Below are 144,179 nucleotides of genomic sequence, written 5' to 3'. Positions count from 1 at the left end.
TCATACTTGTCGAGGAAGGACCAGGTTTCTCTTTTTGATTTCTGGAACAAATTCTATCTGGACTCCTTCCCCCAACTTGTACACCATTACCCACTAGTGTTTCTACATCAGTATCCTCCTTAGTCTTCTCTAGTGAGGTTCTTAGTTCAGTTAATAGAGCTGCCCCTTCTGCAACTAAGCCTTGTCCCTCACCTATGCTCTTCCCTAGGTAAGAAACAGCGGCATTCAATTGGGAAATCTCAATACTTAACTCCCTAAGTTTACTATCCATTGATTCACTAATTTGGTTGTGAATAGAAGTTAAGATTGTTTTAATAATGTCTGCCACCGTATGCTCAAGACCATCTATTATTCCTCTATCCTTTACAGATTCATTGAAATCAATGCCTTCAGTTTGTGTACCTATAGATCTAGAGGTAAGGCCTATGATTTCTACTTCTTTTTCATTAGAATTTCATCCCCCCCTTTGGTACACGTTTTCCCCTTCCTCTGATAGGTTTCCTTCTCTCTTGTTTGCTTGTCACATTTCCCCCCATTGGATTGTGCCATAGACCCTGGAATCTTTTGTGTCCGTAGTCTGCTCGAGATTCCTGGGCTCTCCATAGGATTTTCTATAACTGAATGAATTGGAGAGATGGGATGGGCTAATAAAATCATGTCATTATCAATTTAACTTACAGCGGTCGGTGGTGGTAATACATTTTCCGATGAAAGCTGGGCCCTATTTACCATGTACGTTGGAAGTTTGGAAGGGTTCAATGATAGTCTTCTCTGCACGAATTCAATTTTGCGTGCCACAACGAGCGCTTCTCTAGTTATGAAGTCGTCCAGAGTTCCCGCTGTACCTATTCTTTTACTCATAGTTAACATAGACATGACCAAGCTATAACAATAACCTAAACAATTAAGGAAATCCAATGGTAAGGACAGTAACTGCAAGTTCGATGACAGCGTATATTAAGGGGTTAACACAGAATGTGCCTCAGCACGAGTTCCAAACAGTACCTTCTCTGAAGATGCCGCCAAGGGAGAGGGCCCGGCCTGACCTCCTTCGGCCTCTGACGGCCGCAGACGGCCCCGCCCTTGTCCCGGGCTTCTCCCGGCGCCGCCCATACGCGTCCCGCGATGCGGGAGGCGATCCTCAGCTTACAAGCGCCTTCGGGCGCTCCAATGGCGTCACTCGTGCGCCGTGGCCGCCGGGGCACCTGGGGATTGTGGTCCCTGCCCTCGTGGTGGAATTATGCCCAGAAGAAGATGAAAGCCGTTCCCCTCACGGCATGAAGGATACAAAGTGCGCAAGCCGTTCCCCTCACGTCAGGAATGCAGAATGGGTAAGTAAGTCCTCCAGCGCCTAGGAAAGTCTCCCTGGGTCCATTCAGTTACTGTATACCATGGACCATGGACCTAAATGTAAATTAATTATGCCAATTAGGGGTATATTGGTTGTACTATGTTGAATGGAGGAGCAAAAAACTTTACATCTGTTTAGTAGGGGTAAATGTACAAAGTTGTATAGTCAGCAACCATAGGGTTCAGCAATAAGGCAAATACATGTCTGGTGACCCTCCCCTTTGGTATGACCGTGCAAAAGGGCATATGTTCAACAGAATCCTTAGTTTCAATTACAACATTGAGCTGGAAAGAGTGGAATTTTCAATAGTGAAATGCAAAAAATGCCTTTTATATTAGGACTTCATTTCTATTATTTTGTGATATCTATAGAGATGTCTGGACATACCACATTCAAGTGATATGTTATGTCATGAAAATGTACTTAGCAATGTATTAGGCACCAAAATCTGCTTATTAGTATGAGCTAATTGCAAGTCCAAAAGTATAGTAAGAGCACTATATGACCACATGCAATCTTAGTATGCTGCCTTTCGTACATATTTACAGCCCTGAAGAAGCAGATACAAATCTAGCAGGTGTTGGCTTTTCTTCTAGTCAATGTTTTTTTGGCTACTTTGTTTCTCTGTTTGGGAATTATCTATTCTGTCCATTGAATATCTAATAGATATTGTGGATTGTGTTCTCATCCTTCTGCTGTGAGAAATTGAGGAATTGAGATTGAAACAAATCACTGGGCCCGATTCACAGAACTAATTTAAGTCAAACTCCTAAACTTACTACCATGTTGGTATTCACAGAAGGCACTTACTCATTCTGGTATTCACAGAAGGCATTTACTCATTTTGGTATTTACAGAAGGCACTTACTCATTGATGAGTAAGTGCCTTCTATGAATACCAAAATGAGTAAATGGTAGTACGTTTAGGATTTTGCTTACGTTAGTTCTGTAAATCGGGCACACTATTACAAAATGGACTCATTCTTTGTATTCTTACGGACGGTGATTGTTGAATTTGAAAAAAAAAGGTTTAAAGAAATAGAAAGAGCACACACTATGGAATCTCTACCTTGTTACCTTTCTCGATTGCAGCAGGATGAACAAGAAATCACTTTTATTACTTTGTGATCGTTCAGGAGGTGAAGCTGACTTTTACAATTAAGGCTACTTAAGGTGCAAAAGGTCACAGAAGAGTTAAACTGAAAGCCCAGTCTGTGGGCAATTGTAGAGTATGAGATAGTATTAGGATGAAAAGAGACAGGGAAGGTATAGTACAGAGAGATTAGTCAGATTAGAAAATTACCTCAGGTTCACTGAGATTTAATTTTGAGAACTGTGTAGTCCATTTTCACTTAATGTTTACTTGTGTATTCATGGATACAATTAGCTGCATAGTGCAAAGCCCAAATCGTGCATGTTATAAAGCACATACATGTCCACATAATACAAGGAGTTTCCTACATTTCGTACATCCGGCGACCAAGGAAAAAGCTGGCTCATGCAGTCATACATGTTTTAACTATCAGCTGGAATGTCCAGTCTCTATTTACCATTTGCTGTCTTTTCATGAGCATTACACACAGTTGTTTTCTGAAGTTTGTGGAGTGTGCTAATTAGTTTGAGACTCGGGGGCATATTATCAAGGGGGTTTATCTCTGCTTTTTTGGCTTTAAAAGCCAAGAAAGCGGAGATAAAATTATCTCCCTATTACCTAGCTGTCGCTAACACCAGTTAGTGACAGCTAGTAGAAGATAGCGACGATCTTTGGCCCCATTTTGCATGTCAGTGATATTTATCACTAATGACATGCAAAGTGGGCGTGCCAAGATGTTAGCGACTGGAAACAGTCGCTAACATCGCTATCTCCTATTACCAACTTTTGGAGATATTCGCGCTAAGCGCGAATATCTCCAAAGGCTAACACCTGCCCTGAGCAGTTCTTAGCCATGTTATCCAATGGGAGGTGGATAACATGGCTAAGAGCATTAGCTCGGTAATGCATGAATATCGCTGACTTTTCAGCGATATTCATGCATTGCGGCCGTTTTTTATCGCATTTGCGATAAACCTTGGTAATACCAAGGTTTATCTGCGATAATTTCTGGCGATGCTTAGCGTTAAAAAATTCGTTGCTAAGCATCGTTAGCGATAAATATCGCTTAACATTGGTAATATGCCCCTCGCTGCCTTTGTACTCTTGTATGTAAGCGGACCAGCTTGTTTTGCTTTGCTGTTTAAACAGCCTAGGCTTCGATAAAGAGGTGTAAAGTGTTTTTCAAAACTATGCAGCCTTGACATTCAGTGTGCCACTGCTGACATGGGTGGGTGGAATTCTGCCGAATCTCACATATCTTTGATGTGACTCCGCAGAATTCTGCGGAGTAAAACTGTGAGATCCGCCCACACAGATTATACACCTGATTGCCACATTAAATTAATGTATAAATCCCTGGTATATGGTACTACCCCCTACAAGTCAGGTGGTAAAACCACAAAGATCGGGCCATATCCCTGAAACATCATGCCAAGAGGAACCCTGGTAAAAGATCTACATGGACAGACCAGCCCTTGAGATCACCGTTTGTTTTACCCTTACCGTAAGCCAAGGAAGCTGCGGAGGAGATGCCTAACACCATCGCAGACTGTGGCAGCCCTACATAACCTGGAAGAGACCCCAAGACGTCATGGCCCTCCAGCACTGAGAAGCCGGAGCACAAGAAGATGCATCTCATCCTCCCTGAACCTGTTGGTTACCTTTGGTCGGGTAAGGCTTTTGCTAGGGCATTTAGCCTTCCGGGGACTTACCTGAATTTAGCACTTGTCACTCCATAATTGACATGTAATGCCAGAACAAGACCTTCTTGCATGTTAACTAGTATGGGCCATATCTGAAAGCTGTCCCCATTATGGAATGGGGAATACCCAACTGCATTAGAAGGAAAGGGGAAACTCTGGGGCACTGCCCAGGATGACTCTAGCATGCTGACCTTAAGAAACTGTAGATATTATTTAGTGTGCTGTGCATATACTTTTGTGCTTATATTTGTTTGAAATTTGCCCTTTCTGCAGGGTTACCCCAGATTTTTGCCTTCAGTTGCTGAACTTGTTCTTCTATTGGTCATTACGGCTATGTTCCCTTTATCCCTGCTAACCTTCCCTTTTAAACATGTAAAGTTGGAATACACTTGATTACCACACTAAATTTATGTATAAGCTTCTAGTATATGGTACAACCACGAAGATCAGGGCTATCACCTTGGAACCTTATCCAAGAGGTACACTGTCAAAGGATCTACACAGAAAGACCTGCCCTAGAGACTATCTTTTTTTTAACCCTTACCAAAAGCCAAGGAAGCTGAGGAGGAGACATCCAACACCACTACAGGCCATCTGGAGACTGTGGCTGCCCTACGTTATTTGGAAGAGACCACAAGATATCATTGCCCTCCAGTGTTGAGGGGGGAAGCACGAGAAGAAGCATCCCATCCACCCTGAACTCACAGGTTGACCCCCTGGTTGCGTAGGACCTTTGCTAAGCCATTTAGCCTACCTGGGAGTTACCCACACTTAGTAATTGTCACTGCCTTATTGACGTTTAAGGCCAGAACAAGACTTTGTTGCATGTTAACTAGTATGGACCACATCTGAAAGCCCCCATTAGCAAGTGAGGATTATCTAACTCAATTAGAAGGGAATGAGGAACTCGGGGCACTGCCCAGGATGACGCTAGCATGCTGACCGTAAGAAACTGTCAATATTATTATGTGTGCTGTGTAAATACTTTGTGTGCTTATACATTTTTTAAATTTACCCTTGCTTCAGGATAAGCCCAGATTTTTGCCGTCTACTGCTGAACCTGTTTTTCTATTGGCCATACCATTCTGTGTACTTTACCCCTGCTAACCCTCCCTTTCAAACATATACCTGATTGCCACAATAAATGTACCCTCCATATGACAGGTGGGGGCGACCACGAAGACCATGTCTGTCCCCCTGGAACATCATGCCAAGAGGGCCACTGCCAAAAAATCTACACAGAAAGACCAGCCATAGATACCACAGTTTGCTGTAATACTTACAGAAACCAAGGAAGCTGCGGAGGAGACAACACCGCCTACAGGATGTCTGGAAGCTGGGGGGGGGGGGTCCCACGTCATCTGGAAGAGGAGATAAACCTTTTAGCTGGCCTAAATCTTCCTTTCTAATACTTATAAGTCACCACTAAATTAGGCCCCAAATGTTCATGGGGCAGGCTGCATGTGTGATGTATATTTAAAGTTTTACATGTCCCGGCAGTGAAAAACCTCAAAAGTCGTTTTTCACAGTGGCAAGGCTGGTTTTCCCATAAACCAACATTGGTTTACACCTATTACATTTACTATTACATTTAATAAGTGTTAAATTCAGTTTGAGAGTAGCTAGAAAATAGTTAGGGCCTCATTTTATTAGCAAATACAAAAATCCAACTTAATGGTCAGGTTGAATTGTAAAATACTTTTTGAGAAATTACACTTTTAGAAAGTTGCCATTTTTCTGCTTAAATCCAAAAAGGCCTTTCTGCCAGTATCTATCTGTCAATTGACCTCTGATGGTTCCCCTGTAGGTGGATGTGTATTGCTCCCAGACAGTGGACAAGGAGCTACTGGTGTGGGGAGGTGGACTGCTGCCTTGACATGAGTCCTAAGCCAAGGTGGTGCCTCCCAAACCCTGGACCCTTGGTGTACTCATCCTATCCACAAACTGCAAGATCCGAGACTTAGAAACTTTTTGCAAACTTTCTGCCTGTAAAATGAAGGGAGACTGGGATCGCAGTTGAAAAAGCAGCCAGTTGGCCTCCGCTGCCTGGTTTGGACCACTAAAAGAGAACTGAGTTCCAGAAAAGTCTGAATGCAGAGGGCTTTACCAAGACTGAAGTTGAGTCGAAGCCGATTGACGTTGAGTCATTCATGAGCACAGACTATAGATATTGGCCACTCTGAGGCTTCCCGTAATCATCAACAACCACACCGGAGCGCCACACTTCAGCAATCTGCCGGTGACAAGCCCTGCTTGGGATCTAACTTCCAGCTTTCCCTGCTGAGAAACCATCTCCGATGACTTTTTCTCCATAAAAGTCTAAAGGTAAACTTTCCTCCTGGATGATCCTTGTCCCTGTATCTAGCACGCGCTACATTGTGATCAGCCTTAACATTTGACTTTCACCCCATCTAGTTCGACCAGATAACCGCAGTTGGCAATTTGTGCTTTTGGCACCTTTATTAATTCAAACTCAAAAAAATAATATCTCCAGTTCTACTTATTGGATTTTTGTAATTTTTGTGTCATATATTTATTAAAATATTCTCTATTTTTCTAAATTGGGTGTGGATGTTTTTATGTAGTATTTTTTTTTCAAAACCGTATTTATTAAAAGTCCAAGCAGATCAAGTGTACAGCACCCCAAGAGCAGGGGAACACGACAAGATGCAAAGTACAGTAGAAAATACGTATGGCTCAAACTTTCGATTAACCCCAACCCGCCCCTGTATCCCCCCCTCAATCCCAACAGTACCAACTACCCACCCCTTATCCCACCCTAACCCGATGCACGTGATCACAATCAGCTGCAGAAAACAAGAGAAAACACACTAAGTGTCTTGGAGCTATCTGGGCCCCGAGGCTTCAATCATCAGACATACCATCATCCGTTACATTGGGAGGATCTAAGGTCAGGTCCCTGTAGTCCGCCCACCGCTTCCAGATCTTGTAGTGTTTCCTAGGGCAGCCCCTGGCCTCAAACACCGGCTTTTCCAGCCCCATGAGGAAGTCTAAGCCCGCCTTCCAGGCGCCAAGTGGGGGGGCACGGTCACTCTTCCAGGCCCTCGCCAGGTCTCTCTTGGCCACAACAAGGCCCAACAGCAGGAGATGGCGCTTATAGACGTTACCACCCACTTGTTCTAGGACATGAAGAAGACCCAATCGAGGTGTACGAGGTAGCTCCCACCCTAGCACCTCCGACAGGCAGTCCCATACCCCACTCCAGAACCGGACCAGGCCCACACATGACCACACAGTATGCACTAATGTGCCCCTCTCGGCCCCACAGCGCAGGCAATCTGGGGAAGCAATAAGGCCCGCCCTCCACAGTCTCTCCCTGGTGTAATAGGCCCGATGCAGGTATTTAAATTGTATGAATCTCAACCGTACTGCAATAGCCGCCCCCCGGGGGGATTCCAGCGCCTCTCTCCAGTCATCCTCATCCAGCGGTCCAACATCCATCTCCCAAGCGGCCTTCAACGACACCAGGGAAGAGGAGCAGTGAGTGACCAGCGATTGGTAGATTTTCGAGACTTTTTTATCCCCAAGGTCTCCCATGAACAGTTTAGCCTCAACGGGGCTGAAGTCTGGAAGCTGGTCTAGCTCCACCAGGCTCGGCGCCAGCGCATGGCGAAGCTGTAGGTACTTAAAAAACTGGGTCTTGGGCATCGCAAACTCACCGCTGAGCACTTCAAAGGACTTGAGGGTAGTCCCGGTAAGTACGTGGCCAAGCGACGAGATCCCTATGGAGTCCCAGCCGCCAAACCCTTGCAAAGAAGCCAGCGCCGGGAGTCGCCCGTTGTGCCACAGCGGAGTTTCGGCCGTCAGCCGTCCCCACCAACCCATTCGACGTAGTGCCTGCCTCCAAATCAGGAAGACCACTTGGGTCGCATGAGGCAGCAACTTCCGCCGCCCCGCTGAATACAAGAGGGTATGGAGCGTGGCACCTCCCATCAGAAAGTGTTCCAGGGCATACGCCGGGTCGTCGCGGCCCCCGTACCACCACTCATTCAAGACCAGCAAATGAGAGGCTTGATAGTAGGACAATACGTCCGACGTCGCGAGGCCTCCACAGTACGTGGACAAAAAGCAGGTCCGCAGTGCCACCCTAGAAGCACCCCCAGCCCACAAAAACCGGCCCAATAGGGAGTTCACACGCCGGAACCACTGCGGGTCCACTCTGTATGGATGGTTCTGCAGTTGGTAAAGTAGTCTAGGGAGGGCCACCATCTTAAAAATGGCAGATCTGCCATAGATGTTCAGAGGCATGCGCGACCACGTCTTAACGTCGGATTGAACCTTGTCCCACACCGGTTGTACGTTACGCTCCCAGGCAACAGCGGCAGACTCCGACAGGAAGACTCCGAGATACTTCAGGCCACCAACTGCCACCTGCAGATCCACTGCCCAAGGAGACACCTCGCGCCGGCCCCCCAACAACCAGAGGGTCGATTTGCGTGGGTTAAGGTATAGTCCCGAGACCTCCCCAAACACACGCATTATCTCCAAAATACGCGGGCCTGAACGATCCAAGTCTGTCAAAAAGAAAAGAACATCATCCGCATACAGCGCGATTCTGTCCGTGAGGCTCGCACTCCACACAAAGCCACGAAGCTGTGCATCAATGCGCACCCAGGCCGCCAGCGGCTCCATGGCTAGCGCAAAGAGATACGGGGACAGGGGGCACCCTTGCCGGGTCCCCCTAGCAATCGGGAATTTCTCCGAAATGGCGCCCGAGACACGCACCGAGGCCGTGACGTCGGTGTACAGCAGTCGGACGTACGAGACAAAAACTGGGCCTAAGTTGAGGCGCGGCAACAGAGCAAAGAGGTATGTCCAACTGACAGAATCAAACGCTCTGTCGATGTCTGCCAGCAAGAGCGCCGCCCTCTCCCCAGTCGCCCCCATCGCACTGACCGCCACCTGCGCCCGTCTGATGTTGTGCCTAGTCGCCCTGCCCGGCATAAATCCCGCCTGATCCGGGTGAACCAGATCCGTCACATACGGGAGGAGGCGATTTGCCAACGCCTTAGCCAATAATTTGGCCTCAAAATTAATAAGAGAAATCGGGCGATACGACTCGTGCCTGTCAGGGGGCCTACCCGGTTTCAGGAACACCACTATTTCAGCCTGGCGCCAGTCGACCGGCAAGCAACCACCCTCCCGCGCCGCTTCCAAAGCCTTCCGGTAGTGCGGTCCCAGCTGCAAATGAAATTTCTTGTAGAATTCGCTAGGGAAGCCACTCGGTCCCGGCGCCTTGCCTGTGTTAAGCTGTCCCAGCGCATCGCCCAGTTCCTCCGCCGACAGGGGAAGGTCAAGGGCTGTCCTGGCCTCGTCCGATAACGCCCGGGGGGGTAGGTCAGCTATGAATTTGTCGATCGCCTCCGGTGGGAGACAATCACGCGAAGCGTATTGTACCCTGTAGTAGTCGGCAAAACTCGCCGCAAGCGCAGCAGGGTCCGTCATAGCAATCCCCTCCCCGTCCGTAAGGCCCGGCAGAGAGATCGGCTGTAGAGTACGCTGACACAGGCGGTGAAGCATAGTGCACGATTTGTCACCCCACTGATACACCCTACTGCGCGTGGCCAGCCAGGCCTGACGAGCCTCGTCCAGCAGGATCGAAGCATAGGAACGCTGCGCCTGGAGAAGTAGCCTGAGCGCCACATCCCCTGCATTGTCACCACACTGCCCCTCCAAAGTTCTCACCGCAGCTGCAGCCGCTACAGTGGCCTCCTGACGCCCCCGACGGGCGGCAGCACACCAGGCGATGTCTACGCCCCGTAGCGTGGGTTTCATGGCCTCCCAGACCGTCACACTGTCCATGCCTTCGGTCAAATTCTCCTGCCAATATCGGGCTATCGCACCGCGCAAGTGGGTTGTATATTCCGCCCGCTGGAGATGCCACGAAGACATCCGCCAACGGAACGGCTGACGGGGTTTACATAGTGCAATCCGCACTGCGACCGGGGAATGATCTGACAATCCACGGGGCTGGATCACGGCCTGCTGCACCCTATCGAGGAAGGCCCCGGAAACAAACACACAGTCTAGTCGGGAAAAGGAGCCATGCACCGCCGACACAAACGTGTACTCACGCGCCCTGGCATGCAGATGTCGCCATGCATCTACCCAACCGAGCCCATCACTCATAGCTCTCAGACGAGTAGGGGCAGGCGCCCCCGCGGCCACTTGCAGTCTCTGCCTGTCCAGATTCACATCCATCACATCGTTCCAGTCACCCCCTATGACAGCCAGGCAGTCCGGGATGTCGGCCCATAATTCAAACAGGCGCTCCGCTAGAGACCACTGCAGGGGGGCGGGAGCATACACACTGCCGAACACTACAGGTTCCACTCCAATCATGCCTTTAACAAACACAAACCGACCCTGGGGATCAAGCCAATGGCGCTCATGAACATAAGATAAGCGTCGATGGATGAGGACAGCCGCCCCTCTCGACCCCCTGGTAAAGCCTGCATGGAACACCTGGGTATAACCAAAACGTTGTAGACTCAGCACCTTCGTCCCTAACATATGTGTTTCTTGCAGTAACATGACATCTGCCGAGTCCCTCTTACCCCAGCGCAGCACTGCCCCCCTTTTAATTTTGTCCAGCATGCCCCTGACATTCCAGCTAAGAATCCTCATGGAGCCACTAACAGGCGCCGCTCCTGGAGAATCACCCATAGTCACGGTGGGAGAGCATCTGGAAATCCCCGGACCCAGCCCAAGCACCCAGTAGTACAAAAACCATAGCAGCAAAAATCACGTGCATCCCTATCCAACCACCCTGTACCCCCCCCCCCCCCGAACACCCACACAACATCCTCAACCACCAACCCCCCGCCTATCCCCCCTCCCCCACCCCTATACCTCATGAAACAGTGAAGTACCTGTCGCGGCATAGAGAGCCCCGGGCCCAAAACAGAGCGCCCAAGGTCCCCCAGGCCAATGGATCCCCCCATACTCCCCAACTAACAGTACCTCCCCTCGGGGCCCCCCTCGAACATGGGAGGAATGGGCCGCCCATGGGTCAGCACCCCGAACCCCATTACTCACATGTGGCCCACCGCTTAAGTGCAGCGGGACAGAGCAACTATAAACATCACGCCCATCCCCTGCGGGACCAGCCACGACCCAGACCACCCCACACCACACACCAGCCCATCAATCAATAGCGTCACCCCTACGGCCACCAGTCCAGGCCAGAAACGAAGGACATGCAGGAGATAGGAGAGGGCCTTACGCCCCTCAGGTCCCAGTCCCAGACTGAGCAGTATCTGACTGTGCACCATCCAGTAGGTCACCCCCGGAGCGGGAGCGTCGTCGCGATCTGGACTTCCGGCGTCTCTTGCTCCCGTTGGAAGAGTCGCCCCTCTCCGGCGATGACCCACGCGATGCTCCGGAGTTCAGGCCCGGCTGGGCATTCGGACGGATCCTGACAGTCTCATCTGTCCATCGAAAAACCGCCTCCGGGGTGTCAAAGAAGTGGGTCTTGGAATGGAACACAACACGCAGACGTGCAGGGTACAACAGCGAATACTGAATTTTCAATCCACGTAGCTTGGCCTTCGCATCCTGGAAGGATCGGCGCTGCTGCTGCACCAGCCTGGTATAGTCCGGAAAAATCATGATCCTGTGACCCTCAAACGACAAGTCCTCCTTCGCCCTTGCTTCCCTAAGGATCACATCCCGGTCATGGAAATTGAGGATCTTAGCGATGACCGGGCGCGGTCGCTCCCCCACCGGCGGTTTCTGCGCCAAGGCTCTATGGGCACGCTCCACCACAAAGCAGCGCGATAAAGCGTCCGGGGGAAGCCAGCTCTCCAACCAGTGTGCCAAGAATGAATCCATGGACCCCTTCTCACAATCCTCCGGAAAGCCCACAAAGCGCAGATTATTCCTTCGCGCCCTCCCCTCCGCATCCTCGACACGGAGCGCCAGCCCTTTTTGAATCCTGGCCATGTCCTCCACCTTCTTTTTCAGGGCCACCACATCATCCTCCACTCCAGTAATCCGGGTCTCGGTTTCGGTGATGCGGGCCACAGCATTGCGGAGATCTTGACGCAGCAGCATGACATCGGCGCCAACGGCCCCAATCTTGGCATCAAGCATGTCCCTGGACTGCGTAATGGCGGCCATCAGGGCCGCATTATCAGGGCCCGCGTTCTGGCCACCACCGGAGGCCCCGGCTCCTCCACTGGGCCCCGTGAATTTATCAATTGTCCCTTGCTTGGCGGACCCGGTGCCACCTCCTCCTCTCGTCATGGTGAGCAGCAAGGAAAATGACCACACCGCCTCAGTGGGGGGCCCCTCGTCGACAGCAATGCAACAGGTACGGCCACTCAGGGGGGCCAGGGAAACTCCGTCGGGGTGCAAATGCCGCCTCCAGTGAGCACCCCCAGCACACCAACACCGCAGCCCAGCTCCAGGCAGCAAGTCCCAGCGGGAATGTCAGGCAGGATAGTCCCGGCACTAGGGAAGGGCTTCCAGGATCGCAGACTGGACCCCACCCCGGACCTATGAGCCGGGACGCGCAGCGGAAGGCTCCAGGAATCGGGGACGTCCAGCCCCGTCGACCGCCTGGCCACTCCACACCCCACCCAAGTCACAGAGCAGCGGCCAATGCAGAGGAGGGGGGGGGCGGGGGGGGGGCACTCACAGTTCGTCACGGGCTATCCGTAGGAGACCTCCACGCACCATCCGGGCAGCAGGCTTGTCCCCCCAGGTACCACCAGCTCCGGCCAACCAAGACCGACGTGGCGTGCAAATCACGAAGACTCCATCCGCTCTGAGCCCACCTCTCGATCCAGGAGCCAGGGAAAGCACCATCCGGCGAAGGCCCACCAGACTGGCAGGCTGCAAGGACACTCCAGCGAGGCAGGATCCAGCGGGGACTCCCTCCGTTGTCTCACCGGCCCCAAGCAATCCTGGGAACAGGCCCGGGGAGTCGCGCCTCAAAGCGCACGTCACGAGGAGAATGTAAGGCCACCGGGCAGTAGGGGGCGATCCGCGACCCAGTCCCTCAGGGTCCCCCCGGACGATGGCAGCGGTCACCGTTCACAGCAGGTGCCGCACTGACCCCAAGAGCCAACCTCCGCGACCCCCGGTCGCACAGTCACGGACCGGCCCGGGGTCGCAAAACTCGAGGCCCCGGTCTCCCGGGGTCCACACAGGCCGCGGCGTCCCCACACCGTCCGGGGAACACCCCAGGGGTAGCCTCCGATGATCCAGGCACTCTCAGCGGTCCCCGCGGGCTCCGGTGCCGATGCCGCTGGGTGAGGGTGTTCCCGACCGGCACAACCGCCGGCCGACGGTCTCGGGTCGCAAAAATCGAGGCCCCGGCTCTACTCGTGGGCAGTAGGCCGCACCTCGTCACCAGCAAGTGTGGGTCGCCGGAGCAGCTGAGGAAGCGGGGCGGCCCACCGGACAGCACTCGGTGTCACCCGGAACACTGCCAGCACAGGTAGGGTAGTTTGCGGGGCTCGGGGGCCAGGATATCAGTCGGATAAGGTGTGGGCCGGCGGGAGCTCCTCTAAGCTGCGACCGCCATCGACGCCCTCCAAGCCACGCCCCCCCATCTTTATGTAGTATTTTCACTTTATTACCATTTGAGAGCTGCATAAATACTTTACACATTGCCTCTAAGTTAAGCTTGACTGCTTGGTACCACGATACCAGAGAGATAAGCACTGATTTATTTATTGACTTTAGTAGTTCATCCTGAGAAAGACTGTGATTATTATTTGACATGGGTTCTCACCTCACTCAACTAATACTCCAATTTCTTACAATATTAAATACTGCTTATGTCACAAAAGGGAGAATTTGACAGCAACATAATTTTTGGGGGATTAATGATTGTTCTTAGAGGCTTATGCCTGTGTATGCCGTTCATGTACCCACCCCCAAAAAGCAATGGACTGCTTGACATGCGCTATCACTGAGAGTTGAATGATGAAGGGAAACTACTTCACCCAGCTGTTCAGGACCCATAGTAGTAGTGGGTCGTCAACTCTGCTCCACCAGCGAGGTTTTGCCACTCCGCCCTCCATGCGGAGCAGAGTTTACAGGCACACTCACCCCTAAACTTCATCCACCAAGAGTAGTGTGCCAGGAGGCACGTCTGCAGAGTGGTTGAGAAAGGGGGCGGGTACTTCATTCCCAACCAGTTGCTCACCAGGAGGCCCTTTCGCAGAGTGGTTGAGAAAGCAGGCGGGGCCTCCGAGGAGGGGAACAGGGGTTCTTGGCCCTCCAACGACCCTCATGCTGCCAAGGGGAGTTCATCACTGAACGAGGGGAATCAGCCATCACATTGCATGCGTTACAACGCATGCGAATACAATGCAGTCGCTATAACGACCACGTTGTTACATCGCAATACCATTACAATGCAAGACGTTACAACGACTTGCTGTAGTAGGCGCTCTCCACTAAGGAATAGTATATTTTACTATTCCAACACCTTCCCTACTGTTGCACACACTGGAGTTGGAATAGTAAATGATACTATTCCTAAGTGGCGCGCTCTCCCTACAGCAAGTCGTTGTAACGACTTGCGTTGTAATGGTACTGCAATGTAACAACGCGGTTGTTGTAACGACCACGTTGTAATCGCATGTGTTGTAAATGCATGCAATGTAAACATCTAAATTTCCAGCCAGTAGTGCACCAGGAGGTACATTTGCAGAGTGGTTGAGAAAGTGGGCGGGTCTCCAATGAGGTCTCAGCAATACAGCTGTAGGGGACTTACTTGTGGCAACATTGGAGGCTCTTGGTCCCCAACAACCCTCAGCAGCCAAAGGGACTTCATCCCCCAACTACTAGAGCGCCAGGAGGTGCGTTTGCAGAGTGGTTGAGAAAGGGGGTGGGGACTTCATTTCCCAAACAGTAGCTCACCAGGAGGCCCCTTTGCAGAGTGATTGAGAAAGGGGGCGGTGTCACCGAAGAGATCGCAGCAATCCCGCTGTTGGGGACTTACTTGTGGCAACAGTAGGGGTTCTTGGCCCTCAACAAGGGGGAACAAGAAGTCAGACCGCCCCCCACTCAATCAAGTATAAATACCTCAACAACCCACATCAGCCAAGGGGAGTTTATACCCCAAACAGTAGTGCGTCAGGAGGCATGTTTGCAGAATGGTTGAGAAAGGGGACTGGGCCTCCGATGAAGTCTCGGGAATCCCACTGTGGGGGACTTACTTATGGCAACAATAGGGGTTATTGGCCCCCTACGACCCTCAGCAGCCAAAGGGAGTTCATCCACCAACCAATAATGCACCAGGAGGCGCGTTTGCAGAGTGGTAGGGAAAGGGGGAGGAGCCACCAACGAGATCTCAGCAATCCAGCAGTGGGGGACTTACTTGTGGCAACAATAGAGGTTCTTGGCTCCCAACTATTTTTAGCATCCATGCGGACTTCATTAGGGTTGGCCGAGCAATACTACACCTGCTCACCGAACTCCATGAATTTGGGAGTTTTTCAATAACTCAACTGTGAAAATCCGCAAGTTCTGCCCAGGCCTAACACATAGTACGCCAGGCCCCGATCAGCAGGAGTGACCCCTGACTACCCAGTGGCCCTCTGAAAGTGTTGAAAATGAAGAAAACAGGGAGATATAGTGTTAAGTAGAGTAGCAGTTGTGGTCTCAGAAGGTGAGAACCAGGTTTCTGCAATACGTGAGAACTGGAGAGTAACAAAAAAAATGTGTCCAATGTGGCAACGTGTTTGTCACAGAGAGATTGAGGGCCTCATTTACAATCTTTTGATGCAGGGCAGCACCGCAAGCCTTCCTGCAGCGCTGCCCTCAAAAGAAGTGCGTCAATGCACCATATCTACCAGATATGGTGCATTCCTTTCGTTTTCCCCCTGTGCTGGGCACAAATAGCTGCCATGCACCAGCACAGGCACTCTTGCACCATGGTACAAGTGTGTCTGCTTTTTATGGGTGATTATTTTGTGCAGGAAGGGACACCTTACGGCAAAAAATGATGAATGAAATGCTCCTCATGGGAACAGTCCAGCCTGAATGCATATTCATGTATGTTTATTGTATTGATGAAACCGCAAAATGGGACCAATTTCTGGGTATCACCCCTCATCATCCAGGCTAACGTGAGTCCAGTGGCACAGCGAGCAAGGGACCCACGTCCGGGCACACCCATCCCACTTAGGAAAAACAAATGCTGAGGTAACAAATGATGGACAGAATGCTGAATAAATCAAATATTCACCCTCAGTCAAGAGATCTGGGTTAAGTCCATTGTTATTTGCTCACCACGCCACCCCAGTTTAGACCCAGCCATATGCAAATCAGTCTTGACCCTGCTCCTCATGGAACCAGTAGTACAGCGTTCAAGGGACCCACATCTGGGCATATCCAGACCCCGAAACCAGTCCCAGAATGCTTGTTTCCGATCCAGGGAGGATGTGGCCTGACAGTTCGGGGTCGGCTGTTCCCCATGGGGAGCAGGGTCAAGACTGATTTGCATATGGCTGGGTCTAAACTGGAGGGCATGGGGAGCACAGAAAGGATGGATTTAGACCCAGATCTCTGCACTGGGGGTGAGTGTTTGACATTGTTCAGCATTCGGTCAATCAATTTGTTTTTTTGGAAGGGACACATGCCTGCACAAAAACAATCAATGTAGGCGATTTCCTCTTTTTATGTGTTCTGCAGGATGCAGCACACATAGAAAGAGGAAAAAACAAGGAGAAATAATGTTATATTCCCTGTTCCCCCTCCCCTATGCCACCCAGTAGGCTTTTGAGGCATTCCTACAATTACAAAATCTTGTAAGTCTGGGAATGTGTCAAATGGCATGGGTTTTATTTGGGAACATGAACCCTAACACTCATGGCATGCCTCCCTATCGCAGGGTGAGGCAATGCAGCATCTTGCGCTCTGTTGCCTCAGTCCAGATCAACAAGTCAATGAAAAGCCACTCAAGGTGGTTTTAGGTGTCCTTGTTGATATGGTCATGCACTGTGCGCCGCCGGACCGTCACTAACAGTGATGGTCCAGTTGTGCAGGAGACTTGTAAATGAGGCCCCCAGCGTTCAAAAGATCAACAGGAACATTGCAGAGATGTAGAGGAAGCAAGGTGAGGTGATATCCAATTATCTAAATTAGCATATTTTAGATTAGTATTGTTAGAAATATGCGGAGGAATATTCATGATGCCAAGAAGAAAGAGAAATGTCCACAACACTGCAGAATCGCCGATGGCTAAGTTGTTACATTTGGAGTTAACAGGTTAGGGAGTGACCTCCTCAGCAACACGGCACAGCCCGAAGCTTTCAGGAACTGACAGGAGCAGACAGCCAAACAAATGACCTGGTCTCTTTTCCCCTTGACGAGGACACCTGCGTGGTGATGCTCGAGGAAGAGACAAGAAATAGAACACAAGTTGCCCTGAAGGTCGCATGACATAGCAGTCAATGTTTTCCTGTCTGTCCAGAGCTTCAGGTCAGCTGCTCACGCACACCCAGGTAGTGTCAGTCCGAGGGTGGATTACGCATGCACAGTTGCTGGAAGAGGCATTTGCATGGCTTCTGCTGGCTCCCAATAGTTTGCAGATTATGGTTCCCGGATTTCCTGGTTTCTTTTTCGTTACTTAATTTGTACTTTTGATTTTAAAAAGGGGTTGGTCCTTAATTTATGTTGACGATTCATGTTTTAGCTTCTAAGTACACATTTGCTTATGTGAGCTTTTCTCACGTTGTATGAAATTATGAAAATAAATATACTGAAATGAATTCATACCCAGGCACATCTTGCTGGGTGGGTGATCACAATAGACACCGAGCTTGCCGATGAAGATTATGTCCTAAGTGATTTGCGTTAGTACCAATTGCATACATTGCCAGGTGACACCGCATAATGGGGAATAATGCACGAAGTAGCGCACATTATTCCTCATTCCAATGTGAGCAAACAGCATATGTGCGCTATTTGATCGTGCATTTTGGGGCAGATTTCATTATAGGCTGTGACATCCTAGCTATGATGCTTCCAGTGACATGGTAACTGGAAGCATACTACATAGCGGGATACTATAATTGTAATGGTAGACCAGTGGGAGTGGAGCTGCTGTTGCAGTGACATGTACCTGCTTGCTCCTGAAACAAAGATATTACTGCTCAACTTCCTACCGTTATATTATCTTTACAAATTGGCAACGATTGATGGTGAGAACACGAGCAAGCAGAGGAAAGCACTCATTGAACCCACGGAGTTTAACTGAATTTCATTGATTTAAAGGAAACAGATTCTATTTAAGGAAGCAACCGAAGGCTTTACTGCCTTCTACAAGCACTGAACTTTGCACCAGTCACCCAAGCTATGAAATTACTTCCTTACTTCCTTATTCTTCAAGCTTCAAGGTTGATACTTCAAATGCCGTATTGATGTGACTGATTCTTGCACATCTCGGGCACTTATCATCTTTGAGACAAGCCTGGTACGTTTACAGCTATCCTAACTGAAGTTTACATTGTTTAAGCACTTTTCTGGGGTGTTTACTTTCAAATTTGTGACTCGTACCTTGGTGGTACCCTTGGTGGAATCCCCTCTTTGGCCGCATCATTTGCGTGGCAGTGGGATTCCATTCTTCGCGAGCCCCTTCAAGCTTCTGCTGCATCTTTCGAGTCATCCAAGGATTCCCTGTGATCTCTACTTCCACCGAGCGTCTCCCACTTAGTGACGTTCATCGGAGAAGCTGTCCAGAACGTGCAGGGACAGAGAGATCACATCATCACGTAAGGTAACGCAGCGTGATCTTGCGTAGCGGTCATCTTTGTTTTTTTTTCTTTAATTGCTTCCTAGCAACCAGCCGCCGGACCTTCACCGGGAACTTTTAGAAGCTCGCATTTTCTTCAAACAAGACTATTACTTCTGATAGATACATCTGCCGTGTGGATTCCTCACCTTGTGAATATCCCCTTGCGTCAGCAACATTCGGAAATTCTTTTGTAGCTTCGCGCCGACGTGGATCCGGACGTCACAGAGGCACGGCATCGCACGCGACCTCGCTGACGTCACCGGCGCCTATAACAGGCCCACGCCGGCGTGATGACATCAGTTCCCTTTTTTCCGCGTCGTCGACGCTAACGGTTTTCAGGGATCGTGTAGTAGCTTCCAGTAACTTTGTTACTATTTCTTCGTAATTGTGTCTTTCTTACATTTTCTTCGAGATGTCGTCGAAGAAGACGGGATTTAAAGCCTGCGGTGAATGTGGCAAGACCATGTCAATCACCGACCCCCACGATTGCTGTGTATGGTGTTTGAGCTCGGACCACGATGTCGAGGACTGTTCCTGTTGTAAGAAGATGACTCCAAAAGCCTTAAGAGAGAGGGAGACAAAGCTCCTTATGGCGAAACTCAAGAGCAAAAAAGCTAAGAAGTCGTCAAAATCTCGATCTCGTCGGTCGAGATCGAGATCGAGGTCGAGGTCTCGTTCGAGGTCACACTCGGAGTCATCATCAGCACACGCTTCGAAGTCTTCGAAGAAGAAACACAGAAGGAAGTCCCATGAGTCACGTCATCACTCTGGGAAGGACTCTAGCTCGAAACCAAAGTCCCAGATCAAGCTCGTGTGTAAAGAAGTGGAGGTTTCAGAGTCGGAACATGAAGAGGCTGTGCATCCAGTTTCACCCGAGCCTCAGGAACAGGTCCAATCTCCAATTCCATCAAATCCTTCTGGTCAGGAGGATGAAGGTGAGGAGCAGGGGGCTGGTGGAGCCGAAGTTCCGGCACCCGATGGTTCATCGACTCCGGCTCCGGCGCCCGAAGAAGAGGTCGACGTCGTATCGACTCCGCCTCCCCGGGAACATCCGAGAGGTCCGTATCCTGAGTTTCCGACTCCAGGTCAGGATCCTTCCCAGTTCCTGAACGCCATGTATGGTGTATATTCAAGGGCAATGTTCCCGTCTGGTGCACCTGTTGGTCCCACGGGTCCTATGGCCTTTAATCTAGGGGTTCCGCAGGCTTATGCCCCTGCACCCTTCATGCCCTTAATGCCGGCTCTACCGCCGCATTGGCATTTTCCGACACCACCGGTGTCGTCGACGCCGAAGCGCACGACGCCGGCTCCATCGACGCCGATCCCATCGACGCCGATACCCGTGACTCCGAGGCAGGATTCTGTCCGACCTCGTGTCGAGAAGCCTCGTCCGACGTCGGGCTCGACGCCGGCAGCGACCCCGTCGGAGTCGATTCCGAATCCTTTAACTTCGATTGTGAAAGAAAGGTCTCGGAGAAAGGCCCAGAGACTTTTAGAAGAGGAAAAATATGGGTATTCTGACACTGAGGAAGGAGAATTACAGGATTCTGAGGATCCCTTTGATGAGTTAGGTGAAGCCAGTGGTCTTGAACTGTCACCTGAATGGGAGTTGGCTTCTGTATCGAATGCTCCATCTAAGGATGTGGTGCCTTACCACACTGTGATTAAGAAGGCAGCGAGTTTACTAAATATAACTCTGCCTACAGCTGATTATAAACCCAATATTTTAACTGAGGTACTTCATTCACCCTCATCTGTGATCGAGCCTATGTTACCATTCAACGAGGCGTTGTCTGAACCTGTCTATGAGGTCTGGAAGAAACCCTTGACTGCTCCAGCGGTTTCTAGAACGGTGGCAAGAAGATATAGAGCTGCACCGGATGACCCTGCATTTTTAACAACGCATCCTCTTCCTGAGAGTTTGGTAGTGCGGGCTGCCTGTTCTAAAAAATCTGCTGGGGCATTTCCACAGGTTCCTGGAGACAAGGAATCCAGGAAACAGGACCAAAATGCTAAAAAGGTTTTTTCATCAGCCAGCATGGCATTGAAGTCAACCAATGCTACGTGTTTGATGGGGAGATATATCCATGCTTTGATGGACTCTGTCAAACAACTCATTCCAAAGGTTCCTGAGGATGACAGGAGGGATTTTCAAGAAGTAATCTCGGACACCCAAGCGGCTGCGAGGCAGGTCATCCAGAGTGGTTTGGACACTGCAGACTCGGTGGCAAGAGTCATGGGTTCCTCTGTGGCTACTAGGAGAGCTGCTTGGCTCAAATCTTCAGAGTTTTCTGCTGATGTCCAGTCTGCTTTAATGGACTTACCCTTTGATGGTTCAGGTCTGTTTGGAAAGAAGGCTGATACTGCCTTGGAACGTTTTAAGGACAGTAGGGCCACTGCAAAATCTTTAGGCCTTCAATCCAGAGGTACTACCGGAAGACGTTTCAGAGGATTTGGCCGATCTTCCTTTCGATCTTACAGATCATTCCAGCAGCAGCAGCCTCAGCAGCAGCAGCAGAACACGCTGTACAAGTCGTACAGAGGCAGACAAAGACCCCGTCCTAGAGGTCGTCAAGCTTCCTCCTCCTCCTCCTCCTCCTCTCCTTCCCAACCCCCGGCCAACGCAGCAAAGCAGCCCTAGATCCGCCATTCCGGATCATGTGGGCCCAGTAGGGGGTCGGCTTACTCATTTTCTACAAGATTGGGAATTTATAACATCGGATCTTTGGGTTCTCAATCTTGTAGAGAATGGGTATGCTCTTCCTTTCCAGGAATTCCCTCCCAATTACCCTCCTTGCCAGGGTTATTGTTCAGAAGACCACCTGCTTCTCTTGCAGGAAGAAGTCCTGGCATTATTTCGAAAGGGTGCAATAGAGGTGGTTCCAGAGCAGGAAAGGGGTCAGGGGTGCTACTCCCGGTATTTCCTGATCCCCAAGAAAGATGGCAGACTTCGGCCAATCCTGGACCTCAGGATTTTGAACCTTTACCTGAAGCAGGAAAAGTTCAAAATGCTCACTCTTGCACAGGTTCTTCAGGCGCTGTTGGAAGAGGACTGGATGGTGTCAATCGACTTGCAAGATGCGTATTTTCATATTCCCATCTTGAAGTCTCACAGAAAGTATCTCCGTTTCACGGTTGGGTCACAGCATTACCAGTTTGTGGTCCTTCCGTTTGGCCTTACTACTGCACCTCGAGTCTTCACCAAGGTGATGGCAGTGGTGGCAGCTCATCTCAGGAGAACGGGGATTCATGTATTTCCGTATCTAGACGACTGGCTGATCAAAGCGGAGTCGCCAGAGAAGGTGCTCCATCATCTGCAAGAGACAACTCAGTTGTTGCACAGGTTGGGTTTTTCGATAAATGTACCCAAGTCTCACCTGGTGCCCTCACAGCGCAACCTGTTCATAGGTGCGGTACTGGACACAACCGTATGTCGTGCATTCCCTCCCCCTCAAAGAATTCGCGACATACGGGAGATGATTCCTTTATTTTACAATGGAGCGGTCGTTCCAGTCCTGAAGGTCCTTCGCCTACTCGGTCTGATGGCTTCATGCATTCTGTTGGTCAACCATGCACGCTGGCACATGAGGGCACTCCAGTGGTGCCTCCGCAGGCAGTGGTATCAGCACAACGGAGATCTCGGGGAGTCAGTGAGGATCTCCAGGGAAGCTGCAGCGGATCTGTCTTGGTGGAGCGTGGAAGGCAATCTGTCACAAGGAAAGCCTTTTCAACTTCCTCCAGCGGTGGCCACAGTGATAACGGATGCATCCACTCTCGGGTGGGGTGCTCATCTGGGAGACCTGGAGGTCAAGGGTCTTTGGTCTCCAGAGGAAAGGTTGCTTCACAACAACCTTCTAGAATTGCGGGCGATACGTTTGGCGCTCAAGGCCTTCCTCCCTTCCCTTCGCGGTCAGTCAGTCCAGGTCCTGACGGACAACACGACCGCGATGTGGTACATCAACAAGCAGGGAGGAGTGGGGTCGCAGTGTCTCTGCAGAGAGGCTCTGCGTCTCTGGTCCTGGGTTCAGGACCATCAGATTTGTCTGATGGCAAATCATCTGGCCGGGGTTCTGAACGTTCGTGCAGACAGTCTCAGTCGGCAGTTCTCTGCCGATCACGAGTGGAGGCTTCACCCGGAGGTGGTTCACAACATCTTTCAGATGTGGGGGACACCTCGGGTGGACCTGTTCGCCACTCACGAGAATGCTCACTGCCTGTCATTCTGCAGTCTCCAGTATCCGATGCAAGGAGCCTTGGGGGACGCGTTTCAGTTGAGTTGGGACTCGCAGCTCCTTTACGCGTTTCCTCCCATACCCTTGATTCCTCGGGTTCTGAGGAAGATTCGCCAAGACCGGGCCCAAGTCATATTGATCGCCCCGGATTGGCCAAGAAGGGTGTGGTATTCAGACCTTCTCCACCTCTCCTCTCACCCGCCGCTCCGTCTCCCTTACAGGGCAGATCTCCTCTCTCAGATGGAGGGGCAGGTTCTACACCCCCACCTCCAGACATTACACCTTCATGCCTGGAGATTGAGCGGGGCAACCTGATTTCTTTTTCTCTCCCTCACGATGTGGTGGATGTCATTTTGTCGGCCAGGCGTGACTCCACTAAGTCCATCTATTCTTATAGGTGGTCTAAATTTGTTGTTTGGTGCAGGGAGAAGTCTATAGACCCTTTGAGGTCCCATTTATCTGATGTGCTCCAGTTTGCCCTTTCCCTGGCCCAGCAGGGGCTTGCTGTTGCCACAGTGAAGGGATATCTGTCTGCGCTGTCGGCATTTATCTGTATGCCTGACCAGCCTTCTCTTTTTAAGTCTCCCATTGTTTTAAGGTTTCTGAAGGGCCTTACTAATAGGTTCCCTCCTACACCCTTTGTTGTGCCTCAGTGGGATTTGAACCTAGTTTTGACATTTTTGATGGGTGCTCCCTTTGAGCCTCTTCACAAGTGTCCCATGAGGCTTCTGACTTTGAAAACGGTTTTTCTCGTTGCAATAACCTCAGCAAGGAGGGTAAGTGAGCTTCAAGCTCTTAGTTCCAAGCCCCCATTCCTGACCATTCATGCTGAACGAATGGTTCTTAGGACCAGGGCTGCTTTTCTGCCTAAGGTGGTGACTCCTTTCCACCTTGGTCAATCCATTACCCTTCCTACCTTTTATCCTCCCCCTCACCCTTCCAAGGAGGAGGAGAGATTACACCGTCTTGACCCCAAGAGGGCGGTGTCTTTTTACTTGGACAGGACTAAAGACTGTCGAGTGGACGACCAGCTCTTCGTTGGCTTTGCTGGCTGCAAGAAAGGAAGAGCGGTCCATAAGAGGACTCTGTCGAGGTGGATCGTGCTCTGCATTAAGATCTGCTACTCTTTGGCTGGTAAGGACCCTCCAGAGGGTATTAGAGCACATTCGACTAGAGCAAAGTCTGCATCATCTGCTTTGTCTAGAGGTGTACCTGTTGAGGACATTTGCAGAGCCGCGACTTGGGCCTCCCTCCACACTTTCGCGAAGCACTACTGCTTGGATACCGAGGTGAGGAGGGACGGCCACTTCGCGCGCTCTGTCCTCCAAGATTTCCTGGTATAGCAGAGTGGACACCCTCCTCCGGGAGTGGGGACTGCTGTGGGACTCTATTCACAAGGTGAGGAATCCACACGGCAGATGTATCTATCAGAAGAACAAGTTACTTACCTTCGGTAACGCTTTTTCTGGTAGATACTATATCTGCCTGTGGATTCCTCACTGACCCACCCGCCTCCCCGTTGTCCACTCTTCTATGCCAGAGTTTCTATGATGTGTTATTTTATTGTCATGGAAATGTTTATTTCAAATGTTGTTATTGCATTTGCTTCACACTGTGTGTGTTACCTTGTTTCTATACTACGTATACTGTGTATATTTCTACTATCATCGGTCCGTCCGTGTGCCTCGATGGCACGGAAAAAAGGGCGGAACTGATGTCATCACGCCGGCGTGGGCCTGTTATAGGCGCCGGTGACGTCAGCGAGGTCGCGTGCGATGCCGTGCCTCTGTGACGTCCGGATCCACGTCGGCGCGAAGCTACAAAAGAATTTCCGAATGTTGCTGACGCAAGGGGATATTCACAAGGTGAGGAATCCACAGGCAGATATAGTATCTACCAGAAAAAGCGTTACCGAAGGTAAGTAACTTGTTCATTACGGAACTTCACTGGTAACCTAGAGAAAGCTTCTGCTTCCTTCAGACAACACAGTATTTATTATTACAGATTTCTTCGGTGACCACTTCAAATGTAAACTGTTGTTGCACGCGGTGATGTGCATAACAATTGCATATTTACTTTAACTTCAAGTTGTATTAAGTATTTAGTATTTAGGTATACATTTACTACACAAATTTTACTTGCTGGTCACATCATATTATACAGTAGATTTTTATATTTACCTTGTATAACATGGCATCACAGTTGTGCGTTAGTTCCACCTGTACCGTTTTTACCTCGTTCAGGGGAACCGTTAATAAAATGGTCCGACTGGAAAGAATATTTTCAAAATTATATTGCTGCACTAGAAGAGGAGAACGATGAAGAATTTACACCATCGAGAAAGAAAAAGATGTTATTACATAGTTTAGGACCAGAGGGTAATAGAGTATTTAATCAGATGGAGAAGTAAGTAAGACCTTCTGAAAATGCCAACGTTTTTCTAGAAGCCCTTGAAGATTTAGATTCTCACTATCACCCTACTGTGTGTGTTGGTATCGATAGGTATGAATTCTTTCAAAGGAAACAAAGCAAATCTGAGTCTGTTGAAGACTATATTTCTGTCTCAAAAACATTTGCTATAAACTGTGAATCTGGCACTTTACATGATAGCTTCGTTAGAGATCAACTTGTCATGCATTCAAATAACTCATCTATCCAGGAAAAGTTATGGGTATGCGGTGATGCACCTTAAATTGATTATTGATTATTGAAAAAGCTTTATTCGAGTTATGCACTCATAAAAGCACAGACATATAAAATTACACATTTTAAAAAGCTCTAAACATACATTGACACTTAATTTTCAGATTAAAATACACAGTATACACACATAAAATATTCACACAAAATTAATATAAGCTTTCTCATAATATACAGAAGCTAAATGCGAGTTAAAAAGCAAAATCGCCCACGTTGTGGACCATAACCAAAATTGTACAGTCAAAACTCATTACGTGCATTTAGCAACATATTATAGCTAAAATTCATAATTCTCTCCCTCGGGATTTAGCAATGCAATTCATACAAGCAAGAAAACGAGATTCAAGGCCTATTCGAATTTAGAGCCCTCCGCCTTATGGACCAAGCCCACCCCAGGTATTTTGCTGTTCCTACTACTATAGGCAATTCGGTTGAGGAGCAAATAATTCTCAGACCCTCGACACCACTTAAGACACCAAGGTTCCTGCAAACAGGTGCCAGCCACAATTTCCTTGGTTTTACATAGGCCTCACACATGAATAAAAAATGTGCTATACTTTCATTGGGGGCGCCACATGTCGGTCAACATGAACTACTATTAGTTCCCCAATTGGACGTCAATGACCTCAGGGGGATGGAGCCTGCCCTTAGCTGGAAAAATAATTTCCTGTCTAACGGAACAGTTAAAGTGTCCCAGTACTGTTCTAGTGCAGGTCTTGTTTTAATTTCCATAAACCTACCCCCCATAGATTCTGAGGTCACACTCCTCCAAAACTTATGGTCAATATAATCCCAATATATAGCTTTTATAGTTGTTTTACTAGGGAACACTTCCCCAGAGGGATTTTCCCAAAGTTTGGAGAGACCGAGCTCAGCAAGCGCGTCCCTAAGCTTTTTTAGCCATGTAATTTTATGGAAGACATCTGATTTAACTAGGGCAGAAACCCCCTCAGCATAGTGTCTAATTTCCGGGGTCGTCCACAACCGTCTCCAGTAGAGGATAGGCCTTAGTCGGGCACGATCACTAAGCGATCTTCTTCCTAAATCCAGGCCAAGCGGTATTAATGGGGTACTTTGAGGAAGACTAGTTATCCCTCTCAGAAACCTGTTCTCAGATCTTCGGAGCGTATCGAACCTCTCAAAGCCCCAGACTTCAGCCCCGTAAAGGGCTGCGCCCAAGGCTTTTGCGTCGTATACCATGAGAACCGGTTTAATAGGCCTGGTTTTAGATTTTGCTTCTTCCACTCGAAGCGCTCCTGAAATCTGATGGTGTTTCAAAACCGCCTTCTCAATATGTCTCGACCAACCAAATTTACTTGATATCTCCACCCCTAGGTATGTAAAAACATTTACTACCTCTAGTCTAATGCTGTTCAGAGATACCCTAGGTTGGACTTGGCGCTTTTGCCCAAAGACCATCAGCTTAGTTTTATTTACATTAACTTCGAGACCCCGTTCCTTGCAGAACATGTCAAATATGTTCAAGGCTCGCTGGAGTCCTGCCGGGGTTTTGGACACGATCAAGGTATCGTCGGCGAACATCAGGATCGGAACCCTGATGCCCGCCAGCGAAGGTGCGTCAATCCTCGCATCCAACATCCTATCGACTATACCATTAATGAACAAGGAGAACAGCAGGGGTGCCATGGCACAACCCTGACGTACCCCCCGCTCAACTGGGAAATTGATGGATGATTCCCCGTTCCTCCCCCACTGGACTTTAGCGAAGTTGCTTTCGTGGAGACGCATTATTAATGTGAGCAGTTCAAGTGGAACCCCTATCTTGCTCAAGACACCCCACAGCTTACTCCTGGGCACCAGATCGAAGGCAGCCCTCAGATCTACAAATGCTACATAAAGGCTGCCCTCACCAAGGAGTACAGTCCCCCACCGTAGCATAGTGAAGCGAAGAATTTGATCAACCGTGCTGGTTGCTCGTCTAAATCCTGCCTGGTAGGGGGATAAGGCATTGTTTTCGTCTACCCAGGCCATAAGTTTGTCGACCACCATCTTACCCACCACTTTCTGGATAGTGGCCAGCAAACTTATAGGTCTATAATTTGCCGGGAGCGACCGATCGCCTTTCTTAAAGATCGGAATTATAATTGCCCCCTTCCATACATCCGGGATTTTTGCCCCTTTTGCCAGGGCATTTCCCAGCACAGTCGCATATTTTGCCCAACGAACCTTATCATGTTTGAAAATATCTGAGGGAATTCCATCCAACCCCGGAGCTTTCCCCCCCTGCAGTGATGAAATTACAAGTTCTGCTTCTTTAGTTGAGAATAAGTCTCCCTTGGAAAATACCACAGGGATTGGTTCAATGTCCATTATATCCCTATTCTCCGCATACTGGGGTTGGAAATACTCGACCCATGAAGCTTCATTAACATTATTATCGGGGTTGTTTGGCGTACCACCTCTGCCCCATTTCATAATTTTCCAAAAGAGTCTTGAGTCTTTTTGCCCAGAGGCCTCAAGTAACTCCTCCCAATATTCCTCGTCCCACAGCTTCTTAGCCTTGCGAATATTCTCCTTATATTGTTTCCTTGCAGTGCTAATCAAAGCCTTGTCCCTGCTTTTGATTGCCCTGCCCAGCTCCAGTCTAGTTGCCCTGCACTGCTTGTTAAACCACCTCGCCAGTTTGATGGGTGGTTTTCTATTTGCCCTAACTGATTTGATAAAATGCGGTTTTATCAAAAGGAAGAATGTGTCGTGTATGTCTGCTATTAAAGAGGAACCCGGTGTTACAGGGTATACTGATTCCATGGCGGCAATGGCGTTATCCACCTCCAGATTAATGTGCTCCACAGTGGCTAAGTTGGCCAGCACATTTGGCCATTTCACCCTTCTTGAATCGTTAGCTATGACAGGTACAATTTCGCTACCTAACACTAGGTGGACAGGCGCAGCCCTCCACCATGAGTGGGTAACACTGAGGGGGTTGTGATCACTTTCTATTCTCCCCACAATTTCCATGTCACCCACGCCACACCATAGCTCAAGACTGCAAATGACATAGTCGATCCTACTCTTGCTATGCCAATTGTCGAATGTGCTATTTCCTCCTTGGTCACTTTTTGTCCTGCCGTTAAGGGCCCTCAAGCCATACTCCAGACATAACGCATTCAACAACAATACATCCTTAGTCCACCGCTTCACTGGTGAGAGGTTTAGGATTGGGACGCCCCATAGAGCATCCTCCTCTTGTCCTATCGGATGTTCAGTATTTTCCAAAGGCTCAAAAGTCCTATTCAGGTCACCTGCCACAACCACTCTATTACCAAGTGACTTGGATTCGAGGGAGGTTGATAGAGCTTCAAGGGTGGGGGAATTCCCAGCACTTAAACCCCTAGCATAAATGTTATAGATATCTATCACACCGCCCTGTCCTAATGTTAACCTCAATAATTGTATATCCTTGCAGCATAGGTCAATGACTTTTATTTTGACCTGAGAATTCTGCTTGACCCAGGCTGTTAGACCTCCCGTAGGTCTGCCCCTAGGGCCCCTAGTCGCTGGTATACAAAAATTTAGATAACCTGGCAGGTAGATAGGCTCACAAGCCCACGTCTCCTGGAATAGGCCATTTCAAACCCAGTAACAAAATCTAACCAATCTTGAGACAGCAGTCTGGAGGCCAAACCTGCTATATTCCATGAAAGAAACCTCCCCGTGGTGTCACCTTTACCGGTCCCCCTTTCAGTAGCTACCATAACCGGTGAATTAGTCAAAATCTCGCAGTCACCACCCTCTCCCATAGCAATATTTGCACAGTTGGCCACATTGGCGTCATTTGTACCAAGAATTAATGGTGGTCTAGGATCACCCCCCCAATCGTCCTGGCATACCATATTGCCCCCCCTCATACTTCCACATTCCCTGTCTGGGACCACTTCTGCTAAATTACACATTGCATCCCCCTTGGGTGACAAAATTGGTTCCACAATGATTTCCCTGTCCATTTGTACAACAGAGTCAAAAAATTCAACTGGATCCCGTCAGCATCCCCATCTCATGTACCCTACTCCACCATCAAAGTTATATACCTGTTTATAACTATCATTTGGACGCAAGATAGGGGCAGTGAAAGAGCTGACCTCTACCAAGGGAGGCAGACTAATTCTCATTGACTCATTACTCCCCCCCGGATGAGAGGACACAGATCTAGGATAGAAAAAAGTCAAGTCCACAACGCCAATCCCACCAATGCTAATATTCCATCCCGGTTTCGTGATTAACCCTACTACCCTTGGGTCTTGGAAGTTGATTATGATACACTCACCCCCCTGCTTTTTTAGGGTGTTCCCAATCCAATTGACCCTTCTAACCCCAATAATCAGGCCGTCCACTCCCCCTGGCAGGGGTCTATTGACCCGCAGCCAATGCATGGCTTTATTTTTTAACATGTCATATGTTTCCCTTTGACCTTCCAGTAAGGGTGGGACGTTGGTGAGAATGGCCACATATGGATAGGAATCAGGGGTGAGTTGAACCGGGGGAATCCGAATTGAAGGTTTGTTAGCATATAGTTTTGGTGGGCAGCGTTCTGGGACAGCAAGGCTCGAAGGAGCACTATTTCCCACAGCCATGCTAGTATTATTTCCACCGGCTGTGGGGTTGCCATCCCTTACATGACCGCCCCTATTTGCTATCTGGGAGGCAAGCGGCCCGTTTGATCCATCAACATTCTTACCTAGGTTTTTATCTGTGTCTATCAATGTACCCTGGTTACGTTCCATAGTAGTTGGTAGGAGTGAACTATTTTTATTAGTCGCGGGTGCACAGTTTTTAATGCCATCTTTGGTACCTTTAGCCGTTGCACTAATACAGCTGGTCTTAGTTCTCCCAGAACTACTATTGTTTACAGAGGGTAAGGGTACTGCTATGTTCTTATTATTCTGTCCCTGATTCTGCTGAGTAGGTGCACCACTCGCTATTGGGGGAGTCAATTCGACCACCGTGACACCTATATCCCGCTCGGCTAGCTTATGTTTTGTCCCATTCTCTCCCAATTTATTATGGGACTTAATTAGTGATTTTATTGAAAAGAAATTATCTAAGCTAGCCTGCTCAAGATGGTCCAATTGTTTTGCTAGCTTCTCGAGTCTAGTCTCAAGAGGATTTAAGAGGGAGCGTATTAGTTTTTCCAAATCCAATAAATATTCCGGATTAGACATCAGTTGCCCAGGGACTGCTAAAGTAATGGGGTCTATTTCTGTTACTGATGATGCAGGGATCATTGGGTTTTCTGCACCTATTAGGGCAACCAATTCCTCCCCCGTTGTTACCCCACTAGGGTTCTCAGCAGGAACATTGATTATGGGTGTTTTAATGGCCAACTTCCTGACCTTCCTTGCTGGATTTGGGACTTGGGATTTTTTTATGGTTGTGGCCCTTTTCCTCTTTGGGCATGGTTTAGGCTTAATAGCCTGTGCTTGAACACATGCTTTTGGTATAGCGTTTTGCCCCCTTAGTGCTCTATTAGAACCATTTAAATGCTCTGACGATAAAGTGGTAGCCACTATATCTACAGGAGAGGTACCCAGTGGCTCATTGGATACAGATATATCATACAATGTATCGTGTGTGAGTGGCAGTACTGTAGAAGATAGCGGGGTGACCAATGCAGGGAAACTTTGGCCTATATGTTTATCAAGGGGGTTTTTCATAAGCTCAATCGATAGCCTTCGCCCGGCGCGTCTTTCCGCCAAAGCAATCTCCCTATCGATGTCTTGGGGCAGGCGTTTAAAGTACGTATCTAGGGGCCCCATAACCACCGTCTCAGCCTCACCCATAGAGGACTGCAAGGCAGAAGTATTTAAAGTAGTAGCCATGGTGCACACCCCCCTGCTACCTTCAAATAACTAGATGATCCGAGCGAACACTAGGCAAATGAATTACATCCAAAAACAAGTCTGTAGATATTAAGGGGGTGGCCCAGCCCGGCCTCCTGCGGCCCCGGACGGCCACAGACGGTCCCGCCCTTGTCCCAGGCTTCTCCCGCGCGCTCTCCCGCGCTGCGGGAGTACTAGTGGCTTAATATGGAGTGTGCACCCAATAGGTGGAAGGGTAGGAGGGGTCAGGGAGAGCGGCCCAGGTGTAGCTCTTCAGGGCTGGCGGGCGCTCCTGGGAAGTATAGTCCCAGAGAGCCCACGCGCTCGCTCGCAGCCCCGGAAAGTGCTTTCCTCAATATCCCCGTCAAGGCGCTGCAAACAATCCTCACGCAGCGGGACCCGCGAAGCGGGTTCCGCAAGGAGTAGGCTGGTGGCTGGTGGCTGCAGACAAGAGAATCCAGGCAGGTAAAAGCAAACAGCAAGGCGTCCCACTCGCTATCACAGCGAGAGCAGTTGATAAAGGATCGGTGGAAGGGTAGGAGGGGTCGGGGAGAGCGGCCCAGGTGTAGCTCTTCAGGGCTGGCGGGCGCTCCTGGGAAGTGTAGTCCCAGAGAGCCCACGCGCTCGCTCGCAGCCCCAAAAGTGCTTTCCTCAATATCCCCGTCAAGGCGCTGCAAACAATCCTCACGCAGCGGGACCCGCGAAGCGGGTTCCGCAAGGAGTAGGCTGGTGGCTGGTGGCTGCAGACAAGAGAATCCAGGCAGGTAAAAGCAAACAGCAAGGCGTCCCACTCGCTATCACAGCGAGAGCAGTTGATAAAGGATCGGTGGAAGGGTAGGAGGGGTCGGGGAGAGCGGCCCAGGTGTAGCTCTTCAGGGCTGGCGGGCGCTCCTGGGAAGTGTAGTCCCAGAGAGCCCACGCGCTCGCTCGCAGCCCCGGAAAGTGCTTTCCTCAATATCCCCGTCAAGGCGCTGCAAACAATCCTCACGCAGTGGGACCCGCGAAGCGGGTTCCGCAAGGAGTAGGCTGGTGGCTGGTGGCTGCAGACAAGAGAATCCAGGCAGGTAAAAGCAAACAGCAAGGCGTCCCACTCGCTATCACAGCGAGAGCAGTTGATAAAGGATCGGTGGAAGGGTAGGAGGGGTCGGGGAGAGCGGCCCAGGTGTAGCTCTTCAGGGCTGGCGGGCGCTCCTGGGAAGTGTAGTCCCAGAGAGCCCACGCGCTCGCTCGCAGCCCCGGAAAGTGCTTTCCTCAATATCCCCGTCAAGGCGCTGCAAACAATCCTCACGCAGCGGGACCCGCGAAGCGGGTTCCGCAAGGAGTAGGCTGGTGGCTGGTGGCTGCAGACAAGAGAATCCAGGCAGGTAAAAGCAAACAGCAAGGCGTCCCCTTGCACCTTTAAATGAAATCATTGCCATAGTAAAAAAAAGGCAGAAATGTCCAAAAGGTGTGCAAAGTAGCATTGATAAACAAGGAAGAAGGACTGATCATCAGTAAAGTTCTCACAGCAAAAATTATGCAAAAAGGAATGAAAAACGTCCTCTTACAGATATGAGTAAAAAATATAACAAAATATAACAATAATATAACAAACAAAATATAACAATAATATATCAAAAGTGAGTTGGAGTACAAAAGTTCTATTTGTTATAGATGTGTATATAATGTCCATATAGCAAATGATAAAAAGTGTCCAGCTTTAAAATCAAAAAGCACATATTGTGGCAAAATAGGCCATTTTACCAAGGCTTGCCGAAGAAGGTTAAGTAGAAATAACAAAAAAGTTGTTGGATGCGTTGAGGATAAAAGTACAGAATGTGGAAATAACACTGATTCATCCAGTGATGATAAAATATTGTGCACAGAAGATGTGTATGGCTCGGAAAATGTTGCTTTAAACTTGAGTGTTAAGTACAAAAAAAAAAATGTGTGTGTGAGATATAATAATAGGTGGTATACAACTACAGATTGTACCCGTTTCGGGATCTCCCTATACTAATATTCAACGTAATGTATCGGAAGACTTATTTGCAAAAACATTCAATAAGAAATTAGAGCCCCCTGACATACAGCCTGTGACATTTACAGGAGAAAAAATTCCCTTGGTAGGATTCATTGAAGAAACCTTCCAATTCAAGGACAGAAGCGCAATTGGTAAGCTATATGTAGCTGAAAAGAGACCTTCAGTCTTTGGTTGGGTAGACCAGGGAGCACTGAGTATCATTCTCAATCCTAAAACTGAAAATCAGGTAATGCTCTTAGAGGATGGTAACTCACATTTTGTTGACAACATTGTCAAGCAATTCCCTACAGTATTCTCTGGAGAAGTTGGGAAATAAATAGGGTACACATAAAATAGTGTTAAAGGACAATGCAATTCCTGTATGTCACAAGCCCAGGAACATCTCCATTGGCATGCGGGAAGGAATCATTTCAGTTCTAGATGCACTAGAGAAGAAGGGCATATTTGAACCCGTAGAGTGTGTGGAATGGTTGGCCCCATGGTCGTAGCACGCCAACCCGATGGACGTTAGTGTCTATGTATTGATTTAAGAGACCTAAATAAGAATATTCTAATTGACAAATTTCCCTTACCAAGAATAGACGAACTATAGGCCCAATCAAAAGGTATCAAATGGTTCTCGACCATAGATTTAACTTCAGCATACCACCAGATCCAACTACATGACAGCAGCAAAAACCTGACAGCATTCATAACACCTTTTGGATGCTACCGCTTTGTGAGAATGCCGTTTGGCCTAGCTTCATCAGCAGTGGTTTTCCGAAGGTTAATGCATAAGCCGTTTAAGAATCAAAAGGGTGTCATTTATTCCCAAAATGATATTTTGATCATTGGACATGACAAAAAAGAACATGACAAACGTCTCACTATGGTATTAACACACTTGCAAAAAGAGGACTTACTGCAGTGTCAATTGTTTTGAAAAATTTTAATTAAATCAGTTACCTACCTAGGGCATGAGGTAGGTGGTGATGGTATTTCACCCAAAAAGAAATTATTCACAGCAATCAGCAATGCACCTGTGCCAAAATCAAAGGATGATGTAAGATCCTTCCTTTGCCTAGCCGAGTTTTATTCCAAGTATGTACAGAATTTTGCCACCAAAATATATAACCTTAGACAACTTCTCAAACTAAGATAAGAATTTTACTGGGACACAGAACTTCAGAAAGGGTTTGATAAAATAAGACACACTTTAGTCTCTGCTTTTCCATTACAAGAGTTCAACAGCCTTGCCCACAGCATCATCACTACTGATGCTAGTGACAAGGTACTCGGCGCAGTTCTGTCTCAGGTCAATGAGGAAGGCATAGAAGTAATGATTGCTTTGGCATCTCGTTCTCTATCTCCTGCTGAGGGGAAATTCTCTGTAATAGAGAAAGAGATGTTGGCCACTGTTTGGGCCATGAAGTTTGTTTGGGGCACAAGATTTACACTTCGCACCGATCACAAACCCTTACTCAAAATATTGACATCTGAAGGCATACTCTTTTTTATAATTCTCTTTATTGTATTGTATTGTATTGTATTGTGTTCTTATATAGCGCTGCTATCACCCTATGGGTATCTTGGCGCTCAGACAAGAATCACTGAATATCCTGTAGTTCCAGGGTAGAGTAAGTGAACTAGCCCTTAGGGAATAGTAAGGTCTTCAATTCCTTCCTAAATTTCAACAGGCAGCTAGCCACCCTGAGGTCCTGTGGCAGCCCATTCCATAATTGTGCAGCTGCCACACTGAAAGCCCTGCCTCCCATTCTAGACCGTTTAAATCTAGGGACCTGGACTAGGCCAGTGTTGGCAGACCGTAGTTGTCTAGGGGACTCGTACCAAATAAATTTATCCTGCAGTGGTAGAGGACCCTGTCCATGAACCGCCCTAAAGACGATGCATAGTGATTCAAAACTGACCCGTTCTTTAATTGGTAACTAATGATGGTCTCTCAGTGCCAAGGATGTTGAGGAGCTCCATGGTCTATTAAGAGCCACCTTGGCTGCCGCCGACTGCACCCTTTGGAGCCCCTGGAGGATGTACTTAGGGGCACCCAGATACAGGGCGTTGCAGTAATCCAGCCTACTCAGCACTAAGCTCCTCACTACCAAGGCTCGTGAGGCAATTGGTAGTAACGGGAGGATCTTTCTCAGCATGCGAATTAGTTTAAAGCCAACTTGGATGGTTTTGTTGGCCTGTGACACCATCTGAAGGTTGGCGTCCATTTGCACTCCTAAATTACGCACGGTGTTGGTCAGATTCAGAGAGTCCTCTTCTGGGGTAAGCCTAAATTCTGACATGGGGTCTTTAAAATTTTTGCAGCTGAACAATACATCACCTCAGTTTTCCCTCCATTTCATTGGAGCCAGCCTGCCGTTTTCCGCATGCACTCCTGGAAGGCCTCTACTGAGGTCTCTTGCTTGCCCTCCAGGGAAATGTCCATTATCAGCAAAATATCTTCTGCCTCACAGGGCAGTGCAATGGAGATAGAGAAACAGCAAAAAGAAAGTCAGAATTAACTGTAACTTCAGTGATTGGGCAAGTTGCAGCAAATCTTATGTAGGACTCAACACACATTTGTTATGATACATGTAGCACACCATTTCAGCTTGACAATACGACAGATCGTTCAGATGATGTGCCATCCACTTGGGCCTTTATCAACAAATAATGCCTCAATGGGTCCATGATGTCTTTGGGTCTCGACACTGATGTTAATTCCTCTGCAAATAATTCCAAGTTATCGCAGCAGTACACCAGATCTGTTACCCACCCTTCAGGCTGTGCACTTCGTTTGCTCTCCCAAGTGAATATGACTCTTTGTTTGGCCATCAGGAGGGCCACTCTGGTGAACCTGCTCAGGGTACCCTTCAGTTGAGGGACATAACCAAGTAAGCATACAAGAGGCGTACACTGTAACACAGTACCTGTCATGATCTGCAATCTCTGTATGACTTCTCCCCAGTACCTCAAGACAGCCCTGCATCCCCATGCCAAATTAATAAAATCGCCTGCCCCTTGACTGCATCTCTTACAGTGATCTGATTCTCTGTGCCCCATTTTGTGCAATTTTACAGGAGTATAATAAATTTGATGGAGAAATTTAAAATGAATGACCCGCAGGTTGCCATTGGGCGTCAATTTACCAGTTAGTGTGCAAATGTTCTCCCATTCCTTCAGAGTGATTTCAGGGTCTACTGTAGCATTCCATTGTTCAAAGCTCTTAGATTCAAATCTTACCACTTCTTCCTGCACCGATTTGTATAATTTAGTAACAAGCTTTTTCTTGGAAGGGGCAGTCAGCAGTATTTGCAGTGAATTAAGTTGAGGTGGTTCATCAGGAAAACTCGGGTAGTGTTCAAGCGGTGTTAAGTGTACTGAAAAAGTGGAGTGGGATTGGTAATGTACGCAAGATTGGCTTCTGTAAGATAGCTACCCGCACAATAAAGGTCATGCATATGTGTAAAACCGACTCTTTGTAATGATCTCATAGGGCCAGTCTCCTGAGTGACTGAGAGTTCAGCATGATCAACTAGGGGACCTGGCAACGCATCGGCGTGCGATCTATCTCGCCTCTGAATCAGCCAAATCATTGTACTCCGTGACTAGCTCCTGAATACAAGCAAGAGAAGTATCTGACGTTTTTTTTGTTTTGTTTTTTTTGCAGAGTTTTATATAGCGCGAACTAGACCCGAACCGAATCAGGTATCAGAGCGCTTTACATAGCACCAGTTACGTTACATGAGGACACCCTTTCATTTTAGGCACGGGGAGATTAAGTGATTTGCCCAGAATGACAGGAGTTTTTGGCGTCGTTACCGAGACTCGAACCCAGATCCCCAGGTCCGAGGTCGAGCGCCTTAGCCGTTAGTCCAACTCCTCTCCCCTAGTGCTGCGCCTCTAGTTCGTCCAGTGCCTTCTCCGTTTTAGAATGTTGGCTTCTGATGTCCTTCAATATGCCCGATGTGGTGCTTATGCACACCCCGCGTAACGTGACTTTAAATGCCTCCCATAACACGGAAGCGCTGTCTACCGATCCCATGGTTAGTTCAAAATACTGCTTTATCGCCTGTCTGATTGTATCTTCATATACAGGGTCAAGTAGGGCCTCCGCACGAAACCTCCAGGTGAAAGGATGGTGTGGATTTGTGGGGATCTGGAAGATCAGATATACAGGGTTATGATCTGACATGGTGCGAGGTAAATTATGAATATGTGACATCCACCCATTAGCCTCCTCGCTCGCAAGCCAGTAGTCCAACCAAGACCAACTGTTATGTGCTGGGGTGATGTGAGTGCCAACTCTATCCCGAGCATTATGCAGGTGCCATATGTCCACCAAGCCCAGTTTTCCATGGCCTCCCGCACACACTGGGCCTTGTGGGTTAGATTTATCCATGTTTGGATTAAGGTGCATATTAAACCCCCCCCCCCCCCAAAGGATGGCTTAGTCTGGCAGCGTGCGTAACACATTCAGTATCTGTAAGACGGGCGGTGGATCATCCACTACTGGGCCATATAGATTTATAAGTGTGAGCAGAGTCATACCCAATTTACCCTGAACAATTGTCCAGCGACCCTCAGTGTTAGTGTGTGTGTGTGTGTGTGTGTGAATAGGGAGGAAGGGTATTCCTTTTCTGATCAATATTAGCACCCCTCGAGCATAGATGGAAACAGATGAGGCTAGTTTGAATCCAACCCACTTGTGTGCAATATTAACTTCCGTTCGTCTGTTCAGATGCGTTTCTTGTGGTAACCCAATATGTACCTTGTATCTCTCCAAATAAGCAATCACCTGACAAACCTTTTTTGGGAGTATTGAGCCCACGTATATTCCAAGTTATACAATTATACCTCTCACCTGTCAGGCAGTGTTAACAATGTAAGGTGTACTTAAAGGTAGAACAGTCTGCATGTTGTAGATTCTGTGTCTTGATCTGTATTACATATCATGGGTCCAATCACAAATGAAAAGAACAAAATACAGATAACAATGACATACCCCTCCCCCACCCACCTTGGCATCCCCAAATTGCCAAAGCCATGATCCCAGAATACAACCAACTCTACAATAAAAGAGGAGAAAAAAACCAAGAATAACATAGCAAAAAAGCCCATCATAATCAAACGGGTGTTTCCCATCGGGGGCCGTAGCGGCACATATCACTCCCAGATGAGATAGGGAGGAGGCCGCCTACAAATAGTGGTGTGCTCCAATATGTGGACCAGCTATTAAAAGCCAATATAGCTGACAAACAGATAGATATAGCCAATAGCAACAACACAATGGCCAGGCAATATCCCTCATTTGCAGATACCCGGTACTCCCAGAGCACATTAAACCTAGAAACAGCGAACAGAGTGACATATTCACAACCATTGCAGCCATTTTCGTTATACAAAATCAATCTAGCAGAAACAAAACCATTGTTGCTGACAGCTATAGGTGATGTTCACACAAACACCGGCTCGTGCGCCACCACCCGCCAAACTATCCGAGCCAGTCCGACCAGCAGGCAAACATGCCCACCACGCACAATATCGAACATGTTCAGCACATCACGTAAGCACCCCTGCAACTCAATATACCAGGACACAGCCAGAAAAGGGAGGGTATTACTCATCAATGTCTGAGATCGGATCAGACGCCCGTTGTCCACTTCTCGGGGATCTGGTGTAATCTATTTCCAATTTTTGATTCACGAAAATCTTCGCTTTACTCTCCACACCATTGCATAATCGGGCCGGGTACAGCATGGCATAGAGGATTTGGTCCTTCATTAACAGTTTCTTAACCCCCTGAAACTCCTTGCGCGATACTTGAACTGTGGCTGTAAAGTCTGGGTAGAAAGATAAAGCATTACCTTGGTAATTGATGGTGCCTTTCTGACAGGTGATACGCAACACCGCGTCGCGGTCCCTGAAATTCAGCGAGCGCGCAATGATAGGCCTGGGTGATGCACCTGGTGGCAGATGCGCTGCCAAGGACCTGTGAGCGCGCTCAACAACCAGCATTTGTGACAGATTCTCTGAGCCACAAACATCACGAAACAGGGTCTCATCATACTCCTCCAACTTCCCCACATTCGTGGATTCCGGAATACCCAAAATTCGCACATTATTGCACCGAGAGCGCACTTCAATGTCCTCGTTTCTATCGCGTATCAGTGATATAATTTTTTCTGCCTGAAGGCTGGCCTGAATGGCAGATAGTGTTTTTTCTAGGGCGGTTGGGGCCTGCATAGTAGTATCTAGTTCAAAATCAGAGGCTGTGGTCTGTGAGGATTTACCACCCCTGCGCAGTTCAAAAGTCAGGCGCGGCTGGGTTTTATCTGGCTTGCCCATGATGAATAGCTGCAACTGGTCAGGGAGGCCCACAGCTCGAGGGGAGGCACCACCAATGCGCAGAGGAGCCTCTCACAGTTAGTGTCCAGTGATTAAATGCCTGCCACCAACAAAATAGTCAGATTAAGATGAGTCTGAGAGTGTGACGAAGGGCTGGGTGCTCAGATGGTACAAAGAGGCCCAGTGGGGATTTTTACAGAATGCAAGCGGTATCTGCCGCATGCAGCAGCCCTCAGTCTCTCGCGTAGGCCCTGTGTAGTTAGTGAAGGTCGCTCACCAGTCTGCCGGGGTCCAGTCCAGGAGCGCGCTGTGCCTCTGTGTGCTAGAGAACCAGGAAGAGCGATCCGCCGCAAGGCCCAGAGCGCGGCCACCTCCAATCAGGCCGATGCACACCAGGGCTCCCGCGCAGACCGGAGCTGCTCCCCCGCCTCCTCCGCAGCGGTCAATGACCACACAGCGCACGGAGCTCCTGCCAGCAAACAGCTCACCCGCAGCATCGATCGCGATCACAAGTCTTCAACCACTGTCTCGCTCACTGTAGCCGCATCCCCATCTGCATCTCATTATCCGGCAGGCTGCTGCTACGCCATTCACGGGGCCACCATTTTGAGTGCGAGCACACACAGCGAGGTCCGCTACATTTCACAGCGTTGATACTCCGCAGCTTCAGGCAGCATATTCCGGGTGTAAGGATAATCCACAAAGATAGTTGTGGATCTTTAGTTGTAAAAGATGACACTCTGTCGTATAGGGTAAAATTATTGACCAGATTGGCGGTCGTTCAGCTTAGATAAACTAATAGACGGAAGGCAGGGCAAGTATAACCCTGATTTGCATAAAAGTGATTCTCCACCCGTCTACATTCGCTCCCCCTGGTCGCACTACGCAAATATCCAAAAATCCACGGGCTCAAAAAAAAAAAAAAGCCGGTGGATTTTTGGATATTTGCGTAGTGCGACCAGGGGGAGCGAATGTAGACGGGTGGAGAATCACTTTTATGCAAATCGGGGTTATACTTGCCCTGCCTCCGTCTACTAGTTTATCTAAGCTGAACGACCGCCTATCTGGTCAATAATTTTATACCTATACGACAGAGTGTCATCTTTTAAAACTATAGATCCACAACTATCTTTGTGGTTCACAAGTGTCGTGACTCTAGAGACACCTGGTTGCTGACTATTTTTGCCTTTATGACCTGAAATGCTATAATATACCACAGAAGGTGAATTAGCCGTATTGTGGACGCCTCTTTCCTTTTTACTATTTGACTGCTGTTTGGGACTATCAAGAGATTATTAAGCCCTGACGAAGTTCCGCATGGAACGAAACGCGTTGGCTGAGGCCTTTTAAAGATTGAACTAATAAAGAATTTTTCACAATATTACTACTCTCTGCACTTCTATTTTTGGTGCACCACCCGTATTTTCCAATAGTAACTACTTATGCAGGGGTGAAAGAATGTCTTCCCTTCGAAATTACACTCCAGAATCTTAGAAATCAACCTTGAAGGCCATCTAGGCCATCTAGGGGATTGTAAAACTTAAAAACAAAATAAAGATGTCCTACTGGTGGCCTGGGATTGATAAAGACACTGAAAATTTTGTGAAGCAGTGTTCTATTTACAAAAACTCCGATAAAGTTCAACGTGTATTTAAACCTTCCCTTGGCACCAGAAATATTCTGGATCATCCCTGGGAGGACCTAAGTATTGATTGGCTGGGTCCTATCGAGGACGATAAAGGTAATATGAAGCATATACTTTTTGTCATTGACAACAACTCAAAGTGGCCTGAAATTGAGATTACTGAGAAATATGACTTCAAAGAAGTCATAACATTTTTGGAAAAACTATTCATATGGGAAGGCATTCCTAAAAGCATCCTTAGTGATAATGGTCCACAATTTACATAAGATATTTTTTTACAGTTTCTAAAAAATGAATGGTATTAGTGAGTTGGAAACGGTATAGTTGAGCGCTTCAACAGAGTGGTTATGGGTAGCATTCAAGCCTCTCTTAGTGCTGGAAAAAAGTGGGAGAAAGATTTGTTTAGTACAATACGGGCATACAGAATTCCTCCCACTTGTACCAGCTACAGCCCTTTTAGGATTTTAAGAGGTAGAGAGCCATTCACGAAGGACAATGTGACATGGAACTGTAGAAGGTGTGTGGGAAATGGTCACCTGCTGTTGTCCGCTCTAATTTACTTAAAATACATGAATCCTATAGCACCAACTTTGACAGAAAACATTGCACTAAGGAAGCTGATCAACATGTTGGAGATTGGGTCAAAATAAAACTTGGTACAAAGGTAAGAAAAGGGGAGAGCAAATTCTCCGCACCTTTGCAAGTTTTAGACACTTACTCAAAATCTGCAAAGGTAAGGGCCAATAAAATGTGGCACCACAGCCGGATGGCTAAATGTAGGGAAGATTGTATAGACACAGATTGTAACATAAAGAATCACCCATGAGTTGGATGTGGGATGATGTTACTTAGATAGGGAAGGATAATTCTCTTTTTCAACATTCTAACACCTGCAGTGGAAGCACTATTGTAAGTTCAGCACAATCTGTTGAACAACCTTCTTGCAGTGGCATTAGAGTGAGGTGCACTGGGAGACCAGTGAACTTACCAGTAAAATACAGAAGTTACATCATGTGATATAAATAATGTACAAAAGGGAGGAATGGTGACATTGGTATCTTATGTGTGCATTCCGCAATCGTGTAATTATACAAAATGTTACTATTTCCTTGTGTTTAACCTTGTATCTTTTTATCCTTCTTACCGCAATGTATTTTAATTAATAATACTGTCTTGTATTCTTTTGGTTCAATGTAAGGGGAGAAGATATGACATCCTAGGTATGATGCTTCCAGTGCCATGGTAACTGGGAGCATACTACATAGCGGGATTCTAGAATAGTAGTGGTATACCAGTGGGAGTGGAGTTACTGTTGCAGTTACATGTACCTGCTTGCTCTTGAAATAAAGATATTACTACTCAACTTCCTGGCGTTATATCATCTTTACATAGGCGCAAATACAGGAGCAAACACTTGCATTTGCACCTAAAATGGGATGGCGGGCTACATATGATGTGGGAGACCTACGAGTAAGACCTATGGCATGTACTGAATCATGTAATAAGAAATATTATACAGAAGTGGCGTCAGATTGCAGAGAGGTGTATGCGCCTTAAAGGTTAAGGCTGTCTATGTTTGTATATACACAAAGGTTCAAATTTCGAGTCCCAAATAGCAAAAAGCATGAGAGGTACATCATACATCTTTCGAAACGTGACTTTGAAAAGTACAGTTTCAGGGATTGCACTTTCCAATGTTTTAGGAAAACAGACTTCTTTGCACTTTGCAAAAGCCCCAGGCTCATCCCTCCCAAAGAAAATCAATCAATCATAGCATTTGTAAAGCGCACTACATACCCGTCAGGGTCTCAAGGCGCTGGGGGGGGGGGTGCTGCTACTATTCGAAGAGCCAGGTATCGAGGAGTCTCCTGAAGGTTATAAGGTCTTCGGTCTGCCGTAGGCGGATGGGGAGGGTGTTCCACGTCTTGGCGGTGAGGTGGGAGAATGATCTGCCGCCGACGGTCATTCTTCGGATGCGGGGGATGGTGGCGAGGGCATGGCCTGCGGAGCGGAGCTGGCGGGCGGGGGTGTAGAGGCTGAGTCGTCTGTTGAGGTACGCTGGTCCGGTGTTGTGAAGTGCCTTGTGTGCGTGGGTGAGGTTATCCTCTTGTTGATGGGGAGCCAGTGCAGGTCTTTCAGGTGGGGTGTGATGTGGCTGCGGCGGGAGATGTCGAGGACCAGGCGGGCTGAGGCGTTCTGGATTCATCCAGCCCAGGGCTTTCTCTTGGATTTCGGCATTGTGGAGGCCTGCTCTTAGTGTGGGGTGGCAGACTGTGTCGAAAGCGGCTGACAGGTCCAGGAGGATGAGGGCCGCGGTTTCTCCGTTGTCGAGCATATTCCTGATGTCGTCGGTGGCGGCGATGAGGGCAGTTTCGGTGCTGTGGTTGCTGCGGAACCCTGACTGGGATGGGCCCAGGATGTTGTTCTCTTCAAGGAAGCTGGTCAGTTGTATGTTGACAGAATTTTCGATGACCTTCGCCGGGCACGGGAGCAGGGAGATGGGTCGGAAGTTCTTGAGGTCCTTGGGGTCCGCCTTGGGTTTCTTTAGTAGGGTGTTGATCTCTGCGTGCTTCCAGCTCTCCGGGAAGGTCGCTGTCTCGAAGGAGATGTTGATGGTTTTCCAGAGGTTGGGTGCAATGGTGCTGCTGGCTTTGTTGTAGATGTGGTGTGGGCAGGGGTCTTCCGGGGATCCTGAGTTTGACGGTGTTAATGATATTGATGGTGTCGTTGTCGTTGATGTTGGTCCAGGCACGCAGGCGGTTGGTGCGGGTGGTGGTCATGGGAGCGGGGGTGTGGGCTGTTGCCGGGGTGGTGACAGCGTTGAAGGTGTTGTGATTGCCTGTGATCTTGCGATGGAAGAAGGTGGCCAGTAAGTCACTCAGGTCTTGTGACGGTGGGATGTCGTTGGTGTTGGAGCTGGGGTTGGAGAGTTCCTTCACGATGCTGAAGAGCTCTTTGCTGTTCTGTGCGTTGTTGTCTAGGCGGTCTCTGAAGGTGGTCCTTTTGGCAGATCTGATGAGTTGGTGGTGTTGGCGGGTGGCGTTCCTGTTGGCTGTGTAGCTTTCCGGTATTTTTTTGCCGGTCCAGTTTTTTTCTAGTTTTCGGCAGGTTCGCTTGGAGGCCTGGAGGTCTTCGGTGAACCAGCTTGCTCTCCTGCTGGTGTGGGTGTTCAGGGGTTTCTTGAGCGGGGCGAGGGTGTTGGCGCAGTTGTTGATCCATTGTCTGAGGCTGTGGGCTGCAGCATCTGGGTCGGTTGGGTCTGCGGGTGGGTTCTGGGCGAGGGCGGCGGTTAGCTGGTCCTCGGTGATCTTGCCCCCACTGCGGCGAGGCATCTGCTGGGTGCGGTGGTGTGTGGTGGGTTTCCAGAAGGTGAAGTGGATGCAGCGGTGGTCGGTCCAGTGGAGTTCTGTGGTGCCGTCGAAGAAGACGTGGCTGCTCGCTGAGAAGATGGGGTCAAGCGTATGGCCAGCCGAGTGTGTGGGTGCTGTGATGAGTTGTCTGAGTCCGAGGTTGCCGAGGTTGTCTATCAGGGTGGAGGAGTTGGTGTCGTTGTTCTCAAGGTGGAAGTTCAGGTCCCGAGGAGGATGTAGTCCATGGAGGCGAGAGCGTGTGTGCTGACGAGGTTGGTGATGGGGTCGCAGAACTGCAGTCGGGGTCCTGGGCGTCTGTAGATGAGGGTGCCTTTGAGGGTAGTGTTGGGGTCGGTGTGGATCTGGAAGTGCAGGTGTTCGGCAGTGCTGAGGGTGTCGTCGGCGTGTGTCGAGATTTTGAGAGTATTTCTGTGGACGATGGCAATTCCTCCTCCTATTCCGTTGGTGCGGTCCTTGCGGGTGATCTTGTAGCCTTCCGGCATGGCTATGGTGATGTCAGGTGCTGAGGAGGGGGTTAGCCAGGTCTCAGTCAGGAAGGCGACGTCTGGGGCATTGGTGTCGAGTAGATCCCAGAGTTCGACGGAGTGTTTGCGGGCAGAGCGGGTGTTGAGCAGGATACATCTGAGGAAGTTGGTTTCCATGTTGGGTGGATTGGTGGGCCGGATGCTGGTGAAGCTGCAGTTCCGGCAGGAGAAGGTTCCTTGGGTATGTTTCGAGGCGGCCAGGCAGCAGGTGCAAGATCGTCCGGCGTTGAGTGCCTGGAGAGTGCTGGAGTTGTAGCAGAGGCGGGTGTCGTGGTGTGTGCGTGGTCCAGTGTTCCTGGCGCTGGGCGCGGTCCAGGCGCGGACGGGCGCAGACGGGCTTGCCTTAGGCGTGTCATCAGCGCGCCAGCAGCGCAGCCGCACAGGGTCCGGCATATATGGGTAGGTGGAGGGAGGAGCAGCTGGGAGGTGGGAGAAGCGAATGGGCAGTGGTCAGTCAGAGGGGCGGGGCCACAGGGGACACAGTGGCGGGGGAGACGAGTGGCACAGAAGGCAAAAATGGGGCGCTGGAGGGGGAAAACAGTGGCAAGGAAGGCAAAAAACGGGGCACAAGGAGGGGCGAAACAGTGACACAGAAGGAAAAAAACGGGACACAAGAGGGGGAAAACAGTGGCACAGAAGGCAAAACACGGGGCGCAACGAGGGGGTAAACAGTGGCACAGAAGGCAAAAAAACGGATCACAAGGAGGAGGAAAACAGTGGCACAGAAGGCAATAAAAACGGGGCACCAAAACGGAAGAAACACACTTACCAGCGAGACCTCAGCAGCGGCAGGGGCACACAGGCGGAGCTGCGCAGAGGGGGAGCGACTTACCTGGAGAGGTTAAGGGTCGCTCTCCTCACCGCGCAGCGGCTGGCCTATATCGGGAGGTGAGAGGGAGGAGCAGCTAGGAGGTGGGAGGCGGGAGAAGCGAATGGGCAGTGGGCAGACAAGGGGGCAGGGCCGCAGGGGACACAGCGGCAGGGGAAACAAGTGGCACAGAAGCCAAAAACGGGGCACAAGGAGGGAGAAAACAGTGGCACAGAAGGCAAAACACGGGGCACAAGAGGGAGCAAAGCAGCGTCACAGAAGGCAAAAAACCAGGGCACAAGGAGGAGAAAAACAATGGCACAGAAGGCAAAACACGGGGCACAAGAGGGAGAAAAACAGTGGCACAGAAGGCAAAAAACAGGGCACAAGAGAGGGCAAAACAGTGGCACAGAAGGCAGAAAAACGGGGCCCAACCATGGGGTAAACAGTGGCACAGAAGTCAAAACACGGAGCACAAGAGGGGGCAAAGCAGTGGCACAGAAGGCAAAAAAAGGGGCACAAGGAGGGGGAAAACAGTGGCACAGAAGGCAAAACCTGGGGCACAAGAGGGGGCAAAACAGTTACACAGAAGGCAAAAAACAGGGCACAAGAGAGGGCAAAACAGTGGCACAGAAGGCAGAAAAACGGGGCACAACCATGGGGTAAACAGTGGCACAGAAGTCAAAACACGGGGCACAAGAGGGGGCAAAGCAGTGGCACAGAAGGCAAAAAAAAGGGGCACAAGGAGGGGGAAAACAGTGGCACAGAAGGCAAAACCTGGGGCACAAGAGGGGGCAAAACAGTGGCACCGAAGGCAAAAAAACGGGGCACAACGAGGAGGTAAACAGTGGCACAGAAGGCAAAAAACGGAAGAAAGACACTTACCAGCGAGACCTCAGCAGCACACAGGCGGAGCTGTGCAGAGGGGGAGCGACCTACCTGGAGGGGTCAAGGGTCGCTCCCTCTGGAGCGAACCTTGGAAATGGAAGCTGTGTTGCCAAGTCAGACCTAATAATGTGTCCGTGGATCATCCAGGCCTGGGCTGTTTTTTTATTCAGTGTTTTGTAGTTTTTAATTTAATTTTCAATTATGAGTGCAAAACTACAATGACCAGGGTCCAGTGAAAAACCGGAGTGGAAAATTTACTTACACCTGACATTCAGTGATTTTAAATATCTAGCCGAAGAAGGGCAGTAGGAGGAGTTATTGGAAGGTAGGTGGCAGAAAGCTAAAGAATAAAGGGGAGGGAGAAAGGTAGAGAGGCCGAAAAGCGGGGTGCAAAATAAATAGGGCATTGAAGGAAAAATAAAAGTAGCTTGAAATAGAAACAGAAGTATTGTAGAGAGGAAAGGGGAAAATAGGCAGAGGGAAGGAGAGAGTGAAGATAACTTGGAATGAAGTAGTGGTAAAGTACCAAAAGTTAGAAGGGAGGCAGGCAAGGTGGGAAGGAATCGGACCAGAATAAAGGAGGTAGAGGTATTGAACTGTTAAGTCCTGGGTACACAGCTTTGGCTGACTGAAGGTTTCGACCTTTAGGGGCCCGCTTTGTTACGGTGGCCATATTCCCATGGCTGTGCTTTTTGTGTGTGTAAATGGATGTTGCAGAGTCGCTCCCTCCCCTTGCCCAGTCTAATCTAAGTCAATGCATCATGTTAGGATATTACCCCTTAAAAAAATGATTTGAACTTCTCTGCCATGTTTCCCAGGTCCCTGTGTGATATGCGTCTCCATTCCAGGTTTTTTCCTTGAATTCTGGGACTTGTAGTCTTATTTATGCAACCTGAAGGATTTCACTGTTTGCGAAAGACAGAGCCGAAAAGGCCTGTGAAACCTAGAAAGTTAGCACTGCTATCAGACACCTGTGCCTGTAAAAGCTTCGGAACCCAAATGATAGTTCTGTCTGCAAAGGTTTAAGCTGTACGTTGTGCATTACCTGAGGAGTAGCTCTTCAGTCAGACTCCTGAGTCTGTAAGAGGTAAGTAGCTTGAGGGATAGCTTTTTTTCAGAGGCCTAAAACTCAATAGGAAAATCCGATTAGGAAACGCCACACTTGAAAATCGAGTCGAGTGCAAACCATAACGGTTTATTTAAAATTTAGAATCATCACATAAGACAAAAATAGCCATTTCAATCCAAAACATTAATAAATGCTCAACATTAATGAAAATTAGCATACTATCATCTGGGAGGCCTGTTCAGGTAGAGGGGTGCAGGGTGGATGCAGGGACGGTGTCTGTAGGGTGGGGAGGCTGTGGCATCTCTGGGAGCGAGCATCATCTGTTCCCCCATAGTATTGGAGGAGGCTTGCATGGCTGTGCCTCTGCCTGTAGCGCGTGCCCATTTCCCAGGTACAGATCAGTAAAAACTGGTCCAAAGTTTATATAATTTCAGGACCAAAAACACTGGACCACTCAGATTTGTCCAAAGCATAGCATGGAAGATTATACTAGAACACTGGTGGATTTCTTTAAACTCTTCAGGGCTTTAAGATGTATAGATTTGAAGGTCACATATTTTGTTCCTTCAAGAGCTTATTACGTGGATGTCATGTCAGGACATATTGTTTTCAAGTTTTCAGCTTCGACCATGTCCCTCCTCCAGTAGGGCACTGTAATATTAGGGTGGGCACTCTTAGGGACTGACTTAGAGTTTGGAGGACCATTTACGTCATCTCAGTGCGATATTTAGCCTATCTGCCTTATTACAAGTGACATAGGATATAATGCACTTGTAATATGGTGGACAGAAAACCTGTCACATTTGTGAGAGAGTCAGTTGTCTGTCAAACTCTAAATCAGGTCCTTAGTTTTAGGGAGGGGCACAAAAGGCATGCCTGCCTCTTTCTAATATATATAAGGTTCGCAAAGAGTAATGTCTTGTTTATTATTTCATAGATTCCCCATTTCCCTCCCTCTTCTGGTATTACACCTTGTGCAAAATGGATTGCGTGGTAGTTTCAGGAAAGTGAGGAACTGAGGGGGGCAACAAGAAATGTCTGAGAGCCTGTAAAGTTGATGTTACCTGGGTGATAGTCTGTTGATTTAGCCCTGAGTTTGTGTGGACTGTGTGACCTGAGGATCACATTGCTGTCACGTGATTTAGATTTCAAGATATGTGTAACGTGTCTGAACTCTGAGACTGTACTGTCTGGGTCATCTGAAGAGAGCTTTGAGACTTGAGCCTGTAAGCTCTCTATAACATTAGAGATTGTTGCTTGTAATGCTTGTGACATCAGAGAGATAGCTTTCCTGTATTTGTCGAAGGTTATCAAGATCTGTGCATCCTGAAGATTTTCTAAATCTTATCTTTGTATGGGTACGTACATGTGAAGCCTAGACATCTCTGTTAACCCCACCTAATACTAAAATCATCGACCCAGAGATGTGAACTCTAGAATGGCGTGATGTAGGGAACTAATGTTACTACCACTGTTAAGGGCCACCTGACACAATGTTTCTATGCTTGCTCCACAATAACTCCAAACATCACAATTCAGAGACTGTAAAAACCCACAAAGAGACCAGAAAACTCTCCCTCCATGCACACTCAGTTAGAAGGGCACTCTCTGGAGATGGCCTGTTAAAGACTCACCCAATGTTTTCATTATTGCATTGGGATGGGAGTGTGAGAAATGCACTCTCTACTGTGCATCCCCAAATGGCAAAATCTAAAATGCTGTGTAGTGGAGTAGACACCAGGGGGCAGATTTACAAGCCCCTTGCGACGCTTTTACGCCGCCATTGCGTCACTTTTGTGATGCAGCGGCAGCGCAACAGATGCACCATGGTGTGGGGTATTTACAATGTGACGCATCTCCCAGATGCGTCACGTTGTAAAGCCCTGCGCCAGAAGAGGCGTACCATCGCAGGGGGAGGCGTTCCGGCGAAGGAACGCTCCCCAAAAGTGGCTGAGTGAAATCTACAAGATTTCACTGAGTCAGTTTTGGGCCCATGCTGCATCAAAACTCTGCGCCTGCTTGGAGCAGGCGTAAGGATTGATGCAGCATTGTGCACATAGGCCCCCACTGATCATTGCTGGAACTGCGTCGCGCTTGCGACGCAACTTCAGCAATACGCCGCTTTTACGGCCCAGATGCGTGACGCATCTGTGCCGTTTTTGCCCCATGGTGCGCCGCATTTACAATGCGGCGCATCATGGGTGGCGGAGCTGCGGCGCACAATTACTGGCGCATCGCTGCCGATATGCAGGGATGCGCCAGTAATTGTAAATCTGCCCCCAGGTGCTCTAGCGTCCCAATTGTATAACTATGTAATGAAAAAATATTTTAACAGAAAATTAATCTAGCCACTAGTGTGAGCCCACAGGAATTCCATAAGTAATCGAGATTTGAAATAAAAACAAATGAGGGAACACATGACACATCTCAAAATGTATCCGTTTCCATCTTTTTCTGGGGACTGTGGAATCCTTGTCAGGGCGCCATGTTCCTGCATTCCCAACTAAACGTATGTATCTGGAGGGCCCTACGAAAAGCTAAACACTCTGGCCCTGCTCCTCCTTCTCAAGACCACATTTCCAATATTGTTGTACCGAAGCCCTCCATCCACATTGTGCAAGATCTCTAGTCACCTAATGTTCTCTTTGAGGTCTTTCACAGTTTTGTGTATTTGGGTGATGTCAATGTGGAGTAGCCTTGCTGGAGTATTCCATCACAGTGACATGCCTTGCACTTGGTCCCATCCAAGTATGATTATTTGTAAATCAATGTATTTATGAAATGTAAGCATACATGGCTTCAACACATCACTGTAACCAAGATTCACATATGGCGGTAGCTCAAAGAGGCACTTAAGTTCTATGGTCCGTGGTTTACAAGTCAATAGACGTAATAGACGTAAACAACTCCGAAAGTTCTGTGCTTTGTACTTAGTTGTCACGTAAACAAGACAGGGATAGAAAAATAGGCTGATGGCAGCGGTTATAGGTCACAGTTAGTTGCAATCACTAGAGGTTAATTCGATATTAGCGGGTATTACCTGTTTTTCATCTCTCTTTTCACCCAGACACAAACACTCCTGACTTAGGTTAGAGAATCCTGATTTGTTAAAGCCAAAAATACATTTCCTTCCACTTAAAACTGTCTTCGCGTAAATGCAAATTTATGAGTAATTTAAATTCTGTCAATTTTGTTTCTAAATCGCTCACATTTCTGTTAGTTTATTACGCAGGAGACTCCTGGGGCCATATTTATCAAATGTGTGCATCGCCCTGACAGCACGCAAGGTAATGTAAGGCAACACAAAACCTAGACGAGAAATTTCTAAGCCTCGGAAGGCCACCTTGCATAGACCTGTGGTAATTGGTACACCGGGAGTAATGCAAGACAGTGCAAGTTGTGCAAGATAGTGCCCCGTGGAGGCGTTCCATGGGTGATGTGTGGTGTTCCCACACACACACCCGTGGATTTTGGTGCATTCCAGATTTTCCATGAGTGATAGACCTCGGAATGAGTCAAAATGCAATGCCTACCCAGGAGAGGAGTACCAAGGAGAAATATATTTATTTCTACTCGTTTCTCCTCTTTCTATGTGTGCTGTATTCTGCTGCACATGTAAAAAGAGGAAAACGCCTCATAGGCTTGCTTTTGTGCTGGAAGGTGCTCCTTCGTGCACCGAACAAATTGTGGCAGCAATAAAGGCACACTTGCACCATGGTGCAAGGGTGTCTGCATTGCCTCTAGGCAGCACATAGTGCATCAGCGCAACGATAGGTCAGGAATATGGGGCCGTATTTATGAAGGCCTTGCGCCGCCGGTGCGTCACTTTTAAAATGGGAAAAAGTGACGCACCGGCGGCGCAAGGCCTTCATAAATAAGGCCCATGGTATATAATGTTCAATATGACACATCCTTTCCCTCTCTTTGTCACGTAATGCAACGCAGCAAGGTGTCTTGCTGCACTGTGTTGCGTGACATTCTAATAAATATGCCCCCTGATTTTTATGGTTTACATCATTTTATTGACATTTTCAATACAAAGTCCAATACCTTGAACCCCGGATCAAGCAATGAAAAAAAAGAACAACACTCCTATTGGGTTCCCTTTTTACCTTCTCTACCTCCCTCCCCCCTCCTATCTTCCTCCCCTCACACCACAACCTTTTTGATTTACTTAGATGTACTTAGCTATCTGTCACTCAAGGTTATTGTGCTACATGGCACTTCTCATGGTGTGTGTTTGCTGTCATGAGTTTAGTTTTATAATAATCTTACATTCTCAGAAATACCTAGTGTACATGAACCCTCTAAATTCTGTTGATGAATAATTAACAAAAGGCTTTCAAACATCGTAAAAGCAGCAGGCACTGTGTGAGATAAACAGCGTGACCTTTTCCATGCCAAAGTATAGGCACATATTTTGTAACCAGTCCTGGAATTTAGAAACCTACTTTGTGCCCCAGTGGCCAATCAGGACTGTAATGCAGGTATCTGAACCCCCTGCGATGCAGGGGCAGGCCCAAACCCTCTAGGGGGCCCCTAACCCTTCAAGGGGGGGGCATTCAGCCCCATGCCAATGAATATCTGCAAAATATAGGAGACCTGGGGGCCCCTCATCACATTCTGCAGGAGGCCTGCAATCTTGGGATCTCTGAAGTGAGAACCACATCAATAGCATTCCAGACTTTGCCCCGTAATTGATGGATACAGGGACACTCCCTTAACAATCTCTCCAATAGGTAGCTAATCCTATTCAATTCAGTGAAGCTTCACTGGGTTGTTATGCCAGTAGGTGACTAATTTCACAGCTGTCTATTTTATTAGGAAGATCTGTTAGGTGTTCTGAATTTTAATATGGATCTGTGTCCACGCCTGTCTGAAAGATTCCCACCCAACTCCTTCTCCCACCTTCGTTGCCCATGGGATCTTTTGTGGACACTCTCTTCTACGATAGATTTTTATATCTCATCTAGCAATTGCTTATCCTCTCCTCTTTCAGGAGAAATCAATTCTCAAATGTTGTCATCTTACCCGTGGGTGTAGGTCCCAATGTCCGGCCTGTCAATAATACAATCTTGTACTTTCTGTTAGTCCAAACCCAATTTTAGTCAAGTAAAGCTTTTAATCCTATCTTCATTGAAGATTTCTCCTATTAGAATTCAGCTGGCCTTTATCCATGCCTCAAATGTATGAGTGTATCGTGCAGGAGGAAATCTCAGGTTACCCTGTATTGGTGTGAATTGGTGTGAACTGTAACTCTGTTGTGGAGGGTTGCTTGAGACAAATCCAGCTTCCCCAGTCTTAGCTCCACAATGCCTTCAAGCTGTGGCTTCTCACGGATTTACATGCCAAGGTTGGCAACCATCACCTGCCATTAATAGGATTAGTCAGTGATTCTGAACCCTTCTGCAGGTAGATAGGTTTGAACCACAGCAACAAAGAAAATGAAGACTGTGCTGGTGATACCCATCACTCCCAGTTATCATAATGAAATCCACCCTTTACTCCTCAGTGGTGAGCAATGGATTACGAATGGGGAGGTGTAAAGTTCACGCCTATTAATAAGGGGATGGTGCTTAATTTGTCAGAAGACAGAGCACAGGTGTAGAGGGTAGTCCGTGTCCTTTTTCTGCCAAGTATGGATTGCCAGCAAATTGGAAATATCATACATGAGTATCAGGCTTGCAATAGGAGCCCTGGTGCATAACATCTTTGAGCCACCTTCCCCCCTCTAGTTACCAATAATGTAGGAGAGTAGATTCTGCTTACTATGTTGCCCCCACTTTTTGCTGGTGTTTCACTGTTTCTTGACTTTAGTCTGGATGGAGCCCTGCTATCCAGGATCCAAGCCTAGCTGATTCCTCTCTAAAATGTTTACATTTACTCTAGGTACACTCCAGTTTGGTTACTGGGGTACCCTTGTGAGCCCCTAGTATATGGTACCTTAGGTACCAAGAGCATAGGTACCCCAGAGGCCTACCAGGGGCTGCAGCATGTATTATGCCATCATTGGGAAGCCTTCTAAAATGACACCACAGGTCTGCTACTGCAGCCTGGGTAAGGTGGTGCATGCACCCCTTACTAAGATATAGGTTACCTATATCTACCTTTAATCACTGACACATATAAACCTATAAATCATTCCTATGGCAGGCCTTGACAATCCTGAAGGCAGAGTGCTTGATATTGTGTGTGATAGGGTGCCCATGCATGAGCAGGACCCCTCTGCAGCTTTCGGAATCTATTCTCTGAGGCTGTTCTGTGATGCAGCCAGACCATATACTCTTAAGTGCATTATAACCTGGTGGTAAATGCAAACTTTGGAATGGCTGCAGCAAAACATAGTGGCACAAAAGGGGGTGGTGATGGACGGTGCATCTGAACCAATCAAACACTCACACCCAGTCAACAGATCTGGGTTTAATCCAGCACCGTTCTTTAGCCCACTCTGCCACCCCAGTTCAGACATGGCCATATGCAAATCAGTCTGACCCTGTGCCTCATGGGAACAGTCCAGCCCGAACTGCTAAGCCATGCCTTCCCTGGACCGGAAACAAGCTTCCGAGGACCGTTTTCTGGCATTTCAGCCGTCCTCAGCCCGGCTTGCTTGAATCCAGTGGCAAAGTGAGCAAGGGTCTCACGTCTGAGCATACCCTGCCAACTTATGGCGAACAAAGTGGCACAAAAGGGGGTGGTGATGGACGGAGCATCTGAACCAATCAAACACTCACACCCAGTCAACAGATCTGGGTTTGATCCATCACCGTTCTTTAGCCCACTCTGCCACCCCAGTTCAGACATGGCTATATGCAAATCAGTCTGACCCTGTGCCTCATGGGAACAGTCCAGCCTGAACTGCCAAGCCATGCCTTCCCTGGACCGGAAACAAGCTTCCGAGGACCGTTTTCTGGCATTTCAGCCGTCTTCAGGCCGGCTTGCTTGAATTCAGTGGCAAAGTGAGCAAGGGACTCACGTGTGAGCATACTCTGCCAACTTGTGGCGAACAAAGTGGCACAAAAGGGGGTGGTGATGGACGGAGCATCTAAACCTGGACTCAAACTGGAATGGCATGGTGAGCAAAAAAAACAATGGATTTAGGCCCAGATCTCTGTACTGGGGTGAATGTATGACATTGTTCTGCATTCTGTCCATCAACTGCTGTTTTTGCTTTTGTCACCCCGATTGGGACGGGTATGCTCAGACGTGAGTCCCATGCTCTCCATGCCACTGGAATCAAGCTATCCTGGCTGATGAGGGCTGAAAGCCCGAAACCGGTCTTAGGATGCTTGTTTCCAGTCCAGGGAAGGCATGGCTTGGCAGTTCGGGCAGGACTGTTCCCATGAGGCACAAGGTCAGACTGATTTGCATATGGCCATGTCTGAACTGGGGTGGCAGAGTGGGCTAAAGAACGGTGATGGATTAAACCCAGATCTGTTGACTGGGTGTGAGTGTTTGATTGGTTCAGATGCTCCGTCCATCACCACCCCCTTTTGTACCGCTTTGCATCGAAACATGTCGTGTTTGGTGTCAAACACTTTGGAATCCTACCACCCCACCAGTCCTGGCAGCGGGAGTAGAATTCCACCCTTCTAGAGGGTGAGACATGTACACACTGGTCTGCCCGCGAAACTGGACAAAGGAAATGGGTGTAACCACCCCTCTTTCCAAACCCTCCCATAGGTGGGTCCCCAGAGTATGTCCAACCCCTTTTCTTAGTATAAGTAAGGGACACTTCGCAACAGGACTTTAGATTACAGCTGGACCACACTGAAACAGGATCCTGGAACTTCGACGCTCTACTAACGATTAGAGGACAGAAGAATCTCCCTTGGGTTCAAGGAGTGACTCCCCTGTTCAAACAGGCACCAACGAAGCATTTGACAGTCTGCATCTCTAAAGCTTCAGCCGGACTCCGAAGTATTTGCAGCCCAGGAAGAGGATTTTCAGACTTCTTGAAAGCCAACAGAGCCCCCAGCAAAGCTGAGACCCAAAGCCCTCACGAGTGACGTGGAACCGGAACTCATGACACTGTGCACATTTGCTAAGTGCATTATTTTCCCGATCTTTCCTGAAGTTGTGCTTTGGGTTACTTATAGCCCAAGCCCCAAGCATCATCTGCTCCAAATATTGTGGGCCTCCACTCCACGAGTGTTCTGTGAGCCCGCTTCTTGCATTTCTGCTTGAGGCTCCTTTGCGATCCCTGGTTCATTGACTGGTCGATCCCCAAGAAGGCCTTTCTGATTTTCCTTGGGCTTCCCTGGTTGCTCCAGATGTGCCCTGACTCCCTACCAAGTGGTGAGCCACCCAGACCTTGCTGGTTTGCACCGAAGCCCATCTCTGTTTTCTGTGTGGTTTGCTATTGCCAAGTCTTGTTAGGTCCAATCTGGGCACCGATACGTAGCACTCAACATCGTTTGTGGGACAGCTCGAATCCAGCTCCTGGTTGTCGTCAACGTTTCCGGGACCTCGTGGTTGAAGAGTCAAGCTTCACTTTCTTTACCTGAAATCACCCGACATCGGTGGGCATTCGCCTATGGTGCTCCTGGTCACTGGCAAGTGACCCAGACTCTGTCCCCTCTGCTTTTAGGTTCTTCACATCCCTGATCCAGGCTTGGATCCCTCCAGACACTTTCCTCTTCGACGACAGCAGCCCTTTGCAGCAGATCGCCATTGAAAACAAGGATAAAACCCAACACTAAAGGCACCTATGCACCCAGCTTTCCTGGGTGAGGTAACTCGAGTACTCTTGTGCTCCTGTGGGTGTTGACTCTAGAACCTCCTAGTTCTCCTCCAAGTGTCCTTTATCGTTAATTTTCCAACTGCGACTTTCCCCATAGAAGTTAATGGTAATTTGTGGGTGGCTGTGTTTAGACACTGCACGCGTCCCCGTGGGTCCCCTGTGTCAGTACCTTGGGTGGTTCCTGGTGGCCTCAGCGGTTCTACAGGCTCTAGGCATTGTCTCTATGCAAGTCGCGGTTCTTATACCACTTTATTGATATATGGTTTGGTACGCCCCTAGGGCTCAACGTGTATTGTGCTAATTCACTGTGTGCTATTAAGTTTACTGAATGTACTTTTGCCTCTAGCATCATAAAGAGACTAGAGGGATGTGTTTAGAATGAATACATATATTTTATATATATACCTGGTGTGGTTCTCCTTTCATTTGGTCATTCACCAGATTATAGACTGGTAAAACAAGCTGCTTTACATTCCTCCAAGACTTAGACTGAAGGCTGCTCTCCACAGCTACCACTAGGATAGCTTTCTAATAAAGTTGTCTTTAACCTACCATCAATAAGGGGTTGTTTGGACTGGTGTAAGGTGCCCACTAGAATAGTGGACAGCTTATGCCAGGCCAACTTCTCACAAATAACATACCAGTAAGCCATAATTTCTATGGGGCAAGATTCACACATGGCTCAAATTTCTAACTTTTTAAGAATTCAGAAGGTTTTAGGAAATACACATGTTTGTTCTGAGGTGTTGGATTGGTGGTGGTATTGGTAGTATTAATAGCAGTGGTGGTGTGGTATTGGGGAAGGTGTAAGTGGTGTTGGTGATATTGGTGGCGATAGTAATGTGGTGGAGAGATTGGTGGCAGTTTAGCATTGTCAGTAGTACTACTGGTAGTGGTATTGATAGTGGTAAAATTGGGGGTTCTGGTGGTGATGGTATTGGTGGTAGTATTGGTGATGGCAAATGTAGTATTAGCATTGTTGGTGATGGTATTGCTTGTTTGTGGTGGTATTATGGTCGGTGTAATGGTGGTGGAATTGTTGGCATTCGTGATTGTATTGCTTGTCAATTGGGTTTAGTGGCGGTATGGCAATGGTGGTGGTGGCATTGGTAGAGGTGGTGTTGGTATTGGCTGTGGTATGAATGCTCGTGGCATTGGTGGTGCTGTTAGTGGTGATCCAAGTTTTATTGGTGATGGTAGCATTGCTGTTATTGTTCATGGTTTTTGTGGTGGGGCGGGTGGTATCTACAGTCGTATTATTGGTATTGGTATTGGTATTGGTATTACTCAGGGTGGTATTGATGGGGATCTTGATGATGTTAGTGGTGGTGATATTGGTGATGGTATGACAATTGGGAAAGTACTGGCTGTTGTCTTATTAGTGGACTGAGGGGGGAAGCATTATTGGTGGTCTTTATCAGAAAATGTCTGTAAATTGCCAGAGTCCTCACTCATGAAAATGAATCCAGAATCTAGGCAAATATCAGATACTGCTTTATATTGGGCTATAATGTTGAAATTCTATTCAAAAGGCATATACAATATTTAAGAAAGTCAAAAGTAAGTACCTGCAATTTCCATATTACCCTTAATGTGATTATTCGAGGTGTCCTATGTCTTCAACTCTCAAAAGCAATGATAGGTATGTATAGCAGATAGAAAAGTATAACAGAAATTGTAAATTGTAATTACATTTATTTAGCGATTACTAACCCAGACGCCACATTGAAGTGCTTGACGCTAGGCAACACACTGCTCTGGTACCAAGTGTTATTGGCTACTGTTCGTCAATAATGACAATGTTTAAAAAAAAACACAAAACCTTTACTTTAACTCTCTATGTAAGTACTTCTCATTAGCATGAAACCAGTGTTGCATTTAAAGATGAAACGATGTAGAAATCAATCACAAGTTTTGGGTTACAATAGATGCATAAGGCTTCTTTTGCATAGTTCAACTCAAAAGCTTAAAAAACACTATGGCTGTCAAATGGTGCCATGCATCAGTGTCCAAAACAAGAAGTTCATATCTGTAAAACCAGCTTGCCCACAAATTTTGCAATTACATATTTAAACTATCAGAGTTAAATACGCGTGGAAGTAGGATTGACTACTTGGATATTACAGTGTATATTGAAAATAACCAGATCAATACGACACTTTTTAGGAAAGACACGGCAACAAATAGCATCCTACATGCCGGCAGTTTTCATCCGAAATCTGTAATAAACAATATTCCTTTTGGAGAATTTGTCAGGATGAAGAGAAACTGCTCCAGGGAAGAGGAAGCCAACTCTCAGATTACTAAATGTGCATCCAGATTGGTGGCAAGGGGGTACAGAAAAGAAATTCTGCAGAAAAATATGGAGAAAATCAAGCAAAAAACCAGATCTGAAATCCTAATACAGAAACCTCAAGCCCCCAATACGAATATAATTGAAACACCAAGGCTGATTTTGACCTATAGTAAAGAAGCACACAAAATAAGAGGTTGCATACAAAAATATTGGCCACTATTACATCAGGATGCAGATCTAAAGAAAGTATTAGGAAAAGAACCAAAACTAACTTTCAGGAGAGTACCGTCTTTGAAAGACATGCTTGTAAGAAGCCATTTTGAAAGCATTAGTGACAAAACGAGCAATTGGCTGGAAAAACAACAAAAAGGATTCAATAAATGCGGACGCTGTAAAGCTTGTAAAATCGGCAAAAATGTCAAATCCTTCAGAGATCCGGAAGGACGATTGGTGGAAATAAAGTCAAAAATAACTTGCACTACGCAATATGTTGTATATGCAATTCAATGCGACTGCGGCCATATGTATATAGGGAGCACAATTTGTACTCTAAAGAAAAGGATGCTTGAGCATATAAGAGCAGTGAAAAACAAAGACCTAACATACGCCACAGCAAAGCACATGCTTGACTGTCAAGGAGGAGATTGGAGAAAGATGTGCTTTTTTGGAATGGACAACATAGAAGCTAATGAAAGACTGGGCGATCGAAAACTGAAATTACGTCAGTTAGAATCCAGGTACATCATTCGTATGAAAACCAAGACCCCGAAAGGGATGAACCTGGATGAAGAACTTTTTGTACACTTATAAGTTGAGAACGAATATGAGATCACAAAGTTTTTCTATGTGTCTTAATAAGAAAATAATGATTGGACATAAATAGAAAGTACTGTTGGCAAATCTTTTTGAAATTGATAAAGCATTCATGCATAGGCTAGAAATATATAGGTACTACACCTAAAAAATGCTATGATTAAATAATTGTGATGATTATTGAAAGATCAAGTGTAAATGACCAAGGCTAAATGCTTGCAAATCTCTGCTTTACTATTACAAGTCAGAAAATGTAAAAGGTACTATACCCAGAAATACTGAATTAATTTTCAGGAAATTATTTTTGAAATGCAACTGAATTGAAATATCAGTACATTTGCAACCCTATGTCTGAATTATACATTACAAATAATGTGTCTCTGTCACGTAAGGTGTCACTGTAAAGTAATTGTTTTAAAACTACGTATCCCAGAATTCCATGGGACAACGTTGTAATGCATAGCCCTTTAAAAATAGAGGCAAAAGTAGTGCCACCCACCGTGAGAAAGGGCGCATGCCCGAAACGCGTCGGTGTGACAGACTGATTGTGGGAGTTTGCTAAACAAATCAGTCAATTTGTTGATTCCTGAGTGCTGCGAATTTTTTGAACTAAAAAAGATTTTGGATCTGCGGTTGATCCCTCGCATGCACCCGCTGTGGAGCGCTCCAGGTGTTACCGTCATTGTATACACCATACATATATATATATATATATATATAATCCACCGCTCCAAAGGACACCGCAGATGCCGCACCCTTACGGAGAAAGAACGGACAACAGTCTCAGGTAGCAGATTGATATCTTTTTTTCTTTATTTGTTTTGCATAAAGTGCAGCAGTAGTGCCCTAGACCGGACGCGTTTCGGCGACCCTGTCGCCTTGTTCACCGGAAATAACGAGTGTTTGCCATTACACACAACACAAGTTTAAAAAATGGCAATTCACCAATTGAAGCACTGAATTCTATACCATGTGACCATATTGTATGTTTGATAAACATAGTAGACAGACTGATTTTAAAACGTGGTGTTTTCGACCTCTCAGCATATTGCTGCAGGCCACACATTCTTACTGTTCAAATACAGTTTAGTATATGCTCACATTATTTCTCTCATAGATATACCAACCGATTCCGACTTTTGTATACTGTGACGATATTATAACAATATACATTTTATCCGTACAAATACTCCATAAATACAGTCATGGAAATCGTGGCTTCTCTGAGCTATATACACTAAATAACAGTCCATCTACATATTTTTAAAAAAGATTATATATACACATTGTCACTGGTTAAAACATCCGAAAAGTGCTAAAGTGTCAAAAAGTGCAAAGTGTAAAGTGCAAATCTAAAATACAATAGAATCCCCAGCCGGGGAGTCTAATACGGGACAGAACTAGCAGCAATACGGGACAGCATAACCATCAAAGCTTATATATTCATCATTTCATGATTCAACGTACTAAAGTGGCTAATGCTTATCCGCAACCTGACATCACGTTTGATCCTTAAGATCAAAATGCATAATAGTAATTTTGACGAAATACATATCTACATCTATATATATACACAATAAAACCAATATCTCAATACACAGTACAATATATCAAGGTTGCTGATGAGTGCCTGGTAAGATCCGATAGAAGCATAACCCTAAAAAAGGAGTCACGATAACATCAGATCTCCCCATGCTCTACCAACAGCAAAAAATCCCAATTTTCTGATGTTATCAAAGTGTACCTGTATAAAATTCATTTCATGTATATACATAAGTATTTCATAAAATGCAAAGCTTTCAAAACAGATCATATCATGGATTACACAAATAGTCTCACAGGTAATGGTACAGATCTTCGCAAATATTAAGGCCATTCGGGCTCTTAGTGTCTAACTCCAATATATATTTGGACTCCAACCTTCTAAGGGACTTGTCCCTATCACCACCCCTTCTGTTTATCGGCACACTGTCAATTACAAAATAAGACAAGACATTTAAATTGCCCCCATGTGCTGACTTCACATGTCTTGGCCATATGTATATAGGGAGCACAATTTGTACTCTAAAGAAAAGGATGCTTGAGCATATAAGAGCAGTGAAAAACAAAGACCTAACATACGCCACAGCAAAGCACATGCTTGACTGTCAAGGAGGAGATTGGAGAAAGATGTGCTTTTTTGGAATGGACAACATAGAAGCTAATGAAAGACTGGGCGATCGAAAACTGAAATTACGTCAGTTAGAATCCAGGTACATCATTCGTATGAAAACCAAGACCCCGAAAGGGATGAACCTGGATGAAGAACTTTTTGTACACTTATAAGTTGAGAACGAATATGAGATCACAAAGTTTTTCTATGTGTCTTAATAAGAAAATAATGATTGGACATAAATAGAAAGTACTGTTGGCAAATCTTTTTGAAATTGATAAAGCATTCATGCATAGGCTAGAAATATATAGGTACTACACCTAAAAAATGCTATGATTAAATAATTGTGATGATTATTGAAAGATCAAGTGTAAATGACCAAGGCTAAATGCTTGCAAATCTCTGCTTTACTATTACAAGTCAGAAAATGTAAAAGGTACTATACCCAGAAATACTGAATTAATTTTCAGGAAATTATTTTTGAAATGCAACTGAATTGAAATATCAGTACATTTGCAACCCTATGTCTGAATTATACATTACAAATAATGTGTCTCTGTCACGTAAGGTGTCACTGTAAAGTAATTGTTTTAAAACTACGTATCCCAGAATTCCATGGGACAACGTTGTAATGCATAGCCCTTTAAAAATAGAGGCAAAAGTAGTGCCACCCACCGTGAGAAAGGGCGCATGCCCGAAACGCGTCGGTGTGACAGACTGATTGTGGGAGTTTGCTAAACAAATCAGTCAATTTGTTGATTCCTGAGTGCTGCGAATTTTTTGAACTAAAAAAGATTTTGGATCTGCGGTTGATCCCTCGCATGCACCCGCTGTGGAGCGCTCCAGGTGTTACCGTCATTGTATACACCATACATATATATATATATATATATATAATCCACCGCTCCAAAGGACACCGCAGATGCCGCACCCTTACGGAGAAAGAACGGACAACAGTCTCAGGTAGCAGATTGATATCTTTTTTTCTTTATTTGTTTTGCATAAAGTGCAGCAGTAGTGCCCTAGACCGGACGCGTTTCGGCGACCCTGTCGCCTTGTTCACCGGAAATAACGAGTGTTTGCCATTACACACAACACAAGTTTAAAAAATGGCAATTCACCAATTGAAGCACTGAATTCTATACCATGTGACCATATTGTATGTTTGATAAACATAGTAGACAGACTGATTTTAAAACGTGGTGTTTTCGACCTCTCAGCATATTGCTGCAGGCCACACATTCTTACTGTTCAAATACAGTTTAGTATATGCTCACATTATTTCTCTCATAGATATACCAACCGATTCCGACTTTTGTATACTGTGACGATATTATAACAATATACATTTTATCCGTACAAATACTCCATAAATACAGTCATGGAAATCGTGGCTTCTCTGAGCTATATACACTAAATAACAGTCCATCTACATATTTTTAAAAAAGATTATATATACACATTGTCACTGGTTAAAACATCCGAAAAGTGCTAAAGTGTCAAAAAGTGCAAAGTGTAAAGTGCAAATCTAAAATACAATAGAATCCCCAGCCGGGGAGTCTAATACGGGACAGAACTAGCAGCAATACGGGACAGCATAACCATCAAAGCTTATATATTCATCATTTCATGATTCAACGTACTAAAGTGGCTAATGCTTATCCGCAACCTGACATCACGTTTGATCCTTAAGATCAAAATGCATAATAGTAATTTTGACGAAATACATATCTACATCTATATATATACACAATAAAACCAATATCTCAATACACAGTACAATATATCAAGGTTGCTGATGAGTGCCTGGTAAGATCCGATAGAAGCATAACCCTAAAAAAGGAGTCACGATAACATCAGATCTCCCCATGCTCTACCAACAGCAAAAAATCCCAATTTTCTGATGTTATCAAAGTGTACCTGTATAAAATTCATTTCATGTATATACATAAGTATTTCATAAAATGCAAAGCTTTCAAAACAGATCATATCATGGATTACACAAATAGTCTCACAGGTAATGGTACAGATCTTCGCAAATATTAAGGCCATTCGGGCTCTTAGTGTCTAACTCCAATATATATTTGGACTCCAACCTTCTAAGGGACTTGTCCCTATCACCACCCCTTCTGTTTATCGGCACACTGTCAATTACAAAATAAGACAAGACATTTAAATTGCCCCCATGTGCTGACTTCACATGTCTTGGCCATATGTATATAGGGAGCACAATTTGTACTCTAAAGAAAAGGATGCTTGAGCATATAAGAGCAGTGAAAAACAAAGACCTAACATACGCCACAGCAAAGCACATGCTTGACTGTCAAGGAGGAGATTGGAGAAAGATGTGCTTTTTTGGAATGGACAACATAGAAGCTAATGAAAGACTGGGCGATCGAAAACTGAAATTACGTCAGTTAGAATCCAGGTACATCATTCGTATGAAAACCAAGACCCCGAAAGGGATGAACCTGGATGAAGAACTTTTTGTACACTTATAAGTTGAGAACGAATATGAGATCACAAAGTTTTTCTATGTGTCTTAATAAGAAAATAATGATTGGACATAAATAGAAAGTACTGTTGGCAAATCTTTTTGAAATTGATAAAGCATTCATGCATAGGCTAGAAATATATAGGTACTACACCTAAAAAATGCTATGATTAAATAATTGTGATGATTATTGAAAGATCAAGTGTAAATGACCAAGGCTAAATGCTTGCAAATCTCTGCTTTACTATTACAAGTCAGAAAATGTAAAAGGTACTATACCCAGAAATACTGAATTAATTTTCAGGAAATTATTTTTGAAATGCAACTGAATTGAAATATCAGTACATTTGCAACCCTATGTCTGAATTATACATTACAAATAATGTGTCTCTGTCACGTAAGGTGTCACTGTAAAGTAATTGTTTTAAAACTACGTATCCCAGAATTCCATGGGACAACGTTGTAATGCATAGCCCTTTAAAAATAGAGGCAAAAGTAGTGCCACCCACCGTGAGAAAGGGCGCATGCCCGAAACGCGTCGGTGTGACAGACTGATTGTGGGAGTTTGCTAAACAAATCAGTCAATTTGTTGATTCCTGAGTGCTGCGAATTTTTTGAACTAAAAAAGATTTTGGATCTGCGGTTGATCCCTCGCATGCACCCGCTGTGGAGCGCTCCAGGTGTTACCGTCATTGTATACACCATACATATATATATATATATATATATAATCCACCGCTCCAAAGGACACCGCAGATGCCGCACCCTTACGGAGAAAGAACGGACAACAGTCTCAGGTAGCAGATTGATATCTTTTTTTCTTTATTTGTTTTGCATAAAGTGCAGCAGTAGTGCCCTAGACCGGACGCGTTTCGGCGACCCTGTCGCCTTGTTCACCGGAAATAACGAGTGTTTGCCATTACACACAACACAAGTTTAAAAAATGGCAATTCACCAATTGAAGCACTGAATTCTATACCATGTGACCATATTGTATGTTTGATAAACATAGTAGACAGACTGATTTTAAAACGTGGTGTTTTCGACCTCTCAGCATATTGCTGCAGGCCACACATTCTTACTGTTCAAATACAGTTTAGTATATGCTCACATTATTTCTCTCATAGATATACCAACCGATTCCGACTTTTGTATACTGTGACGATATTATAACAATATACATTTTATCCGTACAAATACTCCATAAATACAGTCATGGAAATCGTGGCTTCTCTGAGCTATATACACTAAATAACAGTCCATCTACATATTTTTAAAAAAGATTATATATACACATTGTCACTGGTTAAAACATCCGAAAAGTGCTAAAGTGTCAAAAAGTGCAAAGTGTAAAGTGCAAATCTAAAATACAATAGAATCCCCAGCCGGGGAGTCTAATACGGGACAGAACTAGCAGCAATACGGGACAGCATAACCATCAAAGCTTATATATTCATCATTTCATGATTCAACGTACTAAAGTGGCTAATGCTTATCCGCAACCTGACATCACGTTTGATCCTTAAGATCAAAATGCATAATAGTAATTTTGACGAAATACATATCTACATCTATATATATACACAATAAAACCAATATCTCAATACACAGTACAATATATCAAGGTTGCTGATGAGTGCCTGGTAAGATCTGATAGAAGCATAACCCTAAAAAAGGAGTCACGATAACATCAGATCTCCCCATGCTCTACCAACAGCAAAAAATCCCAATTTTCTGATGTTATCAAAGTGTACCTGTATAAAATTCATTTCATGTATATACATAAGTATTTCATAAAATGCAAAGCTTTCAAAACAGATCATATCATGGATTACACAAATAGTCTCACAGGTAATGGTACAGATCTTCGCAAATATTAAGGCCATTCGGGCTCTTAGTGTCTAACTCCAATATATATTTGGACTCCAACCTTCTAAGGGACTTGTCCCTATCACCACCCCTTCTGTTTATCGGCACACTGTCAATTACAAAATAAGACAAGACATTTAAATTGCCCCCATGTGCTGACTTCACATGTCTTGGCCATATGTATATAGGGAGCACAATTTGTACTCTAAAGAAAAGGATGCTTGAGCATATAAGAGCAGTGAAAAACAAAGACCTAACATACGCCACAGCAAAGCACATGCTTGACTGTCAAGGAGGAGATTGGAGAAAGATGTGCTTTTTTGGAATGGACAACATAGAAGCTAATGAAAGACTGGGCGATCGAAAACTGAAATTACGTCAGTTAGAATCCAGGTACATCATTCGTATGAAAACCAAGACCCCGAAAGGGATGAACCTGGATGAAGAACTTTTTGTACACTTATAAGTTGAGAACGAATATGAGATCACAAAGTTTTTCTATGTGTCTTAATAAGAAAATAATGATTGGACATAAATAGAAAGTACTGTTGGCAAATCTTTTTGAAATTGATAAAGCATTCATGCATAGGCTAGAAATATATAGGTACTACACCTAAAAAATGCTATGATTAAATAATTGTGATGATTATTGAAAGATCAAGTGTAAATGACCAAGGCTAAATGCTTGCAAATCTCTGCTTTACTATTACAAGTCAGAAAATGTAAAAGGTACTATACCCAGAAATACTGAATTAATTTTCAGGAAATTATTTTTGAAATGCAACTGAATTGAAATATCAGTACATTTGCAACCCTATGTCTGAATTATACATTACAAATAATGTGTCTCTGTCACGTAAGGTGTCACTGTAAAGTAATTGTTTTAAAACTACGTATCCCAGAATTCCATGGGACAACGTTGTAATGCATAGCCCTTTAAAAATAGAGGCAAAAGTAGTGCCACCCACCGTGAGAAAGGGCGCATGCCCGAAACGCGTCGGTGTGACAGACTGATTGTGGGAGTTTGCTAAACAAATCAGTCAATTTGTTGATTCCTGAGTGCTGCGAATTTTTTGAACTAAAAAAGATTTTGGATCTGCGGTTGATCCCTCGCATGCACCCGCTGTGGAGCGCTCCAGGTGTTACCGTCATTGTATACACCATACATATATATATATATATATATATATATATATATATATATATATATATATATATATATATATATATATATATATATATATATATATATATATATATATATATCACGCTGTTTCACTTCCCCCAAAGGATACTGCACTCACGGGGATGCTTTTCGAACGCGTTTTTTTTGCCTGCAATAAATCATTGGAAAAGCATCCCCGTGAGTGCAGTATCCTTTGGGGGAAGTGAAAGAGGTGCGAGCGTGATATATGGCGTTGGACCATAACCGCAAACTGCACCCGCTCAAGAGAGTGCTCCGGTTCTTTTTTGGTCAAAAGGAGCGTGAATATATATATATATATATTCACTGAAAAAACCATAGGGTATAGACCATATATAGTTAGGAATTAGCATTTACAAAACCTTGAAAATTCACTGAAAAAACCATAGGTTATAGACCATATATAGTTAGGAATTAGCATTTAAAAAACCTTATTTTACTCACACAAAACCATTGAAATTCCATATATAGTTAGTTGCACTAACTATATATCGCGCACCCGCAATCCACTGCTGATGATGTCACATATTACATCATTCATGACATGGTCAGTGACATCACTGATGACATCACTGATGACATCTCAAATGACATCACTGATGACATCATCCAGTGACTGTGTGTTTCTGTAAAGTTTAAATATGTTTTACATATTGAAGAATGAGTAGATGTATAAGTGTCTGGACGAAGGATTTAGTAGGTGCATGACTGAATGTATGAGTGAGTGATTAAATGTGTCTCACTGAGTGCATGGGTTAGTGACTAAACTGTCTTAATTTGTGCATCATTATGTCTGTTGTTCTGTAAACTGCTGCATGTGTTGATCAGTAGCTATATGATTAACTATATGGGTTATTGATTGATTGTCCAAGTATTTGTATGGGAGACTGAGTGTGTGTGTGGCTGGCTGGGAGGTGTGTGACTCTCTGCAGATCAATGTGTACTTGTATCAATGATTGTATAAGAAAGTAAGTATGTGTTAGTATATGTTTGAAAATGTAAGGTGCTCTATGTTTAACTGTATAGACAAGAAAATGGAAGTGTGATTGATTCTTTACAGGACTGACTAGGTGTGTGAGTAACTCCATGGATGAGTGGCAGAGTGTGAGTGTCTGTATAGGTGTATGAGTGCATATGATAGTGTTGTAAAGATGAGTGATTGTATGTATGAATGATTGTATGGGTGAATGAGTGAATGTGTGTGTAGACGTAGGAATCAGTGAGTGCGTATGTAGTAACTAGTATTGGTGTGTCAATGGTTTCAAAAATTATACTCTGTATTTAACACTGGGTGAAACAGAGGTTATATTAAAATGTGAGGAGATGCATTGTATTGTCACATGAATGATATCATCAGTGATGTGGTCATTGATGTCAAATGAGATGTCATCAGTGATGTCATCAGTGATGTCATTTGAGATCTCATCAGTGATGTCATCAGTGATGTCACTGACCATGTCATGAATGATGTAATATGTGACATCATCAGCAGTGGATTGCGGGTGCGCGATATATAGTTAGTGCAACTAACTATATATGGAATTTCAATGGTTTTGTGTGAGTAAAATAAGGTTTTTTAAATGCTAATTCCTAACTATATATGGTCTATAACCTATGGTTTTTTCAGTGAATTTTCAAGGTTTTGTAAATGCTAATTCCTAACTATATATGGTCTATAACCTATGGTTTTTTCAGTGAATTTCAATGGTTTTTTAATAGCAAATATCATAAGCTGTCGAATGTCAAGTACGTGGTAAGTGAAAACATTTTCGTGTTTATGCACACTGATCTGCTTTGAATGGTGCCCCCCCCTCATTTCTATTAGGAGTACTCTCTCTTTGCAGATAGTGAAAGGTAGTTAACGCAGGCCTTTGCCCCCGTTGTAATACGTCGTGCCTGCTTCTCTCTCCATTTGATTGATTGTTATCCAAGCATTTACTGTTTTAGAATTGGTTCTCTTTGGTTCATTCTCTATTTACAAACAGACACAGAGTCGCAATACTCTGTTTAGTCTTTGCAGATAACGAAAAATCGTGTAAAAAAAAAGAAAAGGAATCGAGCAAAATCAGTAGGCCACTAATGGGATCTCTTTTTGACCTCGCTAAAATAGAAACATTAGGAACAACCCCTCATGACAAATACAAAACTAGTGAGATGAACTGAACTCCACACAATGATGGCTGCAAAACAGCTCGGCTCCGCCACCCACCCCGCCCAAAATAACGATAAAGAGCGGCTGCCATGATTGGTTGCGGAATGGCCACGACGGAGCTACGAAATGGTGGTGCTCTCATGCTAACCCCAGCTTCAGTCTGAAACATCCAGAAACACTGTAGACTACCAATTCGATCAGTTCCGGTAGCGCCCCAATGTAACCCGGTAGAGAAGAACTAGCCCTCCCCTCTTTGACTGATGGTTCTTGTTGCCTGTCCCTTCTGTTGTCATTTAACAGAACTATTTAGCCTGCTGAAAGGGGTTGTGTTCCGACCGCTGGTTGGTGGAGACATTTTGACTATATTCTGGACCTGCGTTGTCGCGTAATGCGTCATATGACGCGCCGCGTTAGCGCATCCGGAAGTCATCCGGGGCGCGACGCGCAGCACGTAACGTAAGCATAACAAGTCATGTGACTTGTTAATAAAACTTTTCATTGGTTCATTTTACTTTTCTTATTCTAATGATGAAAGGCTTGGTCATATGACCTAAAAATTACGCTTTTTATTACTTCCGAACATTATTTTTTCTTAAATATATGTTATAATGTTCCAGGCTAATGTACTTTCCCGGAAAATTTACAACTGTCCTGCAAGTAAAATATATTCTTTTTTCGAGAAAAAGAGCGTTTATAGTTAGGATTTTTTCTTTATGGGATTTCTGAAAATTCTATGTCTAATACCTTTGGCGTTTGTGGACGGAATTGGCTGAAATTTTCAGGAAAATGGCACATTTTGTTTCTGAGCAGCCCCTGAAAATTTGGAGGGGTTTCGTAAAGGGGGGGGCCGAGAAAAAAGGGGGTCCCAAAACACGTTTTTCCCATTCATTTTTCCATAGGGCGGTTGGACTCACTTTTAGCTCGAACGGCTGAATGGATTTACATGAAACTTGGCAAAATTGGAGATATGGTTTGCCCGACGTGCCTTTGCTATGTCTCAATATATGTGCTCCAGTGGATTTTGAGAAATTAACGTTTAAAAAATATATATATCTGTGACAGCGCTCCGGTTAGCGCCCCGGTTCGCGTACCGGACGCGTCACGGAACTTCGCGAAGCGAAGCTGATTGGCTCTCCGGTGTCTGTCAACATTCTAAACAGTCCGGAGCGGCCGCCATCTTGTCTCTCGGTAGGATCGAGAGACAAGATGTGGTGAAAAACGAAGGGGGAAATGAAGGAAATGGGGCAAGGTAGACCCCTCTTGACCCCCTAGGATTGATGAGGGGGATATTAAAGTGCCCCGCGGGGCAAAAAATAAAAAAACACATTTTTTGCGATTTTTCGCCGTAGAGGCGCGTCCCGGTACGCGAACCGGGCAGCTCACCGGGCAGCTAACCGGCAGCGTAATGGGAGTCTGAGGAGAAGCTGATTGGCTGTCAACATTGTAAACAGTCCGGAGCGGCCGCCATCTTGTCTCTCGGTAGGTTCGAGAGACAAGATGTGGTGAAAAACGAAGGGGGAAATGAAGGAAAGGGGGCAAGGTAAACCCCTCCTGACCCCCTAGGATTGATGAGGGGGATATTAAAGTCCCCCGCGGGGCAAAAAATAAAAAAAAAATTTCACGGTAGAGGCGCTTCCCGGTACGCGAACCGGGCAGCTAACCGGCAGCGTAATGGGAGTCCGCCATCTTGTGTTTTTGGAGCATCCGGTTTGCGTACCGGGTAGCGTCCCGGTAAGCGTAACAAGGGGAAAACCAAGAGAAACAGTAAAAAAAAAATTAAGGGAATAGATTTCCAGCAAACTTGGCAAAATTGTAGGGACTGTTTGTTTGATGTGCCTTTGCAAGGCCTCAAGATATGTGCACGTGTGGATTTTGTCTAATTAAGGTTAAAAAAAATATATATATCTGTAAGCGCGCTTACGTTACGGGTTTTGTTTGCGCTGCAGAGCCGATACGTCACGGTTATGCGACGCGTCATGAGGCGTCTCACGTGGCTACGTGATACGTCACGTAATAAAGAATATATTTTACAGCTATAGATATTAGCTTCCTAACTATATATGGTCTATAACCTATGGTTTTTTCAGTGAATATATATATATATATATATATGAAAGCTCAGTTTCTTTGTGCCAAATATGCACGAAATGAAGCACTCGTGCAAACTCACCCCCGCGAGTATTTCAATTTGTGGATTTCGAGACACAGAGCTTTCATTTACAATGCGGGTACACCTCCGCAAAAGAAGCACCCGCCCGCGAGTGTACGGGCAAAGGTGCTCAGTAGCTTTGATATATATATATACATATATATATATATATATATATATATATATATATATATATATATATATATATATATATATATATATATATATATATATGAATCCACAGTCCTGAGTACCAGCAACACCGCACAGGCACGAAACAGGCACGGACCACAAGCGAGGATTTTTCAAAAAATAAAGTGCTTTATTCCAAGGATGGAGACAGCAACATGACGCGTTTCGTCCGGGGAACCCGGACTTGATCACATGACAAAACCAGAGAGTTATGTGGTTAAATACTGGTCACATATATATATATATGTTTGTTTTAGCAAAAACAATGAACACGCCGCACTCCTCCTGTCCGATTAAAAAAGCTGATTTTTTAGCCCATTTCCATCTTGCACTCCTACGTGTTTCGAACTATACAGTTCCTGGTCACGGTAGCTTTGACCAGGAACTGTATAGTTCGAAACGCGTAGGAGTCTATAAATTTTAGATGTCATCAGTGATGTCATGATTGATGTCACTGACCATGTCATGAGTGATGTAATATGTGACGTCATCAGCACTGCATTGCGGGCGCGTGAGTTATAGTTAGCTGAACTAACTATAACAGGGGAATTTCAATGGTTTTGTACGAGTGAAATGTCCAACTAATTATAATGCCCCTGAAACCTATGTTTTTTTCAGTGAATTTCTAAGGTTTTTTAAATGTTAATTCTTAACTATAACGTGCCTGAAACCTATGGTTTTTTCAGTGAATTTCAAAGGTTTTTTAAGTGCTAATTTGCAACTATAACGTGCCTGAAACCTATGTTTTTTTCAGTTAATTTCTAAGGTTTGTTAAATGCTAGTTCTAGCTATGCCTACAGAGGAAGGACTGTGAAGAAAGAAGAAAAAAGCACACTGAAAGAAGAAAAAGAAATGCAGAAAGAAGCGACGGAAGTCCTCAAAGATGAACAAAAGTGCAGGAAGATGGAAGATGTGCAGAAAGAACAAACAGAGGAGCTGAAAGAGGCCTTGTTGCAAAATCATCCTGTACCTTCAACTTTATCAGATGGATACTGGTGGTAACTGACTCTGACTAATCAGTCCTAGAGCCAGTGCTATGCTAAAAGACACTTAGAATACAGTTAAAACACCTACATATGCTAGGGAACACTATGTGTTGGGGTACCCCTGTAATTACCATGGCCTCCTCTGTAAGACCCTAGTACATAATAGGGCAGGGGGATTAAAACTACCTCTTAAATCGCACCACAGGGCGCGTTTGCACACTGGTGAAGGGAGGGGGGGCTGACTTGACGTGTGCAAACACTCTCTTTGGCCGTTTTAATTTGGTGGATAAAGTCCCCTTGAATCCTAAGGGTCCCTATGGTCCAACTAGCCCACTACGTACTTCCAGTAAGCGCCACATAGCTGCATTGCATAGAGGTGCAAAAAGGGGGACGGCCTAGACCACCTCTCTGTAACGCAGCGCAGTGGCGCTTACTGGAAGCACCTGGTGGGCTAGTAGGCCCCCAGTGTCCCTCAGGATTGAAGGGGAATTATTTACGCAACTTAAAACGTGCCACAGAACGTGTTTGCACACGTTACCTCAGGCTCCGTCCCCTCTCTTCACTACTGTGTAAACACACCCTGTGGCCGTTTTAATTTGGCAGATTAAGTTCCCTTGAATCCTGAGGGTCCCTAGCGTCCAACTAGCCCACTAGGTACCTCCAGTAAGCGCCATTGCAGAGAGGTGTAAAAAGGGGCGCGGTCTGCACCACCTCTCTGAAACGCAGCGCAGTGCCGCTTACTAGAAGCACCTGGTGGGCTAGTTGGCCCCCAGGGTCCCTCAGGATTGAAGACAAATTATTGCCCCAACTTAAAACGCGCCACAGGGCGTGTTTGCACACGTCACCTCAGGCCCTGTCCCCCCCTTCACTACTGTTTAAATGCGCCCTGTGGCCGTTTTAAGTTGGGAGATTAAGTCCCCTTGAATCCAGTTGAAAGCAGCAATTTCCCCCAATTATTTCAGACCTTTATGTCGACGCGTTTCGAAGCTTGATGCTTCTTTTTCAAAGGCAAGTGAAGATGCAGCCATCCATAGCAACAAACACCCCCGCAAATGCTTCATTTCGTGCATTTCGAGACATAGAGCTTTCATTTACAACGAGGGTACACCTTCATGAAAGATGCTCAGGAGCTTTTATATATATATATATATATATTATATACACACACACACATATATATATATATATATGTTACCAAGTTTGTTCTGCATTAAGAACGCACTCCACAACAGCTTAGGAAACAATCCTTTAATTTGCAGATGAAAGCGGCAATTTCCCCCAATTATTTCAGTTCTTTATGCCGACGCGTTTCGAAAGATTTGTGCTTCCTTTCCAAAGGCAAGTGAAGGTGCAGCCATCCATAGCAACAAACACTGGTCCCCATGTGCTCTTTACTTTATAGGCTACCAGTGTGCCTTTCCCAATGGATTCTTTCACTCTGCACACTGGGAACTGTAGTTTATTTTAAAGCCAATTTTACCCATTGTTGGGTTCTGCATCGAATTCACAAAATTACAGGACTAATTAATATACAGCCCTCCAGTGGGCCTCAAAGCAAAATTGCGCCTGTATTTAATCAATTGAGCTGCTGTGCCATCTTAGGAATGGAAAAGTTTCATCTCCCGAGGTCTCACATCATTTTATCAAGCGGTGCAGTCCTCTACAGCCGAACCCGCCGTGGATTAAATGTTACCAAGTTTGTTCTGCAATAAGTTCCCTGAAAGAAGATGCATCATGTGACCAAGCTCCCTGTGAGCAGTGAAACACGTCATGGCAGGCATTATGCCTGTTTAATTTGTGTGGACTTTTTATTAAATAAAATCTCACTGCTTCATCCACCAACATTGCGTGGGATTCTGCAAGTTCTTTGGGAGTGACTGAGGTCCATGTCTGATGGTTCTGTCAGATCGAGTGGCAGACAGGAGTTCTCGAGTGATATATATATATATATATATATATATATCATCGCAAGTTTGCCTGCAAGAAAGCAGGAGCCCACAGGCAAGGTAAGATTCAGCCTTTAATATCCTTGTTGGAAGCGGCACGCTTGAGCCGCGGAGTGAGCCCTGGGGCTATGCTAGCCCACCATGGAGACGCCCTACAGCGCCACCGAGAGGGAGCAAGGAGCTCTTGTTGGCAGATAAAGGACAGCTATGTTTTGCGATGTGATTCAGCACACCCCACTGTGGTTAATTCCTATGTGTTCAAGGGCAGGCAACCTACTGGGGAGGACAGGTAACCACAAATACCAAGATGCCATCTGATTGGCCACGCCCACTGAGGCGGGAATTATAATGCTGTGTAGCTGCCAGAGAAATCGTTTGCCTTTGAGTACTAGCCCGAGCCTCTGATGAAGTAGAGATACGAAACGCGTCAGGCTGGACTTCTATGCTGTTGCTGAAATTTGCATCCATTTCACTGCTGCTTCTAACAAGGATATTAAAGGCTGAATCTTACCTTGCTTGTGGGCTCCTCCTTTCTTGCAGGCAAACTTGCGATGGTATATATATATATATATATATATATATATATATATATATATATATATATATATATATATATTCGTGCAGTGGCTAATTTTTATTAGCATATAAAGAACGCACTCAGTCTAGATTTAATTTTAAATTTTACAGCGAATGTATTTGCAAACCAATCACGCCCGACACGTTTCACCTCAGCCTGAGGCTTGCTCACGGGATGTTGTGCTTTGTCCTTAGCCTTTTTTTATGTTTAAAGCACCGCAATACTTGCGGCTGGTGCATTCTGGTCAATTAAGTTCCTTTTAGAATTGTGATAACTGCCATGAACACAGTTCTATTTTTTTTGTATTTGTGTTCATGGCAATTATCACAATCCTAATTCCCCCCAAACTGGAATATTATTTGTTGTACTTTTATTCAACTGGTCAGGACATTGGAGTGAAGGAACTTAATTGACCAGAATGCATCAGCCGCAAGTAACCCCAAACAGGTTGCAGATTATCCCACCCCATTACCAACACACAGCATGTAACAAAATACAGGGAAATCTCCCGGGGAGGAAAAGCGAAGTCGGCTGACTCCCCTGTTTGCACAGGGTGGCAGGGATTAGCTGGTGTATGCTGAGCACTTCTTCTACATTAACCAAAGGATTTGTACTCTTCCCCCCAGACCTCTCCAATCACAGCCCCACCGCCAGTGCGAGCAGTTCAGAAGAATCACAATACGGTGGATATAATGAAACAACATTGACAGGTAGCAAACCAGACTCATATTAATCGTTGTCACTTAGTCGACCATCAGACAGTTGTTCCGCCCCCTTCCTCCCCTTAGCTGCTTTTCCACCAATATGCTTCGCAAATTTGAGGGCGGATTTGGCATCAGTGAAATAATGCATAGTTCCATCATGGGAAACTTTGAGTTTAGCTGGATATAACAAAGAGTACGGTATCTGTGCCTGCGGTAGGAGCCGCTTGGCCGGCAGGAATTCTTTTCTCGCCGCCTGCACCATCGGGGTGAAGTCCAGATAAAATGAAATAGTGTTCCCTTTGTGCGTAATCTTGCCTTTTTCCTCGCCAAGCGCAGTATCAGATCCCGGTCTTGGTAATTCAACAGTTTGGCCAGGATGGGTCGGGGAGTGCCCCCACCGGTGGTTTCGGACCCAGGGATCTGTGCGCCCTTTCCACAACAAACACTGGAGATAGGTGGGGGTCAAAGAGCTCATGAAGAAGGTCTGTGACAAATGTTTCCATTTTCAACCTCGCTGTGGTCTCCGGAATGCCTGTAACCCGGAGGTTGTTCCTTCGAGATCTCGCTTCTAAATCATCGTTCTTTGCCCTGATCACTCACAGGAGCTTATCCATTTGTAAAAGTTGTTCTTTCGTGTCAGTCTGGAATTCATGAAATTCCGTGTGGTGATTCTCCAGGCCATCCAGTCGGGTTTCATGCGTCGTCACCTGTTTATTGACCGCTTCCAGCTGCGTAGTCAGAGTGTCTAGTTTGGTATCATTGCCGCGTAGACTTGTGCGCATTTCCAACAACAAAGATCTCAAATCTTCCCCACCCTCGTCAGAGGTTGCGTCTTTATCTGGGGTTTCCTGTTCTCCAGCATTAGTGTCCGTCTGCTTGGCTGCACGCCTATTTTCAAATGTAATTTTCGGTTGCTTGGCGTAAGTTTTCCCCATGTCGACGTTTAGCAGCAGGTCCACCTCCGCCGCAGCACCTAGCCTCTCCCTGCAATATCGACAGAGTAAAAACACACAAGACCAAACGTGTGCATATATCTACTGCTATCAGCAGCGGCTTCTGCTTGTGTCTCCCCCAAGGCACACTTTGGTCCGTCTATATTACAGGCAGCCTCACAGGCATATAATTCCTCCTCAGCGTCTTACAACTGGGCAGGTTGACACTTCCCACGACTTCTGCAACGGTCTCACTAAGACAGTATGGGAGTCGGCAGCTGGCGAGCAGCCAGAGCATCCGATGCGCAATTTCTTTGAAGCAAATTAAGGCTCCCCCTCACCTCTCCGATTGAAAGCCCACGAGGACTTCACTTCAGGTGGAGCCTAGATCACACGGCCAGGCACATCCAAATCGCATCCAAAACATAGAGCGTGGTGCGATTCACCAGAAATCCAGCGAGCCGTATTACGTCCACCTCCAGCTCACACCTAAGCTCATTGCCTGCCTCGTGTGGACCCTAGATCCCCCAGTGCGTCCACCGGTGGCACAGATTCCAGCTCAATACAGTCTCTCCCCAGGTGTCTTCCACACGGGTTTGCAGTATTTCTCATAGACCGTGCAATCGTGCACCGAAGCTACTCTCCTGTAGTCAGCACTATCAAGTTTTCATCACCAACCAATCTGGCTCACCAGGGCTTGTATTTACAGCACTCTCCGCCTCACCTCGACACATCCAGCCCCGAAAGCGTCGCCTAACACAATGCGGATCAGCCTGGTATTTTACTCACATGTCCGATTATTTATTCCACACTGCCGAAATCACCAAGCCCTCTGTGGTGTAAGCGGCCTCCCGTCCGCTGGTTGTGCAGGAGTTGGCAGTGTTTCTCTTCGAGTAGCCAGAGGGCCGACAACAAACCTCGGGCAGAGCTCAAAATGGCGGCCGCGTCGGCTCCGAGTCCTCAGGACCCACGGCGCCCAATCTCTAATTCTCCATCTTGCCACCACGTCGCTCCCGGGTTACTTTCCAAGGCACCCAGACAGAGTCCCAACCCTGCAGGACTCCACCGCAGCCTCGATGGTCCGCTCACATAGGGCAGCGCAGGCCGCAGAATCCACGGGCTCGATTAGGCAGACAGCCTGGCGCCGCGCCAGTTCTTCCCTCTGCCTCGTCACGCTCAATTTACAGCCCCTCACCGCTTCAGCGCACAGCCTCCGATTTACATAAAAATGGTGCCACTGCATGCCCAGAAGTTCCCCCGACCGGGGAAGTTAGTTTATGCAGTTTCAGCCACGCTGCTGCAGGATAACTGTAGGATCTTCGTCCCGACCGGCGGAGCTCGCCAGGAAAGCGGCCATTTCGCTGCACGGCCAGCCACGCCCCCCCAGCAAAAAAGCTTTAAAATTATATGACCCTATGAATATACCAACAAAATTTCAAGCTACCGCTGGCACTTTAGCAGGAAAAGAGCTCTGATGCAGTTAAGATCTGGCCTGATCTCCCTTAAGGCCTACTGGTACGGATGCAAAGATGTGACTCTGATCCATGAAGCAGACTTTGTAGATCAGCCCAGAATATGTTATTCATATTCTCTGCATACGTGGAAAACAGCTCTCACACTTAGAAAATTCTGACATCACCTATTAATCTTAACTCTTACAATTTGATCTTGCAACCAAGCTGTGGAGTCATGCTTAAGGGGCGATTCCAGCCAATTAAGCGCATTCCTAAAATAGCCAGCTGCATATAGTTGCAGCTAATGAATTTGTTAAGCACTGACCACAAAGAGCCAAATAGCCTATACTATATATTAGTGGTTAGCGGAGTAAATCAAAATCCTGACAGTATAAAAGTATATGTATTAAATAACTGAGGATCTGCACATCAACCGTGTTTTCTTTTGCATACACTAAATTGGATTTTGCACAATGTGAATTGGCAATTGTGAGGATCTGAGCATTGACTGTGTTCACACACTGCAATCAGGGAGTAGTGTCTGACACCTCCAAATAAATGCATTCTTGGCTGGGTAGTTTGGTCTGGAAGGCATCTGTCTGTGTTGTTTCTGGGATAAGAATGGGTTCAGACAATGGACGTGTAGTAGAATGAGGACCAGTCTGTGAAAACATGGTCAAGAAAGGCTGCAACTCCTGCATACCTGTCTTAAGGAAGTGCAAAGCACGTGCTCACTTTGGATGCATAGACTCACGCCCTGCTTTAACCTTGAATAAAAAACAGCTATTGCTTGGAGGCATCTAGGAGACACACAGAAGCTGAGCACAATTAAGGGCCTGGTTTCTTCACCCTGTCTATATACATCAGGACTTAGGCAGACGTTCGTAGAACGTATTCCTTCCTGCCCCAGCACAGTGCACAATTACTGTTATCTCTCGAACTCCTGGCGAGTAGAATTTTCAGACACACTAAAATCTCACGAAAAACCAAGGGGCATATTATCAAGGCAGGCGAAATGGAATTTTTTGCCGCTTTTGTGGCCGTTTTCAGCCGCAAAGCAGCGATAATTTCATCGACCTATTAGCAAGCTGTCGCTAACATCAGTTAGTGACACCTTTTAGGTGATAGCGAGAGGTTTGGGGCCCGCTTTGCATGTCAGCGATATTTATCGCTAATGACATGCAAAGTGGGCGTACCCAAGCAGTTAGCGACTGAAAGCAGACGCTAATGTCGCTATCGCCTATTAGCAAGGCAGGCGTAGCGATAAAAAAATTCACGCTAAGCGCGAATATCGCTGAAAACTAACGCCTGCTCAGACCAGTTCTTAACCTGTATATCCAATGGGAGGTGGATATTCAGGTTAAGATCCTATTAGCAATAATGCCTGAATATCGCTGGATTCCCAGCGATATTCACGCATTTCGCCGCTATCGCCGGATATTTTATCGCATTGGAGATAAACGTTGCTAATAGCACGCTATCTCTGCAATAAAATCCGGCGATGCGCGGCGATAAAAAAAAGTCGCTAAGCTTCTTTAGAGATAAATATCGCTCCTTGTTGATAATATGCCCCCAAGAGTGGAGCATAAATCAAGCACCAGTCTTCTTTTGTTAATGGCCCAACTTTATTTACATGTGGGTTCCTGAACCTTAGAAACAGCAAACAGTCCTCTACCAGCGTCAGTTGCCCACCACTTGCTTTTTATAGACAGTTTGCAATAAGCATGTTCATTTTTTGCATTGAAAACCTAAATTTAGATAGTGGACGGTTTACCAAAAAAGTACCAAATAGGCACCCATGGAGGTACTCTGTGAATAGGAACACAACTCTGGCTCACCACCAAAAGTAGCCCACTTTTGTAGCAAAATACATAACCAAATCAAATATTCGGAAAGAGGTGAGAAAAGTGATATACAGGCTCAGCAAATCACAATAAAGAATAAAATGTCAAACTATTCCCTAAATAAGTAATAACTACTCCCCATTTGCCCTAATGCCTTTGGATGTGACAGTTCAAATCTAGTTACGCATAAAACGATGACAGGTCGTTTGGGCTCATTAAGGTTCAGGCACGAAGAGACTCGAACAGCAACATTTGAGAGGAAATGTACTCTAGAGCTTACAAGAACAGCATTTTGATTCATAGAGAACAAGCAGTTATAAATCTTATTACATGCAATAATATGTCAGTGCACATTTTAAATACAAGATGAAGTCTGGGCATATTTTAGCCTGTTTATGGAAAGCACCGTTCTGTAGAATGCAACAAATTATTTACAAATGTAAATCATTCATGTCATTACATTGTTATTGGTAAGATTTTACTCTCACAACATTATGAAAAGGGATGAACACTCGTACTGCGAGAACTCGTCCTTCTCGGATGACTCTCTCCACTCTAAATCCCTCAGCAGAATGGATTGGTAAATACTTGAGCACTCCATTTGCAGCACTGGTATTTTCCACCATTATTAAAAGGCGTCGAAGATATGAGACAATGAGAAATACGAGGAAGAGCAGGGCTTGATCCGTAGCAATGCTTTGAAGTATGGAGGAATGATTTACATTTTTTCTAACAGGTGTGTTTGTATATGAACACATTGTTTACATTCGCCATCACACACTTCAATAAGAGTTAAAATATTTAGGGCCTGACTATGATTCACTTATTAAATGTAGTCCCATGCGCAAAACCTCTGTTTATGCATGGGTGTGAATTAGGAGTTTTTAGCTGTTTAAATTATCCGATAATCATCAGATGAATTAAATAACTCAGGGGCATATCATCAAAACAGGCGATACGAATATTGCTGTTTTAGCGGCAGAAAACTGCCACTAAAACGGCTATAATGGGCTTGATAATTTGCTCTATGTAATTCCAATTGAAGCCCATGTTAGATGTCCTTCACATCTAACATGGGTTTAAATTGGAATTCCATAGAGCATATCATCAAGCCCATTATCGCCGTTTTAGCTGCAGTTTTCTGCCGCTAAAACGGCGATAATTTAACGCCTGTCTTGATAATATGCCCCTCAGTTTCGTTCAATTCCGGCAGGTCAAATCTCACGAAAATGAACACGGCAAAAGCAAATGGTTATTACCACATCATGTGGATTTTGAAAGATAAACATAAAATTCTGCATGTTATTTCCCAACAACTGGTAATAGGTGGTATTTAGCACATTAGCTGAATAACTTACCTCGTGGCATCTTTATTTATCATGTGCGATAAATACAACATATACTCGTAATCAAGCCCTTAGTATTGTCGTTTTTCAGACCCTTACAGTGAATGAGTTTGAGCGATGCCACTCCCTATTATACCAAATTCTCAAAGTTGTGAATGGGGTTCGGACCTTTTGAGCGTCTTAGATTATTTTTTAATTTGCACCCATCAAGAGCAAATACAGTAGGCCCACACCCTCTTGCCCCTGGTACTTTACAGCCCTCTATGAAGAAAGGAAGAACATCAGAAAACTGGAGCAAGGGGGGCGGGGCTTCAGAGCCGTCGGAGATGGCTGCTCTGGGTCGGGGCTCCGCCAAGACGTAGGGTTTTCGAGCCGGCTCCAGGAGGCATTTCGCTATCCAGGTCTCCAACTTTTCATCACAGCGGATGTCGGAACTTTGCCTGATTGCAATGCAGTCCTGGAGACCACACACGACGAGGCTGGTGCGTTTCTTTTAACAATTTGATTGCCGCGTTCCTGTGCTTTCATTGCGGCCGCCATTTTCTGTCACGGAGGTTCAGTTTTTTCCCCGCATCGCAATGTGAGACGTTATTTCCTCGCAGGATATGTTTCTTCTTGGCTAATGCATGTATTTGTGGGCGCTGTGTTTGCACATAAGTCTTATAGTATCCTGCCAACCTTCCTAAATTAATGGTTTGCTGCCGCTTCAGAAAATAATTTTTCAGCCACCATTTTGTATTGCGGAGGTTCCATTTTATCACCTCATTTGAATGTGAGATGTTCTTTCCTCACAAGCTGCGCTTCTTCTTTGCTAAAGCGTATATTTTTGGGCGCTGTTGTGCACACAAGTCTCCTAGTAACCTGCCAACATACATAAATTGCTGGTTTGCTGCTGCTCCAGACATTAATATCTCAGCCACCATTTTGTGTGATGGAAGTTTCATTTTTCCCCTCATTTGATTGTGAGATGTTCTTTCCTCACAAGAAGCGCTTCTTCTTTACTGCAGCTCATGTTTTTGGATACTTTTTGTGTACACGAGTCTTCTACTAGCCTGCCAGCATATATATTTTACCGGTTTGCTGTCGCTTTAGATTGCGATATTTCGTCCGCCATTTTGTTCATCACCAGATCCGTTTTCTCCCGCCTATAAGTAGTGAGATGTTATTTCCTCACATGTTTCACCTGTTTTTCTGCTGGGGCACTCGTTTTTGCTGATTTTTTATCACAATTATTCTTCCTTTCATCTGCTAATATTTATTGTTTTGGAGGAGGTATTGGTGATGTCGCGCAACAGTCGCACTGGGTCTCTTCAACCCAAGTAAACATCTTTAGTAGATTTTAACCCTTTCAATGTCCTACAAGACCCAACGGAGGAACTTATTAATGAGGCTGTTTCTAAAGGATCTACTCCTGCTGTTTCTCGTGTTGGTGCTAAACAAAATAATAAAACTTCCTCTGCTTCATCATCTACAACTGGTAAGCATGTGAAGGTAAATCGACCTTCTCCCACAAGTTCGCCATCCTTGATCTCAATGGAACTCATTCTGGAAGAAATTCGTTCTCTAAAACTTCATATGGAAGAGACTAATGTTCGTCTGCACAATTTGGAAACTAATTGGTCGCTTACCGAACAGAGAATGGGTGAATTGGAAAGTCATGTGGATTTGGTCCAAGGTCTTACTAACCAAGTGCCTCTGATGTTAGCTCAGCTTAAACAGCAGATCGAAAATTTGGAAAATCGCAACAGGCGTAACAGTTTACGCACTTTTGGCCTAGCTGAGGGCCTTGAAGGCCCATATCCGATTTCCTTTTTTCAAATCTTTTTGCCGACACTCTTGGGTCTTCCTGACAGTCCTCCATTGAATAATCAACGTGCACACCGACTTGGTCCACGTTCTCGCTCCGCATCATCTTCTGCAAAACCTAGGGGCGTTATCCTATATTTCCTTGAATATACTGTTCTTCTCCAACTACTTTAAGCTGCTAGACAACGTGGAAAAATCATTTGGAATGGTTTGACTCTCTTTTTTGCGCAAGACTATGCAAAGTCACTGCTGATCGTCGGAAGAAATTCTTGGACATGAGACCTTCGTTACGGAATATAAATGCTAGATATGGACTATTTCAACCCTGCCTGTTCAAAGTAACCTATAATAACAAGACGACCACTTTCGAAGATCCTGATCTTCTACAACAATTCCTGCACAGCTGCCGAGTGGAGTCCATGGAAATTCCTCGATCTTAAATAATCTCTTCTCCAGTTCTCTGTTGACGAATATTTTGTGTTTTGCTCTTCCTAACTTATTACTTCTTCCCTTCCTCAGTATGTGATCAGTCTACATAATGTCCTGTTTCTCTTGATTTCGTTGTTCCCCTTTTTCACCTTCCCTCCTTTTGTATTTTATCTTAATTCACTATTTGTATTAGTTAGTGCTGTTAATTATTATCATGTCTTTTGTTTGTGTTTGGTGATTAATTTCTCTTCCTTTCTTGCTGATTTTTGTTTATTAGATGTTTTTCTTATGTAAGGTCATGGTGTAATTCTTTCTGTAGTTTTGTGCGGATCGGTCATTTGTTTCCCTCAAACAAGTTTTCTTCCTTTTTTCCTTTTACAGGTAGCTTCCAGTTTGATCCCTCAATGTTTTTTACCTCCGTCATTACTTCCTGGAGTTGTCTCCTTCCTTGTCGTCTCGTCACAGAGTTTTTTATCCGTCTGTTCATCTCCCTCATGTGGCTTCACCATCCCTGTTTTTCTCGTTCTCTTTTGGTATGTTCTATGTTTCGTTTATTTTTCATGATTCTATTTTCCTTTCTTCCTCTTTTTCTTTTGTTTTTCTCTTTCTTTGTTCTCTTCTTTCCTATTTTCTTTCTTCCCTCTTCCTCTTTTCGGCTCCTTTCACTTTTCTTATTTTGCAGTCATTTCTTACTCTATCTTACGTTTCTTCCTCTGCTTTTTTCCTTACTTCCTCTTTATACTTTTTTCTACTTTGGTTGTATTGTTTCTGCTTGTTTTGGATATATTTTTGCTACTTATTCATGCTATTGTTGCATTGTTCTCATATTATTAGACATTTTCCAAAAGTTTTAGATGTCAAATAATGTAGTTTCATGGAATATTAGAGGTTTAGGGTCTCCTATTAAGAGACAACGTGTTCTTTCTCATTTAGCTCATTTGAAAGCAGATATAGTATTACTACAAGAAATTCATATTAAGGATGTTGAAATTTCTAAGTTACGTCGTAATTGGGTAGGCCATGTTTTTGCTTCACCTGGTTCGGGTAAGCGTAATGGCGTTGCAGTTTTGTGCCATAAGCGCTTGAATGTTCAACTTATAACTCAAGATACCGATACAGAAGGAAGATGGGTAGTTGTTTCGTTATTGGTTAACAAAATTCCGCTAACTATTTTTTATATTTATGCTCCCACTGTACAGGATAAATTATTTTGGCCTCAAATCCTTTCCTCATCCATGCACTATACTGATGATTATTTTATTCTCGGGGGGATTACAATATGATTATGGACCCGTTTTTAGATAGGAAGTCCACTTGCCGTTTTTTCCCCATCTCAGGTTCATACCCAATTTAAAAACACTATATCTCAACGGTCTCTTGTTGATTCCTGGAGACTTTGCAACCCTACCTTGCAAGAATATAAATTTTTCTCACCCGTTCACTCTTCCCAATCACAAATTGACTATCTCTTTATTTCCAAAGCTTTGACACAACACATCACTCACTCTGACATTGGTTCTATACTAATTTCCGACCACGCTCCTGTATCCTTAGGTCTTGATTTACTCCCTCCTATTAAAGGTACACGACGATGGAGATTAATAACTCCCTCCTTTTGGACTCCACTTTTACTTCTGCATTCCTTGACTTTGCTCCACGCTTTTTTGCAGAAAATGAAACTCCACACACATCTCCTCAATTAATCTGGGACACTTTTAAAGCTGCTTCTAGAGATTTCATTATTTCCTATGTTGCCAAGAAGCGACGCCTTGCACCTCAATCTTTATCTTCTTTAACTTCTCATATTAAACAACTTGAACATTCTTATTATTCAACCAAATCCCCTTCTGTCCTCACTCAGCTCATTAATGCAAAACTTTGATTTAATAAATGATCTTCTAATTCTGCCAATTTAGTCTTACTTAAATCTAGTGCTAAGTTCTACTCTACACAAAATAAAGCTGGTAATGTTCTCGCTAATTATCTTAACGTTAAAAAAGAGCGCACGAAAATTGATTCGATTGTTTCTTCTTCCAATACCATTCTCCACAAGGACGAAGATATTTTGGAGGAATTTACCAACTTTTACCAAAAGCTCTACACCCCAGAATCTCCTCCTTAACCCTCTGACATTGATACTTACCTCTCCTCTATTCCTCCCCCTCCAGTGTCGGATGTGGATTTTTCACTCCTAGATAAAGATATTCTCCCCAAAGACATTTTGGAGGCCATTCATGTTTTAAAAAGGGCAAAGCCCATGGTCCAGATGGATTTTCGATTGAATTTTATTCCCATTTCTCTTCTTTTCTAGTTCCTAAACTTCACCACTTATTTTCCTTTTTTATATCTTCTCAGAAATCTGAAGGATCTTTTCAGGAAGCTCTAATTTGTCTTCTTCCCAAAGATAATAGGGATCACACTTTATGTAAAAATGATAGGCCTATTTCTTTAATCAATCTAGATTATAAAATTTTTGCCAAAATCTTAGCATTACGTTTGGATAAAATTCTTCCCCAACTCATTGGTAGAGAGCAATGTGGTTTCATCAAGGGACGTCATCTTTCAGATAATACTCGCCTTTTCTTTAATGTTCTCAGTAAATCTCCTACCTATGCTCATTCCTTGGTTGCTATCGCATTAGATGCTGAGAAGGCTTGCTATAGAGTCAACTGGTCATTATGCTTTCTACTTTATCTTGGTTTGGTTTTGGCTCTAAATTAATTTCCTATATATCTTTACTGTATTCTTTTCCTAGGTCTTTTATTTTTGCGGTCTTGTTTCTTCTTCTTTCCCTCTTTTTAGAGGTGTCCGTCAGGGTTGTCCTCTTTCTCCTCTTCTTTTTATTTTATCTTTAGAACAATTTTTGTCAAGGATTAGATTGAATAATGATATCACTGGTTTTCCTTATGGGGAAAATCATCTAAAGCTCTCTGCTTATGCAGATGACATTCTTTTATTTATCTCCCATCCTCAGACCTCTATTCCAGCTTTCTTATCCGAAGTCTCTTCCTATGCAGCGGTCTCCGGTTATAAACTTAATGTTGATAAGTGTGAAATTCTTCCTCTTAATAAGTATTGTTTTCATGCTGATTTTTTAGTTTCATCTTTTCATTGGATTCCCTCTAAAATAAAATATTTGGGTCTCTGGTTTACTCCCTCTATTAAAGATACGGTAGCCTTAAATATTAAAAATCTGCAAACTACGTTAACAGACTCCACGACTAGATGGCACCCTCTATTTTTATCCTGGTGGGGTAGATTAGACTCCATTAAAATGATGTTAGTTCCGATAATTTTATTTTTTCTCTCTAACCATCCTGTTAATCTTCCAAAGTCTTGTTATAAGTCCATTTATTCTATCCTTTCAAAATTCCTGTGGCAAAACAAAAAAGCTAGGATGTCTTTTGCCAAACTCAAACGTCCTAAACTGTTAGGTGGAGTTAATTTTCCAGATTTCTCTTCTTATCATACTTCATTTTTCCTTTCCCACTCAGTTCCTTTTTTACTGGATTCTACCGATGATGTTTCCTCTTTTCCATTATGGGTTGCAATTGAATCCTCCTTTTTTCAACCGTTTACTTTTAAAGAATTTATTTCTTTACCACATATTCCCCCGAAGATGTCTCTTCCAATTCGTAAGAATTCTAGGAAACTCTTTCTTCCTCTCTTCTTCAATGGTCTTGACGACCGAGCTCGTTTTTTACAATCTCCCATTTGGTGCAATCCTCTTGTTAAAATCAAAAATAGAACACTCTTCTGGAAAGACTGGCACTCTCTTGGTCTCATTTGGATTCATCAACTTTTTCAGGATGGTCTTTGCCTTTCTTTTTCGTCTCTTCATTCTCGTTTTTCTCTTCCTCATTCTTTTCTAAAACAGAACAAGATTGGGAATCTGATCTAGAAGATTCTTTCACTATCCCATTATGGCACAATATATGGAATAAACTAAGGAAATCCTCTAGAGCAGCCAATACCACTCAAACGTTATTTTTTGTATATAACAGAATTCTAATCCCTCCCTCCAAATTATATGCTATGGATCCTTCTATCCCTCCTACTTGTTGGTCCTGTCCCAATACACATGCTGACCTCAAGCACATGCTTTTCACTTGTCCTCTAATTCATATTTTTTGGTCCAAAGTATGGCAACAAATTAATACTATTTTTTCCACTCAATTTCCATTTTCACTTACCCACATTTTTCTGGGTACCTTATCTGACATATGGTCTTCCCAAACTTCTAATATTTCCATTATCGACCTTCTCTTAGCAGTGGCTTTTCAGCAAATTACTAAGTCTTGTAAAAATGCGTCAAATGTCTCTTTTCAAGCTTGGTGGTATGGTATCTGCTATAATCACAGACTAGACAGAGCATATGTATATCCTATTCATCTTGCTATCAAACAGTATTTATTATGGTTACCAATTACTACTTTTTTAGATGTATCTGCTCAATCTCATCCATTACATACCCCTCCCCGTGAAGACGTACCTAAACCCCCATGATACCTTATTTATTTGTAATAATTGATTGTTTCCTTTTTATTCTATGACAGTTTATGTAGAAGTCTTACATGTTTTATACTTATAATACATTTTATATGCAGATTGTTCTTTATTTTTTCCCTTCCTCGTTTCTTTCTCCTTTTCTTTCTTACTCTCTTTTTCTTCTCCCTATATTGCAATGTACTACTTTTTTGACTTGATTGCTTTTCATTTTGTATTGAAGATATTGTACGTTTCTTTATTGCAATCTTTATTTTCAATAAAATTCCTTTTGAAACTTAAAAGAAAACTGGAGCAAGACTGCAACTGGCACACTCACCAGTAAATCTTTCTAAGATTTGTAATGCAAGACAAAATTCTAAATGCCATGTCTCTATAGCCAAGGCATCACATATCAGATCCCTCCTCAATACAGCCAAGTATAGATAGAAAAAACTATTTGAGGCAATCAATCAAGCCAACAACCGTCCCTCCAAACTCCCATTTAAAGCATCAGAGATCCTTTGCAATACATTTTCAGAGTTCTTTGCTAAACAAATCAAAGACATTAACACCTCCCTTCCGTCCAAAGTCTACAACATACCCGAAAAGGGACTGCCTTGCAAGGCAGTACAGCACGGTCTTCTTTTTCCCCAATCTCTGAGGCATATTTACTGTAAACTCATTCAAAGGTGAAACTCTCCTTTCATTTCTGTGACCCCATTCCAAGTTCCATCAGTAAAACCATAACCAAACTGCTTCTACCCATTTGGACAACCCTGGCTAACTCATCCTGGATAAGTGCTTATTTTATTTATTTACTTATTTATTCAAAGTTTTATATAGCGCGAACAAGATCCTTACAGATATCAGAGCGCTTCACAGAGACAGGGGTAGGGGCAGCAGGAATGAACAGAGATAATGGGAGCAATATAATAGTCACTAACATAGTAGGATAATAATAACATACAGAAAACATATCAATATAGAATCAGGTAAACAAGTAATATAAGACGGCACAAGTCATTGATCCCACTACAGAAGGGTTCAGGTAAACCTTGGCTGTGTGGATGGCTTATACCAATTTCTTAGGATAGAGAGAACACTGGGTGGGGGCATCGGGAGGGTGATTGTTACCAGACTGTCTAAAATAGGGGTACCATTTCTCTTCCCCCAAAAAACAATGTCTGGACTCGATGACTTCAAGAACTTCTGCCCAATTTCCACCCTGTCTCTCCTAGGCAAGGTTATTGAAAGCTCTGTGACATCTCAACTGTCATCCCACATTCAGGACAACAACTTCCTCAACTCCATTCAATCTGGATTCTGTCAGACCACAACACTTAGACTGCAGTTCTAAAGATTGTGTATAACTCCCCCCACATCCTAGATATGGGCTATTCTTGCCTACTTGTACTCCTCCAACTCTCTGTAGCAATTGACACAGTCAAACACTGAGAGCTACTTGATAGCCTGAAGCATCAAATGGGCATTGATGTTGTTGTCCTTAAATGGTTCACCATTTGCCTAAATAACCATTCCCAAATTGTGAAAATCGGGAATGCTGTGTCAGATCAGATCCAGTCAGTCTGCAGCAAGGTGTCGCACAAGGTTTATTTCTCTCCAACGCTTTTCAACCTCCACCTCAAACTCCTCTGCACAATCCTCAGGAGTACTCTTCCACCTACACATCAAAGACAGCCAAATCTACTTGACAATCTCAGGACAGGAAGACTACACCCCGTTATCCAACTTCCTGAATAGAATTCAAACTTGGATGGCTACTAACCACCTCAAACTAAACAGAATGAAACCAGAATTTCTTCTTCTTTCTGCTAACCTGACAATCCAAGACTAGATGGATCTCCTCCTGGACACAGACAGCTGCCCCTCCATCATTCAGCATGCCAAATATCTGGGATTCACCTTTGAAAGATGTCTTAACCTCCAGGATTACATCATCTCTATGGCCAAGAGTGCCCGTTCCCAGCTAAGGCGTCTTTGGGTTAATCAGGAACCTCATCCCAGCCCACAACATTAAATCTGTTGTCCAGGCACTTGTGCTCTCCAGACTTGACTATGAAATTGCACTCCTTTCCAGCATACCCAAAGTTCACCTGGGTCCTCTTAGAGAAGGCCTTCATGTGGCTGACTACTTCATGACAGGGCACAAGAAATTCAACCACTTCTCCACCACTCTAGGGTCCCTTCAGTGGCTTCCCATAAAAATGAGAGCTCAATTTAAAACTACCTGAATCTCTCATAAAGCTTTGCACTCCTCTCTATCCTGGTACCTCTCTGAGAAACTGAAAATCTTAGGCACCGACCGAGACTCAAGAAATTCTAAATTGCTCATCCTGTAACCCCCCACCTTCAAGCACTAGCGATACATGAACCAATCCACCTCATGAAGTGCCACAAGATTATAGAAATTTCTCCTACCAAGCCACCGACTGACCACGTATCAGGTTACCTTAAAAAATACCTCAAAGTTGTTCTCTTTAAACGACACCAGGCCTAACGCCCTCACGCTCCTTTCAAGTGAAGACCAGTCTCAAACAGCACAAATGATAGTTGGCCAGTTTCATGGTACTGTAGCACCCGCTTATCACAGCTATATTGTATAATGAATACATATAAAGCTCTCTCCTTCAAGGGATGTTCTAGTCACCTTTAATGTTACATTTATATTTTCTTTTTATTATTGATGAATTCTGCTTTTTGCAAAAGCTCTCATTTTGTACAACCTGCTTGTCACTGCTATGCTTTACAATGAATACGTGTGAAGGGACCTACCTCATGGGGAGGGTAACCTGCTGCTCTCTCCACCTTTGATGTTACTTGTATATTCTAGGGGTGGGCAGAATTTGCGTAATCGCGTTACGCAAATCTCTGTGAAATGGTACAAAATCTCCGCGAACATGCAGAAATTCCGCGAACACGCGGAATTGCATTTTAGCAATGCTTTTTTCCTGTTCGCAATTGCTGTTTGCTTGCTCTGAGGGAAATTTCTCACGAACACGCATTTTGAGAACGCAAACAAGCAAAAAATTTCGCGAAGTCGCGGAACACAGAATTTTGCCCAATTTTGCGTTCTCCGTGGAATGCGAAATTACCCAAATTCCACAAATTCCGCAAATTCCGCGAGCGGAACGGAATTTACCACCCAGGCCTATATTCCTAATTTGTTATTGATACCTTCTGCTTTTTGTAAAGTGCTCCGATGCCTATGGGCCATGTCTGTGCTATATAAAATCAATATATATATATATTCACTGAAAAAACCATAGGTTATAGACCATATATAGTTAGGGATTATCATTTAAAAAATCTTATTTTACTCACACAAAACCATTGAAATTCCATATATAGTTAGTTGTACTAACTATATATCACGCACCCGCAATCCACTGCTGATGATGTCACATATTACATCATTCATGACATGGTCAGTGACATCACTGATGACATCACTGATGACATCTCAAATGACATCACTGATGACATCACTGATGACATCATCCAGTGACTGTGTGTTTCTGTAAAGTTTAAATATGTTTTACATATTGAAGAATGAGTAGATGTAGAAGTGTCTGGATGAAGGATTTAGTAGGTGCGTGACTGACTGTATGAGTGAGTGATTAAATGTGTCTCACTGAGTGCATGGGTTAGTGACTAAACTGTCTTAATTTGTGCATCATTATGTCTGTTGTTCTGTAAACTGCTGCATGTGTTGATCAGTAGCTATATGAGTAACTATATAGGTTATTGATTGGTTGCCCAAGCATTTGTATGGGAGACTGAGTGTGTGTGTGAGTGGCTGGGAAGTGTATGACTCTGTGCATAGATGTATGGGTTCAAAAGTGCATGTTGGAAACAGCTGTATGGGCGGTTGACTGTGTGCATGACTGTATTGGTGAGTGAATAGATATCTCAGTGCTACATGTCAAATTAAGTACATATGTAAAATACAGTACATGTGAGAGTTGACATATATAAATAACTGTGCATAAGAGCCAGTGAATGTGTGAGTGGCTGTATGGATCATTGTGAACTTGTATCCAGGATCGTATAAGTGAGTAAATATGTTTTAGTATTTGTTTGAATAAGTAAGTATGGTGTGTTTAACTGTATAGTTAAGGAAATGGAGGTGTGATTGATTGTTTGCATGACTGTCTAGGTGTGTGTGTAACTTCATGGATGAGTGACAATCTGTGAGTCTGTGTTTACACTGAGTGTATCTAAGGTTATATTAGAGTCTGAAGAGGTTCATCGTATTATCACAACAGTGATGTCATCAGTAATGTCATTTGAGATGTCATCAGTGATGTCATCAGTGATGTCATTTGAGATGTCATCAGTGATGTCATCAGTGATGTCATTTGAGATGTCATCAGTGATGTCATCAGTGATGTCACTGACCATGTCATGAATGATGTAATATGTGACATCATCAGCAGTGGATTGCGGGTGCGTGATATATAGTTAGTACAACTAACTATATATGGAATTTCAATGGTTTTGTGTGAGTAAAATAAGATTTTTTAAATGATAATCCCTAACTATATATGGTCTATAACCTATGGTTTTTTCAGTGAATTTTTAAGGTTTTGTAAATGCTAATTCCTAACTATATATGGTCTATAACCTATGGTTTTTTCAGTGAATTTCATTGGTTTTTTAATAGCTAATATCAAAACCTTTACAATGTATTATTCTTTAAAAAGAAAAATATTTTTTACATGTTTTTTATACAATTTTTTTTGTATTTTTTTTGTTTCGCTCCCAGTACGCGTACCGGTTAGCTTCCCGTTAGCTCAATCTGGAGGCGCGACCCGGTACGCGAACTGGTAAACGTTCCTTTAGCGCACCTCTCGCGTTACAAAACAACATCGCGACGCTTCGCGTCAGCATGACGTTTCGCGTTCTCGCGTAATACGTCATATTACGTGCTACGTTCGCGTACCCGGAAGCGCAGCGGTACGCGAACCGGAAGCGATCCGCGGCGCGGCGCCGACCGCGTAATGTAAACATAGCAGGTCATGTGACTCGATAATAACACTTTTCATTGGTTCATTTCACTTTTGGTTTCCTAATGATGTAATACAAGGTCATGTGATCTAAAATGGACACTTTTCATTGGTTTAGAACTTTTGTTTTTCCCAAATGATGAAAACCCCTCCTTCTTTCATCACTCTGACTTTCATCTTGGTGAGAGAAAGACCCTTTATTGAGACTTTGTGATGGCTTCATTAGTAGCTTCAGCTGGTGCTAGCCCACCACCTCCACCAAATCCAAGAAAGAGAGGACCACCTGCAGAAGTAATTCTGCAAGAAGAGGAAGAACAGGAAGAGGAGGAAGAGGAGGAAGAGCATGAGTTTTTGCCAGAGGAGCCCAGGAGGTACAATCGACAGGAGAATTATATCTGGCAATTCTACAGAATTCCTGAGGGGCAAAAGAAAGTGAATGCTCGTTACGTGTTTTGCCGCATATGCGGTGACAGATTGTCAAGGGGCACTGATAAAAAATATAGTTATGGCAATCATACTATGCATCGGCATATGAGTAGGTGGCACCCAAATAATTATAGTGCTGCCCAGCTACGTGACCAACAACAAAATCCCCTCCAAATGGCAAGAAGATCGGTGGTTCCAGAGGTGTCGGGACCAGAGGCGAGGGAGGTGATTGCAAACATCCAAATGTTGTTTGGGCACGTAAAACAAGTGTGCGTGGAATGTGGCGCTTTCATCTGCTACAGAGAAAGTAGCATCACTTTGATTTTGCGAGCAATTCAAAATCATATTAATGTTTGCACAAGACGCACCAAAAAATAAATTCTTTTTTTTTTTTTGCTCCTGTTGAGCCCTTTATAATGGATCGTTTTTGTTTCCCCCCCCCCCCAAAAAAACCAAAAAAAATTTAAAAACGTTCAGAAAATACAAAAAAAGTAAAAAAATGTTCAAAAAATACTAAAAAAAATATAAAACAACAAAAACATAAAAAAAAAAGTTCTTTTCAGAACTAACTCCCCATTATAAAAAAATTGGTAGAATATTTGGAACTCTGCCAACCTGTATTTCTCTTAGTTCGCTCCCGGAGCGCTACCCGGTACGCGTACCGGAAGCTAACCAAAAAAATATTTTTTAAAAAAGAACAGTAACTATAAGGGAAGGAAATACACAGTTATGAAATGTTAGAAAGTTTAATAAATTATGAAACACAATAAAAAAAGTTTTAAAAAAAAAAAAATAATCAACAAAACCAACAATCAATTAACATACAGCATTTGAAAAGTCTATCATTCATTTTTTATTGTGATACGCTCCCCAGTACGCTTCCCGGTTCGCGTACCGGGCGCTAACCACGAAAAAAAACAAAAAACATTTTTTTTTTTTTTGCCCCGCGGGGCCCCTTTAAAGCCTCCACATCAAACCTAGGGGGTCAGGGAGTATCTACTATACCCCCTTAAGGTCATTTGCCCCTTCGCTTTTGACCTCCTCTTGTCTCTCGATCCTACCGAGAGACAAGATGGCGGCCGCTCCGGACTGTTTAGAATGTTGACAGACACCGGAGAGCCAATCAACTTCGCTACGCGAAGTTCCGTTACGCGTCAAGTACGCGTACCGGGGCGCTGCCTGGTCCGCGCTTACAGATATATATCTTTTTTTGAACGTTATTTTCTCAAAATCCACTGCAGCACATATATTGAGACCTACAAAAGGCACATCGGGCTACCAGTCCCTACAATTTTGCCAAGTTTCGTGCAAATCCATTCAGCCGTTCGGGCTAAAAGTGAGGCTAACCGCCCTATGGAAAACTCAATGTTAAAAACACGTTTTGGGACCCCCCTTTTTTCTCGGCCCCCCCTGGACCAACTCCCCCCAAATTTCCAGTGGCTGCTCAGAAACAAAATGTTCCATTTTCCAGAAAATTTCAGCCAATTCCGTCCACAAACGCCAAAGTTATTAGACATAGAATTTTCAAAAATCCCATAGGGAAAAAATCCTAACTATATATACCTACTGGCGACCGCCAGTAGGTAATATATATATATATATTACCTACTGGCGGTCGCCAGTGGGTAGTTATAGTTAGGATCGATTTCCATAGGGAAATCGCAACATTCTATTTGGAATAACTTTGGCGCCGGTTGAGGAATCAGCCTGAATTTTTCAGCAACTTTGCCTCGCGGCGCTCCGCTCCTTCCCTGAAAGTTTGGGAGGCATTTGCCAAGCAGGGGCCGAGATAAAAGGGGGGTCCCAAAACGTGTTTTCCCCATGTTAATTTCCATAGGGCGGTCTGTCGCACTTTTAGCTCGAACGGCTGAATGGATTTTCACCAAACTTGGCAAAATTGTAGGGACTGGTAGCCCGATGTGCCTTTGCTATGTCTCAAGATATGTGCTCCAGAGGATTTTGAGTAATTTAGGTTAAACATTTTTTATATATCTAGAGCCGCGCCCGGTATGCGTACCGGGGAGCGCTCCGGGCACGCCACGTGACTTGCGCATGGCAAGCTGATTGGTTCTCGGGTGTCTGTAAACATTCGAAACAGTCCGCAGCGGCCGCCATCTTGTGTCTCGGTAGGATTGAGACACAAGAGGTGGCAAAAATCAAAGGGGTAAATGAGCAAAAGGGGGCAGGGTACACCCCCCCTGACCCCCTAGGTTTGATGTGGGGGCCATAAAAGGGTCCCGCGGGTAAAAAAAAAAAAAAAATCGATTTTCGCGGGGGAGGGGGAGCGCCCGGTACACGCACCGGGGAGCGTACCATGGAGATAAAAAATGACAGATTTTTTTTTTTAAAAATAGCATTTTTTTTATAAATTGGAGGTAGTTCTGAAAAGAACTTTTTTTTTGTTTTTTTTGTTTTATATTTTTTTTAACTTTTTAAAACGATTTTATATTTTTGGGGGATTTTTTTCAGGGGAAAAACAAAAACAGGGATTCCAAAACTGCTCAACAGGAGCAAAAAAATGTGAAAATTTAGGGACTGGCAGGGCAGTGGTGTTCCTGTTTCTTTATGGCAATGTGTTCAACACTCTGCTCCCCATAGCAGAGCAGTTCGTCACACTGCGTGCACAGAAATTTGATGCCTGCAAACACCGGCTGTATGTTAGGGACCATTCTTCCACGGGGTGGTCCCGAAGGTGTTGCTCCACCAGTGGAGGTGCTGCCGCCATCTGTGGGTAAATTCCGTGCCAGCTCCCTGACACTCTCCCTGGCAAAGTTTTTTGGGTGTCTTCTTTTGACATGCCTGATTAAATTGGCATTTGCGAAGCTATATTTTTTTAGAGGATTGCCTCTGCATAAAGTACTGCCACATATTTTGCAGGTTACTTTTGGAGCATTGACTTTTTTTTGTCCTTCAGGGATGTCATAGAATTTCCAGATTAAATGGTCCTTTTCTTCTGGTGAGGAGGGTCCTCATCCAAAAATTCGTCGGACTCACTGCTGGATGACTCCCTTGCAGCCATTGCTGTAGATCAGGAAAGTAGGAGATGAAGACAGTACACAGAACAGCTCTTGCTCTCTCCAAGTACAAAGCAATAGTGAGAGAAATGGGTGGGTTTCACACAATTTGGAAAAAATAAAGTTCTGAACCAATGAAAAGTGTTATTTTAAAGTCACATGGCTTGACGCGCTTATGCTACGCGCCCTGGGGCGCGTCCCGGGGCGTGTATCGTAAGCGCATCGGGGCGCTTACGTTGCGCGATCGTATGCGCTTCCGGGTGCGCTTACGCGGTGCGTCATAAGACGCATCTCACGGCTACGCGATACGTGTCTTATGACGCAAGGCGTGGCGGCTACGCGATACGTCACAATGTTGTTTTCGTTCGCGGCAATAGCGCTATCGGGACGCTCACCTGTACGCGCCCCGGGGCGTGCCGTAACATTGCGCTTACCCGTGCGTTCACCGGTACGCGCCCCGGGAGCGCCCCGGGGTGAAAAATATATATATTTTTTTTTAAAATGACATAATTATACAATATAAAATTTGCTTTAAAATGTATTTTTTTTTATAACTATAAAGATTTGCTATTAAAAAACCATTGAAATTCACTGAAAAAACCATAGGTTTCACACCAGTTATAGTTAGGAATTAGCATTTAAAAAACCTATGAAATTCACTGAAAAAACCATAGGTTTTACACCAGTTATAGTTAGCTGGAAGTTTTACTCGCATAAAACCATTGAAATTCCCACGTTATAGTTAGTTGGACTCACTATAACTTGCGTGTGCAATGCACTGCTGATGACGTCACATATTACATCACTCATGACATGGTCAGTGACATCACTCATGACATCACTGATGACACCATCCAGTGAATGTGTGTGTTTCTGAAAAATAAATATGTGTTATATATGTATATGTAAAAGTTGATGGAAGAATAAATGTTTAAATAAGGGTTTACATGGATGGTTTTTAAAAAAAAATTGATTGGTTCACTGGCTTATTAAGTGTATCTTAGTGTATACATATATTAGTGAGTAATGTTTATATATTTAAATATATGGATTAGTGTTTCACTCTGTGTATAATTGGCTGCATGGGTTGGTGAGTAGCTACATGTGTATGTATATGGGTTATTAGATGTTTTTTTTAATATCAATATGAGTGTCTATATGTTTGGTGTTTGTATTACTTAGAACATAGATGCATGAGTGACTGACTCTCTGTTTGTATGTGTTTTGAAGACAGCATTTGTGCACAACTGTATGGGTGGATGACTGTGTATATGTGTGTGTTACTGACTGAATGACTGTCTCACTAGTGTCTTTATCAGTAACTACATATGTTTTATTGTAGTATATGTGAATATTGATGTATATAAGTCAGTATATGTGAGAGTAAGGGATTGTAAGAGTTCCTGTTTGAATAAGTATTTGTTTCTATAAGTGATTGTTTAAGAGAGTAAGTATGTGTAAGGTTCCTTAGAAGTAAGGTGGTAGTGTGTGTATAGCTGTATATGCAAATAAATGGATGTTCAATAGTTTATTTGCATGTGTGGTGTATGTGTGAGAGTATCTTTTGGATGACTGTCGCTGTGTAACAGGATGTATAGGTGTATCACTACATATGATGAGTGAGTATACGTATGAGTGACTATATAGAACTGTTGGTGAATGAGTGGATGTGTATATAGATGGTGGAATTATTGAATTGGTTGTTGTAACTGGTATGGGTATCTCCATTTAAAAAAAAAATTTAGTTTCTATTTTTGAATATGTGTTTCAAGGGTTACATTGCAGTGAAAGGAGGTCTGTCACTCTGTCACAAGGATGGTGTCATCAGTGATGTCATGAGTGATGTCACTGACCATGTCATGAGTGATGTAATATGTGACGTCATCAGCAGTGCATTGCACGCGCAAGTTATAGTGAGTCCAACTAACTATAACGTGGGAATTTCAATGGTTTTATGCGAGTAAAACTTCCAGCTAACTATAACTGGTGTAAAACCTATGGTTTTTTCAGTGAATATATATATATATTATATGGATTAATGTCCTTTTTCCATGTCTAACAGTTACGTATTTAAAAACTAAACAAACCCACCGCAAACAGCAGTCAGTGGCATATGATTAAGAGTCATGGGACTCGAAAAGCGTGATGCCTGAATTGGCTTTCATTCATTGGAATAAAGATCTTTTTGAAGTCAGATGGTGTGGCCTGTTATCGTTGCTGCAAGAGCGAACGTGATGTTTCCTGTGTTTTAAGGTGTCTGACACACCTGTAAATGGGCCCACAATCCGCCAGGTAGCGGCAATCCTATTGTCAGAAATCTTGGGACAGAAGCGTGGAGCTTATTAAAGGGATGCCCGCTGGCTGTGACATTGAACAGTAACTGAGCTGTGATGGAAGAGGCCGCTTTGAGGGGCCCGCCCGAACTTGGGAATTGAACTATGAAAACAGCCAGGATTTGCCATAGGAATCTTTCTGATGCACTTCGTGACTTCAAATATCTAAATTAAAGCTGACCGGAGACTGCAGGAAAACGTGGTGGTAGTGGAACTCACCTTTGGAAACTGTGCTCGAGGTATGGAACTTTTCCTTTTGATACAAGTTTGCACTCGTGCACAGTGTAAATGGGGAAGTTGTACCGAAATCGACATGGGGAACCAGCGAAAGAATGAGGACAGTCGTAAAGCATTGTGGGGGATGCAGTCCCTTAAACACTGAGATGAGCTTTTTGAAATCTACAATGATGGAATACACGAATATGAAGCCATTTGGAGGTTAACTGTCTTAACCTTTATTGAAACTTGTACATTTCCTCGTTGCACTAAAGAGACTGAGTAACACTTCATTTAAAATGAAGAAATGCGAAACGACTGGTCCTTTAAATGACTGGATTAATGTCATTTTTCCATGTCTAACAGTTACGTATTTAAAAACTAAACGAACCCACCGCAAACAGCAGTCAGTGGCATATGATTAAGAGTCATGGGACTCGAAACGCGTGATGCCTGAATTGGCTTTCATTCATTGGAATAAAGATCTCTTTGAAGTCAGATGGTGTGGCCTGTTATCGTTGCTGCTAGAGCGAACGTGATGTTTCATATATATATATCTTTCGCCTGCTGTAAGCCGCAATAAATCCTTTTTGCTGTACCCGGAGTGCTTAAGTTTTTCCTTCGATTTGGGAGAACCACGGAGCTTTTATTTATATATATATATATATATATATATATATATATATTTATATATATATATATATATATATATATAATATACACGCTTCCTTCTGTGCAGAAAGAAACAGGTCCACTCAGGTTCACAGGAAAAACCGTCTTTATTAACAGCAGCTACGGAATGGCATGACCGGTTTCGGCTGGTATGCCTTTATCAAATGCCTGTTTCCCTTGCATTTCCCTACTGTCCACTTTTGAAATGCGCAATGCCCCGCTGCGATTGGTGCAGGCACTGCGAAGGTAGGGAAGTTCTCCTGAACTCGGTGCTCCCGTCCTCGGTGCTCCGAATTCACATGCTGCAGTTGAATGCACGTAAGTACTGCCCCCAGTGGGCCGCCTGCAGCTTTTCACTTCCCATTCCCAGGTGACTTCATGGAATAAATAACAGCGTTCCTGTGTCCTACCATCCAGCCAACATCTCCCACAAGGCACCTGGGCGCACAACCTCAAAGTAAGTACTGGAAAAATGCTGTCCGTGAAGTCACTGAAAAACAGCATGCGCCCGTTTAGTAATCCGCTGTATGTATATATTCACTGAAAAAACCATAGGTTTCAGGCCTTATATAGTTAGGAATCAGCATTTAAAAAACCTTTGAAATTCACTGAAAAAACCATAGGTTTTAGGCCTTATATAGTTAGGAATTCGCATTTAAAAACACTTTTGAAATTCACTGAAAAAACCATAGGTTTCAGGAGTCCTTCAACAGAAACCATTATGATTATATCACAAGTATAATTACATCTCATTCCATCAATCGCAACATGGGCTGTCAGCAAATGCATTCGTTCCAATGCATCAGTCCGAATCAGAGCTGGAACTATCATTATCTGAGGGTGGCTCACAAATGTCCCCTCTATATTTATTCCATGCCCCCCAAATGCTACTCCATTTTTTGGGACAACCTCTATTGCAGAACACTGCCCGTTCTGAAATCATCGCTGCATCCATATCTTGCTTCCAAGCCGCTAGTGTAGGTGACTCCATCCCGCCCCATTTCTGTGCTATATTCCTCTTTGCTATCATCCATACCCAGTGTCATCCAGCCCTGTCCCGAACGTATGAGGTCATTAGGTTCCCATACATTTAAAAGGCAACATCTGGGGTCTGGCAATATGGACATTTCTTTCGATTGAGACATGGTTCGCAGCACTTGAACCCAGTAGTGTGCAATTCTTGGGCAGTCCCATATTGTGTGATAGAAGGTCCCTACTTCACCACATCCCCACAGGCAGTATGGGTGTGCAATCCGTTTCATCTTATGCAATGAGTCTCTAGTGTAATATGATCTGTGTAATATGCGTAGTTGCACCAAGCGGAGACGTGAGTAGATGCCCACTTCTTTCGGAGACGCAATCGCCTCTTGCCAGTTCGAGTCATCAATGTCTCCACAATCATGCAAGCATTTCTCTCGTAAGGCCACTAGTGGGTCAGGTCAGACAAACTATTTTAAAGACATATCAGAAGTATGTAGCAGCGTTTTTACAGCTAGGCAGCAGTGAGCGATGAACAAGGACGAGAGGCACCTACAGACTTTTAAATAAGAAATGCTTACATTTGTTCTTTTGTGATGCATGAAGGGGATTTGACAGAAACACTTCCTGTGCATGCAGCCTGCGTGGAAAAATATCTATTTACATGGAGGAATAACAGAACAAATCACCAAACCTCTTAGTTAGGTACACATAGAAATTGTGGGGCAGATTTACAAACCCCTTGCGACACTTTTGCGCCCCGTTGCATCACTTTTGTGACGCAGCAGCGGTATAAACAATACGGCCAATTAACAACGTGACACATCTAGGGAGATGCATCACATTGTAAAGCCTTGCATCACATTATACCTGCGTCAGATATAATGTCTACAAGGTGGGCGTTCCCATACAGGATAGCCTCGTAGAAGTCTCGTACAAGATTTCACTGCGCCACTTTTAAGATGCCACTGTGTCAATACCTTAGGCCTGCTTGAAGCAGGCTTAAGGAGTGCCGCAGTACAATGACTATAGGCCTCCCCATGCATTGCTGGAGTTGTGTCGTGCTTGCAACACAACTCCAGCAATGCGTGCATTTTGGGCCAATGAATGTGTCAACATTTTGAAGCATATTTCAATCCTTGCGCCATGGTGCACTGTATTGTAAATACGGCGCATTCATGGTGACACAAGTGTATCGCAGGCTGGCGAAGGGAAACTTATGCATCTCTGCAGATGCGCCAGTTTCTTGTAAATCTGTCCCGGTATGTGCAAAGGCTCTCTGGATAAAAGCAGCACCAGAAACTGATATAAATTTAATAGATGTGCCTACCAGCGACAAAGATTGCCCTGACAAACACAGTTGTATTTTTTTGTGTATGTTCAGCTATTGCAGATAGCTAACAAAGTAACACTTTTTAAATGGTTAGTTCATAAAGAAACATGTTCTAATTCAGAATAAAGCATGAGTATTTTCGTTAATTATCACACACTAACCTACAAGGTGTAATATTATGCTAGAACAGAGGCCTGTGCCACGGGAACATGCCTCCTTTTCACGCATGCCGTTACCCGGTATGCAATTCTATGTCAGGACCGGAGGCTTCGTATTATGCAGTCACTTCCAATGCTTTATTGCACAGCAGCCATCTTTTAAAACTTAACTTGGACCACTAATCCCAAACACCCTCGGGAGAAAGTGGTCAAACAAAACATAAAAGGGACAACATGCCCCCTAGTCCACAACCACCAAACACAGATCCTCCTCTAGTCCCTCCTCACTGCCTTGTTCCTCCTCTTTCTTTGCTGCTCAGCAGCCGGAGATAAGTGTTTTTGCGTTTCTCTGATTGATTTGTGCTTCTTGTTAATTACTGGCGGTTGCGCGATTGACTTACGCATCCCGCACCCGTACGTTTCAGTTGTGTGCCTTTTGATATTGTGCATTTGCTATTGTGACCAAATACTTGTTGCCGTCAGTGTCGGAGCGCTCCGGGCTCACCTCGGGCTCTGTGGAGCATATCGGGCTGCTGGTGAACGCCGCAGCGCATCTCCACTATTTTCCCTGCTTCAGCATTGATTGTTTTTCTCTGTGTGACAGCGAGTTGGAACTTCGGTTCCTGGTAAGGCAGGGTTTTGCGGTCCGCGGGTCCGGTTTACGGGCCTATGCGGTCCCGCTGAGGGTTAGTCAGTGAGGCGCGGTCAAAACCCCGACCGCTAGGGGCGTTGGTGCGGCGCTCTGTGGTGACGGCTCCTCTAGCTGGCAGCGCGGCACGGGTATTGAATTCTTTAAATTCCGCCCGCCGCTGGCAGCCTGCCTCACGCCCCTGGAGACGAACGCCCTGTTAGAGGGTCTGTAGCGCTTCGCCCCGCCTGCATGACGCTTGTTTTTCATGAGTAGGAGTGTGTGAGTGGTTTGGACGCCCGCTGGGTGTATTTTGGTGCTTACAGCACGCAGGCTTTTGTTCCAGTTGAATTGGGGCCTGGAGGGGACACATCCCAGGGTGTTTGGTGTGCCTTTCTCCCCCACGCTAGTTGTGTCCCTCAGGTATTTGGCCTGTGTATACATACCTGTAGGGTTCTACCCTGTGAATCTTGCTGGTCCCCAGCTTATTGAGTTCAGTCAAGCAGACTGTTAGGGGGTCTCCACTGGTTTTTTCTTTCCCGTGTGTCCAGTGGTCAGTTGGCTTTTTCTCAGTATGTCCCGACAGGGAGATGATAACTGGGGAGAGGATCCCCTCAACCAGTTACCGTGGGATGACGATTTCTACGACGCGGTTGATTCTTCAATTTACCATGTCGTAGAAAAGGCCATTGGCCCTATGGAGGAGCACCTTTGTAAATATTTAGAGCAGTTCTGTGCTCGATGGGCTCCTCCTACATCCTCTTGTCAGCAAGCGGTCCCTTCTAGTGACATGGTACCTGTGAAACGCCCCAAGGTGGACGATGTGAATCAGGATGCCTTTGAGAGGCTGCGTGATGCCTTCATGGCCCACAATGCTCCTCAGCGTCCTCCTGTGTGTCAAGGTCTTTATTCCAAACTCCCAGGATCGGTGCATTGCTCAAATGGGTCCACCTCTCCATCGCTCCCCCCTCTGATGATATAACAGCGCAGAGGGTAGGAATGATTAAGCGAGGGAAGGAAAGGATGGGGACAGCGGGGAGGTAGATCTACAATACACAACTAGGAAAACACAATCAATAGTCTGTACTCTTTCTACTACAATCAGAAATATATGCGCTGTTCTAATTAATAACTACCTGTAAAGGAAAATACTGGTACTTTCCTTCCGAAAACAATTTTCATGATGAGGATATCGCATATGAGGTCTTCATATGAAAATAAAGAAATAACAATCAATGACCTTGTTCATCATAAGTGGTAATCATAAACCTCACACACTAATCACTCACGCTTCACCCACCACTATGATTGTAGATACTTGATTCACAGAAGGGGTAGAATGTTCTCACCAAACCCCTGCTAAAATGAGAAAGCACAAATAGATATAACGTAGTATGAGATACTCAACATCACCATGAGCCAATTGAAACCGGCATTACATCATGCCATGAACCTTCAGCTGTTTCACCACAGCTAATAAATCACACAGTCCAGAATTCAGGTATGTGCCAACTGAAAACTTTAACTTCAAGGTTTGTAGAAGATAGAACCTCTAGCTCTTGTTTAGGGTACTTGAAATAATGAAATGGAGGAAGTTCTCGAAGATGTCATGCCCCCTTCTTTAAATGATTTAAACAGAACAAAGGTCCTAGTTAAAGCAAAGTATCAACAAACCAAGGATAAATATAGAACGCAATGGATTCTATAAGATCTACCCAGTCGGATAGAATTTTCATTTGCAATTAATTAAATTTCCTGTCAAGGGACAGTAGCAATGGTCAGTGGGATACAATCCTGTATCCAATGCAATATACAAACAAGTGTGAAAAAGTGAGGGAGTGGCTGAGTGAGAATTGTGGACATAAAGGAATTACAAGGCTTAAAACAGAAATCAAGAAACAGCAGAAAAACAGTCAGGCAAAACAGAGGGAGAGCTTGTTCTTGAATATATATAATGTTACAAGCAAGGTATGTAACAACAACTGTGACACATTCAAATATAATTATTTGTGTGCACGTTGTTTTTTATGGTTGACGGCGTTTCGATCCCATTCAGGAGATAACAGGGATCTTCATCAGGACAGTGAAACTGTCAGCCTGCAATGATGGGCATGGTTTGTGAGAACTCGGCCGTTCTCGAAGGAGGGTGTCAATGAGCACCTACGTCCTGGAGTAGCTGCTGTACGGTTAAACAACAGTCGTTGTTTGTGGTGCTGTGACATTAACCTTGAGGGTCGTTTGTCAAATATTGGTCTAAATATTCTTTCAGATGTTCATTTTCTATATCCGTGACAGCATAAATCCTGCTACATGGTACTACTGCACCTGGTACAAGGTAAATCTGATAATCATAAGATCTATGCGGAGGTAACACATTGGCTTGTTTTTCATTGAACACTTCCTTGTATGACTCATATGCCCTAGGTAAGACAGTATCTTGCTCTGCTGTGGTAGCAATGTGCAGAAGGGAGGCTAACGCTTGTACTGGCTGATCAATCTGTTCTGGCTCTACATGTTCCGTGCATTCAGTACTGCTGAAACGTACCGTTCTGGACACCCAATCGATGGAAGGATTGTTTTTAATCAACCAAGGTAATCCCAGAATCATACCATACTGTGGTGCCTATATGATGTTAAAAGATAAGGACTCTACATGTTGAGGTGTACTATGTACTGACAATATTCCGGTGGAGAAACATATGGGACCTGTATTCAGCTCTCTCCCAAGACGATCTAAGGTGCCTCTTTCTTATCTAAGGACAAACTTAGATCAACTGCTAAGGACTTATCCATAAATAACCCAGTAGCCCCTGAGTCTATCATGGCTTCCAGGTCTCTCCATCCGTCATGCAAATGGATGCTAATGGGATTCCTAAAATGTTTGGAAGTAATAGCTTGTATCTTATGTGTTGAAGGGATCACTAAGTTGCTAAAAAACCTTCTTTAATCTTTGAGCACTCTAGTTTTCCGACTTGGAGGACATAGCTACATTCAAATTACCAAACTCGGGTTTGTTCTTTGGTTTGGCTAAAAAATCTCTCACAAAGTCGCCCTTTTTGCCACAATACAAACATAACCCATTCTTGCGTCTTTGATCCCTTTCCTCCTGTGATAAAGGAGCCCTAACTGTTCCTATTTCCATAGGTTCAGGCCCTCCAACTGTGCTTGGTTTCGAAAACCTCGGTTTTTCGTATCTAGAAAAACCCCTGTCTGTTCTTCTCCTATCATTCTTACGATCAGTCAACCCACTGTCTAACCTTAGGGTCAAATTAATAAAATCAGTGCACATGGATGCTTGAGGTTCTACCTGGGCTATCAAATCCTTGAGCTCGTCTCGTAGTCCTTGATGAAAAAAAGCTGCTCTTTTCTCCTCTGGCCAACTAGTCTCTGAAATTAGTCTCTGAAATGTATTCAAATACACTAGTAAATCTTTATTGCCCTGTCTCTGTTCTAACAACTCCCTGTCTGCAGTGAGACTATGAGCCCTTATTTATTTATGTATTTAAGGTTTTGTATAGCGCGAACATGACCCCAGAGGGTATCAGAGCGCTTTACATGAGTATAGGTAGACAAAGGAGAATAGGTAGGAGAGAGAAATCATGGAAACAGACGATACACAACCGGGGCACGCAGAGATTGGTCGGCAAAGGAAGCAGGAGGCTGATAGCGAAAAGAGAGGGCAATGTACATGAGGAGCCAATCAGACATAAAGTTAAAATAAACAATCAATTGGAGGCAATATAAGGCCAGCAGCAAGTTCAGTTCAGCACATAGGACATTAGAGCAGTTTGTTCAAAAGTAGCTTTTTGACTTCCCTTTTGAAGGCAAGAGTAGAGGGAATTAGTCTTGTATCCACTGTGAGGGAGTTCCAGATTCTCGGGGCGATGCCAGAGAATGAACGTGTGTACGTTTTAAGCTTCTTAAATTTCTTGGGCTTGAGCAGCAGAGTGCCAGTACTCCTTGTGGATCTGGAGCCACCCGAAACTTCCAGTTTGTTTGTCAGGTAGATAGGGGTGTTGAAATGTCATGCTCTATCGGTCAAACAAGTGATCTTAAGTTGTATCCTGGCTTCAAAGGGAAGCCAATTGAGCGATTTGAGGTCCGGAGAGATGTGATTGGTCTTTTTAGAGCCCGTGATAAGTATAGTTTCAGCATTTAGAGATGCTCTGATGGGTGCTAAGCTGATTTTAGGTAGACCGCAAAGAGTCGCTTTGCCATCTTCTAGTCTGGAAATGACAAGTGCTTGCACTGCCGATTTAAAGTTATCCTTGGGAAGATAGGGTTTGAGTTTCCTTAGGATGCAGAGTTGAAAGTTCGCTCCTTTGGTTGATGATCTGATATGATCTTGTATGTTTAAGTTTTTGTCCAGCAAAACTCCCAGTGATTTAGTGGAGTCGACGATGTGCGGAGTGCAGTTCAGGGCGATGAGGTTACAGAGAAATTTCAAAACAGTGGGGGTTTGCTTAGAGGGTGAAATGAGGAGTAATTCAGTCTTGAGGGCGTTTAATTTGAGATGGTTGGAGGGTAAGCCAGTTAAGGGTTTTGAGAAGGGTTCCATTGAGAGATTTGATGTCATCGGGGGGAGGAGATTTTCATGTATAGTTGGGTGTCGTCTGCATACATGTGATATTGGATGTTGGAGTCTTTAACCGCATCGCTGCGGCGGCTTTTCCCGCTGTACGCGGCAATTTTAAAATTACCGCGTTACATGACGAGCTCAGCTCGTCATGAGCGCACAGCAGGTTACGCTCATGACGAGCTGAGCTCGTCATCAGCCTGGAAGGGGTTAAGGATGACAGTCAGTGGTTCAAGGAATAGGTTGAAGAGAGTGGGGGAGAGGGAGGAGCCCTGGGGAACACCCAGAGTGCAGGGACTTGGGTTGGAGAGAGACTGATTGGATTTGACCATTGTGATCGGTTGTTGAGGAAAGAGGCAAACCATTTAAGGACCGTGCCAGAGAGCCCCAGTCTGCGTTCTAAAAGGAAGAGTAAATTGTAATGTTTGACAGTGTCAAAAGCCGATGATAGATCGAGTAGGATTAAAAGGCAGGTTTCATTTTGGTCAAGTAAAGTGAGAGCATCGTCCACAATGTGTGTGATGGCCGTTTCAGTGCTGTGCCCAGTGCGGAAACCCGATTGGAATTGGTCGAGAAGCTGGAATTGCTCAATGTGTTTGCGTAGTTGTTCGTGAACACATTTCTCCAGAAACTTCGCCAGGGTCGGTATGTTTGTGATTGGGCAGTAGTTGTTCAGGTCAGTAGGGTCAGCCAAGGGTTTTTTTAGAATCGGGAGCACTAGGCCTGCCTTCAGCTAGATTGGGATCTCACCTTGAAGAAGTGAGGCGTTGATGATTTTCGACCAAAGAGGTGCTAGTGAGCCTATCATTTCTTTAAAGAAGTTAGCGGGTAGCGGGTCATTGAAGTGATTTTAGGGTTTAAGGGTAGAGAGAATGTTGAGGATGGTGCTGTCATTGAGGGGAGTGAAATGAGACCAAGAGGCATTGTTTTTGAGTGACACAACCAGAGGCGAGGGCAAGGGTGTGGAGACCTCGGCATCAGGCGAGGAAGAGAGGATGAGTGCAGCAGACCTAAGGTCTGATTCGATTTTATTCATCTTTACAAGGAAGAATTCAGCCACCACATCACAGTTTGGTTGTTGGAGAGTGGTGTGCTGAGATTGGGTGGAGGTATTGTGTGGTGTATTTACTATGGGTACTGTATCGATCCCCCTATTTCTGACCCTTGTCTGGTTAATAATTAACTAGCAGCCATTCAACTGCACAGAAACCCGTTATCTGATTAGCCACACAACGGCACAGAAGCCCGTTATCTGATTAGGTCATAGCGCATGCCATCTCATTAGGCAAGCACTATTCCTCCAGCCCCCTAATAGGCATACGGTGTTCTCAAAACAAATCAAACCTACCACGACCTGGGAAATCCCCACAGCCATTGTTTTGATTTAGCCGAGAACTTCAGTAAAGAATGTGCGAACGATCAGTTCGTATGACATCCTTATTGACGTATTTATGTCCATCCTTACGTCAATCCCGGCACCTTTCAGGTATAAATAATACCGACATTGCCTTAAGCAAACACACGAGGTGGTGACAAGATTGCAGCGAGACTTGCCGAGGAGCCCAGCTGACAGCGAAGCCCACAGACGCTGCCCCTCCTTTCTGACGAGCTGAGAGAGAGAGACGCTGCCTTTTCTCCTGCCGAGAAATCCAGCTCCGGCGCTTCCAAGCCGCCCTCGCAGGCAGCTGGAATATCAAGACCTGAGATAGAGATACCAGCCCTCCAGCCTTCTAAATCCCAGGTACTGAACTGAATCATCCTTTGTAGAGAATTCTTGAAGCAGACCCTTGGCAAAGCAAACTTAACTTAAACTGCTACTTATCTACTCCCGCCACGTATTAGGCTTAGGTCAGGTACATTGGGGTAGGCGTAGTTAGAAGCACCAGTTGAGTACGATTAGTAAATGTATATATGTATGTATCTATTTTATCCATTTTAAGTATCATATGGCTAAGAAACCATATCAATGCTTTTACAGTATTATTTTATAATTCTGTTATTACTGTATGCACTTTACTTAACTCTAAGTATTACAATAATAGCGATTCATTTCTCTTGTATGAGAAAAGAGACTGATCAATAAATAACATCTTTTTATTGAACACGCCCGTCTCTTCCTTTTCTCTACAATCTGGTGAAACTAAGAATGCACTGAACTGACTGAGTAAAATAAGTTGTCTTTTGTTTTCACACGACTCTAGAGATACACTCTTGATTAGGGGAGAGCAAAGTTGTCATGTTCTATGGTTGTCAGAAACTAAATCCCTTCTTGTCTATCCAGGGAAGTTAAACTCCTCCTTGTCTATTCGAGAAAGTTTCTAGTGAACTCTGAGCTAGCTGGCACAAACAATAAACTTTAAGTCTAATATCGTCAGTAGAAGACCTAGTTAACCTCTGTCCTACGTCTATACTATTGAAGATATTATTCCAATGCGCAGACCCTATTGGGATGATAGGAACTACACTACATGGCGCCCAACGTGTTTGGATGGGCAATAAATCTAACGTAAGACATTAGAGTAACTCAGTCGTGCTTTTTCACACAGACCCCTTTTCCCCATAATACTCCAAAGACGTCTGGAGTGGGTGAAAGGTTAAATCCGACAAACTTAGTAGGAGGAGACTCCTATGTATGGTTCTTGGTTTATTCAACGTTGAAGGATACACTGTTCCCAAATATTGTGCATCTAATCTTTGTTTCCATAGAAACCTGATCTGCAAATAAATAACATAATTTTCTTGACATTAGAATGTCAGAAACTGAAGAAGAAAGGGAGACAGCTAGAATAGCAGCTGAACTCATAGCAGCTGACAATACTCTGCTACAGCAAGACCCGGAGGCAATACTCATCCCGGTCAACATAAGAAAATCTATAACTTTAAAACTTATAGAAAATGGGCTGACACCGAGAGGTGGTACAGTCATATTCGTAATCGAGGCACACGAATATCGGCAGACAGAGGTATTCTATTCATGGATAAACTTTCCAGCAGCAAACGCTGTAACAAAGGACTTCCACTATTACAAAATAGAGGAACCTCCAAATGAGTACACTCCTTTCGAGGAGGTGGAAATACCACTCAAATACCGGTTTAATGGCGCCCTAAAACATAATAATCACATCACCAGGCTCGGTCCACTAGGTAGACCAGGAGCAACGTGGCCGGTCCTATCCGGATACACACCACATCCAGACATTGAAGAAATGTCTGCACCAGATCTTTTAGCACAGCTAAAACAACTAATTAAAATACACAGACAATTAGTCCAATATGTAATGCGGACTTCAACAGTCCTACCAGCTCTTAAAATTCCACAGCTGATCCCTCACCAGGGGAACACAAATAAAATTACACCACAGAACATACAGTCCTGTCTAGGTAAAGTACCCACAAAACGGGAACAAATTCCATTCTGGTTAGCACAAAAAATCACTCAAATAGAGGCGGTATTTCCAGATACCACCCCGGTTGAGAAACACAGGATTCTGACTATCTGTCTTCCAATGGGAATCGCACCACATGTGGAGGACTGTGACACTTGGAGTACAGTCTTTGCTTCCATTTACACAAAAACACATGGTGTTCCATCCATGTCAGTAATACCAGATGTGCTAAAACAAATTCAAGATGAATACGGTCCAGAACCTGCTTTAACTCTTGGTATGAAATTACTAAAAGACTTCAAGCAGGTCTCGGCAATATTACTAGCCAATATAAAGGGGGAAGCAGCAAATGTGGCGATCCGCCAGAGGTTAAAAGAGACAGATATAGCAGACCAACCATTTGAAATTGCCAGAATCGTAGAAAAATCCTATGAAGAACTAGGAAGAGATAGTTTGGGTGGAAAACCGGTGAAACCCCAACTCATTGAAAAACCTGAAAAAATATTTATTAAAAATAATCTAAACACTCAAAAAAAGAGCTGGGATGGAAATAAACAATCCACTCCTAAAGAAAAAAGATTCCAGTCCAGAGGAAGGTCTCCTCGGCGGAGAGAAAGATCTCCGGACCAAGGACACAAGTCTCCCCAAAGGGAGCCCTCTGAGAAAAAATACAACCTTAGAAATAGGGATAATCTGAAGAAACCTGATAGATATCAAGATAATGATACACGTCCCTCTCAATCTTTTCAGACTTCCTCGCAGAAATCGGAAAGAAGAGGACGGTCAGAACACAGGGAAGAGCACGTCAAGTCCAAAGACAAGGAACCTGCTCATCAAAATAAAAAATTACAGTTTCCAAAAAAGAAGGTAGCCAGTATTAAAGTAATCAACCATGCCGAGAATACTGAGGACACAGCTGAAAAACGGAGAATGGGCTCAGACAATGCTAGACAGCACAGCAGAAGTGAGCATAGCTCGCAAAATCCTTATGAATCATCTGGAGACAGTGGACACGAATTAATACATTCAGGTGGAAACTGCAGATACCAGAGTTAGCAAACCTCATAAAATATATGAAATAACATTGCGTATAGAGGGGGATAAGACTAGGAAAATAAGGGGTCTCTTTTGGGATAATCTCTCCAAAGGCTATGATATCCTTCTAGCTGAAAGAGACTGGCCACCAGAGTTTGTCAGGGAGTGCCCTCATGGCGAAGAAATAATTATGCCTGCCTTCTCAAATCATATTCTAATTCATAAAAAAATACACTTGCAAGAAAGTGGGCAGTAGCCCAAGCTCCTGCATTATATAAAAACCATGTGGGATGGGATGAGGACTCTCTTCCTCACAAAATCCAGTTAAAATCACAACCTACTGCTCAGAGGCAGTATCCAATTAAGCAAGAAGCTAAAAAACGGGTAAAAGAGATCCTAGATCAACTTGAATACCAGGGGGTGATTGAAACTTGCACCTCACAAATGAATAATCCTTTGTTTCCTGTCTCCAAACCAGACAATTCATATCGTCTTGTTTTGGACTACAGACACCTTAACTCATGTTGCAAAACTTTTGCAGTACAAAACTCGCATAGTGCTGCACTAATGAATAACATAGTGCGCAAAAAATACAAAACAACATTAGACATCTCTAATGGATTCTTCTGTCAAAATATAGCACCAGAAAGCAGATATTTGACCGCGTTCTCAATAAATGGCGCGCAAAAAAAATTCTGTCGTTTTCCCCAGGGGTTCAAGAACAGCCCAGGATTATTCTCAGCAAGAGTAACAGAGTTACTACAAATATATGCTGATGAGGCATTATCTTATGTCGATGACATCTATCTAACAGATGATGACTTGGATACTCACTTGAAGAGAGTGAACACCATAATACTTGGGTTCGCAGCAGATGGTTACAAATTCAACTTTAAAAAGTCAAGAATTGCCCATCTAACTGTCCTGTTTTTAGGATATGAACTATCAAGTGAAGGCAAAAACCTGGCTGACAATTTCCTAGAGAAATGTGCTGTAATCCAAGCACCTAGAACACTAAAAAACTTACAATCAATTCTAGGCTTCCTAAATTTCGGAAGAACTTACATTATAAATTATGCAGAGAGAGTTAAACCTCTCTATGACCTTATAAAACCAGATTTTAAAAGAATCAATTGGACTCAAAAACACACAGAAATTTTGAGATCTTTACAAACAGATATGTTAGTCAAAACAAAATTACAAACACGTGACAACACACGCAACCTTGTGATTCGAGTCATCCCAGGAAGATGCGGATTCACATACCTGACCTCTAATGAGGGAGAGAAGGTACCAATAGCATACAAATCACATTTGTACACAGAAGCTGAAAAAAGGTTCAGCATTAAGGAAAGCATTGTTCATGCGGTTCAAACAGCTGTAGCAAAGGAAAAATTCCAAGCCGACGGTAGACAGATTACAGTCAGAACAGCAGAATCAGCTTTTGAGGCATTAACAACACCATGTAATTTACCGACAACGGCACTGAATACAGAATGGATACAAGGGGTCGATTCTGTTGCTACAGACAAAGTAAAATACTATTTTGACCCGGAAATGAAAGAATTAAAATATCTAGAATATGAAAGAGAATACCCTCTGCCAATCGACATTCTGCCTTTACGACAGTACGCCTGTATAATATATACAGACGGACATGCTCAACCCTCAGTTTGGGGAGAGCTGGCTTACAATGCCACATGCGAAATTGTAAAAGAAGTGTGGCGCGGAGGTAAATTAAGACCTCTACTTACAAAAACACACTCAGTAGAAAATAATTCAGAACAACAAACTGAAATAATAGCGTTAAAAATGGCGCTAGATAATGCCGATCGCGAATTCCCGACACTTATAGTGTGCGATTCGTATTACTGCGTCAAATCATACAATAACAATTTACAGAAATGGATTCAAAACGGTTACAAAGATGACACAGGTGCAACAATAAAGCAAAAAGTGCTTTGGGAACAAGTAGTTCATTTACAGAAAGAACTACCAAAAACTCACGTGATACATTCACTGAGTCATCAGCGTGATGGCGTTCACGTTGCAGGGAATTCATTGGCTGAGACAGCCACAGCGGTAGCAACTAAATCGGCTTCCGTAGCTACAAAAAAGCGTGCAGTAAAATACATTGACGGTGAAACTGTGCTGGCAGTAAAAACGTCATCAAAAGGCGACTGCTCAGCGCTACCGATCAATTACCCACTCAATTATACATACATAATCGATGCAAACTCAGTCCCTTTTGCTCGAATCCCTGGAGTGGGGGATAGAGTAATTCCAAACATGGACAGGAGAGGCTTGTTAATAGCAGACGCACATATGGGTGAGGGTCTCAGACACCTTAAGCTAAAAGATTCTCTGGAAGAATTACAATCAGTGTACTGGTGGCCAGGCATGAGCCTGCATCATCACATTTTTGTAAAAAACTGCCCAGACTGCAATAGAGATCGCAGTGGCGAGAGAAACGGTTTAATATCATGGCGTTTCACTCCAGAATGTATCAAATCAACAAAAAAATAAAACCCAGTATGAATAATGCGTCGTATTAACATGAAGAGACTATTTTCACTTATAATGTAGGCCCCAACTTTCGGCTGACGTCGGAACTGTTATACAAAGATTTGCGAGTCTTTATCGGCACATACGCAATTGGCATGCTACATTCTGACCAGGGTCCTGCTTTTAGCTCTCGGGCTTATAAGGAGGCCATGACCAGCATGGGCATTGCATTGCGGTACTCTTGTCCATTTCATCCCGAGGGAAACGGAATCGTAGAAAGAAAAAACCGTGACATAAAGCAATCTATAACAGCAAAGATATTAGGTTCAGGAGCTGGGTGGGTCAAACATTTAATAAGTGTCCAACGTAGTCTAAATAACCTGCCAAGAAATTCTCTGAAAGGACTCAGTCCGTACGAACTATTGTTTGGGACTAGAATGTTAATCCAGGACTTAGATAGTCAGACTTCAGTGGTTAAAGAAAAATGCTTTGATATCAAAGATCGCTTGGCTATTTTACAGGACTTAAATGAAACAAGAAAAGACCTGAGCAACATAAAGTTGAAACAGCAGCCAGCAACCACTGAAGAAAAACCACCTGTCCCAGCAAGGCCTGTCTGGATTCCAAAAGTTGGGGATCTAGTCAGAGAAAAGATCGCGGTAAAGAAGGAATTTGGGCCTTCTTACAGAAAAGCAGTTCCTGTCTTGTCTATCAACGGGACAAGATCAGTAGTACTACCGCCCCTTGCTGGTAAAAAGGAGAACCGAGTCATATCCATCGACCTGGTTAAACCACAATCATGTGGCCGATAACAAATAGTAGGCCAAGTGGACTGCCAAGAAGTAGCAGAACACCAAAGTTTGCTACATCCACAGAGGTTCAATCTGAAAGACTGATCACATTTGGAAAATCTACAGTGAAACAACAAGGACTATGCAACAAAGCAATGGAACTTGAACCTCTTAAAACCCAAATCAAAGCTTTTCATCAAGAAACAACAACCTGGAGGAGGAGCTTGGCGGGCATCCGAGATGGCCGCGTGAGCACAGCGCTCTCCGGACCCCCGCCGCTCCCGGCTTAATATCCTGCTTTAATCCTGATTTCTTGCGAGGATTTCTATAGAGGACGTTGGGCTGATCTACCTGGACTTTTCAGGAACTGATTTGGACATCGGGCGACTGAATTATGTTCAATTGAACTTTTGGGCTCCGCCCTCGAAGTGCGCCCGGGACTGGGTGAGGTTCGGTGGCCGTCTTGGAGTTGAACAACAACGGCAGGGGGATTGGCATTGTGGGTCCCCTTCTTAAGTTTCGGTTTCGATTCTGCCTCAGACTGGGACATTGGTGAGAGGGTCGGACTGGAGCTGCGGTCAGGACCCACGTAGGTTGTCGGGCCCTTGGTTGAACTGTTCCTTGTGCTGGCTGCCTCTATCCTAGTGCTACCCCTCTTGTGATCCTTTGGTCCCGGGGCCTCCATTTCTGGTGCCCGGTCCGTCGACCCTGGTGCCTTTACTTGTGACGCATCTTCAAAATGGCGGGCAGAGGGGACCGGGAGACGCGCAAGACGAAGACACCTCTGAGCGGGGCGCCGGTTCAATCCAATGTTATGGATCGTTATACCCACTCTAAGGGGTCCCCCGGAGCTGCCCTGCCCGGTCCCATTGCATCTGACCAAGTCGTGGATGCGTCGACGGAGCCCTCCTTGCAGGACATCATGGGCGCCATTTCTGGCATGAGGGAATCCATAGGCCAACAGTACGAAACCTTGGCCCACAAACTTGACACTGTGGCGATTGAGGTGAATTTGATTCGGGCCGATCTCTCCAAGACAAACGAAAAGGTGAAGTCGTTGGATATCAAATCATCCAGCCTCACGACGGACGTCTCTGACATACAGACGGAGATTGGCAATCTCCGTAGGGTGAACGATTTCATGACCCGGCGCTTGGAGGATTTTGAGAACAGGGCACGTCGCTGTAATGTTCGCGTGGTTGGTGTGCCGGAGAATCCAGAACCCCACTCTGTTGATCTCCTGGTGGAAGACCTGATCCAGAACCACCTTTCTCCGTCTGGCCTTAGTAAATTTTTCACAGTGGAGCGCGCACATCGTGTTCCGGGGGGCCAGGGCAAGCCAGGCGCCCCGCCGAGACCTATTGTTGCGAAGCTTTTCCACTACAGAGATCGGGACGCTATCCTGCAGGCCTCGCGGGTGAAGGGCCCGGTGGCCTTTGAGAATGCCACGGTGAACTTTTATCCGGACTTTTCCCAACAGGTCCAGAAGCAGCGTATGGGATTTCGTGGTGCCAAGAAGCGTCTTAGGGACATGGGGATGCGTTACGCAATGCTCTTTCCGACCAGGCTGCGGGTTGAGTATAATGATCGAACTTTCTTCTTTGATCGGCCAGATGCGGTGAATGACTGGCTAGACTCCCTGCCTAACCGACCTCCTGAGACTGAGTCCGAAGCCCACCCGGGCGGTGCTGAAGGTGGTGTGGAGAGCTGAATATCTCGTCTTTGACTGATGCCTTGTTTGGTATAACTTCTCCAGGGATGTACGCCTATGTTCCTCTACCTCATATGTGTTTTGCTGTATTTTCTTTTCTCGTCATTGGTTCAGCGGGGGGCGGGTGGGACGGAGCCTTTCCTCCTCCGGGGTCTTTGTGTAGAATAGGGGTTTTTGGGCGACAGGCACACTGCAGGTTGGGGTGGCTTTTTAGTTTTTTGCAGGGGTGCAGGGTGGGGGGTGTATTCTTCTTAGTTGGGGGGTGGGTGGTTGGGAAGTTTGTTGTTTGTGTGTTCTGTGTTCAAGGCGACTTTCTCCTGTATTTGTCTTTGTTTTTGCGGTCATGCTCATTGGTGGGGGGTTTGGGCTTTGTCGGGTGGGATGGGGGGTAGCGGGTTGAGATTTGTTTCGTGGAACGTTAATGGTCTGGGAGATCGTATCAAACGAAGTGTGGTGTTGAAATGTATACGACGTTTATCTCCTGATATTGTTTTCCTGCAGGAGACCCATTTGATAGGCAATGTTTGTCATGCAATGAATAGGTGGGGCTATCGCCGCGTAGCACATTCAGGGTTTACTTCGTGTTCCAGGGGTGTGGGTATCCTTATTCGGGCTTCCCTCCCCCTGGCTATCGATGATGTGATTCAGGATGACCGGGGGCGGTATGCTGTCCTTGTGGGTCGGTATGAAGGCCGCGCCCTTTCCCTATTACCTGTTTATGTGCCCCCAGGCTTGCAGACTTCTACCTTTTCAGATTTGGGCGGTGTCTTGTTGGACCTCCCTGATAGTACGCTCTTTCTGGCGGGTGATTTTAATTCTGTAGTCTCCGGTCTCCACGATCGCCACCCCCCTAGGGATACTCCGGCGGCTCAGCAGTGGTTGGGTGGATTTTTGGATACCTTTGGCTTGGTGGATTGCTGGAGGCTTTTGCATCCTACTCAGCTTCAGTACACTTTTCACTCTGGGGCCCATGGGAGTCTGTCCCGGCTGGATTATTTCCTGATGCCTGCGGCTCAGTCCCCAGCGGTGCGTGAGATTGTGCACTTGCCCAGGGGTATCTCTGACCACTCTCCGCTCTGGCTTCGTTTTGAGGTTGGGGTGGAGGCAGTGGGCCGGGTGGCCCCCATTAATCCGTGGTACCTTACTTCCCCCGAGACCCGCAGCCTTTTGCTTCGGTCTTTGGACGCGTATTTTCTGGATAACGAGGGGTCGGTCTCCTCGGCTGTATCCCTGTGGGAGGCCTTTAAGACAGTGATTCGTGGGCAGGCCCTCTCCCTTATTGTTGAGGCTAAGAGGGCGAGGAATAGAGAGGTGGTGGATCTTGAGGGAGAGATTTCTGCATTGGAGGAGGATTTGGAATCTGGTGTCACATCTGAGAAGCTCCATGCCCTGGGTCTGAAACAATTTGCTTATAAGTCCGTGGTCACAGATGCTGCCAAAGTGATGTTTCGGGAGCAGCAGGGCCGTTTGTATGATGTGGGTGACAAAGCGGGGAAATTGCTGGCATGGTTGGATAAGAAGGAGAGAGCTAATCGTGTGGTGCCTGTGATTCAGTCTGCGTGTGGTGTGAGTGTGACGGACCCGCTTGGAATAGTTGACCGATTTGCCGAGTACTTCCGTGTGGTGTATACCCCTGTGTCTATGAGGGATGTGGCGGACTCCCGCCTTCTGTTGCGTGATATCGCCCTGCCCAGTGTTTCCGATTTAGACCGTGTGGCGTTGGACTCCCCCTTTACAGTTGATGAGATAGCTACGGCCATCCGCTCCCTCCGTTCGGGCAAAGCATTGGGCCCGAACGGGTTGCCAATCGAATTGTACAAGTTGCGTCCCGACAGGGTGGCTCCGTATCTTCGCGCCATGTTTCTGGAGTCCCGGGAACGGGGTATTCTCCCGTATGATCAGCGACTGGCCACGATAGTTGTCATCCCCAAGGATGGTAAACCGCGTGATCTTTGTTCCTCCTATAGGCCTATATCCCTCCTAAATGTTGAACCCAAGGTATTGGCGAAACTCCTGGCATCCCGTCTCTTGACGGTCATTAGTGGCTTGGTCCATCCGGATCAATCTGGCTTTATCCCACACCGCAACACGGCTCTGAACCTACGTCGTCTTCACGGCGCGGTTGCGAGGGCGGGGCGTCTGACGGAGCCGGCCATTTTGGCATCGTTGGATGCGTCCATGGCCTTCGACACGGTGGAGTGGCCCTATCTTTGGGCGGCTCTTGAGAAATTTGGTTTTGGCCCTGAGTTTATTGGTTGGGTCCAGTTACTATACGCGGAACCTCTGGCGCAGGTAGTTGTAAATGGTAGGGTCTCGGCTCCTTTCGCCCTCGGTAGGGGTACCCGTCAGGGATGCCCCTTGTCTCCGTTACTGTTCGCTCTTGCCTTGGAACCATTGGCTGCTTGGCTTCGGTGGGAACCTTCCCTCAAGGGTATTCGCTGGTCTCCGGACTTTGAGGACCGCGTTTCTCTTTACGCGGACGATATTCTTCTATATCTCACCTCCCCCCGTAAATCTCTGTCTGTTCTCTTTGACGTTCTTGCTTCCTTTGGTGCCAACTCGGGCCTTGTTATTAATTGGACCAAGTCCTGTGTGTATGTTCTTTCGGGTGTTTTGCCCCCCTTGCCGAGCAGACTTCCTATTCAGGTGGTCCAGTCGGGTTTCAAGTATTTAGGGATTTTTATTACGTTGGATCCGTCGCTCCGCTTTGAGCGTAATCTCCTCCCACCGTTGCTTAGATTGCGCTTGGATGTGGCCCGTTGGCGTAAGCTTCCTTTGTCTCCTCTGGGCAGGGCGGCCCTGTTTAAAATGATGTCCTTGCCGCGTTTCCTTTACGCGCTCCAAAACTCCTATGATGCTATCCCTGCGTCCTATTTCCGAGAGATTGAGAGTCTTCAACGGCAATTGATTTGGGATGGGCGTCCGCGTATTGCACTCGCAAAGCTTACCATCCCTTGGTATGACGGGGGCATGGCGCTCCCCGATATCAAGCGATATTACTGGGCTTCTCAGTTGTCTGCCATTAATCATATGATGTTTTCCCCGGATCGTAATCCTGCATTCGAGATGGATAGACTCCAGCTTCCGGGTGGGGACTTTAATAGAGCGCTTTATTCTCGATCGGCCGGGCGCCATCTCGTGGGCCCGTCCAAGATTGCAGTAACTGTATGGCGGGCCGCGAATGTGAGTTTGGGATGGGTGGATCGACTGACGCTGGCGACGCCGCTTTATGCTTCGGAACGTTTGGGCGGTCTCTGGTCTACCAAGGGTTTCGACCGCTGGGATGTGATTGGGATTTGTAAGGTGGGTGATGTGTGCTCGAACGGTTGTGTGAAGTCGTTCCAGGCCCTCCAGGCGGAATATGGTTTGAGTGGGAGGGAATTTTTTCGCTATCTGCAGGTCCGGCACGCCCTCGCCTCAGTTTTGGTTCCTGATGAGGCCCCGCCTGAGTCTTCCCCCCTCGAGGATCGTGTCCTTGATGGGCATCTTCCTGATAGCACTATTTCTCTGATTTATAAAAAACTGATCAATAATCGGGCGGACTTATTAGTCCGACTTCGGGAGGCTTGGGTCGGCGATGGGTTGGAACTGGACGACGAGGATTGGCAGTCGGCACTCTCTTCTCCCAAGGAGGTGGCCATTCCTGCCCGTCTCCGTTTGGTTCAACTCAAGATCCTTCATCGAGTATATGTTACGGGTCCGCGGCTGGTGATGATGGGCTTTTCTTCGGATGGGCTCTGCAAGCGTGGTTGTGGTTCGAGTGCGACCTTTTTACATATCCTTTGGGAGAGCCCGGCTGTAGCGGCTTACTGGACTGCTGTGCTTGAGGTGATGACTGATGTGACTGGTGTGGCCCTGCGGCCGGAGCCTCGACGATGTCTGTTGAATGTGTGGGAGCCCACTGACTACTCGGTGGCCCAGACCAGATGGGCTACCCTGGGTTACATGATTGCGAAGCGGGATGTTGCGCAGCTCTGGGGAGCTTCCAGGCCCCCTGAGGTCTCGAAGTGGGAGGACAACATGGACTGGTCCATGTTTCGTGAGAAGACGGTGTATGTGGCCAGGGGCAGGCCCAGGGCGTGGACAAAGATTTGGGGCCAGTGGAATGATTATCGTGGGGGTATTTGCACCCCTCCCCCTGTAAGCACTGCTGAGATTATCCTCTCTCCCTAGGCGAGCGTTCCCGGAACCCTTCCATACTGTTTCTTATATTTCCGGTTCTCCCCGCTGCTCCCCTCCCCCTCCCGGCTTGGTTGGAGCCCCAGGGTTCTGGGTGTGTTCTCCTGATCGTGTACCATCCCCTCTGTTCTTTGGGCTGACCTGACTTATCGTGTATTCGCCTTTTAGTGTTTGTTTTTCTTTTTGTAAACTAAAAATTTAAATTGCTCTGTGATATCAGTTGAGTAATGCTTTGTGCTCGAGCTTTGCCGACCACGGGTGTACATTTTTACTTCATGCATTGTGCCTTACTATTAGCGGCCAGCCCGTGAGGTTGTAGGCCCATTCTTGTACTTTTCTATGCTTACTCCAATAAAGGTTTTTTGAACAAAAAAAACACAAAAAAAAACAACAACCTACGATGATGTAACTACAGATTCTTCTAATGAAACAAAGCAAAAGCCAAAAACAAGAAGTAATCCAGAAGCAATTGGAACAATTGACAGAACGGCATCCTACTACTTCATCAACTTCGATGATTCTTCAGAAGAACAAAGCGAACCAGAAGTACAGCCATCAACAAAAACTTTTAAAGACAAAGCAAAGGAACTTTTTCAGCAACTAAAGAGAACCTATCTGACTTCTCCATGGATTCAAATTTGGGTGACATTAGGTGCATTTGTCCTCATACTTTGGCTCATCATGGTACTATGCTTGGGACATTTCATTGAGGGAAAATATGCTAAAATGGACACAGCAAGCCAGAAAATCAACTTGGTCCTTAAACCACACACATCTTCACATGTCAAGAAAAGAGAACTTTCTTCAGTGAACTTCACAGCCAATCCTATACCAGGCGGTGTAGCATGGAACAATACTGATTATGAAATCTATGGCCCGGTTGAAATCCTGAAGTAGCCACACCAATTTAAGATCTCGTTAAGTGACTTTGTAAAACCAAGCACATTTGCTGATGATTGGGACTTTGAAAGTATTAATGATATGATGTCTGACCTAGTAATGTCTGCTAAGTTTACGGAACATGATTATTTGCAGGGTTCGTCTAATTATGATCAAATGTTCTGCTATAACCACTATGGTAACCATTATCTCCATAAATCTGCACAACCTAGGAATGTTTTAAATTATAACCAATGGGAACATTGTGCTACTCCACCAAAGGGTAGTTCCCAAAAATTTTTTGATAAATATTCATACTTTTCAGGGTTTAATACAAGTAATGCAGAAACATTTTATTTCAAATTGTCAAATAAGACAGGTATGAAGACCATGCTTACAAACACAAAATTGATATATTCAGATTCATTTTTTGAGCAAATGAATACATTTGGTTTTGATTTCTGGAACAGTAACATTGAAACAAAAACTGTTTGGGGTACAAAAGATTGGCAAGTACAAGGTATAGAATCATTGTTCAGAGCCTGCATGATCCCAGAACAAATTATATTTTTGAATGACACTATTCAACAAACTACCTGTCTTGGCTTAGCCAAAATCAAAGACTTAAACAAACCGTCTATTCCAAAGCCAACAACGAATAGTAATAACTCTATAGAGGTTGAGATAGACGTAAACCATATTTTAAACCAAAACAGAACACATCCTGAATGGAAACAATGGTTGATCTGGCCCACAGACACAAATAACTGTCAAGACAGATTCCTGAACAAAATACAGGGGTTCAAATTGACCAGGCCAGACCCTAGATATTCCCAAAGACAACATCCAGGGATAGTAACTACTTACAGTGTGGGCAAGCTCTGCCTTCAATGGCTACAAACATCCACACTGGCAGAAATTAAGCAACACCTAACTTTACTTCAAGAAGGTGCTGACTTGCGTGATTTCATTATGGGACCACGCAAACAGCGTCAAAAACGTTTCATAGCGGCCTCTATATATGCAGCTTACAATGAAGTTTGGAAAGTAACTCAAATTGAGACAGCAGAAAAAATACGGGAAATTGACCGTATTAATTTGGAAAAATCACTTTCTGTTGTGGACAATGGGTTAATGACTCTGTCCTCCAGAATATATTCACTGGACAGTATTGTATCTTCAGCAATCGATATAATATCGCAAGACTTACTGATGTTACAACACGGTCAGTCCCAATTGCGTTCTATAGTACAACTTGGCTGGATGTTACAAAATCTGCGTTCAGGCTATGTGCCTTGGCGTTTATTCAACACAACGTCACTATTTAATATCTTTAACCTTACTGATAAACAAATCAGTTTGGCACAGAAGGGCGCTAACTATACAATTCTGAGCATTGAAAAACTTGAGAGATTACCATTGACGATGTCAGAACGACCTGTCATTGAATGGATAATACACGGGATAATAAATATTCCGGTAACAACTTTCCAGTTTCAATACTGCCAAAAATATATACAGGCAGGCCAGTATGAAAGGTTGGGTAAAGGATACATTAAGTCAACATGGAACTTGCCCTATACACACGCATGTGTTAGTAATAAAGGACAAAGCGTGTTCCTTAGTGGCAATAATTGTGAAAGATCACTAAGCGGTACACTTCTGTGTCAGGGTATTAGTTTGCATGGAGCTTGTGAAGGGAACTCAAATAACCTTTCATGTCACCAGCTAGGCACACCTGCAACACAAATAGAACCATTCTTTAAGAGACTCTCGAACGGGAGTTACATTCTAATTGTAGATCGCAGATGTTGCAGTCTGCTGCCCGGAAAACCTTATCTCATAACCGTGACTACGAAGGTCATGTGCTGTGAACGAGTATTGTACCCGAACGATGCCCGAGACAGGGAGGCAAGGTTGTGGCCCAGTTTGAAAATTTCTTCTATTCGAATTGATACTTTAAGCAGAATGAAGACAGTGCTCCTACAGACGCCAACCATGTTAACGTCATCAAAAGAAACGTATGATCTCCAAGTTGCAAGGACAACTGCTGAGATTCATTCACTGTTATCAACCAATTCCCCCATACATTTCGCAGAAATACTGAGCGAAATCTTAAATATTTCTGATACAAGCGGAATCGCGAGTGTATTTAAGACAGTGTTTTCGGGAGCTTTAACCCCATTCAAAGCCATCCTGGGTATTTTTCCTGATTTTGTCCAGTCCATCTTTGGCGGACTTCCTCTCCTTTTTGTTACTTCGCTATGGCAAACCACGTCACAGACAAGACACCAGCGATAATGGAAGAAACAATCCGAGCTATTGGCTACCGGGACCGCATAACTAAAGTCCTTGGACTAGCACGGCTACGAGATTTGAACATGACTTGGTTTCTTTCATTCAGACCGATGTGGCAAAGTTGTGTTATGCCTGTATTAAGGTGCTTGCTATGCGGCGAAGAATGCGTGTTGGACACCTGTCTGACACTACAATCGGATGTGCCAATGGACGCAGAGACTCTGTTGGGTCCGGTAACGGCTCATGCATTGTGCTGTCCCCAGCGGCTACCAATCCTGATGACGGCATTCGTAGAGACTTCACCACTACGATTGAAGAGTTGTGAAGTACAAGATGAAAGCAGCATTGATCAGGTACGAACCTCTGTCAGCTATGCTGATCGAAACATCAATGAAGGCAATCATGCTCATGAATGCATGTTACAAAATTTTTCCGAGTTAGTGGAACTTTCGCAAGAAGCAGTTGACAGTTTTTTCGAAAGTCTCAACAATATGATGTTTTCACCAGAACAGAAAGAATGACTTTGAACAAACTAGCACACGGCGTTCCCTACACCCTGAATTTGGCCTTCAACTTTGAAAATAAAGCAATAAGAAATTTTCTCACCAGTTTTTTTCGGAAAGCGAGACAATTTTTTCTCCCCTTCCATTTCCAAAAATATTTACGATTTTTTGGGACACTTATCTTCTGCTTAAAGTAAAACTATTCTTAGAGAACAAAATTTCTATATTTAGCTACTCTAGAGACATTAGCTACCCTCTAGCATGTTCACAAGTAATTATGATTTTTGTGATGAGATGGTTTCGACCTTTTATTCTGTATTAAGAGCCCTTTCATGTGTAATTTCCGCATTTAATTTATGCTGATTTCAAAATATGCGTTTAGATTTAGCTTTATTATGTTGCTTGAAGTGCATATAGTGACTATACTCATCTTTTCGTGTATTTCCCATTTTGCAATTTCAAAATGCATTTGATTGTATTTTGGGGTGGTTCGGTATACACATGCACTACTAGTATGTTTACTATGCCTAGACTTGTAAATATGGACATAGATTACGTGGAGTGGGTGTGGTGTATTTACTATGGGTACTGTATCGATCCCCCTATTTCTGACCCTTGTCTGGTTAATAATTAACTAGCAGCCATTCAACTGCACAGAAACCCGTTATCTGATTAGCCACACAACGGCACAGAAGCCCGTTATCTGATTAGGTCATAGCGCATGCCATCTCATTAGGCAAGCACTATTCCTCCAGCTCCCTAATAGGCATACGGTGTTCTCAAAACAAATCAAACCTACCACGACCTGGGAAATCCCCACAGCCATTGTTTTGATTTAGCCGAGAACTTCAGTAAAGAATGTGCGAACGATCAGTTCGTATGACATCCTTATTGACGTATTTATGTCCATCCTTACGTCAATCCCGGCACCTTTCAGGTATAAATAATACCGACATTGCCTTAAGCAAATACACGAGGTGGTGACAAGATTGGAGCAGCGAGACTTGCCGAGGAGCCCAGCTGACAGCAAAGCCCACAGACGCTGCCCCTCCTTTCTGACGCGCTGAGAGAGAGAGACGCTGCCTTTTCTCCTGCCGAGAAATCCAGCTCCGGCGCTTCCAAGCCGCCCTCGCAGGCAGCTGGAATATCAAGACCTGAGATAGAGATACCAGCCCTCCAGCCTTCTAAATCCCAGGTACTGAACTGAATCATCCTTTGTAGAGAATTCTTGAAGCAGACCCTTGGCAAAGCAAACTTAACTTAAACTGCTACTTATCTACTCCCGCCACGTATTAGGCTTAGGTCAGGTACATTGGGGTAGGCGTAGTTAGAAGCACCAGTTGAGTACGATTAGTCAATGTATATATGTATGTATCTATTTTATCCATTTTAAGTATCATATGGCTAGGAAACCATATCAATGCTTTTACAGTATTATTTTATAATTCTGTTATTACTGTATGCACTTTACTTAACTCTAAGTATTACAATAATAGCGATTAATTTCTCTTGTATGAGAAAAGAGACTGATCAATAAATAACATCTTTTTATTGAACACGCCCGTCTCTTCCTTTTCTCTACAATCTGGTGAAACTAAGAATGCACTGAACTGACTGAGTAAAATAAGTTGTCTTTTGTTTTCACACGACTCTAGAGATACACTCTTGATTAGGGGAGAGCAAAGTTGTCATGTTCTATGGTTGTCAGAAACTAAATCCCTTCTTGTCTATCCAGGGAAGTTAAACTCCTCCTTGTCTATTCGAGAAAGTTTCTAGTGAACTCTGAGCTAGCTGGCACAAACATTAAACTTTAAGTCTAATATCGTCAGTAGAAGACCTAGTTAACCTCTGTCCTACGTCTATACTATTGAAGATATTATTCCAATGCGCAGAGCCTATTGGGATGACAGGAACTACACTACAGTTGTTGGATTGTGATTTAATGAGCTCAAAAAGACGTTTTGTGCGTTTTTTGGCTGAGTCAAGTTGGTGCTTGAAGAATTTGGCTTTCACCGTTTTAATAAGTTTGTTGTATCTGCTTCTTTGGGATCTTAAAGCGTTTTGCCGATCTGTGGAGGGGGAGGCTCTCCATTTGTGTTCAACTAGTCTGAGATTACATCTGACCTCATTTAGACTTTCATTGAACCAAGGTTTGGAGTCTTTTGGGTATTCTTTTTAGTTGAAGAGGGGCCGTATCATTCAGGACAGATAGCATGGCGTTGTAATAGTGGTCGGTGAGGTCATTGACGTCATACATGTTAGATGGCGGCAGAAGGGAGAGATTGCAGCGATGTATGAGCTCATTAACGCTATTGTTATGGAGCGGTCTTTTCTAGTGTTTAAATTTGAGTGGTTGCGCAGATTTGTTGTTCCACCTTTCCGGAATCAGGAAGTAGATAAAGTGAAGGTCAGACCAGTCACAGGGGAGAATGGATTCGAGAACAATGGAATTGGGGTTGGAGATGATGAGATCCAGTGTTCAATCAATCAATCAATCAATACATTTGTAAAGCGCGCTACTCACCCGTGAGGGTCTCAAGGCACTGAAGGGAGGAGGGGGGTGCCAACTATTGCTCGAATAACCAGGTCTTGAGGTGTTTCCTGAAGGTGAGATGGTCCTGGGTCAGTCGTAGGTGTGCGGGGATGGAGTTCCATGTCTTGGCTGCTAGGTAGGAGAACGATCTTCCTCCGGTGGTGGTTCTGCGAATCCGTGGGACGCAGGCGAGGACGAGGCGGGTGGGAGTGTAGAACGAGAGGCGGCTGTTGCTGTATTCGGGCCCATGTTGTGGATCGCTTTGTGTGCGTGGGTGAGCAGCCTGAACGTGATCCTCTTGCTGACGGGGAGCCAGTGCAGGTTTCTCAGGTGGGCGGATATGTGGCTGTGGCGAGGGACGTTGAGGACGAATCATGCGGAGGCGTTCTGTATGCGTTGAAGGCGTTTCTGAAGTTTGGCTGTGGTTCCTGCATACAGGGCGTTTCCGTAGTCCAGTCGGCTGGTGACGAGGGCCTGGGTGACCGTCTTTCTGGTTTCGGTGGGGATCCACTGGAAAATTCTTTCGGAGCATGCGCAGGGTGTTGAAACACGAGGATGAGACTGCGTTGACTTGCTTGGTCATTGTGAGGGAGGAGTCCAGGATGAATCCTAGGTTTTGTGCGTGGTCTGTGGGTGTCGGTGCGGTGCCTAGCATTGTGAGCCACCAGGAGTCGTCCCAGGCGGATGGGGATTGTCCGAGGATGAGGACCTCCGTCTTGTCCGAGTTGAGCTTCAGACGGCTGTGCTTCATCCATTCTGCGACATCTTTCATTCCGTCCTGGAAGTTGGCTTTGGCGGTGAGAGGGTCTTTAGTGAGGGATAGTATCAGTTGGGTGTCGTCGGCGTAGGAGATGATGTTGATGTTGTGTTTGCATGCGATGGTGGCGAGGGGGCTCATGTAGATATTGAAGAGAGTTGGGCTGAGTGAGGAGCCCTGGGGTACTCCGCAGATTATCTTGGTGGCCTCGGAGCGGAAGGGAGGGAGGCGGACTCTCTGGGTTCTGTCGGAGAGGAACGATGTGATCCAGTCCAGGGCCTTTCCTTGGATCCCAGTGTTGCAGAGGCAGGTTATTAGGGTGCGGTGGTAGACGGTGTCAAAGGCTGCCGAGAGGTCCAGGAGGATGAGAGCGGCTGTCTCTCCGTTGTCCATCAGGGTCCTGATGTCATCGGTAGCTGCGATGAGGGTGGTCTCGGTGCTGTGGTTGGCTCGAAATCCAGACTAGGATGGGTCGAGTGAGTTGTTTTCTTCGAGGAATGCAGTCAGCTGTTTGTTGACGGTCTTCTCGAGGACTTTAGCCGTGAAGGGGAGAAGAGAGATGGGGCAGAAGTTCCTGAGGTCTTTGGAGTCCGCTGTTGGTTTCTTCAGAAGGGCGTTGATTTCTGCGTGTTTCCAGCTTCCCGGGAAGGTGGCTGACGTGAAGGAGCTGTTAATGACGTTCCGGAGGTGAGGTGCGATGATGGTGTTGGCTTTGTTGAAGATATGATGAGGGCATGGGTCGGAGGGGGAGCCGGAGTGGATGGTGTTCATGACGCGGGTGGTGTCTTCAGTGCTGATAGGGATCCATGCGCTGAGGCTGGTGGTGGGGGTCGTTGGTTTGGTGGCTGGAGGCGGAGTCTGGGGTCCGAAGCTGTCGTGTATATCTGCGATCTTGCAGTGGAAGAATGTGGCGAGGGAGTTGCAGAGGTCTTGCGACGGTGTGATGTCGTTGTTGCTGGCGCTGGGGTTGGAGAGCTCTTTGACGATGCTGAAGAGTTCCTTGCTGTTGTGGGCGTTGTTGTCCAGACGCTCTTTGAACGATGTCCTTTTGGTGGTGCGGATCATCTGGTGGTATTCACGGGTGGCGCTCTTGAGGGCTGTCATGTTTTCTGATGTCCGTTTGTGGCGCCAGGCTTTTTCGAGGGTTCAGCATGATTTCTTTGCGATTTTGAGGGCGTCTGTGAACCATGCGGTTTTTCTGTTGTTAGTCTTGCCTGGGGGTTTCTTCAGAGGGGCGAGGTCATCGGCGCAGGTGGTGATCCATTGTGCGAGATTGTGTGCTGCGTCGTTGGTGTCCGGGGTGTCGACAGGTGGGTTCTGGCTCAGTGATGTGGTCAGTTGGTCTGCGGTGACTTTGTTCCAGCATCTGCGGGGGATCTGTAGCGTCTGGTGGTGGGAGGTGGTCTTCTTGAAGGTGAAGTGGATGCAGCTGTGGTCGGTCCAGTGTAGTCCGGTGGAGTGGCTGAAGGAGACGTGGTTGCTGGTGGAGAAGATGGGTTCGAGCGTTTGGCCGGTGAGGTGGGTGGGCGTATCCACCAGTTGCTTGAGTCAGAGGTTGGCGAGGTTGTCGAACAGGGTGGTGGTGTTGTTGTCGTTGTTTTTCTCCAGGTGGAAGTTCAGGTCCCCTAGGAGGATGTACTCTGGTGAGGCTAGGGCGTGCGGAATGATGAAGTCGGCGATGGTTTCGCTGAATTGTGTCCGTGGGCCCGGGGTCTGTAGATGAGTGTTCCTCTGAGGGTGGTTTGGGGGTCGGTGTGGATCTGGAAGTGTAGGTGTTCGGCGGCGGTGAGTGTGTCTTCGGTGTTGGTCGTGACGCTGATGGTGTTCCTGTAGATGATGGCGATTCCTCCTCCAGTTTGGTTGATGCGGTCCTTTCAGGGGATCTTGTAGCCGTCCGGTATGGCTATGGCGATGTCATGGGCCGAGGAGGCGTTCATCCAGGTTTCCGTGAGGAAGGCGACGTCTGGTGCTGTGGTATCGAGGAGTTCCCAGAGTTCGACGGCGTGTTTGTGGACGGAGCGGGTGTTGAGCAGGATGCACTTGAGGTGGTTGTAGTTGTCGTTGCTGTGTTCGGTGGGCGGGGTGCAGGTTTGGAGGCAGGTGAATTTGCGGTGTTGAGTGCGGAGAGGGTGGCGCTGTCGTACCTCAGTCGAGTGCCCTGGCATCGGCTGGGGCCAGGGCTTCTGGCGCTGGGCGCAGTCCATGCGCGGACGGGCGAGGACGGGCTTGCCTTGGCGGGCCTTCGGCGCGCCAGCGACGCAGCCGTGCAGTGACCTCCATTAAGAAGGGTGCGAGGGAGGAAGGAGCAGCTGGGAGGGGGAGCGGGTGGCGGATCAGACGCGGGGGGCGGGGCCGCAGGGGAGGCAGCGGCGGGAGCGGGAAGTGAAAAAACGGCGGGAAAAGCTGGAACACAGAGGCAGCAGGGGGGATGCTGACGCGGTGGGGGAGCGACCTGGCCTGTGAACAGGGTCGAGGGTTGCTCCCATAGTGCGCAGCGGCCACCTTTAAGAAGGGTGCGAGGGAGGAAGGAGCAGCTGGGAGGGGGAGCGGGTGGCGAATCAGGCGCGGGGGCGGGGCCGCAGGGGAGGCAGCGGTGGGAGCGGGAAGCGAAAGAACAGCGGGAAAAGCTGGAACACAGAGGCAGCAGGGGGGATGCTGACGCGGTGGTGGAGAGACCTGGCCTGTGAACAGGGTCGAGGGTCGCTCCCTTAGCGCACAGCGGCCTCCAATAAAAAGGGTGCGAGGGAGGGAGGAGCAGCTGGGAGGGGGAGCAGGTGGCAAATCAGATGCGGGGGCGTGGCCGCAGGGGAGGCAGCGGCGGGAGCGGGAAGCGAAAGAATGGCGGGAAAAGCTGGAACACAGAGGCAGCAGGGGGGATGCTGACGCGGTGGGGGAGCGACCTGGCCTGTGAACAGGGTCGAGGGTTGCTCCCTTAGTGCGCAGCGGCCTCCTTTAAGAAGGGTGCGAGGGAGGGAGGAGCAGCTGGGAGGGGGAGCGGGTGGTGAATCAGGCGCGGGGCGGGGCCGCAGGGGAGAAAGCGGCGGGAGCGGGAAGCGAAAGAACAGCGGGAAAAGCTGGAACACAGAGGCAGCAGGGGGATGCTGACGTGGTGGGGGAGAGACCTTGCCTGTGAACAGGGTCGAGGTTTGCTCCCTTAGTGCGCAGCGGCCTCCTTTAAGAAGGGTGCGAGGGAGGGAGGAGCAGCTGGGAGGGGGAGCGGGTGGCGAATCAGGCGCAGGGGGTGGGGCCGCAGAGGAGGCAGCGGTGGGAGCGTGGAGCAAAGGAACGGTGGAAAAAGCTGGAACACAGAGGCAGCAGGGGGGATGCTGACGCGGTGGGGGAGCGACCTGGCCTGTGAACAGGGTCAAGGGTCACTCCCTTAATGCGCAGCAGCCTCCTTTAAGAAGGGTGCGAGGGAGGGTGGAGCAGCTGGGAGGGGGAGCGGGTGGCGAATCAGGCACGGGGGCGGGGCCGCAAGGGGGGCAGCGGCGGGAAGCGAAAGAACGGCAGGAAAAGCTGGAACACAGAGGCAGCAGGGGGATGCTGATGCGGTGGGGGGGTGACCTGGCCTGTGAACAGGGTTGAAGGTCGCTCCCTTAGTGCACAGCGGCCTCCTTTAAGAAGGGTGCGAGGGAGGGAGGGGCATGAGCGGGAAGCGAAAGCACGGTGGAAAAAGCTGGAACACAGAGGCAGCAGGGGGATGCTGACGCGGTGGGGGAGCCAACTGGCCTGTGAACAGGGTCGAGGGTCGCTCCCTTAGTGCGCAGCGGCCTCCTTTAAGAAGGGTGTGAGGGAGGGAGGAGCAGCTGGGAGGGGGAGCGGGTGGCGAATCAGGCACGGGGGCGGGGCCGTAGGGGAGGCAGCAGCGGGAGCGGGAAGCGAAAGAATGGTGGGAAAAGCTGGAACACAGAGGCAGCAGGGGGGATGCTGACGCAGTGGGGGAGCGACCTGGCCTGTGAAGAGGGTCGAGCGTCACTCCCTTAGTGCGCAGCGGCCTCCTTTAAGAAGGGTGCGAGGGAGGGAGGAGCAGCTGGGAGGGGGAGCGGGTGGCGAATCAGGCATGGGGGCGGGGCCGCAGGGGAGGCAGCGGCGGGAGCGGGAAGCAAAAGAACAGCGGGAAAAGCTGGAACACAGAGGCAGCAGGGGGGATGCTGACGCGGTGGGGAAGTGACCTGGCCTGTGAACAGGGTGTTGAGCCTAGGTTATGAGTGGGGCTGTCGCAGAATTGAGTGAGAGAAAGGTCGGTAAGGAAGTTTTTAAGGGTTGCAGCAGCCTGATCAACGGGGTTATTCCAGCGGAGATTGAAGTCACCTAGGAAGATCTGGGGGGAGGGACGCCCCATGTTGGAGGAGATGGTTTACATAACTTGTTCGATTAGTTGGAGTTTATCACCTGGGGGGTGATAGAAGATGTAAAGGCTGCATAAGGGTCTGTGTGTGCTGGTGATCTCTATGGAAAGGTATTCACAAGAGGAGAGATTAGCTGAGTTGGATTGTTTTGCTGTGAGAGAGTTGTGGAAGATACAAGCAATGCCACCTCCTAGTATCTTAACTCGGTCGAGTCTGATAATGTTGTGACTAGGAGGGACTAATAGATCAAGGATAGGGCCAGAGGAGTCGTTGAGCCATGTTCATGTGAAGATAAGGAGGTCAAAATCTTGGGCTAGGATAAGATCGGCAAGGTCAGTGGCATGTTTCACCGCTGATCTGCAGTTAAGTAGCATGCATTTCAGGCGTGATTTGTGCATGGCGTCAGTGGGTGCAGGTTGTGAAGTGGGGATCTGCAGAAGTTTACTGAAGTTTATGGAGTTGGCATTGGGTCTGGTCGCTCCAAGGGGGTTAGGGGTGATGGATCGTATGGGATCCGCAGTATCATGGTTAGTGAGCGTTGATTTAGGCGCAATTAGTGGGGCTGTATGGGGGCATACAGCATGGCTAGAGATATTCGAAGAGGGGGAGGTGTATTCAAGGAGGAGGGAGCGAATATCAGGTTCTGGATAAGGATTAAAGGATCTGACGGGTCTAGAAGGGGCGTTAGGGTAGGGGGTGGTGTTGGAATTTTGGGTGGAGGGATTTTGGGGGATCGTCTGTGGGCTCTCAAGTATTGGCCTGGTTGAAGAGCGATGGGGGATCTCGAGAATGGACACGTTGGGAGAGAGATCAAGAGCCAGCTCTTCAGTGGCCATGATGAGTTTAAGTATGGCAGTTTTGAGAGTTAGCTGTTCAAGGTTAATTACCCCGAGTTTGGAGGCAGGATCAGAGAGTGGATCAAGGTTCGCATGAAGGGGGAGGAGGAGGGTCGGTCAGTAGGGCAGGCTGGGGGGAGATCTGGGCTGGTGTGCGGGAGGAGTGAGGGAAGCCCCCTAATGGCGAATTCCCCCTCTCTGGTGTTGTCGTACGAGGCGAGTGGGAGGTGTACGTGGGGAGAGGTGAGGGGAGGTTGATTGAGATCCTGTTGGAAAGGCTAGTGGGGGAGGGAGTGGGGGAAGTATCAGAGAGTTGGTCAGTTCGAGGAAGAGCAAGAGCACTGTGAGTATAGGTTACAGTCTGGTCAGGTTGCGGCGTGACGGTTGAGTTAGGGAAGCCTGGTGTTGGGGAGTCTGTGGGCAGAAGGGAGTTCATTGGGGAAGAGAGGGAGAGGTCGTCCTCAGAATGTGGTGCAAAAGGGAGGGATCAGGTACCTCCTGAGAGGGGGTATAGGAATGAACATACCTGGGTTGAGTAGGGGGGTTGCTAGGGGCAGGGATCTTTTAAAGAGAGCAAACCTTTCATCAAAGATGTCAAGGCTGTGATCGGTGGCCTGAATGAGAATAGTCCCATTGTTGTAGATGGATATAGTGGCATTAGTTCTAAAAATGGGGCATTTTGAGACCAAAAGTCGCAGCCCGTGAGGGAATTTTTTGGAATAGGTGATGTGGAGTAAATCGTGGAACATAGATCTCCATTGAGCTCATCTTTTAGTGTAGAATATCAGGCCACTAGTAATAGTACCTTTTTTTAGGGCAGAGGTAGGGGTCAGAGATAAGAGTTTCTGGATTGGATTTGAGTAGTTTGTGTTCAAGAGTTTTGGTCTCATTTTTGGGTAGGTTGTCCGGATAGTTAATTGTGTAGCTGATAGATCCTGACTTTTCAAGTCTGGGGTCCATGTTGCGAAGTGAAGGAGTGCTCGTGGAGAAGAGAGCTTAGTGAACGTGGGAAGGCAGTGAGGAGGGTGAGCGCAGGAGCTAGTGAGCGTGGTTTGGCATTGAGTTAGGAGTGCACAGGAGTCATGCTCAGCCATGCATTGGGGCACCTATTGGGTCACACACTGAGTAGGAAACATGCCAATTGATTATGGGGATAATAATAGCCCGAAATATCTAAATGTTCTATCAAAAATGGTTTCAAACTCTTTTCTAAACCCATCCCAATCATATAAGAGTGGGTCATCACTCCGAACCAACGGTACAGCTCACAAAGAAGCATCTCCAGCCAAGTATGAAATCAGGAAAGCCACTGTCGCTTGATTTGTGGGAAACGCCTTAGCTTTACAGGTAAAATGTAACAACAGATGTGTCATAAACACCTGTACTTTGCTCTCATCTCCTGAAAACCTTTCAGGAGCCGCCAAAGGTATAGGAGTGGGAAAGTGTACTGAAAAAGGAGGCGTCACCCCTGAAAAGGAAGCTGAGGAACATGTGGCACCACTACCTCTACCGGCACCCATATCAAAGGGATTCCTTTGTAACTTCTCAACACGATCCTGTAAAGCAGCAGTCTCTGCCCTAGAGGTAACTAATTCCTGCTGAACTAAAACCAAGGCCGCCATAAAATCATCCAAAGTGGCCATCATCAACTAAACACCGTTCAGGAGAGAATAAATTCTTGGGCTGCGAATTCTGTCAAGGTCTTTATTCCAAACTCCCAGGATCGGTGCATTGCTCAAATGGGTCCACCTCTCAATCGCCCCACCCTCTGATGCTATAACAGCGCAGAAGGTAGGAATGATTAAGCGAGGGAAGGAAAGGATGGGGACAGCGGGGAGGTAGATCTACAATACACAACCAGGAAAACACAATCAATAATCTGTACTCTTTCTACTACAATCAGAAATATATGCGCTGTTCTAATTAATAACTACCCCTAAAGGAAAATACTGGTTCTTGCATTCTGATAACAATTTTCATGATGAGGATATCGCATATGAGGTCTTCATATAAAAATAAAGAAATAACAAACAATGACCTTGTCCATCATACGTGGTAATCATAAACCTCACACACTAATCACTCAAGCTTCACCCACCACTATGATTGTAGATACTTGCATCACAGAGGGGGTAGAATGTTCACACCAAACCCCTGCTAAAATGAGAAAGTTCAAATGCATATAACGTAGTATGAGATACTTAACATCACCATGAGTCAATTGAAACCGGCATTACATCATGCCATGAACCTTCAGCTGTTTCACCACAGCTAATAAATCATACAGTCCAGAATTCAGGTATGTGCCAAATAAAAACATTAACTTCAAGGTATGTAGTAGATAGAACCTCTATCTCTTGTTTAGGGTACTTGAAATAATGAAATGGGGAAAGTTCTCGAAGATGTCAGGCCCCCTTCTTTAAGCGCTAAATATTTCCAGAGTCAACAATCCTAAAAATTACACGGGAACGGTGACACAGTCACCCTTACCGCCCTTCGGTCACCAGTTCAAATATCGGAGAAGATTCTCACAACGATTCTCCAAGCTCGGCAGACCCCCATGGACGGAATTTGCAGCACTGAGAGCCGCGGTTGTTCGGAGTACAAAGCATTCTGGGAAGGGGCGTCATCACGCTCTTTGCGCGCCTACCCGGAAACAAGAATCATGGGAAATGTAGTTTTCCCCATATGCGAGCGAACGCTGGAGCTCGCGTCCTCCGCATGCTGCTCCTGGTAATATGACACTGTGATCCCATCACCGCCGGCGCCGCCCACTGATCCGCCTAGCTCAAGACACAGGGGATGATGCCAATGGCGAAACGGATGAAGAGGACCTTCCAGGCCTTGGCGACCCACCTCTTCTCCGCCCCCTTCGGACCCCTAGGTTCCTTGTGTTAGCTCAGATAAGCTGGATCCTGAACTGGTAGTACACCCTCGTTCCTTGGAATGGGCTCCTTTGGCTAAAGTGGCCGCTTACGTGGCCAGTAGGATTCGCACCCCTATGGGGAAGGAGGCGCGTAGCCGTCTCAGTTCGGAGTGCCCCCATCCCTCCCTTGATGGGAAAGTCGCACATACCCCTGAGCTAGACCCCCGAATGGCGACTTTTCTCACTAAGTTTATAAAGGATCCCAAAAAGGGCATAGATTGTTCCTGTAGGGCATGCCAGGGTAAATCCTGGATGCCCTCGGCCCCATGACCATGGTGTTGGATATGGTGGAGGGCGCCAAGGCTTCAGGTGCTTTGATCTTGCCGGAGGCCCTCTTGGGCTGGACGCAGAGGGCGATAGTCTTTTTAGGAAATGCTAACTGTGCGCTTTCCACAGAGCGCTGCCGTTTTTTCCTTATAAAGGTAGACCCTAAGTTAAGAGACTTGGCGGATTCGGAGGCTGAAGCTGTTGCCCAAGGGGGGTTATTCGGGGAACACTTTATAAAGGAATTAGGGAAATTCGTTAATACATTCACCTCCTTAGATAGGACCCAATCGTCTATCAAGAAGGTCTTTCCGTCACGGGTTTTCCGAAGGGCCGGTTGAGGCAGGGGCCGCTCGACTGGCCAGGTCCCCACTACCAACACCAATAACTCCAGGGTACAAGGCAGAAGGCAAGGGCAGTACCAGACGCAGGCACAAAACTCCAATTTCTACCTGTCCTGCGGCAGACGTTCCAGAGGCAGAGGTGTCCGTGGAACACCGGTAAGTGTCTCTTGCTCTTCCCTGGTGGGAGTGGGAGGACGTTTGGCCCGATTTCTAGAGGTGTGGAGGACAATCGCGTCCGATGCCTGGGTCCTTCAAACAGTGCAGGGGTTCTGCATGGAATTTTGCAGCGAACCACGGCAGATCGCTCCGCCCAATCCCAATCAGTTTTCGCAATCCAAAGAGGCCCTGATAGGCGCGGAAATCTCCGCTCTCTTAGACAAGGGCGCTATTTGTCACATCGTCTTAGATCCTCTCGGGTTCATCAGCAACATGTTTGTGGTGGACAAGTCTGACGGAGGACCACGGCCGGTCCTTAACCTGCAGGATTTCAACATTCGGTTGGTTTACCGTCATTTCAAAATGGAGGGGATTCACCTCCTCTGAGATGTGCTCCGGCCGGCGGATTGGATGGCCCGGTTGGATTTAAAGGATGCTTACTTAGCCATTCCTATATTTCCGCCTCACAGAAAGTTTCTTCAGTTCCTGTGGAGAGGTCAAGTTTATCACTTCACAACCCTTCCCTTCGGGCTGGCCTCCGCCCCCTGGTGCTTCACAGAGGTTCTCAAACCAGTGGTGGAGTACCTCAGGGCGAGAGGCATGCGCCTCATCGTGTACTTAGACGATATGCTCTTGCTGGCCCAAGACCCGGTTTTGCTTCGGGATCAGTTGCAACAGGCCGTGAGTCTGTTGGAGGGCTTATGTTTTGTCATAAATGTCAAAAAAATCAATCTTGGTTCCGGCCCAGCGCGTCGTGTTCTTGGGTTTCGTGGTCGAATCAACGACAGCAACTCTCAGTCTCCCGTCCCGGAAGATAGCAAAAACTCGCCACGAGCTCAGACGGATGCTGACCAAGGGATCGGTTCCCCTGCATCAGATAGCCCGCATCGTAGGCTTACTGTTGGCCTCGATCCAGGCTATCTTTCCGGGGCCCCTTCATTATCGGGCACTGCAGAGACTCAAGGCCAAGTACCTGCGGAAGGGTCTCCCATACTCCCATCCAGTAACCCTGTCTGGGGAGGCGGTGGAGGAGATTCGTTGATGGCTCTCCTGTGAGACGTTGTCCTGGTTGAAGATGTTCACTATTCTAGTGAACACCTTGCACCAGTCCAAACAACCCTTATGGTAATGGTTGTAAGTCAACCTTATAGACCAGCTATCCTAGTGGTAGCGTGGACAGAACAGTCTTAGGCTAAAAGACTCTTGAGGGCGTGTAAAGCCAGCTGTTTTACCATATGTAACCCCTTGAATATCAAATGAAAGGACACCACACAGGATATATATAAAATATATATGTATTTCTTTACTAACACACTCCTCTGAACTCTTTATGAGATCAGAGGCAAAAGCACATAACAAGATACTTAGTCAGAATACGTTAAGTTGCACAATTTACGGTTAGGCCCTAGGGGCGAAGCAAACCATATATTAAGAAAGTGGTATAAGTACCACGTCACGAGAAAAGGAAAGGCCTAGGGCCTAGGGAATCGCTGGGGCTACACTATCTGAACCTTATTTTAGAAGAAGGAGGCCCACTGGCGGCGCGTGCAGTGTCTTTACAGACACGCGTGAGTCTATGCAAAGTCAATGGGAACTTAGAAGTTAGATTTAGAAGGATTTAGGACACTTCTGGTTTAACTAGGAGGAAACAACTAAAAACCTAGACACTTGGATAGTCAATACCCTTAGGAGCATCGAAGTACTCGCATTACCTCACCCACGGACGGCGGGTGCATAGGTGTGAAGATGTGTCGGGTTTCTCCGTTGAGTCCCATGGAGCCTTTGAAGAAAGATGCTGCAGGCGACAAGGAGAAAGATGTCCGGGTGGATCCAAGGGTGGATCGAAGATGAAGAGGACCTGAAAGCAGAGAGGACAGAGTCTGGGTCACTCTGCCATAGCCATCCCGGACGGATACAGCCATAGCCATCCCGGACGTATACAAGATCACCCGGAGGGACCGCATCAACCAGACTGGAGGAGGCATCGCCATCGTACACAAGAACACCATCCGCATCTCGACCATCTCCAACGACACCTACACCGCCGCCGAACACCTCCACTTCCAGATACACACCGACCCAAAGAAAACCCTCAGAGGCACCCTCATCTACAGACCCCCGGGACCACGCACACAATTCAGCGAAATCATCGCAGACTTCATCAGCCCACACGCCCTCCCCTCCGCTGACTACATCCTCCTAGGGGACCTCAACTTCCACCTGGAGAACAACAAGGTCAGCAACACCACCACCCTGCTGGAAAACCTCGCCAACCTTGGACTCAAGCAACTGGTGAACACCCCCACCCACTACGCCAGCCACACGCTTGACCCCGTCTTCTCCTCCAGCAAGCACATCTCCTTCAGCCACTCCACCGGACTCCATTGGACAGACCACAGCTGCGTCCACTTCAGCTTCAGAAGAACCACGACCCACCACCACCCGCAACAGGCTCCTCGCCGGAGCTCGAGCAAGATCACCGCCGAGCAGCTCACCACCTCCCTCAGCCAGAACCCTCCCGCCAGCACAACGGACCCCAATGAAGCAGCCAGCAACCTCACACAGTGGCTGACCGCCTGCGCCGACGACCTCGCACCACTAAAGAACCCTCCCAACAGGTCCGGCAGCAAGAAACCCCCCTGGTTCACCGACGAACTCAAGGACTCCAAGAAGAACTGCCGCACCCTCAAAAAGCCTGGCACCACGACCAGACCACAGACAACATGACCGGCCGCCACCAGCAAGCACCACCAGCTGATCCGCACCACCAAGAAAACAGCATTGAAAGATCGACTGGACAACAACGCCCACGACAGCAAGGAACTCTTCAGCATCGTCAAAGAGCTCTCCAACCCCAGCGCCGGAAACAACAACATCACTCTTTCGCAAGACCTCTGCGACTCACTCGCCTCGTTCTTCCACCGCAAGATCGCCGACATACACAACAGCTTTGGCGCACCAACCACGCACCCAACTGCCGAACCAACGCCCCCCACCACCACCCTCTGCAACTGGACCCCGATCAGCACCGAAGACACCACCCGCACGATGAACACCATCCACTCCGGATCACCAACCGACCCCTGCGCCCACCACGTCTTCAACAAGGCCGACTCCATCATCACACCCCGTCTCCGGGACATCATCAACACCTCCTTCCACACCGCCACCTTCTCAGAAAGCCGGAAGCACGCCGAGCTCAGCGCCCTCCTGAAGAAACCAACAGCGGACCCCACCGACCTCAGGAACTTCCGCCCCATCTCACTCCTCCCTTTTCCTGCCAAAGTCATCGAGAAGACCGTCAACAGACAGCTCGCCGCCTTCCGCGAGACGAATGGATCCCTCTACCCCTCGCAGTCCGGTTTCTGAGCCAACCATAGCACCGAGACCGCCCTGATCGCAGCCACCGATGACATCAGATCCCTGCTCGACAACGGGGAAACAGCGGCCCTCATCCTCCTGGACCTCTCCGCAGCGTTCGACACTGTCTGCCACCGCACCCTAGTACAGCGCCTCAGGAACATCGGAATCCAAGAAAAGGCACTGGAGTGGATCATCTCGTTCCTCGCCGGAAGAACCCAGAGAGTCCGCCTCCCCCCGTTCAGATCCCAGGCCACCGAAGTCATCTGCGGCGTACCACAAGGATCATCACTCAGCCCAACCTTCTTCAACGTCTACATGAGCCCCCTCACAGCCATCGCACGCCAACACAACCTCAACATCATCTCCTACGCCGACGACACTCAGCTGATCCTCTCCCTCACCAACGACCCCGCCACCGCATGAACCAGCCCACACGAAGGGATGAAAGACGTCGCCGAGTGGATGAAGAACAGCCGCCTGAAACTGAACTCAGACAAGACGGAAGTCCTCATCCTGGGATCATCGCCCTCCGCCTGGGACGACTCCTGGTGGCCCCCAGCCCTGGGCACCACTCCCAAGCCAACGGACCACGCACGCAACCTGGGCTTCTTCCTGAACTCCTCCCTCTCGATGACCAGACAAGTCAACGCCGTCTCCTCATCATGCTTCAACACCCTGCGCATGCTCCATAAAATCTTCCAATGGATCCCCACCGAAACCAGGAAGACCGTCACCCAGGCACTCATCACCAGCCGACTGGACTACGGGAACACCCTCTATGCCGGAACCACAGCCAAACTGCAGAAAAGACTCCAACGCATCCAGAACGCATCCGCACGACTCGTCCTGGACATCCCCCGACACAGCCACATCTCCGGCCGCCTGAGAGACCTGCACTGGCTCCCCGTCAGCAGGAGGATCACGTTCAGGCTCCTCACCCACGCACACAAGGCTCTCCACGACCTGGACCCCAAGTACCTCAACGACCGCCTGACCTTCTACACACCCAGCCGCCAGCTACGATCGACCAGCCTCGCCCTCGCCGCCGTACCACGCATCCGCAGAACCACCACCGGAGGAAGATCCTTCTCCTACCTGGCAGCCAAGACTTGGAACTCCCTCACCATCCACCTTCGGCTGACCCAGGACCATCTCTCCTTCAGAAAGCAACTCAAGACCTGACTGTTCGAGCAGTAACGGATCACTCTCCCCCCAGCGCCTTGAGACCCTTCCGGGAGAGTAGCGCACTATACAAATGCTATGATTGATTGATTGATTGATTGGTCACTAGCCAGTGACCGGGGGAACCAGGAAGGAACCAGACGACGTCGAGGAGCAATCAGGTGCTGTCTTGAAGCTTTGTTTTAAATATTTTTGTCCACCCTAAGCGTGGAAGGGTATACTCAAACATGAGTCCCTTGCTCATTGCACCATCAGGATTCAAGCAAGCCGGGCCGAAGACGGCTGTAATGCCAGAAACCGGTCCCCGGAAGCTTGTTTCCTTCCCAGTGTAAGAATTGGCTTTTGTAGTTTGGTTTGCCCTGTTCCCATCATGTACTGGGACAGGAACAGACTAATTTGCATACAGCCAGGTTCTGAAACTGGGATGGTGCAATGAGCTAAAAAACGGTGTTGGATCTAGCCCTGATCTTTTGACTGGGTGAGAGTATTCTGCTTAATTCAGAGACTCTGTCCCTCACCACCCCTTGTTGTAAATATTTTTGTCCACCCTAAGCGTGGAAGGGTATACTCAGACATGAGTCCCTTGCTCATTGCACCATCAGGATTCAAGCAAGCCGGGCCGAAGACGGCTGTAATGCCAGAAACCGGTCCCCGGAAGCTTGTTTCCTTCCCAGTGTAAGAATTGGCTTTTGTAGTTTGGTTTGCCCTGTTCCCATCATGCACTGGGACAGGAACAGACTAATTTGCATACAGCCAGGTTCTGAAACTGGGATGGTGCAATGAGCTAAAAAACGGTGTTGGATCTAGCCCTGATCTTTTGACTGGGTGAGAGTATTCTTGTTAATTCAGAGACTCTGTCCCTCACCACCCCTTGTTGTAAATATTTTTGTCCACCCTAAGCGTGGAAGGGTATACTCAGACATGAGTCCCTTGCTCATTGCACCATCAGGATTCAAGCAAGCCGGGCCGAAGACGGCTGTAATGCCAGAAACCGGTCCACGGAAGCTTGTTTCCTTCCCAGTGTAAGAATTGGCTTTTGTAGTTTGGTTTGCCCTGTTCCCATCATGCACTGGGACAGGAACAGACTAATATGCATACAGCCAGGTTCTGAAACTGGGATGGTGCAATGAGCTAAAAAACGGTGTTGGATCTAGCCCTGATCTTTTGACTGGGTGAGAGTATTCTGCTTAATTCAGAGACTCTGTCCCTCACCACCCCTTGTTGTAAATATTTTTGTCCACCCTAAGCGTGGAAGGGTATACTCAGACATGAGTCCCTTGCTCATTGCACCATCAGGATTCAAGCAAGCCGGGCCGAAGACGGCTGTAATGCCAGAAACCGGTCCCCGGAAGCTTGTTTCCTTCCCAGTGTAAGAATTGGCTTTTGTAGTTTGGTTTGCCCTGTTCCCATCATGCACTGGGACAGGAACAGACTAATTTGCATACAGCCAGGTTCTGAAACTGGGATGGTGCAATGAGCTAAAAAACGGTGTTGGATCTAGCCCTGATCTTTTGACTGGGTGAGAGTATTCTGCTTAATTCAGAGACTCTGTCCCTCACCACCCCTTGTTGTAAATATTTTTGTCCACCCTAAGCGTGGAAGGGTATACTCAGACATGAGTCCCTTGCTCATTGCACCATCAGGATTCAAGCAAGCCGGGCCGAAGACGGCTGTAATGCCAGAAACCGGTCCCCGGAAGCTTGTTTCCTTCCCAGTGTAAGAATTGGCTTTTGTAGTTTGGTTTGCCCTGTTCCCATCATGCACTGGGACAGGAACAGACTAATTTGCATACAGCCAGGTTCTGAAACTGGGATGGTGCAATGAGCTAAAAAACGGTGTTGGATCTAGCCCTGATCTTTTGACTGGGTGAGAGTATTCTGCTTAATTCAGAG

The sequence above is a fragment of the Lissotriton helveticus genome, chromosome 6, assembly GCF_964261635.1.
Source record: "Lissotriton helveticus chromosome 6, aLisHel1.1, whole genome shotgun sequence".
Lineage (NCBI taxonomy): Eukaryota > Metazoa > Chordata > Amphibia > Caudata > Salamandridae > Lissotriton > Lissotriton helveticus.
Note: the sequence above shows the minus strand (reverse complement) of the source record.